The sequence below is a fragment of the Gorilla gorilla genome, chromosome 18, assembly GCF_029281585.2.
Source record: "Gorilla gorilla gorilla isolate KB3781 chromosome 18, NHGRI_mGorGor1-v2.1_pri, whole genome shotgun sequence".
NCBI classification, from domain to species: Eukaryota; Metazoa; Chordata; class Mammalia; order Primates; family Hominidae; genus Gorilla; species Gorilla gorilla.
Window position 1 is genome coordinate 31544943 of NC_073242.2, and position 140982 is coordinate 31685924.

General features: G+C 47.8%; 4 protein-coding genes, 1 long non-coding RNA gene and 1 other non-coding gene across 14 annotated transcripts; 4 read left to right on the forward strand and 2 right to left on the reverse strand.

The window, feature by feature from the left end:
- The first annotated feature begins 390 nt into the window (after positions 1 to 390).
- Positions 391 to 31867, forward strand: LOC101142371 (RNA polymerase I-specific transcription initiation factor RRN3). Of its 5 annotated transcripts, none has more exons than XR_010131348.1 (16): positions 397 to 552; positions 2083 to 2188; positions 3326 to 3382; positions 8220 to 8309; positions 8416 to 8545; positions 8980 to 9039; positions 9978 to 10041; positions 11094 to 11163; positions 14581 to 14679; positions 18092 to 18184; positions 19981 to 20111; positions 20982 to 21166; positions 22962 to 23070; positions 25861 to 26013; positions 28093 to 28322; positions 30694 to 31858. XR_010131348.1 is itself a non-coding variant. In XM_063699607.1 (15 exons), exons 1-15 carry the CDS (start codon positions 464 to 466, stop codon positions 28172 to 28174), a joined length of 1518 nt encoding a protein of 505 aa, XP_063555677.1. In that variant the 5' UTR covers positions 391 to 463; the 3' UTR covers positions 28175 to 31867. The 5 variants fall into 5 exon arrangements, 3 of the variants coding, with proteins under 3 accessions (XP_063555677.1, XP_055221722.2, XP_063555678.1); XR_010131347.1 differs by having other exon boundaries at positions 28093 to 28273; positions 30694 to 31857; XM_063699607.1 differs by having other exon boundaries at positions 391 to 552; positions 28093 to 31867.
- TRNAV-UAC (transfer RNA valine (anticodon UAC)) lies at positions 28266 to 28359 on the reverse strand. The gene is made up of 2 exons: positions 28322 to 28359; positions 28266 to 28301 (listed from the first exon to the last, which is right to left on the reverse strand). It is a non-coding gene; the product is annotated as a tRNA-Val (tRNA).
- Positions 31868 to 31907: 40 nt separating the features above from the next.
- On the forward strand, positions 31908 to 61426 carry SPN (sialophorin). Of its 2 annotated transcripts, none has more exons than XM_004057438.5 (2): positions 31908 to 56815; positions 57194 to 61426. In XM_004057438.5, exons 1-2 carry the CDS (start codon positions 56358 to 56360, stop codon positions 58425 to 58427), a joined length of 1692 nt encoding a protein of 563 aa, XP_004057486.2. In that variant the 5' UTR covers positions 31908 to 56357; the 3' UTR covers positions 58428 to 61426. The 2 variants fall into 2 exon arrangements, with proteins under 2 accessions (XP_004057486.2, XP_055221728.1); XM_055365753.2 differs by having other exon boundaries at positions 31908 to 56579.
- Positions 61427 to 63364: 1938 nt separating this feature from the next.
- On the forward strand, positions 63365 to 92307 carry QPRT (quinolinate phosphoribosyltransferase). 4 transcript variants are annotated; one of them, XM_063699609.1, is made up of 5 exons: positions 63365 to 64313; positions 72686 to 72776; positions 88276 to 88814; positions 90608 to 90739; positions 90811 to 92307. In XM_063699609.1, exons 1-5 carry the CDS (start codon positions 64146 to 64148, stop codon positions 91021 to 91023), a joined length of 1143 nt encoding a protein of 380 aa, XP_063555679.1. In that variant the 5' UTR covers positions 63365 to 64145; the 3' UTR covers positions 91024 to 92307. The 4 variants fall into 4 exon arrangements, with proteins under 4 accessions (XP_063555679.1, XP_018868226.1, XP_063555680.1 ...); XM_019012678.4 differs by lacking the exon at positions 63365 to 64313 and adding an exon at positions 77658 to 77701 and having other exon boundaries at positions 72734 to 72776; positions 90605 to 90739; XM_063699610.1 differs by lacking the exon at positions 63365 to 64313 and having other exon boundaries at positions 72647 to 72776; positions 90605 to 90739.
- A 10617-nt stretch (positions 92308 to 102924) lies between these two features.
- On the forward strand, positions 102925 to 104219 carry LOC109023719 (uncharacterized). Its single transcript, XR_010131349.1, has 2 exons — positions 102925 to 103180; positions 103919 to 104219. It is a non-coding gene; the product is annotated as an uncharacterized lncRNA (long non-coding RNA).
- A 31937-nt stretch (positions 104220 to 136156) lies between these two features.
- On the reverse strand, positions 136157 to 139796 carry C18H16orf54 (chromosome 18 C16orf54 homolog). The gene is made up of 2 exons (XM_004057441.4): positions 139594 to 139796; positions 136157 to 138639 (listed from the first exon to the last, which is right to left on the reverse strand). Exon 2 carries the CDS (start codon positions 138637 to 138639, stop codon positions 137965 to 137967), a length of 675 nt encoding a protein of 224 aa, XP_004057489.2. The 5' UTR covers positions 139594 to 139796; the 3' UTR covers positions 136157 to 137964.
- Between the last annotated feature and the right edge of the window lie 1186 nt (positions 139797 to 140982).

Genomic DNA, 140982 nt, shown 5'->3' on the forward strand with positions numbered 1-140982 from the left:
TGAGAATGCTGCACTGAGTATAAAGCCCAGGCTCCTGGGTCAGCCGGGTTCGAATCCCCTTTCCTCCGTGAAGATCTGGGTCAGTCACAAGTGCTTCAGTTTCTTCGATTTGACTGAGGGAGGCTTTGACTCCAAAAAATTAACACTTGAGTGTATCCGGCCACAGCTTAGCACATCCAGGGTGTTTCCACCCTTTCTTTGGGATCCTCAGGGCTGGATGGAGCCGGTCCTTCCCATCTCTCCTCATACTCACGCACTCGCGCTGGCTGGAACAAGTCCTCCAAGTAGAACGAGGAGCGGGTTTTAGCGGCGCTCTAGCCCGCCGAGAGCATACGCCCTCCCCACGCGAGGCCCCTGATTGGCTGAAGGTTGCGCTGGCACGCGCAACTTCCGGGACGGAGGCTGTGGCTGGAAGGAGCTGGGCATCCGGCCTGAGGCGCAGCGGTCGCGTTAGTTCGGCCCAATGGCGGCACCGCTGCTTCACACGCGTTTTCCGGGAGATGCGGCCGCTTCGTCTTCTGCAGTCAAGATGCTGGGCGCGTCGAGGACTGGGTAAGATTCAGGCCTTTTCCTTCTACGTATCTGGGACGAAAGCTCAGGACCGCGCTTAGAGGAGCGGATTGAAAGGATGTGGGACAAAGCTAATGGCGTGTGATAGGAGCACGGGGTCGAGGGTCATCTCACGTTCACAGAAATGAGCTCATTCCTCCTAACTGGGTAATAGACATGGGTGGGGCCTGGAAAAGTGAGTATGTTCTCTGTTCTGGAGGCCCCCTTTCCCGACTGTGTCTCTTCGTGATTTCCCAGGCCTGGGTACTGCCTTCTGCGCCTTGACCCCTCTTCCTTCCCTCTTCTTCGTCCAAATTTGGAAGGGATTTCCCTGGGCTATGTGGGTTATCAGCCGAACGTTGTCACTCACGGCAAATTGAATATTACATCTTTTTTGTTTGAAATTTGTTTTGACACACGTATTTGTTTAGCAGTCTTTATTTTGCTCCACTTTTAAAATCCCTAACCCCTATAGCACTCTTGGCGTTTAACTTTCAGAGTCATTAGGATGCTATGTTTTTTCGTTAATTTACTACGTGTAAGTGAAGCAAACCTTGTAAAACAATTAGCGTAATATGATTCATAATATTTATCGAGCTCCTGCTTACTGTGTTAAACACTGGGGACAGTGGTTTATCCAAAGACACTGATGTCCCTGCTTTCTACAGAGCTTATAGCATAGGGGGGAAAGGCAGTACATAGGCCAATAAATAAACGAACACGATGATTTCAGTTATACAACAAGGTAATGGGGGAGGGAGAAGGGAGAGAAGGAGCGTTTGAGATTTCTCATTGGGAAGACATCTGTCATTTGAGCTTCCACTTGAATGAAGACAAAAATCTAGGCAGGGCGCGGTTGCTCACGCCTGTAATCCCAGCACTTTGGGAGGCCGAGGCGGGCGGATCACCTGAAGTCAGGAGTTTGAGACCAGCCTGGCCAACGTGCGAAACCTCGTCTCTACTGAAAATACAAAAATTAGCCGGGCGTGGTGGCAGGTGCCTGTAATCCCAGCTACTCAGGAGGCTGAGGCAGGAGAATTGCTTGAACCCGGGAGATGGAGGTTGCAGTTAAGCCAAGATCACACCACTGCACTCCAGCCTGGGCAGCAGAGCAAGACTCCATCTCAAAAAAAAAAATCCAGCCACGTAGAGATTTGGGAAAAGAGTATTTCCAATAGAGTGAACAGTAAGTGAAATGAGAAACAGCTTGGCTTGTTTGAAGAGCAGAAAAGACATTATGGCTGTAGTAAAACATGTTGTTGGAGATGAGGTGAGAGAGGTAGGCAGGGGCCAGATTAATGTAGGATCTTAAAGACCACACTGAGAGATTTGGATTTTTACTATAAGTGCAATGGGAAGACAGTTATTGGTTGCTGAGCAAAGGAGGGATTGTTGGTTAAGAGTGGAAGCAGGGAGACCAGTAAAGAGGCCTTAACAATAGTCCCACTGAATTATGTTGGTTCAGTAAAGGTTGGCTATTATAATTTTTATTATTTTCATGAACTTAATAGCTTGTTAATCTTGGTTCCACAGGATTTCAAATATGCGTGCATTAGAGAATGACTTTTTCAATTCTCCCCCAAGAAAAACTGTTCGGTTTGGTGGAACTGTGACAGAAGTCTTGCTGAAGTACAAAAAGGTAAGAGGAGATAATGTGTGAGGTTTGCTTTTGGTCAGGTCAGAATACAACTGTTGCTGTTATACTAAAGACCAATAGAAATAGCAAGATTAATTAAGATACCAGTTGAAATCAAATATTTAATAATAGGATGATGCCGTCAGTGCAAAATTAGAGTAACAGTGTCCTTTTTTTCCCCCACCTTGGCCCATTTCACAGGTAATAATGAGAGAGTAATAATGTCTTTACTGAGGTTTCACCTCTTCAAATACTTTATTTACAAAGCATCTTTTAACTTTAGCAAGTGCTAGAATTAAAAACAATTACAGCATTTTATTTATTTATTTATTTGTGCCAGAGTCTTCCTCTGTCACCCAGGCTGGAGTGCTGTGGCGTGACCTTGGCTCACTGCATCCTTCACCTCCCAGGTTCAAGCAATTCTCCTGCCTCAGTCTTCTGAATAGCTGGGGTTACAGGCACGCACCACCACACCTGGCTAATTTTTTAATTTTTTTAATAGAGACAGGGTTTCACCATGTTGGCCAGGCTGGTCTCGAACTCCTGAGCTTGTGATCCACCCGCCGTGGCCTCCCAAAGTGCTGGGATTACAGACGTGAGCCACCATGCCTGGCCTACAGCATTTTATTTTTTGAGGAACTTACCTAAGCATTACTTTGGGACAGTAAACCGGTTCTCTGAATAGGGATTTTTGTTTTTGTGGTAGTTTAGAAGCATTTCTACTGTATCTCAGCAGTAGAGGGAAAATGTTAAGTAACCGTATGTTTATATGTAATATCCATTTGTATCCATATTTGAGTGAATACTTTTTTAGATCCTCCTGAATTAGATCATTATAGCTGGCTGTTTTTTTCCCTCATGCTTTTTGAGAATTCGCAGGAGTATCAACTATTATATTCAAATGTCAATACAGAAGTATAGCTAAATGTAGTTTATCATTTTCCTTTTTCCAAGCCCTCTGGCTGCACTAACATGAGTGTTTAAATTTTTGTAGTCGCGATTTTATAATCCGCAATTGACATGTGAAAGTTAGTGTTCCTTTTATAATTTCATCTGATGTTAAAGTACGGTTAAAAGTCTTGCTGTTGATACTAAACAGGAAACAAAAGCATAACTTAATTCTTTCCCCTTCTTGTTAAGGGTGAAACAAATGACTTTGAGTTGTTGAAGAACCAGCTGTTAGATCCAGACATAAAGGTAATTAATTTTGTGTTTGATCATTAGCAAAATTATTGCCACTTTATACAGACATAGTTTGCTCTTTGGGTCCCATTCTGTTCTGCAGAACTTGCTCTCTCCATGGTCCTCCCTTACTTTAATCTGGTGGTTCTCAACCAGGGACAGTTTTACCCCCTAGAAGACATTTGGTGATGGCTGCACATATTTTTGTCACAATTGGGAGGAAAGGGTGCTACTGGCATCTAGTGGGTGAATGACAGAGATGCTGCTAAACATCTCACAGTGCACAGGGCAGCCTCCCATAACCAAGAGTGATCCAGCCCCAAATGACAACAGTGTTGAGGCTGGGAAACCCTGCTCTAATGCTTCCTTTCTATTAGATTACTACCTCTTTCCTCCATGCTGCATGCAACTCTTTTGTCTCTTTAAAGCTAAAACAAACCAAAAAAAAAAAAAACCAGTTTCAGCATTTCCAGGTTCGAGATACACCTATCATGTAGTAAAACCTTAATACATTTTGTTTCACCATTCTTCCTTTACTGCCCAGTTTTGAAGAGAATGGTTTATTACCATGGCAGTGGTAGTTAGATTGCCTGGAATGAAATTCCAATTTTATTATCCAGTGTGTGATCTTGAGCAAATTGTTTTAACCTCTCTGCCTCTGTTTTCCACTGTGTGAAACCAAGAAAACAATAGAGATTTAAAAAATATGGAGTGTTTTGTTTTTTAAGAGATGTGGTCTTGCTGTGTTGCTCTAGCTATTCACAGGTGTGATCATAGTGCACTACAGCCTTGAACTCCTGGCCTCAAATGATCCTTTCTCTTCAGCCTTCTAAAAAGCTGGGACTATAGGTGCATGCCACTGTGCCTGGCTTTAAACATGGAAATACTTAACAAGGATTCAATGAGCTAATATGCAAGAAGCACTTAGAACAGTCTCTGACTCAAAGTAAGGGCAGTAATTGTCATCTGTTGTTTTTGTTCCAGCTGACTGCGCTGTATCATTTCTCACTCACATTTAAGTCCACTGTTCTTATCACTGTAGTAATTACCCTGACAGGTTACCCATGTTTTTTTTTTTACATGCTGATTTCAGTGGACTTTTTTTGAGACAAAGTCTCCTTCTTGTCACCCAGGCTGGAGTGCAGTGGTGTGATCTGGGCTCACTGCAACCTTTGCCTCCTGGGTTCAAGCAATTCTCCTGCCTCAGCCTCCCAAATAGCTGAGATTACAGGCACTCGCCACCATGCCTGGTTAATTTTTTTATTTTTAGTAGAAACGGGGTTTCACCATGTTGGCCAGGCTGGTCTTGAACTCCTGACCTCAGGTGACCTGCTCGCCTCGGCCTCCCAAAGTGCTGGGATTACAAGTGTGAGCCACTGAGCCCAGCCTCAGTGGACTTACTTTTTTAAGCTTTGTATTCCTTGTATCAGCCGACACTGTTGGCCACCCACTTCTTAAAACTTCAGCGTTTCTGATCCTCCTGTCTTCTGATCCTTTAATCTCTCTCTCTTTTTTTTTTTTTTGCTCTGTCGCCCAGGCTGGAGTGCAATGGCGCAATCTTGGCTCACTGCAAGCTCCACCTCCCGGGTTCAAGTGATTCTCCTACCTCAGCCTCCCGAGTAGCTGGGACTACACGCGCCCGCCACCACCCCCAGCTAATTTTTTGTATTTTTAGTAGAGATGGGGTTTCACCATGTTAGCCAGGATGGTCTCGATCTTCTGACCTCGTGATCCGCCCGCCTTGGACTCCCAAAGTGCTGGGATTAGAGGCGTGAGCCACCACACCCGGCCAGTGATCCTTTAAGCTCTAGTATCTCTCGATAGGTTCTTGATCTTAAATTTGGTGTTGATTGGGCTTCAAAACTTGACTCTTTTCTCACTCTGTTGATTCTTCTGTGTGATCTCCTCATCTCCCTTCATGGCTTTGAAATCTACCTGTGTCCTAATATATTTGTGTCTGTAGCCAAGACTGCTCTTGTGGGCTCCAGACTTATTTCATTTTCATTTTTGGGGACGGGCAGAACAGAGTCTTGCTCTGTCACCTAGGCTGTAGTGTAGTGGGATGATCTTGGCTCACTGCAACCTCTGCCTCCTGGGTTCAAGCCATCCTCCCACTTCAGCCTCCTGAGTAGCTGTGCCACCACGCCCAGCTAATTTTTTTGTATTTTCAGTAGATTTGGGGTTTCACCATGCTGGCCAGGCTGGTCTCGAACTCCTGACCTTAAGTGATCCACCTGCCTCAGCCTCCCAAAGTGCTGGGATTATAGACGCGAGCCACTGCACCCGGCCTAGACTTGTTTCTTAACTGTCTGTTAGATGCATTTACCCAGAATCATCATAGATGCTCCAAACTTAGCATGTCCACTCTTGGCTGGGCTCCATCTTTCATGGAGCTTTCCCTGGTTCTCTCTAAGCACATGGTTGTTCCTTCATTGAGTCCATTTCCCACACTTCCAGATCTCTCTAGTTACAGATCTGGTTTACAAGGCCCTCCATGGTCTATTTGGTGCTTCTTTGTTCCCCAGATTTATTATCTGTTGGCTTGCTCACTATACATGCGTGCCATACTGAACGTTTTTCAGTTTTCTGAAAACATACTTTTCCTTCTGTAAGAAGCAGAACTTCCAGAAAAGACTCAACTGTGTTACTGTTTAAAGACAGCTGAAGCATCACTTTCTCTTTAAAGCTTTTCCTGACCCCTGCCTTCTTTCCCAGATACAAAGGGACATTTTCTTTGTGTTCCACTGTATTTTGTATCAGCAGTTCTCATTCTTGGTATTTTGACATACCAAGAATTGCACTAGTTGTGTGGAGTGTTGCAAGTAGAACTTTTTTCATCTTGAGACAGGGTCTCGCTGTGTCACCCAAGCTGGAGTGTAATGGGCCCGATCATGGCTCACTGCAGCCTCAACCTCCCAGGCTCAAGCAGTCTTCCCACCTCAGGCTCCCGAGCACCTGGGATCACAAACATGTGCTACCATGCCTGGCTAATTTTTCTAGAGACGAGGTCTCCCTATGTTGCCCAGGCTGGTCTCAAATTCCTGGGCTCAAGCAGTCTCCTCCTGCCTTGGCCTCCCAAAAGTGCTGGGATTACAGGCATGAGCCACTGTTCCTGCCTGCTAGTAGAAATAATAATAGTTCAGTACTAAAGCATCAAAGTCTGCAACTGATTTACTTTTTTTTTTTTCTTTTTGAGACGAAGTTTTGCTCTTGTTGCCCAGGCTGGAGTGCAATGGCATGATCTTGGCTCACTGCAACCTCTGCCTCCGAGTTTTTTAAGCAATTCTCCTGCCTCAGCCTCCCGAGTAGCTGGGATTATGGGCATGCACCACCACGCCCAGCTAATTTTGTATTTTTAGTAGAGACGGGGTTTCTCCATGTTGGTTAGGCTCGTCTCGAACTCCCAACCTCAGGTGATCCACCCACCTCGGCCTCCCAAAGTGTTGGGATTACAGGTGTGAGCCACCACGCCCAGGCTGATTTACTTTTAAAAATGGTACAGTTTAAATGTTATCCTTATAGTTTTGTTGCAGTCTTTTTAGTGGAAAAGAGATAGGATAGATTATTTTATTTACACACTAACTTAGCTTGTTTTCTACATGCCTTTGGCCTTAGTGAGCTACCGTTAATGTTATCCTTAACAGTTTTGGACATATGAAATTACCATAGTACAAATGAGTTGTGGTTTTACTTTATTTTACTGCCAGGCTACTTGGGATTTCATCAGAAAATGGTTGATCTGTGGGAGTTTGACACATGGATATGGCATAGTAAGCACTCAGTAGCTGAATTAAGGTGGGGAAAAGGGGACAGCTTCTTCTCCGCATATAGGGAGGCGTGTGGGACGGTGGACAGAGGATAGCCTTGACCGAGACAGACGGGTTTGGACCTGCTTCTTTACTGGCCTCTTGGTTGGGCAGATTGCTTATTAATCGTTCTTAGCCTCAGCTTCCTGAACAGCAAAATGGGAATAACTAAACATCTTGCAGAGTTTTTAGGATTAGAAGAAGATATATATGTGGAGTGTCAGGCACCATGCCTGGCATATGGTTTATTCTCACTAAATGATAACTCCATATGAATATCCCTGTAGGTATGACCTTGTGTTGCTTTTATTTATATGTCTAAGCCTTCCACAAATTAGGGGCTTTTTCTTAATGGTTTTTTTCCTGTGCAGTATATATGCATGAATATAATTAATATAGTAATATTTTACATAATTGACACTGTATTTTATACATTGCGTTTCAAATTTAGCAGTTCTTCTCATGTCACTAACAATTACTATGAACAGTAATTTGATTGCCTGAAAAATATTTCATGGAGGAATGGGGCTATCATTTATACAGAACAAACACATCATAATATATTTAAACTCAGCCACAGATTTGGTTTAGAAAAGTTACGTTTATTCATGACCTCAATTGATCAGCCTAGACTGAATTTTATCAGCATGCTTCCTGGTCAGCTTGAATATAGAGGAAATAGAGGTAGCTATTGTTCCTTTGTGATCTTCTAATATTTCAATCTGCTAGAATTCTGCAGTTTTTAAAAGTCCCAGGTGTCAACATTTGAGGTGATTTCACTTTTTCAGGGCAAACAAAAGTGATCAGGCTGAAGTATTGCATTTAAGTCTTTCTCCTGTGTATTAGAGTTACTAGATTACTTTCTTAAAACAGTTAAGTTTATTGTGACATATTTTTCTGTTTTAATACCCAGTTTTGATTTCCTTCCAAGTTTGTGACCTTTTCCCCCCAACCTATTCTTGATAAATGGTTGATATAAGATAGCTGTAAATTTCTGTTATCTTAGAGGATTTGTGATTTTGAAAGTACTCTTTGTTTAACTTTAGGATGACCAGATCATCAACTGGCTGCTAGAATTCCATTCTTCTATCATGTACTTGACAAAAGACTTTGAGCAACTTATCAGTATTATATTGGTAAGTTCACCATGTGTTTTACTGTAAAGTATGTAATTCAGAACTTTGGTAATAGTATATGTTATATTAATAACATGCTGCTTTTATCTTTCTTCCCCCACTCTAGAGATTGCCTTGGTTGAATAGAAGTCAAACAGTAGTGGAAGAGTATTTGGCTTTTCTTGGTAATCTTGTATCAGCACAGACTGTTTTCCTCAGACCGTGTCTCAGCATGATTGCTTCCCATTTTGTGCCTCGTAAGTCATTGCTTGGAATTTTCTTTTCTTTTCTTTTTAATACTTCTTTATTAAAATACCACCTTCCCCTATATGAGAGACTGCTACCATGGAAGATTCCAGATGCATATTGGCACCAGGTCTGGTAGACATGTATTCCCCGTAATGACTCCTATGGAGGTGTCTAGATTCATTTGTTGCTGTGAGTTTTATGAATTATAACTTGCTTTATTGAACTCCTGGTGAAATCTAGGAATTTTTAGCCGTTTAAAAACTATAAAGTTGCTTTACTTTTTTTCAGATTGTGCATTTACTTAATCATTGGGCTAACTTTGGATTATGGAAAAATAACTTTTTTTATAGCTGTTCATTGTCTAGGTCAATAACTTTTTTTGTATAGCCATTCATTGTCTAGATCAATGACAGAACAACATATTTTCTTTTTCCCTCAAAAGCCCGAGTGATCATTAAGGAAGGCGATGTAGATGTTTCAGATTCTGATGATGAAGATGATAGTAAGTATAAAAAGGTTTAAAGCCTGGGCACAGTAGCTTACACCCATAATCCCAGCACTTTGGGAGGCCAAGACGGGAGGATCACTTGAGGCCAAGAGTTTGAGACCAGCCTGGGCAACATAGTGAGACCTTGTCTCTGCAAAAAAACATTTTTTTTCAAATATTTTCTTAAAAAAGGCTTAAAGTAGAACTAGGCAGGGTAGTGTGTGTCTTTAGTCACAGCTACCTGGGAGGCTTAAGTGGGTGGATTGCTTGAGCCCAGGAGTTCAAGCCCTGCCTGGTGGCAAGACACTGTCTTCTTTAAAAAAAAAAAAGTAAAGCACAGAATACCTGGCACCTATTCTAATAAGTAGACTGCAACAAATGACAACTTTGATGTAATCTTTTTGTTTTATTTACCATTGATATGCAGTCAGTTGTCCTGAATGCATTATTTATATAATTAGTTCATTTAATTTTCATTGATGCTGGTGGAGAAAAATCTTGAAATTATTATTTCTCTGATAAATTACTCCATTTTGGTTAGCATGTGTTTTTAGCTGCAAGTATGTCACTTTTTGTTTGTTTGTTTGTTTTTTGAGACAGAGTCTCACTCTGTTGCCCAGGCTGGAGTACAGTGGTGTGATCTCGGTTCGCTGCAGCCTTCATCTCCCAGGTTCAAGTGATTCTCCTGCTTCAGCCTCCTGAGTAGATGGGACTACAGGCGTTTGCCACCATGCCCGGCTAATTTTTGTATTTTTAGTAGAGATGGGGTTTCACCATATTGGTCAGGCTGGTCTCGAACTCCTGACCTCAGGTGATCCACCCACCTCGGCCTCCCAAAGTGCTGGGATTACAGGCGTGAGCCACTGTGCCCGGCCAGCATTTATTTTTAGCTTCAAGCGTGTCGCCCTTCAGTTTTGTTTTGATGCTCATACTCTGAACTTTTCTCCTTTCAGATCTTCCTGCAAATTTTGACACATGTCACAGAGCCTTGCAAATAATAGCAAGATATGTACCATCGTGAGTATACTTTTCCTTATTTTGAATGTTGTAATCAAGAAAATTGTAATCAATTAGTAAAAATTATAAAATGTTAATAGTATTAAAGCTTGAGTCTTACATTGCATGTTTTTTTTGTATCCACTTGAGGAAACATTACATTCTACAAAAAGTGGCATTTCCATTTTCTATTTATTCTCTTTAATTGTTTTTCAAAGTTGGTATGCAGATTCTCCCCCAATTTTGTATGGTGGTTGGAATTTTGTTTTTATCTTCAACAGATATGCTATCCAAAATTTTTCAGTGAGAAACCCCTGGGTGTGTTTGTGTCATGCCATATGAATAAAAATTGCACTTCTAAGAAAAGCTTTTCAGGTTTGTGGGTTTCTTTTGGAGGGGTGGACTTCTAGTTCACTCTGTCTGTTATTTGTTAACTTAAAAAAATCCAACTTGATTATTTTTTCTTCTTTTAAAAATAATACACGTGTGTAGTGGGAAATGTCAGCAAAAGTGCTGTTATGTTTCTGTGGGAGAGAAGCTCCCTCTTTGATTTGCTGTTGATATCAGAGTTAACAGAAGCTTATTTTCTCTAAGTCATTATAGACTTTCTCAGAAGCTATACATTGTAAGTTCCAGTTATGGCCGGGCGCGGTGGCTCACACCTGTAATCCCAGCACTTTGGGAGGCTGAGGCGGGCAGATCACCTGAGGTCGGGAGTTCGAGACTAGCCTGACCAACATGGAGAAACCCCGTCTCTACTAAAAATACAAAATTAGCTGGGCATGGTGGCGCATGCCTGTAATCCCAGCTGTTTGGGAGGCTGAGGCAGGAGAATCGCTTGAACCCGGGAGGCGGAGGTTACAGTGAGCCGAGATTGCACCACTGCACTCCAGCCTGGGCAACAAGAGTGAAACTCCGTCTCAAAAAACAAAAAAAGTTCCAGTTCTTTGAGGTAGGGGTTCCTGTTTGCCTCCTATGTCTATCGATATTTGCTTTTAGAATGGTAGTTTTCCTTTTTATTCCTTTTCTAGAAAGTAAAGTTAACATGGATTGATTTAATTTTTTAAAAATAGGACACCGTGGTTTCTCATGCCAATACTGGTGGAAAAATTTCCATTTGTTCGAAAATCAGAGAGAACACTGGTAAGAAATCTTTTCATTGAGAACATCATGGAAAAGTTGTTTGTATGATTTCATTTTAGATGATATTAGGTCTTTTTCTTTCTTTTTCTGTCTTTATTTTTATTTTTCTTTTTTGAGACTGAGTCTCACTCTATCGCCCAAGCTGGAGTGCAATGGCGTCATGTTGGCTCACTGCAACCTCTGCCTCTCGGGTTCAAGCAATTCTCCTGCCTCAGCCTCCCCATTAGCTGGGACTGCAGGCACCTACCACCATGCCCAGCTAATTTTTGTATTTTTAGTAGAGACAAGGTTTCACCATATTGGCCACACTGTTATCGAACGCCTGACCTTGTGATCTGCCTGCCTTGGCCTCCCAAAGTGCTGGGATTGGTGAACCACCGTGCCCGGCTGATGTTAGGTCTTTTTCTTAAAGGTTACTTTGTCTTATAGACTTTAAACTGATGTCTAAGAATTTGACTCAGATTCCTTTCTTATAAGGTGGCTATTGGGGATTCCCAGTGCCTTTTTCTGTTATTACTATGTGCAAGTCAAGGTCTGAGTTCATTTCAGGAATATCTGTAGTGGCTTTATGCTCATACGGGCAAGAATTACTAGAAGATAATAGTTCATGTATTACTAATTGTGAACATGCCTTATTTTAACCTGAAAACAAAGCCTTCCATAGAAGAATTTTGCTTAAGTTTTTGTACAATGTTCAGATCATCTGTGCAGTTTTTAATAGTTAATAGTGGTTGCCTTAGTAGAAAACCGAATCTAGTAGCATACAAAAAGAATTATGTACCATGACCAAGTGCAACTGATGTTAGGAATGCAAGATTGATTTTTTTTTTTTCGGGGGTCGGGGGGACAGTCTCTGTCTGTCACCCAGGCTGGAGTGCAGTGGCACCATCTCAGCTCGCTGCAGCCTCTGCCTCCAGGGTTCAAGTGACTCTCCCACCTCAGCCTCCCGAGTAGGTGGGACTATAGACATGGGGCACCACACCCCACTAATTTTTGTGTTTTTGGTAGAGATGGGGTTTTGCCATGTTGGCCAGACTGGTCTTGAACTCCTGACCTCAAGCGATCTACCCATCTCCACCTCGCAAAGTGTTGGGATTAGAGGCGTGAACCACCGTGACTGGCCGAGATTGAGTTAGTACCTGAAAATGAATTAATAAAATATTTTGTAGCAGTAGAACAAAGGACAAAAACCACATAATCATCTCAGTAGATGCAGAAGTGTGTGACAAACACCAATAACCTTTTATGAGAAAAACAGAAGGAAATTTTCTCAACCTGATAAAGGGCATCTGAAAAACCCACAGCTAACATCATATTCAGTGGTGAAAGACCAAAAGTTTTTTCCTAAGACAACAACAAAACAAGGATGTCCGCTCTTGCTGCTTGTCTAGCCAAGGCAGTTAGGCAAGAAAAAGAATTAAAAGCATCCAGATGGAAAGGAAGGCGTAAACTCTCTTTTGCATGGTGATTTTATATGTCATTCTAAGGAGTTTACACACACACAAGAAATTTTAGAGATAATAAATGAGTTCAGCATGGTTACGGGACAGAAGACTAACATACACTAACCAGTTGTTCAAGACAATTGAATAGGGGAGAATAGTCATTTCAACAAATGCTGCTGGCAGAAGTGGATATGAACATGCAAAAGAGTGAAGCATATGGATATCCATATACAAAGATGAACTCAATAAAAGCCCTACATGAAGAGTAAAAACTGTAAAACTCTGAGAAGAAAACGAGTACATTTTCATGATGTTGGATTAGGCAGTAATTTCCAGATTTGATGCCTAAGCACAAGCAACCAAAGAAAAAATGCATCAATTGTACTTCAAAATTAAACGTTGTTATGCTTCATAGGACATCTTCAAGAAGATGAAAAGAATCCCCAAATAATGGGAGGAAATATTTCTAAATTTTATGTCTGGTAATGGACTTGCATATGTAAAGAACTCTTATAATTGAATAATAAAAGGGCAAATAGCCCAACTGAAGTGGGCAAAGGATCTGAATAGGCATTTCTGCGAAAAAAGCACATGAAAAGAAGCTCAACATCATTAGCCATCAGGGAAATGATTTCACTTCATGCCCACAAGGATGGCTATAATCAGAACGAGAAGACAGTAACAAGTGTTCACAAGGATATGGAGAAATGGGAACGTTGGAACTGTCATATGTTGCTGTGAGAATGTAAAATGGTGCAGCCGTTTTGGAAAATAGCCTGGCATTTCTTCAAGGTTAAATGTAGAATTAACACGTGACTCAGCAGTTCCATTTCTGGGTTTATACCCAAGAGAAATGAAAATATATGTCCACAGAAAAACTTGTACATGGATGGTCATAGCAGCATCATCCATAATAGCCTCAAGTAGAAGCAACTCAAATGTCTGTCAACTGATGAACAGATGACAAAACATGGTACAATGGAATATTACTCAGCAATGAAAAGGAATGCTTTATATGTTACAACATGATTGGACCCTAAAAACATGCCAAAAGACTGCATATTATATAACTCCATTGATATGAAAGGAATGGTTTACATGTTACAACATGATTGAACCCTAAAAGCATGCCACAAACTGTGTATGACTCCATTGATATGAGAGGAATGGTTTACATGTTACAACATGATTGAACCCTAAAAACATGTATTATATAACTCCATTTATATGAAATGTCTCAAAGAGGCAGATTCATAGAAAGACTAGTGGTTGCCAAGGTCTTCATTTTTTAGGGGTGCACTAATGGATGTAGGATTTCTTTTTAGAGTGATTAAAATGTTACAAAATTGCTGGCTGGGTGCAGTGGCTTATGCCCATAATCACAGCACTTCAGGAGGCTGAAGTGGGAAGATCCAGGAGTTGAAGACCAGCCTGGGCAACATAGTGAGAAAATGTCTCTCTAAAAGGAAGAATTAACCTCATGTGGTGGTGTGCACCTGTAGTTCTAGCTACTAGGGAGGCTGAGGAGGAAGGATTGCTTATCCCGGGAATTCAGGGTTGCAGTGAGCTATGATTGCACCACTGTATCCCATCCTGAGAGAGAGAGCAAGACCCTGTCTCTAAAAGAAAAATAAATGTTCTGAAATTGATTATGTTGATGGTCACATAACTGAATATATTAAAAACTTAAATTGTATACTTTAAGTTGGTGATTGTATGATATATGAGTTTTATCAACACAGCTACTTAAAAACCTATAGTTATGCAAATTAAAAATTTCATTTACTGGGGATAATTGAAATGATTATACCGAACATAATACATGTAGAAACAGTATAGTTTTTGTATTGCTGGATAGTCTGTTTTTTTTCTTTTTGAATATTTGAAACTAAAGGTCATGTAATTGATGTTTTTCTTACATAACTGTGAAACATTTATTCTCTGTTGAAATGTTTTACGTTTTCTCCTTTAGGAATGTTACGTTCATAACTTACTAAGGATTAGTGTATATTTTCCAACCTTGAGGCATGAAATTCTGGAGCTTATTATTGAAAAACTACTCAAGTTGGATGTAAGTATTGGGTAATCTATTTTTATTTTCTTTTTTTATTATTTTTTTTATTTTCATTTACTGACTTGAATTTGTTATAATCACAGTATGTGGAAACAATAGTCAGTGATAGAAAAGAATCCACTTGGCCAGGCATGGTGGCTCATGCCTTTATTCCCAGCACTTTGGGAGGCCGAGGCAGGCAGATCACCTGAGGTCAGGAGTTCAAGACCAGCCTGGCCAACATGGCGAAACCCCATCTCTATAAAAAAAAAAAAAAAAAAAATTAGCCAGGCATGATGGTGGGTGCCTGTAATCCCAGCTACTCAGGAGGCTGAGGTGGGAGAATTGCTTGAATCCGGGAGGCGGATCTTGCAGTGAGCTGAGATCGTGCCACTGCACTCCAGCCTGGGCGACAGAGCGAGACTCCATCTCAAAAAAAAAAAAAAGAAAAGAAAAGAAAAGAAACCACTAGCACCATTCTTTGCTTCCTTTCTTTGAATGTGTCTTGAACTCCATCTGTGCATGTGCTGGGAGTTGTAGACAGTTCCTTCTCATGATTGGAGAACAAGGCGTTAAATACATAGTTATCCAAATGTAAAAGTATGGTCGTGGAAAATGCTATGAATGAAACATACATTATGAGTTAGAGAACCTGATAGAATCACAGTGGGGTCAGGAAGGGATTTCTACGGAAGTGATTTTTCCTGTTTGGCCTTTCTTAAGGGCAGATTATAATTATAAACAGTTAAAACTTTGTTTAAGGAGGCCCGCACTAAGGTGCAGTGGGAATGAAAGGAAGTAGTAGATTCTAGTGACATTGTGAGGAAAGGTGAACTGGTCCTTGAGACTGGTTTGGAGGAGGGGAGGCAGAACAGTAAGGGAAAGGAATCCTTCAATAGTTGCTCCCTGTGGAATCGAATCTTGGTGTTGCCATTAATGGTAGTTAGAAATATGAAGAGGAGGCAGGGTGTGGTGGCTCACGCATGTAATCCCAGCACTTTGGGAGGCCGAGGCGGGCGGATCACGAGGTCAGGAGATCGAGACCATCCTGGCTAATATGGTGAAACTCTGTCTCACTAAAAATACAAAAAATTGGCCGGGTATGGTGGCGGGCACCTATAGTCCCAGCTACTCGGGAGGCTGAGGCAGGAGAATGGTGTGAACCTGGGAGGCGGAGCTTGCAGTGAGCCCAGATTGTGCCACTCCGCTCCAGCCTGGGTGACAGAGCAAGACTCTGTCTCAAAAAAAAAGAAAAAAAAAAAAAGAAAAAAAATATGAAGAGGAGGCAGTTGGAAGAGTAGTTCCATCTTGGCCAGGTTCAGTTGCTGGTGGGCAGCCTACCAGAGAATACTCACAGGCAGTCGTGGCTGCAGATGGGGACCTGAGCATAAACCTTTGGAAAGATGCAGTTTAGGACAGGGGAGGAGAAGGGTGATCAGAAGTATGGGGAAAACCAAGAGTCTGGATGCTCAGGAAGAATCCGCCAGAAGGAGGAGTTTGGTCAGCAGCATCAGATACTGCTGTCATTTTTTAGAAAGATGAAAAGAGCAACAGTCCTTGGATTTAGTGGTTAGAAGGTAGTCTTTGTTGCTTTCTGGAGGACCATGTCAGTGAAGACGCAGAAACTGCATTTCGGGAGAGGATGTGGATGGTGGGGAAGCAGAATTGGGGCTGTTAGAGACCTTGGTGCAGGGTTGTGGTGGAAGGAGGGGATGGAGCAGGGCTAAGAGGCGTGGTTTAGGGGTGGGGAGACGTGAGCAGGTTTGTGGACTGAGGGGAGAGGAGCTTTGGTGGAGGAAAACATTGATGCTATAGGAAAGCAGGAAGATGGAACAAGGTCTCAGAAGAGCTGGAGCTTGGGCTCACTGGTGCAGTGCTCACTTGGAGTTGCACCTCTCTGGCCAACTGTATATGTACTCTTTGTAGTCTTTCTCTGGTATATACTTAAGGAACATTTTAGAATGTTTACAAAGAAGGTCAAGCATAGATAATAAAAAATGGCATGGTTTGAGTGGTATGTTAAGATATTTGAATGGTGATATACCAAAATAAATATTGCATCATGCACATTTGGCTTGCAGTTCATCATTTTTCTGCTCAATTGATTGACGATACGTTTATTACACAATGTGTCTGTGAGTGTCTTGTGCATAGAGATTGTATTAGTCCATTTTCACACTGCTGATAAAGACATAGCTGAGCCTGGGAAGAAAAAGAGATGTTTTTGTCTGTTTGTTTGAGATGGTGTCTCGCTCTGTTGCCCAGGCTGGAGTGCAGTGGTGCGAACTCGGCTCACTGCAACCTCCACCTCCCGGGTTCAAGCAGTTCTCCTGCCTCAGCCTCCTGATTAGCTGGGATTACAGGCACGTGCCACCATGCCCGGCTAATTTTTTGTATTTTTAGTAGAGATGGGGTTTCACTGTGTTAGCCAGGATGGTCTCAATCTCCTGACCTCATGATCCGTCCACCTCGGCCTCCCAAAGTGCTGGGATTACAGGCGTGAGCCACTGCACCTGGCCAAAAAAGAGGTTTAATTGGACTTACAGTTCCACATGGCTGGGGAGCCCTCAGAATCATGGCGGGAGGTGAAAGGCACTTCTTACATGGTGGCGGCAAGAGAAAATGAGGAAGATGTAAAAGTGGAAACCCCTGATAAAACCATCAGATCTCGTGAGACTTATTCACTATCACGAGAACAGTATGGGAGAAACCTACCCTATGATTCAAATTATCTCCCACCATTCCCCCCCCAACAACATGTGGGACTTACAGGAGTACAATTCAAGATGAGATTTGGGGCCAGGCGTGGTGGCTCACGCCTGTAATTCCAGCACTTTGGGAAGCTGAGGCCGGTGGATTACTGAGATCAGGAGTTCGAGACCAGCCTGACTAACATGGAGTAACCCCATCTCTACTAAAAATACAAAATTAGCTGGGCACAGTGGCACATGCCTGTAATCCCAGCTACTCGGGAGGCTGAGGCAGGAGAATCTCTTGAACCTGAGGGGTGGAGTTTGCGGTGAGCCAAGATCTTGCCATTGTATTCCAGCCTGGGCAACAAGAGCAAAACTCTGCCTCAAAAAAAAAAAAAAAAAAAAATGAGATTTGGGTGGGGACACAGAGCCAGACTATATCAGAGCTAGAATAAATGTTGAATTTGTTGAGGCTACCTGACATAGAGCATCATGTGATAGTTGTCGATTTTATATAAGTATGTAGTGAAAGGGGCTTGGTTTATTATATTTAAATTCCTTCATGACCTAGGTCAGTTTACAGGCTTGCACCATAATTGTGTATTGTGTTGGGGTGTGATATAAGGCACTAATCTGGACACCTTGAACATGTGTATATCAGATGAATTTCCATCCCAAAATAACATAGTTGTATTTTTTAAATCCTTTTATTCTTTTTTTTCCCCCCTTTGTTGTAGGTGAATGCATCCCGGCAGGGTATTGAAGATGCTGAAGAAACAGCAAATCAAACTTGTGGTGGGACAGATTCCATGGAAGGATTGTTTAATATGGTTAGCAGTTTATTAATGAAAGTGGAGATGAAGTTTATCATAATCAAAGGGTGGAAACAGCTAGTGCTGCTCATCTTTGTTAAGGCTTTAGATTGAAAGAATTAAAATAGTTTAGCAAACTTGAAAACGATTCCTTATATGAGTAATTTGCTGCCATGTCATTTAGCACTTAGCATAATTGGTCTATTTCCAAGGCTTTGAATTTGGGTTTGGTGAAGTATGTTTCACTTTTGTTCTTGTAACTTTCAGTGTTTGTTTTTGTAAGCCAGATGCTGTCTGTGAGGGCGTGGCTAATAGAAAAGCATACCTGTTTGATTTCTGCATTTTACCACTTGTACACTTTATAGCATTACTTCTTACAAGTAGCTGGGACCACAGGTTACCATGCCTGGCTAATTTTTGTGTTTTTAGAAGAGGCGGGGTTTCGCCATGTTGGCCAGACTGGTCTTGAACTCCTGACCGCAAGTGATCTGCCTGCCTCCTGCACCGCAAAGCGTTGGGATTACAGGTGTGAACAACTGTGCCTGGCCCACGTTCCCTTCTCAGTACACTTGGAGAGAAAACAGATTGCTGCCTGCCAGCCCAGCTAGGTGCTCCGAAAATGTCATCCTGCCTTTTGGTCACTAGGTGGTGCTCTTCCCTTAAGCCTTTCTCTATTAAAATCTCATATGGGGTAATTAACAGTATTTCCTTTGTTCTTTCCAAGGGTTGAGTTGAAACTAGCCCAAACCAACTTATTAATCTAGAATTTTAAAAACTTTAGGCTTTGTCTTTTCTTCTTCTTCTTTTTTTTTTTTTTTTTGGTTGGGGAAACAATATAGAAGGCTTTTCCTTCTCTGCAACGATTTTGTGGCTTCCTAGAGGTCAGGAGAGTGTTGGTCATGGGAAAGAAGGTTGAATTCAGTCTGCCCTCATGGGCGTGCCTAGCTTTAGAACAGCGCTATTTAGGAGAAGTTGGAAGTTACACCCTTTGGTGAGAAGCTGTGTCTGTTTTTTTCCATGATTGGCATAATTAACTCAAATACCAGCTGTACGTTAGTCCGTATTTCTGTTCATGGTTGAGTTCAATGTGTCCAGAGACCAGAAGGTGCTTTGCACTCACAGGAGTGCCCATGTGGAGCTCCATGGGATGTGAATTGTTGTTGGTCACCAGTTCTGGCTGACATTGGAATCACTTGAAGAGTTTTTATAATATGTGGATTCCAAAGCCCCGTCACAAACCTATTGAATTTGTACCTCCCAGGTTGAATTTTTTGTTGTTTTTTGTTTGTTTGTTTTTTGAGATGGAGTCTCACTCTGTCACCCAGGCTGGAGTGTAGTGGCATGATCTCAGCTCACTGCAACCTCTGCCTCCTGGGTTCAAGCGATTCTCCTGCCTCAGCCTCCCAAGTAGCTGGGATTACAGGCACCTGCCACCACGCCTGGCTAATTTTTGTATTTTTAGTAGAGACAGGGTTTCTCCATGTTGACCAGTCTGGTCTCGAGCTCCTGACCTTGGGTGAGCCACCCGCCTCGGCCTCCCAAAGTGCTGGGATTACAGGCGTGAGCCACTGTGCCTGGCCCCGGGTTGATTGTGATGCTTAGCTAGGTTTGGGATCCATTGGATTATTTAACACCCGAGGTGCCTTTTGTTTTTAATGATATTCTCTCAACGTGTTTTAAAAATGAAGCCCATGAGATAGTTATGAGATAGTAGAACTTTTCCCTACATTGGTGAAGTAAAAATCTTGGGATTTTGATAGCCAGATTATCTTAGGCATTATAAAATATCACATCGACGCCCTCTCTTTTTATAGGGATTCGCAGAGGCATTTTTGGAACATCTTTGGAAAAAATTGCAGGATCCAAGTAATCCTGCCATCATCAGGCAGGCTGCTGGAAATTATATTGGAAGCTTTTTGGCAAGAGCTAAATTTATTCCTCTTATGTAAGTAGCCTAATTTTCTGAATACTTTTTAATATCATGCTTTAAAAAGAGTATAGCATTGTCTCAAGTCAGAAATATCTCCCATATGTTTTTGGCATGTTTTTAAAGTGAATAAAATTCCTACTCTGTGCAAGATGTTTATATTTCTAAGTGGTGATTTTAGAATAAAGTGTCTCCTTTTTTATATATAAAACCCTGTATGTAAGGCTTTTGTCATCTCTTTTGTGTGGTTGCACTTAAAGATCCATTTGTTTTGTGGATAGAGGACAGTGTTGTATACTGTTTTGATTCTTTTTGTAGGTTTGTCATGTTTTCATTTGCATTCCAAATCTATTGTATCTGTTAAAGCTGAAGAAAAACCCTTTTAAAGGTAATAGACCTATCTAGGAGGCCAGTTTCTTTCAGTGGCCCATGAAGATATCTTTGGACAAGGATGCTGTTGAAACCCTTCCCCAAGAACAAAATTATTCACCATAGGACTTGACTGGATGCATCAGGGAATACTGAAGTCCACCAGACTGTCTTTCTCTTGAGAGGTGTTGGTGAACATGTCCTATTTGGCCAATCACCCTAAGAGGGGTGCCTTTGAGATGGTTAGGAGAACCTGCTTTCCATCCCTTGGGACGTTCTTAGGGGCTCACCTGTTCCTAGAAGGTCAGAGCTACTCTGCCTTGTAATTGGAAGTTTGTCTTCCTACGCACCCATCCTTATCCTTCCTTTCTTTGCTTTTCCTCTGTACCCATGGGTATTATTTAAAGAAACCTATGAACTTACTTAGCATGGTTTGTAATGAAAGGCAGTTGTGTGTTTTTATGTTATTCTGGGTTTTTTATGAAGTGTAAAGTTGACTTGAATTTTTCTTTTCTCTAGTACTGTAAAATCATGCCTAGATCTTTTGGTTAACTGGCTGCACATATACCTTAATAACCAGGATTCGGGAACAAAGGCATTCTGCGATGTTGCTCTCCATGGACCATTTTACTCAGCCTGCCAAGCTGTGTTCTACACCTTTGTTTTTAGACACAAGCAGCTTTTGAGGCGAAACCTGAAAGAAGGTCAGTGTTGTGGGAGTGCTGGACTGGATTTTCCTTGTGTTCTTGTCACCCTTCAGAATGGTGATTCATTACTTTTTTGAGATTTTTATAAAAACTGGATTCAGAAAACTGCATGTACACTCAAACTTTTAATAATAATTTCAAGCAGCTCATAGGCCCCTACAAACCCCTTAAGATAGATTTGAGCTTGAGAACCCTACAAACCCCTTAAGATAGCTTTGAGGTTAAGAAAGAGGTTTCTGCCTTTGAAGGTTTGAAATGTGAAGATATCTCCAGAGGTGAGGCTGAGCCCTGGGCTGTGCCAGCGCCCTGTACAAAGCTTCAGTTGGATGCACCTTCTCTTTGTTGTCCTTGTAACAGCCCAGTAAATGGCAGGTATTCTCCCTTTACAGACAGCACCAAAGCACAGGAAAGTCATTTTCCCAAGATCACATGGTTACTGGCAGGATTAGAAAACTGAAGCCAGGTTCAGCTGACCCTAAAGTTTGAGTTTATATAGATGAAACTCTGCCTGAAGCCTTGAGACTTAATTGACCAGTATTGTTTTGCTAATTTCTAAGAGTTACTTATAATTCAAATCTGTCAGTTGAAACTTATTAGATTAGTGTATTTTAGTTGAAGAGAGTCTCCAAGAACAGTGTTTATAAGTCATTGTAAATTGTTCTGTTTATGTTTATGAATAATTCATATGGTTTTGTGGGTCACTTCCTCTAAACCAGGGTCTGTCAACCCTGCATGATTGCCATTTGGGCTGCATCATCCTTCATCGTAGGGGGCTGTCCTCTGCACTGTAGGATGTTTAACAGCCTCCACCTACTAGCTGCCAACAGCAGTCCCTGACCACCCCCAGCTGTGACAACTAAAAGTGTCTCCAGACACTGCCAGGTGTCCTCTGTGGGGGTTGCAGTATCCTTAGGTTAACAGCCACAGCTCTAAACTGAAAGTTGTACGTGTTGCATTATATATGTTTACCTACATCCTACATGCTTCTAAAAGATGTTGTATGAACTAGTAGGATGAGGTTTTATCACAAGGTAAGTAAATACAAGCTCTGCTTTTCTTTGTATAAATTAATGCCAGGAATCTGAATTAAATATCTTGTTTTTGTAAGCAGTGACATCCCATTTAGGTAATTTTTATTGAAATATGCATCAAAGAAATTCCCAAGAAAATATACTTAAGTACAAGTTGGTCAGCTTGCCTCTTAAAATAAATGTGATGTCTTTATTTTACTCATGTAGGAAAGAATTGTATTCATTAAGTCTAAGAAAGTGGCTTCTGTCTAAATTTGCCATCCGTTGAGGTAGAAGGCAAATTTGGAGTTTTCTTGTTTAGAAAAAAAACTACAGATGACTACTGTGCACCTGAAAACAGCACTCAGCTTCACTAACAAGACATGCAAGCTAGAATCAAATTGCTGTTTTGTTTTGTTGCCTGTCGTGATTGTTAGCTGAAACCAAATCACAAGGTCTTTTTCTCCCTCTGTATTATCTCAGCATACACTGAGCTTACAAACGTATGAACTTCACGTTGTCGTGGAATCTTACAGCCTGCTACTTCCTAAGTTTTCTTTAGAGAAGCTGCCTTGGTGACCAATGAATGTGGTTAGCCTAGTGATACTCTTCTGGGCCATATACTGTGTGACTATCTGCATGGACCTTTATTTAAAGCATTTCTGCAAATAATTTTTTAAAGTTTTTTTTAAATGTGTGATAATTTGTGCTTTTAAAGATATCTTACACTTTTCACTTATTTGTACCTTTAAAAAAATCTTTTTTTTTTTTTTTAACCAAAGGTTTGCAGTATCTTCAGAGTCTGAATTTTGAGCGGATAGTGATGAGCCAGCTAAATCTCCTGAAGATTTGCCTGCCCTCAGTGGTTAACTTTTTTGCTGCAATCACAAAGTAAGTTATTTACGCTTTCTTGATGGGAGTTATTTAAAATATTTTTATTTATGTTTATCTAGTATTGTAAGAGTCTGTTAAATTTCTATGAAATTAGTAACATTATAAAAGGCCAGGCGTGGTGGCTGACGCCTGTAATCTCAGCATTTTGGGAGGCTGAGGTGGGAGGATTGCTTGAGGCCAGGAGTTAAAAGACTAGCCTGAGCAACATAGTGAGACCGTATCTCTACAAAAAAATTTTAAAAATTAGCTGGGTGTGGTTGCCTGTGCCTGTAGTCCCAACTACTCAGGAGGCTGAGGCAGGAGGATCACTTGAGCCCAGGAGGTCAAGGATGCAGTGAGCCCTGATTGTACCACTGCACTCCAGTCTGGGCTCCAGAATGAGACCCTGTCTCTTAAACAAACAAAACAGTATTTCCAGTCCTTGCAGGAAATACTGTGATACAGCTATTGTTTTTATACTTTGATGGCATTGGAAATTACTACTACTTCTTATCCAAAGGGCAGCACTTTGAAATAAGTATGGCAACCAGTAAGCTGAGAGGGGCAAAGCCATAGATGCTTATTAGAGTGACTCCTGTAATAGTAATAGAAATAAACTGGACATGAGGCAAATGTTGACCTGTAAGAGATTGGTTTAGAGAGTTCTGTTCTCTCAGGTCTGGTAGCTATGGCTAATCCATAGCCTTTCCTCTGTGCCAGGCAGTTCTAAGCACTTTACATAGAACTCATTTGATCCTCAAACAACTCTCTAGGATGAAACCCTGTTTATCAACAGGGAGGTGGAGGTACAGAGAGGTGAAATCACTTGCCTAAAGTCATAGAGCTAGACTGGCAGCACAGATTTAAATGTAATCTGGCTCCTTTGTAAGCTTTCACTAAGTTATTCTGCTTTATGGAGAAAGCGAATTGGAGAATTGAATATTCAATGAGGATATTTAGGCCGGATCATAGCTTAAAGTCTTCAACAGATAAGAGCCAGCAGCTTGCTGAGCTCCGTCAGCCTCTTTAGTTCTCCTTTGCTAGGCGTCTGGTTCAAGGTGTCCTCTCTTCTGAGTCTCAGTGATAGTAAAGGATTAGGAAAAGGCATAAAGAGACCAATAAGCAACGGCGGTGAGTGGGTGGAGGCTTCAGCACGTTGGTTAAGATGGTGAGCAGCTCGAAGAGTGAGGATGGATGAAGCAAAGCAGAGGCCGCTGCCCCTGGTATGTTCTCGGGGTGGGGACAGAGGACTGCATTTGTGAACCATCTGGTCCAGGGGCTCTCGATTCGGGGTTGGCATGCGCGTTGGAGGGACAGAGTGTGATGCGATGTGAGGCTAAGAGCAGGGGATTGAAATAAAAGTCTCTGCCTAGGTACAGATATGGTAAATAAAGGCGTGTACCATTCTGTAGCTGTTGCTTTTGCCTGCTTGATGCTTTTGAGATTGAACCATATTGACACAAAGCTTTATTTTGATTTTAACTGCTGTGTTATGTTCTGGGAATCTTTTTTATTGAGTCTTTGTTGGGATTTCATCTGTTAGTTTTTGTCTTTTTTTTTTTTTTTTTTTTTTTTTTTTTTTGAGACAAGGTCTTGCTCTGTCACCCAGGCTGGAGTGCAGTGGCGTGATCTTAGCTCACTACAACCACCACCTCCCAGGCTCATGCAGTTCTCCTGCCTCAGCCTCCCGAATAGCTGGGACTACAGGCGCCTGCCACCACACCCAGCTAATTTTTGTATTTTTAGTAGAGACGGGATTTCATCATGTTGACCAGGCTGGTCTCAAACTCCTGAGCTCAAGTGAACCACCTGCCTCAACCTCCCAAAGTGCTGGGATTACAGGTGTGAGCCACCGTGCCCAGCCGGCTGTGTTAGTGTTTTAATGCTCAGGAACATTCTTGTGTGTGGGCACACGCTTCCTTGTCACACACCCGGAAGTGCGGTCAGCTGTGGGGTTGTAGGAGATGTAGATCTTCAACTTTACCTGATAGTGCAAACCACCCTCCAGTGTGGTTTTGCTGATGTGTCCTCCACCAGGAGGAGGGGTCAAGTGCTGTGAGCCTTGGCTAACAGGACAGAAATCAAAGTATGTGGCTTGAAGTTGCCATGGTGACCTGAGAACCTGAGATGGAGAGTGAGAGAAGTGAGATCTAAGTCCTCATCTTGGAGAAGCTGTCCAATAAATAATTTTTCAAGTTGCTCAATCATTTAGAGACAACTACTGGAAAAATTAAAAACATAATTGTCTTTATTTTATGTTTTCTTCTATGCATTTAACTGTTCTCACTCGGCATGCCTAGTCCTTTCTGTGCCTGTTTTTGAGGTCATGACTTAGTCAACCCCGTGTCCCTCCTTCAGTAAAGGCTTATTTCTTCTTCAGTGCTTCTTCAGCAAGTCTCTTCACCAACCACTATTTCCTCCTGAGTAACTCCTGAATCCCTTTTCCACCAACCTTCTAATTCTTTTGCAAACAGTAAAAATAAAGACACCTGTAGTTATGTAATCTAAGAGTTTTGCCTTGCAAACATTTATTTTTAATGAATAATATCTATTACTCATTAAAATATAAGCCCAGTTTCACATTCTGAGTGATAGCCACGTTTTCTTTCTCCTTAGCAAACTTGCAGATAGAAGACCCATAGAACGGTACCCTAAAAGTGTTACTTTCTGCTTTATATTGTTATTTTTACTAACACTTGTTATATTCAGCAATTTCTCTGTGGTAGGTACAGTTGTCACATGCAGCTCACATCCGCAGTCACTCCAGCATGTTAATGCCTCTGTCTGTGTTGTTTTTTTGTTCCACAGTAAGTACCAGCTCGTCTTCTGCTACACCATCATTGAGAGGAACAATCGCCAGATGCTGCCAGTCATTAGGAGTACCACTGGAGGAGACTCAGTGCAGACCTGCACAAACCCACTGGACACCTTCTTCCCCTTTGATCCCTGTGTGCTGAAGAGGTAGGTACTTTTAAACATTGACGCTGGAGGAGGTGGATTTTTTTTTCTTTTTGAGACAGAGTCTCACTCTGTTGCCCAGGCTGGAGTGCGGTGGTGTGATCTCGGCTCACCTCAAGCTCCGCCTCCTGGGTTCACGCCATTCTCCTGCCTCAGCCTCCCAAGTAGCTGGGACTACAGGCACCCACTGCCACGCCTGGCTAATTTTTTTGTATTTTTAGTAGAGATGGGGTTTCACTGTGTTAGCCAGGATGGTCTCGATCTCCTGACCTCATGATCCGCCTGCCTCGGCCTCCCAAAGTGCTGGAATTACAGGTGTGAGCCACCGTGCCTGGCTATTTTTATTTTTATTTTTGAGACGGAGTCACACTCTGTTACCCAGGCTGGTGTGAAGTGGCAGTATCTCAGTTCGCTGCAGCCTCTGCCTCTCAGTTCAAGCAGATCTCCTGCCTTAGCCTCCCGAGTAGCTGGAATTACAGGCATGTGCCACCACGCCCAGCTAATTTTTTTTTTTTTTTTTGAGACAGAGTCTTGCTCTGTCGCCCAGGCTGGAGTGCAGTGGCATGATCTTGGCTCACTGCAAGCTCCGCCTCCCGGATTCATGCCATTCTCCTGCTTCAGCCTCCTGAGTAGCTGGGACTACAGGCGCCCGCCACCACACCCGACTAATTTTTTGTATTTTTAGTAGAGACAGGGTTTCACCACGTTAGCCAGGGTGGTCTCGATCTCATGACCTAGTGATCCGCCCGCCTCAGCCTCCCAAAGTGCTGGGATTACAGGTGTGAGTCACCGCATCTGGCCATGAATGTGTTAACAGCTGCTCAGTCTTTGTCTTGCTATATGCAACATCTGGGGATGGTCAGAGACTTTCCACTGCTTACTTTTTCCCCCTTGCGTTTGAACTGGATTCTAATGCCCCCCAAAGGCGGTTGTTGTCATTGCTTTGTGTTTGTTTTATAATTTGCCATGGTGTGTGGCCACTGGTGTCTCTGCCTTATTTTTAAAAATTCTTGTTTTTGTTTTCAAGTTTGAATTCCTAGGAATACCCCTGTGTCTGTGTAGCCTTAGGTCAGCCAGATAGAGGCTGGGCTCAGTCACTTTGAGCCAAGGAGAGTTTTGTCCTCTGCCAGTGGATCTGGGTGTAGGTGGGAGAACACAAAGTTCAGGCTGTTTTTCAGTCTGCCAGGCCTGGCCCTTTGGGATCTTTTCTGTGCTTGCAGCCTTAGGATCAGCCTAGAGCGTATGGGTAGCTTGGGCTGTCTCTGCTTTCTGCTGCAAATGGAACTAATATGTGTGCCCCAATTGCAAATACATCAGGTTCCTACTCGCTTGCCACTAAGATTTTCACTTGCACTAACATTGCTGGGCATGGGTATCGTCTGCTTCTCCCAATCAAATGAGCTCCCTTCGGCAGTAAAGCTGCCAGGCCTTAAGGTGTGCCCACCGTGGCAGAACCTCTGCAGCTACCCAGCTGGGAATGGGGAGAGGGGGAGCCGTCCTGGCAAGAATACCACAGACCCCCACTGTTCTCACTCAGAGGTGAGCAGTTTTCAAGCATATATATATGCCTCTCAGATTGCTATAGGTCTTTATTTGTTTTTCTAAAACATAATTACTTCTGTGTGTGTGTGTGTGTGTGTGTGTGGAGACAGGGTCTCACTATGTTGCCCAGGCTGGTCTCAAACTCCTGGCCTCAAGCGATCCTCCTGCCTTGGCCTCCCAAACTGCTGGGATTACAGGCGTGCACCCCACGCCTGGCCTAAAGGCTTTCTTTTCACCTTTGTTAGTCATGACCAGAATTGCCCCTAGTCTGGTTAATTTGGCCCCAAAAACTGAGCAGCCTGCTTCCGAGTCCTCTACAGGATGCCTCTATGCTTGGTGGTCTTTTTTTTTTTTTTTTTTTTTTTTTGAGACAGAGTCTCACTCTGTTGCCCAGGCTGGAGTGCAGTGGCATGATCTCAGCTCACTGCAACCTCTGCCTCCTGTGTTCAAGCCATTCTCCTGCCTCAGTCTCTCAAGTAGCTGGGACTACAGGTGTGTACCACCACACCTGGCTAATTTTTTTTTTTTTTGTATTTTCAGTAGAGACAGGGTTTTGCCACATTGGACAGGCTGGTCTCGAACTCCTGACCTTGTGATCACCTGCCTTGGCCTCCCAAAGTGATGGGATTACAGGTGTGAGCCACCATGCCCAGCCAAGAGAAGGGAAAAATGCATTACCATGAAATGTCTGAAATCGCAATGGGAAGAAAACATGCTCCAGGTGAGGGTCGAACTCACAACCTTGGCATCACCCAGACATATACTGCTGTGTAAGTACCAAGCGCTAACCGATTGAGCCACTGGAGCACGTGGTGGTCTTTCCACTCTGGTTGGTGAACCCCATGCTAGCCTTGCCCAGTCTGATCCCTGGGATTGTCCTGCCTGCTCTTTTCCGGTGGTCATTCTGCAGACTCCCACATGGGCCGCTCAGTGCTTAGCTGGACTGTGGCCCCTCTGCAGATGGCTGGAGCTCTCCATGCATTCCTTAGTACTCTGCCTTGCGAACCCCACCTGCCTTGGCCTCTCTGAAATCCGGACTCTATCTCTTCCACTTGGGGAGACTGCTGGACCCTGTGAGTCCCTTTCGTGTGATACTGCCTGGAAATTCTCTCCAGACAGGAAACCGGGCAGTCCTAGGATTCATCTCCATGGTTTCTCATTTCTCAGTGCTCACTGCCCTGTGCTGCTGGTGTGCAGTGTCTGAAAGGCTAAGATTTTGGGTGGGTTTTTACTTGTTTAAGATAGGTAGGTATATCTGGCCGGCGTTACTTCTTTCTGGTTGGAAGACCCCACTTGGACTTTTTTTTTGTTTTTGTTTTTGTTTTGAGACGGAGTCTTGCTCTGTCACCCAGGCTGGAGTGCAGTGGCACAATCTCGGCTCACTGCAACCTCTGCCTCCCAGGTTCAAGTGATTCTCCTGCCTCAGCCTTCCGAGTAGCTGGGATTACAGGCGTGTGCCACCATGCCCAGCTAATTTTTGTATTTTTAGTAGAGATGGAGTTTCACCACACTGGCCAGGCTGGTCTCAAACTCCTGACCTCGTGATCTGCCTGCCTTGGCCTCCCAAAGTGCTGGGATTACAAGCGTGAGCCACCATGCCCAGCCTTGTTTTTTTTGTTTTTTTTTTTTTTGTTTTTTTTTAGTTAGAGACAGGGTCTCCCTGTTTTGCCCAGGCTGGTCTTGAACTCCTGGGCCCAAACAAGCCTCCTAAAGCATTGGGATTACAGGCATGAGCCCCCGCACCTGGTCTTAGACTTTTCTTTCTTTCTTTTTTTTTTTTGAGACGGAGTCTTGCTCTGTTGCTCAGGCTGGAGTGCAATGGCGTGATCTCAGCTTACTGCATCCTCTGCCTCCTGGGTTCAAGCAATTCTCCAGCCTCAGCCTCCTGAACAGCTGGGACCACAGGTGCCCATCACCATGCTCAGATGCTCGGCTAATTTATTTTTTATTTATTTATTTATTTTTGAGACAAAGTGTAGCTCTGTCGCCCAGGCTGGAGTGCAGTGACACAATCTTGGCTCACTGCAACCTCAGCCTCCCAGGTTCAAGTGATTCTCCTGCCTCAGCCTCCTGAGTAGCTGGGATTATAGGCACCCACCATCATGCCCGGTTAATTTTTGTATTTTTAGTAGAGATGGGGTTTTGCCATGTTGGCCAAGCTGGTCTCGAACTCCTGACCTCAAGTGATCCGCCTGCCTCGGCCTCCCAAAGTGCTGGGATTACAGGTGTGAGTCACCGTGCCTGGCCTAATTTTTGTATTTTTAGTAGAGACAGGGTTTCGCCGTGTTGGCCAGGCGGCTCTCAAACTCCTGACCTCACGTGATCCACCCACCTCAGCCTCCCAAAGTGCTGGGATTACAGGTGTGAGCCATCGAGCCCAGCCTAGACTTTTCGAGTACACGATGCTGTGTCCCATCCCAGCCCAACCCTGCCTGGTGCCCCAGCATCCCTGGCAGCAGAGAAGGTTCAAGGAGAAGCTTCTGATTTTCCACAAATCTCACTAAAGTTCTTCAGGGAGGTCAGCAGGGGGCACCATTCTCTGTGCTCATGCACTCGTGTGCAATGTGGACTAGCATCAGGTGTGAGGAAGGGCAGGGATGGAGCCTGGCTTTGAATACCACAGCCATGGGCTTTCTGTGACCCTACTGCCACCAACTAGTCTGGTATCCACGAGGAGGCAGGACATATGACACCTACCTGGGTCCCCTGGAATGTCTGTCTTCTGAGGCTTTGGTCTGATTGTTCCTGAAGTTGCCTTTGGTATAATAACAACATCTAACATTTAGTAAACATGAAAAATGTGCACTAGGCTAGGTTTCGTATATACTAGTCCTTGGGATGTGATTGTTATGCAGGTGTAGACCCTTTAGCAGCTGGAATGTGGGGCCTTCTGGGGTTTCCTGAAGGAGTGGCCAGGGTAACCAGGGTGGGAGGGTTTGGGGGAGTTCCTTGGGCCACTGGCTAATTACCAAGAGGCACAGAAGGATTTCAATATTTTAGCAACTGGGAGGCTGGGCACAGTGGCTCATGCCTGTAATCCCAGCACTTTGGGAGGCCAAGGCAGGAGGATCACTTGAGTCCAGAAGTTCGAGACCAGCCTAGGCAACGTAGTGAGACCCCCGTCTATTCAAAAAATTTCAGAAAGTGGCACATGCTGTAGTCCCAGCTGCTCTGGAGGCTGAAGCAGGAGAATCAGTTGAGCCCAGGAGTTCGAGGCTGAAGTGTAGTGGTGATTGCACTACTTTACTTCAGCCTGGGCAATGTGGTAAGACCTTGTCTCTAAAAATAAGTAAATAAATAAATACCTTCTTGGAACAGTTGTATTGAGGCTTTTTTTTTTTTTTTCCTTTTCAGCAAGTGCCTTTTTGAAAGTATTTATTTTGGCTGGGCACGGTGGCTCATGCCTGTAATACTAGCACTTTGAGAGGCTGAGGCGGGCGGATCACGAGGTCAGGAGATCAAGACCAGCCTGGCTAACGTGGTGAAACCCCGTTTCTACTAAAAATACAAAAAATTAGCCAGGCGTGGTGGTGCACGCCTGTAATCTCAGCTACTGGGGAGGCTGAGGCAGGAGAATCACTTGAACTCGGGAGGCGGAGCTTGCAGTGAGCCGAGATCACGCCACTGCACTCCAGCCCGGGCAACAGTGCGAGATTCCATCTCAATAAAACAAACAAACAAGCAAACAAAAATTTCTCGGTTTTAGGCCAGGCACGGTGGCTCACACCTGTAATCCTAGCAATTTTGGAGGCCGAGGTGGGCAGATTGCTTGAGCCCAGGAGTTAAAGACCAGCCTGGGCAACATAGCGAGACCTTGTCTCTAGAAATTTAAAAAAAAAAAAAAATTAATCAGGTGTGGTGGTGTGCACCTGTGGTCCCAGCTACTCAGGAGGCTGAGGTGGGAGGATTGCGTGAGCCCAGGAGGTTGAGGCTACAGTGAGCCGTGATTTTGCCACTGCATTCCAGCCTAGGCAACAGAGTGAGACCATCTTTTTTTTTTCTTTTCTTTTCTTTTTTTTTGAGATGGAGTCTCACTCTGCTGCCCAGGCTGGAATGCAGTGGCATGATCTCGGCTTGCTGCAACTTCCACCTCCCGCGTTCAAGCAATTCTCCTGCCTCAGCCTCCTGAGTAGCAGGGATTACAGGCGTGTACCACCACACCCATCTAATTTTTGTATTTTTAGTAGTGACAGGTTTTCACCATGTTGGCCAGGCTGGTCTCGAACTCCTGACCTCAAATGCTCCACCCGCCTTGGCCTCCCAAAGTGCTGGGATTACAGGCGTGAGCCACTGTGCCTGGCAAAGTCTACTCTTACCCCCCCCCCCAAAAAAAAAAAGGCCAGGCGCAGTGGCTCACGCCTGTAATCCCAGCACTTTGGGAGGCCAAGGCGGGCAGATCACGAGGTCAGGAGATCGAGACCATCCTGGCTAACACGGTGAAACCCCGTCTCTACTAAAAAATACAAAAAATTAGCCAGGCATGGTGGTGGGCACCTGTAATCCCAGCTACTCGGGAGGCTGAGGCAGGAGAATGCCTTGAACCCGAGAGGCAGAGCTTGCAGTGAGCCGAGATCATACCACCGCACTCCAGACTGGGCGACAGAGCAAGACTCCGTCTTGAGAGAAAAAAAGAAAGAGGCCAGGCGCGGTGGCTCACGCTTGTAATCCCAGAACTTTGGGAGGCTGAGGCGGGTGGATCACAAGGTCAGGACATCAAGACCAGCCTGGCCAACATGGTAAAACCCCATCTCTACTAAAAATACAAAAAATTAGCCAGATGTGGTGGCACGTGCCTGTAATCCTAGCTACTCAGGAGGCTGAGGCAGGAGAATTGCTTGAACCTAGGAGGTGGAGGTTGCAGTGAGCCAAGATTGCATCACTACTCTCCAGCCTGGGCAACAGAGTGAGACCCCGTCTCAAAAATAAATAAATAAGGCCGGGCACAGTGGCTCACACCTGTAATCCCAGCACTTTGGGAGGCCGAGGTGGGCGGATCACCTGAGGTCAGGAGTTCGAGATCAGCCTGGCCAACATGATGAAACCCTCTACTAAAAATAAAAAATTAGCTGGGTGTGGTGGCATGCACTTGTAGTCCCAGCTACTTGGGAGGCTGAGGCAGGAGAATTGCTTGAACATAGGAAGCGAAGCTTGCACTGAGCCAAGATCGTGCCACTGCACTCCACCCTGGGCAACAGAGTGAGACTGTCTCAAAAAATAATAATAATAAATAATAAATAAATAAAATAAAATAAAGTCTACTCTTACTCTTAAAAAAAAAAAAGAAAGAAAAAAGGCCAGGCATGGTGGCTCACGCCTGTAATCCCAGCACTTTGGGAGGCCAGGGCGGGCATATCACGAGGTCAGGAGATCGAGACCATCCTGGCCAACATGGTGAAACCCTGTCTCACCGGGTGCGGTGGCTCACGCCTGTAATCCCAGCACTTTGGGAGGCCGAGGCGGGTGGATCATGAGGTCAGGAGTTCGAGATCAGCCTGGCCAAGATGGTGAAACCCCGTCTCTACTAAAAATACAAAAATTAGCCGGGCGTGGTGGCACACACCTGTAGTCCCAGCTACTTGGGAGGCTGAGGCAGGAGAATCGCTTGAACCTGGGAGGCAGAGGTTGCGGTGAGCCGAGATTGTGCCATTGCACCCCAGCCTGGGTGACAAGAGTGAAACTCCGTCTGAGAAAAAAAAGAAAGAAACCCTGTCTCTACTAAAAATACAAAAATTAGCTGGGCATGGTGGCATGTGCCTGTAATCCCAGCTACTCAGGAGGCTGAGGCAGGAGAATCGCTTGAACCAGGGGAGTTGGAGGCTGCGGTGCGCCGAGATCGCGCCACTGCACTCCAGCCTGGCGAAAGAGCGAGACTCCATCTCAAAAAAAAAAAAAAAAAAAAGAGGCCAAGCGCAGTGGCTCAGGCCTGTAATCCCAGCACTTTGGGAGGCCAAGGCGGGCAGATCACGAGGTCAGGAGATTGAGACCATCCTGGCCAACATGGTGAAACCCCGTCTCTACTAAAAATGCCAAAATTAGCTGGGCATGGTGGTACGTGCCTGTAATCCCAGCTACTCAGGAGGCTGAGGCAGGAAAATCGCTTGAACCAGGGAGTCAGGTTGCAGTGGGCCAAGATTGCTTCATTGCACTCCATCCTGGCAACAGAGCGAGACTCTGTCTCAAAAAAAAAGGAAATCTTCCTGCCTCAGCTCCTGAGTAGCTGGGATTACAGATGTAAGCTACCACATCTGGCTCCAATTTAAGTATCCACATGTGGCTAGTGGTTATCTATTGGAACACGCAGTTCTGGAGGCTTTAATATAGGGACTCCTTATGGAGAAATGGGTATGGTTAAAGGAGGCTACAAGGAATGCTGAAGCCCTAAGAGCCTAGCAACTATTGGAGCCTGTTACTGCTTCTAGGACTGATGGGGTAACAGGCAGAAACTGTTACAGAAACTCATTAAAACCTGGGGATGTAGAAGAAGGGGCCACCTGACAGGTGCTGCAGATGTGGGTGGGGAGATGAAGCCACTGCCAGAGATGTGAGGCACAGCAGGAAGGGAGCAGAATAGAAATGTCCTCACTGTCCTCCCCCTTGGAGCTCCAGCCAGTCCTCCCTTTAGCTAAACTCAAGTGAAATCCAGGCCGGGTGCGGTGGCTCACCCCTATAATCCCAGCACTTTGGGAGGCCCAGGCGGGAGTTCGAGACCAGCCTGGCCAACATGGCAAAACCCTGTCTCTATTTAAAAATACAAAAAAATTAGTTGGGCGTGGTGGAGGGCACCTGTAATCCCAGCTATTTGAGAGGCTGAGACAGAAGAATTGCTTGAACCGGGGAGGCAGAGGTTGCAGTGAGCCAAGATCCTGCCACTGCACTCCAGCCTGGGCAACAGAGCGTGACTCCATCTCAAAACAAAACAAAAAACAGAGGGTGGGGGAGCCTCCAGGGCAGAGGGTAGGGCTGAGAATAAGTCTGGGAGTGAGGGTAGATGATGACCAGCCCAGAGCCACAAACCCCAAAACATCACCTCTGAACCCCAGGGCTCTGAGGAACCCTGTCTGAAACCACTTCCTAGGTGGGACACATCCAACTGAACGGAAACAGAACTGAACAGATACGAGGGTGGGGGGACCCCTGGAGGTCCCTTCTGAGGGATCTTTGCTTAGTTCTGCTCTGTTTCTTTTTTCTTTTCTTCTTTCCTTTTCCTTTCCTTTTCTTTCTTTCTCTTTCTCTCTCTCTTCCTTTCCTCTTTCTTTCCTTTTTTTTTTTTTTTTTTAACCGAGTCTCGCTCTGTCACCCAGGCTGGAGTGTACAGTGGCATGATCTCGGCTCGCTGCAACCTCCGCCTACCGGGTTCAAATGATTCTCCTGCCTCAGCCTCCCGAGTAGCTGGGATTACAGATGCCTGCCACCAAGTCCAGCTAATTTTTGTATTTTTAGTAGAGACAGGATTTTGCCAAGTTGGCAAGGCTGGTCTCGAACTCCTGACCTCAGGTGATCCGCCCACCTTGGCCTCCCAAAGTGCTGGGATTATAGGCGTGAGCCACCGCGCCTGGCCTTTGCTGAGTTCTTAAAGGCTGAGACGGGAAAAGAAAAACAGTAAACTCTGTGCCAAGCTTTGTCGTGAGCTGGGTAATTTCACTATTTTCTTGTTTTAACTTTATGACTGTCCTGGAGAGGGCAGCATCATTACCTTTAATTTAGAGCTGGGACAGGGACAGTCTGTGACACTTATCTTGATATTGAGGAATGGAGTCAGTCCTCCAATGGAGGGAGGCCGATTGAGGTGTGATACTGAGTGCCCCATCAGTTGTTCAAGGGCTGGGGCAGATCTAATATTGTGTCTGTACTGGCTGATACTTAGGTGGCCAGGGCCCCAGCTTTGGAAACCTGTGATGGCTGCTACCACCTCTGGCTTTGCTAGGCGCACACATCTGCCCAGACTCAATGTATTGCAAACCCATGCAACCTCCAGGCCCACACTGAGAATCAAGAATTGTGGACTCTTGATTCTCCAAATCTTCTCAAAAGCCCAGCTGCTGGCTGGGTACAGTGGCTCACATCTGTAATCCCAGCACTTTGGGAGGACGAGGCGGGCGGATCACTTGAGGTTAGGAGTTCAAGACCAGCATGGCCAATGTGGTGAAACCCCATGTCTACTAAAAATACAAAAATTACCTGGGCATGGTGGCAGGCACCTGTAGTTCCAGCTACTTGGGAGGCTGAGGCAGGAGAATCGCTTGAACCCAGGAGACGGAGGTTGCAGTGAGCCGAGATCGTACCACTGCACTCCAGCCTTGGTGACAGGGCAAGATTCTCTCTCAAGGCTTGAGGGCTGAGTGAACACTCCTTAACTATTTCCAGTTATAGCCACGGGTCGACTTAGATCAACAGAAGTCTATATGGATTACTCTAATAGAGTGCAAAAAGATCTGAACTAGGACCTCATTGTGAATTCTGATCCTACCCCTTACCAGCTGTGTGACCCTGGGCAAGACACAGAATCTCTGAGCTGTCACTGCCCTCTCTGTAAGTGAAGTGGCACCCACTTCTTATGTCTGTGTTGGTCCTCTTCTCCTAATTGACACTCACTCGTTTTTCGTTGTTTTTTTTTGAGACGGAGTGTCGCTCTGTCGCCCAGACTGGAGTGCAGTGGCACGATCTTGGCTCACTGCAAGCTCCACCTCCCGGGTTCATGCAATTCTCCTGCCTCAGCCTCCTGAGTAGCTGGGACTACAGGCGCTCGCCACCACGCCTGGCTAATTTTTCGTATTTTTAGTAGAGACGGGGTTTCACCGTGTTAGCCAGGATGGTCTTGATCTCCCGACCTCGTGATCTGCCTGCCTCAGCCTCCCAAAGTGCTAGGATTACAGGCGTGAGCCATGGCGCCTGGCCACTCTTTTTTTGTTTTTGTTTTTGTTTTTTTTTTTAATTTTGAGATAGAATCTTGTTCTGTCACCCAGGTTGAAGTGCAGTGGCATAATCCTATCTCACTCCAAACTCAAACTCCTGGGTTACAGCAATCCTCCCACTTCAGCCTCCCAAGTAGCTGGGACCACAGGCACGTGCCCCCCTGCCTGGCTAATTTTTAAAATTTTAAGTAGAGATAGGGTCTCACCGTGTTGCCTAGGCTGATCTCAAACTCCTGGGCTCAAGTGATCCTCCCACCTTGGCCTCCAAAAGTGTTAGGGTTACAGGCATGAGCCATGGTGCCTGGTGACACTCACTCTTGAGTTGAGCTCACACAGACCCCTGGCTTTAAATATCATCCAAATGTTGATGTCCCCCAAGTTTTCATCTTCACTGCAGACCTCTTCTGTGAGCTTCAGAACTGCTCACTTGAAACTTCCCCTTGGGTGTCTGACAGGCAACACAAACTTAACATGTCCCAACATGAACTTTTTTTTTTTGAGACAGAATCTTGCTCTGTTGCCCAGGCTGGAGTGCAGTGGCCTGATCTTGGCTCACTGCAAACTCCGCCTCCCAGGTGCAAGTGATTCTCCTGCCTCAGCCTCCCGAGTAGCTGAGATTACAGGCACGTGCCACCACACCCGGCAAATTTTTTGTATTTTTAGTACAGACAGGGTTTCACCATGTTGGCCAGGCTGGTTTCAAACTCCTGAGCTCAAGCAATCTGCCCGCCTCTGCCTCCCAAAGTGGTGGGATTACAAGTGTGAGCCACCGCGCCCGGGCCCAAAATGAACTCTTTATCTTCTCCCCCATACCTGCTCCTCCTGCAGCCTTCCCATATCAGAATACAACAATTCTATTCTTACAGTTGGTGTGGCCGAAAACCTTGGTGTTGTCCTCAATCCTCTCTCACACATCCCCAAATCCAATCTGTCAAGAAACCCTGGTGATCACTTGAGCCCAGGAGTTTGAGACCAACCTGGGCAGCATAGCAAGACCCTGTCTCTACAAAAAATACAAAAATCAGCGGCAGGGTGCAGTGGCTTACGCCTGTAATCCCAGCACTTTGGGAGGCTAAGGCAGGCAGATCACAAGGTCAAGAGATGAAGACAATCCTGGCCAACATGGTGAAACCCCGTCTCTACTAAAAATACAAAAATTAGCTGGGCATGGTGGCACGTGCCTGTAGTCTCAGCTACTTGGGAGGCTGAGGCAGGAGAATTGCTTGAACCAGGGAGGCAGAGGTTGCAGTGAGCCGAGATCGTGCCACTACCCCCCAGCCTGGTGACAGAGCAAGACTCTGTATCAAAAAAAAAAAAAAAAAAAAAAAAGCTGGGCATGATGGCACACACCTGTGGTCCCAGCCACTCAGGAGGCTAAGGTGGGAGGGTCGCTTGAGCCCAGAAGTTGGAGGCCGCAGTGAGCCATAATTGCACCAGTGTACTCCAGTCTGGGCCACAGAGTAAAACTCTGTCTCTAGAAAACAGAACAAAACAAAGTTGAAGCTCTCTAAACTCTCCACACTGACTCAGAGTGAAAGTGCTAATAACGACCTAAAGCCATGCCCTATGGCCCCCTTTCCTCTTGACTTCGCTTTTCATGCACTCTGCTCCAGCCATACTGGCCTCCTTGGGCTTCCCAGAACACGCGAAGCAGGACCCAGTTTAGGGCCTTTGAACTGGCTTTGTTTGTCCGTGGGATTCCCCATGAACATCTCACGGCTGCTCCCTCTCTTCCCTCAAGTGTCCCCTCAGATGTCCCCTTCTCAGAGACATCAGCCTGTAGAAAGGAGCACTTCCTTCCCCCACTTTCCTGCGTGATGTTTCTCCATGATGCCTGCTTTCTACATATGTAGAGTCTGTCTCACTCCGGAGAAGGCTACCTCCAAAAGGACAGGTGACTGGCCCTTGATTTCATTAATTGTCACAATCCTATGCCGGACACATGGTTGGTGTTCAACAAATATTTGCGGAATTGAAGAACAAATTAATAATGCTGTGAGATAAATACTCTATGCCCATTTTTCTTTACTTTTTAATATATTTTTTAAATCTAGAGAGACAGGGTCTCCCTATGGTCCCCAGGATGGCCTCAAAACTCCTCCTGCCTCGGCCTCCTTGGCTATTAAGCTGGGATTACTGGACTACTACTGTGCCACCATGCCTGGCTCTTCTTTTCCTTTTACTATGCCCATTTTAAAGGTGAGGAAAACTGAGACTCAGAAACGTTCCCAAGGGCACACAGTGAGTGGTGGCTGCCTTCAGGTTGGTCTGACTCCAGTGCCCAAGCCTTTCTCAGGAGTGGTGTGTTGCCCATCAGCCATTATATCCATGACATCAACTGGCATAAGATATATTCTTATATGAAAATTAATTTTAGAAGTGAGTGTCACGAAATATTGACCTTCTCTGAGGAACTAGTTCTTATAGTCAAAAAGGAGGAACTTACGTAAATTTTCCCTTTCAGGGCCAGCCCCAGGAAGTTCAGAGCCTAATGTGGTGTTCATTCTATTAATTTTTTCTTACCCTGGGATTTTTTTCTTTCTTTCATTTATGTTAACCTAATCACCAGCTGCTTCCTGTTCCTTAGGAAATAGCTAAGTCGTACATGACACTTTTGGGGTTCCAGTGTGCCCAGCATGGGTTTTCTTTCATTGGGCAGGCACTAGGTGGGCTTTTCAGCCTGAAGACGCATGTTTCTCATCAGAGTGAGAATGATCTCTGATCATTCTCCTTCTTCCATTTCTTGGGTTCTCTCTTCCTGGCACTCCTATTGGTTAGCTTTTGGGCCTCTTGGATTGCCTGGCTGTGTCTCTGTGGCAAAGACTACTCATTATCCAAAATCCAATGAGCCCTTCTTCCCCAAGAACATGGTGGAACTGCATGTCCCAGCCTCCCTTGCAGTAGGCATGGTCATGTGACTAAGTTTCCACCAATAGAATGTGAGGAGGTGATGTATGTGACTTCTGGTCTTTGGCCTTAGGAAGTAGGCCAGCTTCATACTCTCCATTCCTGCTGGCTGGAGATCCCCACAACAGATTCAAACGTGCAGGTGACAAGCGGTGCCCTACCGATGGCAGAAAAGTGATGAGGAAGGGCCCTTGGTCCCTGAACAATGAGAGAAGCAGAGCTGCCTCCCTAACTACCACCATTTCACTTGAACATGTCTCTTCTTTTGTTTATTTATTTGTTTGTTTTTTGCAGACACGTCTCTTCTTTTTTTTTTTTTTTTTTGAGATAGAGTCTCACTCTGTCCCAGGCTGGAGTGCTGTGGCGCAATCTCGGCTCACTGCAACCTCTGCCTTCTGGGTTCAAGTGATTCTCCTGCTTCAGCCTCCCAAGTAGCTGTGATTACAGGCATGCGCCACCATGCCTGGCTAATTTTTGTATTTTTAGTAGAGACGGGGTTGGCCAGGATGGTCTCGCACTACTGACCTCATGATCCACCCACCTTGGCCTCCCAAAGTGCTGGGATTACAGGTGTGAGCAACTGCGCCCGGCCGACACGTCTCTTCTTTAAGCCGCCACTTATTGGATCTCTATGTTAGAGCGGCAGTCTCATATATTTTCTCTCATATTTTCTTCTCCACCCCTACACTTTCTGGGAGTTCTATTTTCTGGGATAATTAATTAATCAATTTTTGAGACGGAGTCTCACTCTGTCCCAGGCTGGAGTGCAGTGGAGCGATCTTGGCTCACTGCAACCTCTGCCTCCTGGGTTCAAGCTATTCTCCTGCCTCAGCTTCCTGTCTCGAACTCCTGACCTCGTGATCCACCTGCCTTGGCCTCCCAAAGTGCTGGGATTACAGGCGTGAGCCACCGCGCCCAGCTTTATTTATTTTTTAAATTTTTTATTCTTGAGACAGAGTCTCACTCTGTCACCCAGGGTGGAATGCAGTGGCACAATCTTGGCTCATGGCAACCTCCGCCTCCCAGGTTCAAGCGATTTTCCTGCCTCAGCCTCCCAAGTAGCTAGGATTACAGACGCCTGCCACCACATCTGGCTAATTTTTGTATTTTTAGTAGATGGGGTTTTGCTATGTTGGCCAGGCTGATCTCGAACTCCTGACCTCAGGTGATCCACCTGCGTAGGTCTCCCAAAGTGCTGGGATTACAGGCATGATCCACCACACCTGGCAGTTTTCTGGGATAATTTATTAACTTTTTGTTACAACACTTCCTGTTTGTGTTTGTACAGATGAGGCCTTGCTATATTACCCAGGCTGGTCTTGAACTTCTGGCCTCAAGCCATTCTCCTTGGCCTCCCAAACTGCAGGAATTACAGGAGTGAGCTACTGTGCCCAGCTTCTTTATTCTAATGCTTTTAGTAATTCAGTATCATAGCTTTAATTTCTAAGAATTCAGTCTTTGCTCTATTTATTTATTTATTTGAGATGGAGTCTCATTCTGTCGCCCAGGCTGGAGTGCAGTGGTGTGATCTTGGCTCACTGCAACCTCCTCCTCCTGGGTTCAAGCGATCCTCCTGCCTCAGCTCCCAGAATAGCTGGGACTACAGGTGCCTGCCACTACACCCGGCTAAATTTTTTTTTGTATTTTTAGTAGAGACAGGGCTTCACCTTGTTGGTCAGACTGGTCTTGAACTCCTGTCCTTAGGTGATCCACCTGCCTCAGCCTCCCAAAGTGCTGGGATTACAGGCGTGAGCCACTGTGCCTGGCCTCTATTTCTTTTTTATAACACCCTGTTTTTATTGTAACATAGTGTAGCAATTTTTTTTTCTTTGAGATGGAGCCTTGCTCTGTCGCCCAGCTGGAGTGCAGTAGTGGATCTTGGTTTAACTGCAACATCCGCCTCCCGGGCTCAAATGATTCTCCTGCCTCAGCCTCCCGAGTAGCTGGGATTATAGGCACCTGCCACTGTGCCCAGCTAATTTTTGTATTTTTAGTAGAGACGGGGATTCACCATGTTGGCCAGGCTGGTTCGAACCCCTGACCCCAGGTGATCAGCCCACCTCGGCCTCCAAAATGCTGGGATTACAGGTGTGAGCCACTGCACCTGGCCAGCAATATCTTTTTTTTTTTTTTTTTTTTTTGGGAAAGAGTCTTGCTCTGTCGCCCAGGCTGGAGTGCAGTGGCGCGATCTCGGCTCACTGCAAGCTCCGCCTCCTGGGTTCATGCCATTCTCCTGCCTCAACCTCCCGAGTAGCTGGGACTACAGGCGCCCGCCATCACGCCTGGCTAATTTTTTTGTATTTTTAGTAGAGACGGGGTTTCACCATGTTAGCCAGAATGGACTCGATCTCCTGACCTCATGATCCACCTGCCTCTGCCTCCCAAAATGCTGGGATTACAGGCGTGAGCCACCGTGCCTGGCCCATCTTTGTTTTTTTTTTTTTAATATGGGGTCTTGCTCTGTCACCCAGGCCAGAGTGCAGTGGCATGAGCACAGCTCACTGCAGCCTCAAATACCCAGGCTCAAGTGATCCTCCCACCTCAGCCTCCAGAGCAGCTGAAATTACAGGCACGTGCTACCACGCCCTGCCCAGCTAATTTTTTTTTTTTTTTGGAAGCAGCACCTTCATTTATTAGGGACTTCGGTGGGGGTGGGGAAAGGCGGCCCCCGGGTCAGAGGCGCCGGAAGTAGAGCTTGGAGCCATGGTCTAACGTGCACTCGCTGGGGCCCAGCTGGCTCCCGCCCAGCCCCCCCCTTTTTTTTTTTTTTTTTTTTTGAGATGGAGTCTCACTCTGTCGCCCAGACTGGAGTGCAGTGGCGCAATCTTGGCTCACTGCAACCTCTGCCTCCCGGGTTTAAGCGATTCTCCTGCCTCAGCCTCGAGTAGCTGGGATTACAGGCACCTGCCACCACACCTGGATAATTTTTGTGTTTTTAGTAGAGATGAGGTTTCACCATGTTGGCCAGGCTGGTCTCGAACTCCTGACCTCGGGTGATCCACCTGCCTCGGCCTCCCAAAGTGCTGGGATTACAGGCATGAGCTACTGCGCCCAGCCCCGCCCAGCTAATTTTTTAATTTTTTGTAGAGACAGGATCTCACTATGTTGCCAGGGCTGGTTTCAAACTCCTGGTCTCAAGCGATCCTCCCGCTTTGGCCTCCCAAAGTGCTGGGATTACAAGGGTGAGCCTCGTGCCTGGCCTGAAGCAGCATTTTCTCAAATGTCTTTAAGAATACCAGATTTTTTTTTCTTTTTCTTTTCTTTTCTTTTTTTTTTTTTTAAGACGGAGTCTCGCTCTGTCGCCCAGGCGGGAGTGCAATGGCGCGATCTCGGCTCACTGCAAGCTCCGCCTCTCGGGTTCATGCCATTCTCCTGCCTCAGCCTCCTGGTAGCTGGGACTACAGGCGCCCGCCACCACGCCCGGCTAATTTTTTTTGTATTTTTAGTAGAGATGGGGTTTCACCGTGTTAGCCAGAATGGACTCCATCTCCTAACCTCATGATCCACCTGCCTCTGCCTCCCAAAGTGCTGGGATTACAGGCGTGAGCGATCGCACCCAGCCTCTTTTTCTTTACGTAAATTCTGTTTCCTCCAGGATTACTTTTCTTTTCTTTTTCTTTTTTTTTTCTTTTTTTTTTAAATTTTTTTGAATGTACTTAGGATGCATTTGGCTACAAATAACTAAACATCCGACTTACAGGAAGCTCACAGAAGGGGGTGGCTGGGATTCAGGGCCCCTTGATCAGGCATTTGCGATGCCTTGGGATCCCATGCTCTTTCTCCCACTCCTCTGCGATCCTACAATGTTTCCATCCTGGGGCCAGTTCCTCTCAGAGTTATAGGATGTATCCTTAATCATGGCTCGTGGGAGGCAGAAGTCACTGCCCCCGGGTTCTCTTTTAATTAAAAGGAAGAAGCCTTTCTTAGAAGCCTCCCTTCCTTTTATCTTAGTGGCTAGAACTGGGGCATGTACCCTTTCCTAATGCAATCGTGGGCAGAAGGGGAGTGGTTACTTTAGATTGGTCAGACTTTGCTGGAGCTGAAGAAGGAAGGGGTCAGTGCCCAGGATGTGTATGCGGGTGGGCACCTGAACAAATTGGGGTAGTTTTAGGAAAGAAGGAGGCAGAATGGATGATGGGGTTGGTTTATCTTGGTGCTTTCCTTTCATGTTGCAGGGTTTCTTTGAATGTTGTTGATATTTCTTCCAGGCGTGACGGCTCATGCCTGTAATCCCAGCAGTTTGGGAGGCCGAGGTGGGTGGAATCTCTTGCGCTCAGGAGTTCCAGACCAGCCTGGGCAATATAGGGAGACCTACGTCTCTACAAAAATTAGCCAGGTGTAGCGGTGTGCACCTCCCAGTTTTGCTGGGAGGATTACTTGAGCCCAGGAAGTTGAGTTGAGGCTGTAGTCGGCTGTGGTCTCATCACTGTATTCCAGCCTGGGTGACAGAGTAAAAAACCCTGTCTCAAAAAAAAAAAAAAAAAGTTGATATTTCTTCCAAGTCCCGTCATACTTCAGAGTGAGCCAATAAGAGGCTGACTGGGGCTTTTGGTACCAGAGTAGAGCTTTCCAACTTGAGGGTTGGACTTTCATATCAAGTGTGAGAATAAACTAAAGACCTATTTAGGTGCAAGATTACTTTGGGCACGGTGGCTCACGCCTGTAATCCCAGCACTTTGGGAGGCTGAGGGGCGACGATCACCTGAGGTCAGTAGTTCGAGACCAGCCTGGCCAACATGGCGAAACCCTGTCTCTACTAAAAATACAAAAATTAGCCAGGCATGGTGGCGCCTGCCTGTAATCCCACCTACTAGGGAGGCTGAGGCAGGAGGATTGCTTGAACCTGGGAGGCAGAGTTTGCAGTGAGCCGATATTGCCCCACTGCACCCCAGCCTAGGTGACAGAGTGAGACAAAAAAAAAAAAAAGCAAAGTTCACCTTTTTATTAGGGAGCTTTCTTTGGATGTGACTTGAAAATGTGCTCCTGCAAAATTAAGGGGGTAAATCACAAAAGAGAAGGGTGCAGACTACAGGAAATAGGAGATCCCACCCAAGAGAGAAATAACCACTGGTCCCAAGATGTAGCAGTGTAGCAACAGGGAGTGGGAGGGGAGAAGGAAGGTCACACTGGAGCAAGGAATTAGTGAAGCAATTAGAAACTCTAGGCAAAATTAAAAGAGATGTAGTAAATTTACTGTGATACATTATCGTAGTAAATATCGCCAAAATTTTATATATATATAAATATATATTTTATATAATATAACTGAACAATAGTTATATAATGCTTTTTTTTTTTTTTCTGAGGTGGCATCTTGCTCTGTTGCCCAGGCTGGAGTACAATGGCACGATCTCAGCTCACTGCAACCTCCGCCTCCTGGGTTCAAGCGATCCTCCTGCCTCAGCCCCCCTAGTAGCTGGGATTACAGGCACGCGCCACCATGCCCAGCTAATTTTTGTATTTTTAGTAGAGATGGGGTTTCACCATGTTGGCCAGGCTGGTCTCGAACTCCTGACCTCAGGTGATCCACCCGCCTTGGCATCCCAAAGTGCTGTTATTACAGACGTGAGCCACCGTGCCAGGCATTTTTTTTTTTTTTTTTTTTTTTAGAGACATGGTCTCCCTTTGTCACCCAGGCTGCAGTGCAGTGGTATCATCATAGCTCACTGCAGTCTTGAACTTCTGGGCTCAAGTGATTGTCCCGTCTCAGCCTCCTGAGTAGCTGTAAGTACAGGCATGTGCCACCATGCCTGGCTACTTTTTTTCTTTTTTTCTGTACAGATGGCACCTTGCTATGTTGCCCCGGCTGGTCTTGAACTCCTGACCTCAAGTGATCCTCCTGCCTTGGCCTCTCAAAGTGCTGGGATTACAGACATGAGGCACCACATCCAGCCCCATAATCTTAAAAACAAAGAAAATTAATAGTTTTCCATTTTAGACTCAAACTCTGGACCAGACAGCACTGATCTTGACTATCTGAGGTGATAGAAATAGCCTTTATCTGTGTTATTCGATTTGATAGCTACTAGCCACATGTGGTTTCTGAACACACTTGAAATGTAACAAGCTAGTTGCAACTGAGGGAACTAGGTTTTAAATCTCATTAAATTTTAATTAAGTTAAAGTAGTCTCCTGTGGCCAGTGGCTTCTACATTAGGCAATGCAGCTCTAAGCAAGGTGAAAGAGAGAATGCCAATATTATCTACATTTAACAACATAAAAGTAAATGTACAGGTAACAGAAATGAGCAGAAGAGAGATAAAGGAAAGCCACTATCTTCATGTCACAAAGTGATAAGAATTTAGGCCAGAAGCTGTGGCTCATGCCTGTAATCTCAGTACTTTTGGAGGCCGAGGCAAGGAGGATCGCTTGAGCCCAGGAATTCAAGACCAGCCTGGGCAACATAATGAGATCCCTGTCTCTACAAAAAAATTTAAAAATTAGCTGGGCATGATGGTGCACACCTGTAGTCCCAGCTACTCAGGAGGCTGAGGTAGGATTGCTTGGGCCCAGGAGTTCGAGGGTGCTCATCTCTTTAAAAATAAATAAATAGGTCAGCTGAGGTGGCTCATGCCTATAATCCCAGCACTTTGAGAGGCCAAGGTGGGCGGATTGCTTGAGCCCAGGAAATTGATCCCAGCCTGGGCAACAGCGAAACAATGTCTCTACAATAAATATAAAAAGTAACCAGGTGCATGCCGGGCACGGTGGCTCACGCCTGTAATCCCAGCACTTTGGGAGGCCGAGGCAGGGTGGATCACAAGGTCAGGAGATCGAGACCATCCTGGCGAACACGGTGAAACCCTGTCTCTACTAAAAATACAAAAAATTAGCCGGGCATGGTGGCGGGTGCTTGTAGTCCCAGCTACTCGGGAGGCTGAGGCAGGAGAACGGCGTGAACCTGGGAGGCGGAGCTTGCAGTGAGCCGAGATCGCGCCACTGCACTCCAGCCTGGGTGACAGAGCGAGACTCCGTCTCAAAAAAAAAAAGTAACCAGGTGCGGTGGCACACACCTGTAGTTCCAGCTACTTGGAGGCCGAGGTGGGAGGATCACTGGAGCCCAAGGTTGCAGTAAGCTGAGATCAGGCCACTGCACTCTAGCCTGGGCGAAAGAGTGAGACCCTGTTTCAAAACAAAACAACAACAATAATAAAACTCATACATAACTACGTAAATAAAGTTACAAAAGCAACTTTAGTTCGTTACAAAGGACCTGAAGAGAGGGATTTAACTGACCTGCAAGGTGGAATGGGGCTGGAGCAGGGCCAGTGGGTCAGACACCTATGATTATGCCAGGCAAAATGGATACATGAAGAAATAAAGTTATAACATCTCCATGTAGTAATAGAAAAAAAAAAGGAATAACGAAATTAGCACACTTTTTGGGAATGTGGACCCACCAGTAGAATTGAGACTAGAAAAAGTTACAAGCATTAGAAGTGTTCTCTTTCTGAGACCATGACTTGTTGGGGGAAAGGGAAGACTTATTGTTCATGACAAACACTTCTGTGCTTATAACATGCATTAGCTTAGGAAACAGCACTTGTTTTTTTCTTTTCTTTTTTTTTTTTTTTTTTGAGACAAGGTCTTGCTCTGTCGCCCAGGCTGGAATGCATGTTGCGATCTCGGCTCACTGCAACCTCTGCCTCCTGGGCTCAAGCGATCCTTCCACCTTGGCCTCCCAAGGCGCTTGGCGCTGGGATTACAGGCATGGGCCACCGTGCCTGGCCTGGTGCTTTTCAGTGAATAAATAAGTATGTAAACTTCTCTTTTCTGACTAGACGGAAATTCCCCAGAGGACAAGGGTGGCGTGACTTGTCAGTCCTTTTCATTGACAGCGCTGTGGATGGGAAGAAAGGGCCCCTGGTCCCAAGCAAGCCCCAGTCCTGTGGCCCTGGAGGATCAGAAGGGTAATTAAGTGTCAAAGGAAAACATAGCCAGACATGAGTTACGGTGGTGAAAACAGATTTTATTCAGTAACTACTCGCGGTAGGAGAAAGAGCTGAGCTCCATTCTGATTTGTGCAGAGGTGATTTAGGCATTTAATTAGTTAATTAGTTTTTGTGGGACAGGGTCTCGATCTGTTGCCCAGGCTTGTGATTGTGCCTGTTGCTCAGATTGTGCAGTGGTACAATCATGGCTCACTGCAGCCTCGAACTCCCAGGCTCAAGTGATCCTCCTACCTCAGCCTCCTGAGTTAGCTGGGACCCACAGGCGTATGCCACTGCACCTGGCTTTTTTTTTTTTTTTTTTTTTTGAAACAGAGTCTCGCTCTGTTGCCCAGGCTGGAATGCAGTGGCGTGATCTTGGCTCACTGCAACCACCACCTCCTGGGTTCAAGCAATTCTCCTGCCTCGGTCTCCTAAGTAGCTGGGATTACAGGCGCGTGCCACAATACCCAGCTAGTTTTAGTTTGTTTTTTATTTATTTATTTTTTTTAGTAGAAACGACGTTTCACCATGTTGGCCAGGCTGGTCTCGAACTCCCGACCTCAGGTGATCCACTCACCTCGGCCTCCCAAAATGCTGGGATTACAGGCGTGAGCCACCGCACCAGTGTCTCTCTCTTGTAACACCAGCTAGTCCTTATCAGGCTTTGACTGTGGGCCCCTCACCTGTCTAACTTATCCTTCCCAGGAACTGTGAAGAATACTGTTATTCTTCCTATTTTGCAAATGAAGAAACTGAGGCAGATTAAATGCCTGACCCAAGGCCATCCAGACGGCAGGCGATGCAGGCAGGAGTCAAGCTCAGGTACCCCTCCCCTTCTGTGGCTTCCCTGCCTCCAGGCTTCTGCCAGCCCCTGTCTACCTTGGTGTAGGAGCGGCCCCTCAAAGACCTGCAGGGAGCCGGGCACGGTGGCGCACGCCTATAATCTCAGCACTTTGGGAGGCTGAGGTGGGCGTATCATGAAACCCTGTCTCTACTAAAAATACAAAAATTAGCCAGGTGTAGTGGTGGGCACCTATGATCCCAGCTACTCAGAAGGCTGAGGCAGGAGGAACGCTTGAGAACCCCAGAGGCGGAGGTTGCAGTGAGCCAAGATCGAGCCACTGCACTCCAGCCTGGACGACAGAGCGAGACTCCATCTCAAAAAAAAAAAAAAACCTGTAGGGGGAAGGAGGAAGCCTGGGGAGGGCAGAGCTATTATCTCAGGAGAAGCAGGCAAACCTCTGGTGACCTCTGATGACCTCAGGGCGGGATGGGCAGGCCTTCACAACAGCTCCAGGCACACCCAGCCTCCCGTCCCTGGCCTCATCACTCCCCTCTCTGCCCTCCACCCTTTGGCCTCCTTGCCTTTGTCCACAGTTCTGCAGCCTGATACCCTCTTCCTTGTCTCAACCAGAGAAGTCTTCAGTCAATAAACATCATCCAATGCCTACTGTGTACCAAGCACTTCCTGGGTGCTGGGGCACTGTGCAAGCACACACGCACAGCTGTTAGGCCATGGGGCTGGCATTCCAGTGTGGGGAGAGCGACAGAAGCAAAATAAGAAAGTCCATTACATGGCGCATTTGAAGGCGCGAAGTGCTATGGGGAGAAAGCAAGGAGGGGGGTTACAGTCCAGAGCGAGGGGGTGTGATTTTTTTTTTTTTTTTTCCAGACAGAGTCTTGCTCTGTCACCCAGGCTGGAGTGCAGTGGCGTGGTCTTGCAAACTCCGCCTCCTGGGTTCACGCCATTCTTCTGCCTCAGCCTCCTGAGTAGCTGGGACTGCAGGCACGCGCCACCATGTCCGGCTAATTTTTTGTATTTTTAGCATAGACAGGGTTTCACCGTGTTAGCCAGGATGGTCTTCATCTCCTGACCTTGTGATCCACCCGCCTCAGCCTCCCAAAGTGCTGGGATTACAGGCATGAGCCACCGCGCCCACCCGGGGGTGAGATTTTAAATACAATGGCCAGTTGGGCTCGGTGGCTCACACCTGTAATTCCAGCACTTTGGGAGACCGAGGTGGGAGGCTCACTTGAGTCTAGGAGTTTGAAACAAGCCTGGGCAACAAAGCAAGATCCCATCTGTATGAAAAATTTAAAAATTAGGCCGGGCATGGTGGCTCATACCTGTAATCCCAGCACTTTGGGAGGCCGAGGAGGGCAGATCACTTGAGCTCAGGAGTCCGAGACCAGCCTGGCCAACACGGTGAAACACTGTCTCTACTAAAAATACAAAAAAATTGCTGGGCGTGGTGGCTCACGCTTGTAATCCCAGCATTTTGGGAGGCCGAGGCAGGTGGATCACCTGAGGTCAGGAGTTCAAGACCAGTCTGGCCAACATGGTGAAACCCTGTCTCTACTAAAAATAGAAAATTAGATGGGCTTGGTGGTAGGCACCTGTATTCCCAGCTACTCAGGAGGCTGAGGCAGGAGAATAGCTTAAATCCAGGAGGCGGAGGTTGCCGTGAGCCGAGATCGCACCATTGCGCTCCAGCCTGGGCAACAAGAGTGTGAAACTCCATCTCAAAAATACAAATAAAAATAAAAATACAAAAAAATAGCCGGGCATGGTGGCGCGCACCTGTAATCCCAGCTACTCGGGAGACTGAGGCGGGAGAATTGCTAGAACTCGGGAGGCGGAGTTGCAGTGAACCAAGATTGTGCCACTGCACTCCAGCCTGGGAGACAGAGCGAGACTCCATCTCAAAAAATAAAAAATTAAAAGTTAGACTGGTGTGGTGGCATGTGCCTGTAGTCCCAGCTACTTGGGAGGCCAAGGCGGGAGGATCTCTTGAGCCCAGGAGGTCGAGGCTGCAGTGAGCCATGATTGTGCCAATGCACTCAAGCCTGGGTGACAGAGTGAGACCTTGTGTCTAAAACAAACAAATAAGTAAGTAAATAGGTTGGCCAGGCAAAGCCATCCTGAGAAGGTGACATTTGAGCAAAGACTGAGAAAGCAGCCAAGCAACATCTGGGTGGGGAGCCATGGGGCAGCCACCACAGATGGCACAAAGGCCCTGGGCTTGCTTTCTCCAGGGACACATCAGAGGTCCGGGTGGCAAGGGCGTGGATGGCAGGGCCATGGGTGGAGGGGCAGAAGCAACATGGGTAAGAGAGGTAGGCAGGGGTCAGATCGGATGTGGCCGACTTGGCTTCTACCCTGAGTGGGGTGGGAGTGGTCTCAGGGCTCCAAGCAGAGGAGGGGTGGGGTCAGATGTTTCATCTGGGTCCCTCTGGCTGCTGTGTGGAAAACAGCCCGGAGGAGGATGAGATCTCACACAGGGAGACCAGAGCTGAGATGACTGCACCAGTCCAGGCCAGAGAAGATAGAGGCTCAGGCCAGTGGGCAGCAGTGACGGGGCGAAGAGGGATCAGATTCTGGATCTTTCTCTCTCTCTCTCTCTTTTTTTTTTTTTTTTTTACAGACAAGGTATCACTGTGTTACCCAGGGTGGAGTACAGTGGCGAAATCATAGCTCACTGCAGCCTTGAACTCCTGAACTCAAGCGATCCCTTCTCCTGGGTCTCCCAAAGTCCTGGGATTACAGGAGTGAGCCACTGTGCCCAGGGCAGGTTATACATTTTTTTTTGGGAACACCACAGAAGAAGCCAAGCACAGTGGCTCATGCCTGTAATCCCAGGACTTCTGGAGGCCAAGATGAGAGGATTGCTTGAGCCCAGGAGTTCAAGACCAGTCTGGGCAACACAGCAAGAACCCATCTCTAAAAAAAAAGAAATACCGCTGGGCACGGTGGCTCATGCCTATAATTCCAGCACTTTGGGAGGCTGAGGTGGGTGGATCACTTGAGATTAGGAGTAGGAGACCAGCCTGGCTAACATGGCGAAACCCCATCCCTAATAAAAATACAAAAATTAGCTGGGCGTGGTGGCAGGGACCTGTAATCCCAGCTATTCAGGAGGCTGAGGCAGGAGAACTGCTTGAACCCAGGAGGCGGAGGTTGCAGTGAGCCGAGATCACGTCACTGCACTCCAGCCAGGGCGACCATGCCCGGCCAACTATGTAAATATCCTATACACACACACTCTTCTGATTTCACCAATGGTTTTAACACTCACTCTTACCTGAATCCATTATTATTATATTGGTTATGTTTATCATTTTTTAAATTCTACATTCCTTTTACACTTGTTAGCTTTCCTACAGTAAAATAACTTTCCAGTGGCCGCGCACAGTGGCTCATGCCTGTAATCCCAGCACTTTGGGAGGCCGAGGCAGGTGAATCACGAGGTCAGGAGTTCGAGATCAGCCTGGCCAACATGGTGTAACCACATCTCTACTAATAATGCAAAAATTAGCCAAACGTGGTGGTGCGCACCTGTAATCCTAGCTACTTGGGAGGCTGAGGCAGGAGAGTTGCTTGAAACTAAGAGGCAGAGGTTGCAGCGAGCCGAGATTGCATCACTGCACTCCAACCTGAGCGACAGAGCAAGACTACGTCTCAGAAAAAATAAAACAAAAACAAAAAAAACTTCCATACTGTCCTACCTCCCTTCCCTGCTCCCTCCCTCCTTCTCTTTGTCTCTCTTTAATATTTTCAGAATCAGTATGAACTCATTTTCTTTTCTTTTCTTTTCTTTTTTCCAAGACAAATTCTCACTCTTTTGCCGAGGCTGGAGTGCAGTGGCATGATCTCAGCTCATTGCAACCTCTGCCTCCCAGGTTCAAGCGATTCTCCTGCCTCAGCCTCCCGAGTAGCTGGGACTACCAGCGCCCATCACCACACCCGGCTAATTTTTTGGTAATTTTTAGTAGAAACGGAGTTTCACCATGTTGGTCAGGCTGGTCTCGAACTCCTGACCTCAGGTGATCCTCCCGTCCCGGCCTCCCAAGTGCTGGGATTACAGGCATGAGCCACTGCGCCCAGCCTCTTTTTTTCTTTTAATTAAAACAATTAAATAGAGATGGGGTTCTCTGTCTGTTGCCCAGGTTGGTCTTCAACTCCTGGGCTCAAGCAATCCTCCTGTCTCGGGCTCCCGAAGTGCTGGGATTATAGGAGTGAGCCACCACGCCCAGCCTAAGTATTGCTCTTCTGTGATGATTTGCAGGCAACAATCACCTCTTGTTCATATTTTCATTATCTTTCCCTCCACCCCGAGCCTATAGTCTGTCTTGGTCAGACCCCATTTCTTGAGTGCATCAGGCTGGAGTTTGGACCCATCCACATCCTCGCAGCTCTCCTGAGTTGGGGCCCAACATCTGGCTTGGGGAATAGACAGCTTTGCCGATAGCAGTAACAATTTGGTTGAAATGATAACTTTGTCAAAAATGAATTTTGCCTTAGTGTTTTTTTAAAGGTTGAGAATCTTGTACATTCTTACAACATTTCTATTTTCTACAATTAAAAAACTGTAGGCTGGGTGCAGTGACTCACTCCTGTAATCCCAGCACTTTGGGAGGCCAAGGTGGGTGGATTGCTTGAGTCCAAGGGTTCGAGACCAGCTAGGCAACATAGCAAAATATTAGCTAGGTGTGGTAGCTACTCGGGAGGTTGAGGCAGGAGAATTGCTTGAACCCAGGAGGCAGAGGTTGCAGTGAGCCAAGATCATGCCACTGCACTCCAGCCTGGGCAAGAGAGCTTGATTGTCTCAAAAAAAAAAAAAAAAAAGTAAGTTCCAATTACTTTGCAGCCAATTATTCTTGCTCTTCTATTTGCAATAGCAGAAGATTGAAATAGCCTCCTAGATGTCTGACAGTGGAATGGGTTCTTTTCTTTTTCTTTTTTGGTAGAGATGAGGATCTCACTATGTGGCCAGGCAAGCCTTGAACTCCTGGCCTCAAGTGATCCTCCCGCCTCTGGAGGCAGGAGGTAGGGTACAGTCCCAGACTCAAAGCACTGGGATTACAGGAGTGAACCACTGCGTGAGCCTGGTTTCTTTTCTTTCCCCTCCCTTCCTTCCTTCCTTCCTTCCTTCCATCCATCCATCCGTCCTTCCTTCCTTCCCTGCTTCTCTCCTCTTTCACTCTACCTCTTTCTTTTCTTCTTTTTTCTGGCTTGTTAAAACAGAAATACATAATAATTATAGTAAAATAAACTAGGGTATTTACTGCAGCAGTTAGTAATAATGAAATGTTGGAAAACAGTCTAATGTTCATCCGTAGGGAATATTTAAAATATAGTGTATTTCGGCCGGGCGCGGTGGCTCACGCCTGTAATCCCAGCACTTTGGGAGGCTGAGGCAGGTGGATCCTGAGGTCAGGAGATCGAGACCACGGTGAAACCCTGTCTCTACTAAAAATACAAAAAAGTTAGCCTGGCTTCGTGGTGGGCGCCTGTAGTCCCAGCTACTCGGGAGGCTGAGGCAGGAGAATGGCTTGAACCCGGGAGGCGGAGCTTGCAGTGAGCAGAAATCGCGCCACTGCACTCGAGCCTGGACGACACTGTGAGACTCCGTCTCAAAAAAATAAATTAATTAAAAATAAATAAATAAATAAAATATAGTGTATTTCTGGCCGGGCGCAGTGGCTCACGCATGTAATCCCAGCACTTTGGGATGCTGAGGCTGGCAGATCACAAGATCAGGAGATCAAGACCATCCTGGCTAACGCGGTGAAACCCTGTCTCTATTAAAAATACAGAAATTAGCTGGGCATAGTGGCATGTGCCTGTAGTCCCAGCTACTTGTGAGGCTGAGACAGGAAAATCACTTGAACCTGGGAGGTGGAGGTTGCAGTGAGCTGAGATCGAAACACTACGCTCCAGCCTGGGTGACAGAGCAAGACTCCGTCTCAAAAAAAAAAAAAAAATTATAGTGTATGCCATGGAATATTATGCAACTGTTATATATGTGTGTGTGTTCCCAAAGCATTGTTCAGTAACAAAGGAAAAGTGCAAAACACTAAAATGGATGAATACATGCTTGTGTAAACACAGACACTGTCAGGAATGTTTGTCTGGAGGTGATGGGTATGGAGCCTTTTTGTCTGATATATTGGGTGTATCAAGAATGCCAGGTCCTGAGCAGTTTTTTTTTTTTTTTTTTTTTTGAGTTGGAGTCTCACTCTGTTGCCCAGGCTGGAGTGCAGTGGCACAATCTCTGCTCACTGCAACCTCCACCTCCTGGGTTGAAGCGATTCTCGTGCCTCAGCCTCCCGAGTAACTGGGATTATAGGCGCCCGCCACCATGCCCAGCTAATTTTTTGTATTTTTAGTAGAGACGGGGTTTCACCATGTTGGCCAAGCTGGTCTCGAACTCCTGACCTCAGGTGATCTGCCTGCCTCGGCCTTCCAAAGTGCTGGGCTTACAGGCATGGGCCACCGTGCCCAGCTGTTTATATGTATTAACTCTTAATCATCAAAACAAACTATGTGGTATTACCATAATTATCGCCATTTTATACAAAGCAACAGAGGGATAAGGAGATTAAGGCGCTTGTCCAAGTGCAAGGGGTAGGACAGGAACCCAGAGTCCCGTGCTGGTAGCTGCTTTTCTGTGCACTTAACATTATCTCATTTAATTCTTGCAGTCACTTGATGAAGAAGGTGGCGGTCCTAGGGCATTGGAGAAGTTACGTGACTTGTTCAAGGTCATGCAGCTGGAAGATGGTGGTGGTAGGACAGGAAGTCTGTAGGGCCTGATTCTGCAGCCCTCTAGTCTATACTCCTTTGCTCCTGTGTCCCTCATCCCCCCTGCAGAATGGGCACCCCGTTACCTTTCTGAGCCACTGTGCGCAGAAAAGAGAGCATGTTGGCCAGGCTGGTCTCGAACTCCTGACCTCAAGTGATCAGCCTGCCTTAGCCTCCCAAAATCCTGGGATTACAGGCGTGAACCACCACACTCAGCCTCTGAATACTTTGTACTCAAGCCATTTTTCAGTGCTGTGTTTGCAGTGAGCACCCCCGAGGGATGAAGACACGTCTCCCTGTGGGAACCTGGGCTTACCAGGGCCCCTAGAGGAGGGGAATCTCTCAAGCTCAGAGCTCTATGGCTGCGATGCAGGCCCACTGTGTGCATGGTGTCAGTCTGGGCCCTTCCATGTTGCCCCCGTGGGACTTGGGGTAAGGGGAACTGATGCAAACATCACGCTGCTGTTGCTTGGTGTGAGCAATTAATTCCTGCGGCTCTCACCCAGGAGTCTCATGTCTTTGGGTCAGACAAACTCATCAGCTTGTAGAAACGGCACAGTCCCACGGGCCTGTTAGAATCTTCTATTGTGCACATGTTGCTCTTAAAATATACAAATCAGTTTTGATTTTTAAAAATTATTTATTTTTTTAGTGATAGGAGTTTTGCTACATTGCCCAGGCTGGTTTCAAACTCTTGGGCTCAGGAGGTCCTCCCACTTTGGCCTGGACTGCCAGCATAATGTATCACCACACCCGGGACTGATTTTCGTTTTTCAAGAACAAAAACCAAAAACATACACGAACCAAGAGTCAAAGCTTGCTAATTAGAGGAAAGTCAGGAAATGGGAACCATTCAAAGAAGAAAATACCCCCACCTCCTACTCTCACCTATCCAAAGACAATTAGGTGAATCCCTTAGTAGATATCTTTCCAGACGGTTTTCCATATAGATTCCCACATCTGGCCAGGCGTGGTGGCTCACACCTGTAATCCTAGCGCTTGGGGAGGCTGAGGCGGATGGACCACCTGAGGTCAGGAGTTCGAGACCAGCCTGACCAACATGGAGAAACCTCGTCTCTACTAAAAATACAAAATTAGCCGGGCACAGTGGTGCAAGCCTGTAATCCCAGCTACTCAGGAGGCCGAGGCAGGAGAATTGCTTGAACCTAGGAGGCAGACATTGTGCTGAGCCGAGCCAAGATCATGCCATTGCACTAAACTCCACCTTAAAAAAAAAAAAAAAAGATTCCCACATCTTTACTAGTTTGCAGAAATAAGATCCTAGCATATGCAGTGTGTAGGAACCACCTTGGTTGAGCCACGCCTCTGTGACTGGGGGCCACTGTGGTGACCCCCAGCTCCCCGGACAGAGTCAAGAGCTCACCAGCCTGCAAAGGTTTTCACGGCCCCCAGCCAGACTCAGGGGCTTCCTCTTGCCCTGCTACTTCCTGGGAGCTCTGAGGGCAGGAAATGGCGCCACTCAGCTCCTGGCCTAACAGCTTGGGGACCACAAATGCAAAGGAAACCACCCTCCCCTCCCACCTCCTCCTCTGCACCCTTGAGTTCTCAGGCTCACATTCCCACCACCCACCTCTGAGCCCAGCCCTCCCTAGCATCACCCCTTCCATCCCATTCCTCAGCCAAGAGCCAGGAATCCTGATTCCAGATCCCACGCTTCCCTGCCTCCCTCAGGTGAGCCCCAGACCCCCAGGCACCCCGCTGGCCCCTGAAGGAGCAGGTGATGGTGCTGTCTTTGCCCAGCAGCTGTGGGAGCAGGCGGGTGGGGCAGGATGGAGGGGTGGGTGGGGTGGGTGGAGCCAGGGCCCACTTCCTTTCCCCTTGGGGCCCTGTCCTTCCCAGTCTTGCCCCAGCCTCGGGAGGTGGTGGAGTGACCTGGCCCCAGTGCTGCGTCCTTATCAGCCGAGCCGGTAAGAGGGTGAGACTTGGTGGGGTAGGGGCCTCAGTGGGCCTGGGAATGTGGCTGTGGCTTGAAAAGACTCTGACAGGTTATGATGGGAAGAGATTGGGAGCCACTGGGCTGCACAGGGTCAGGGAAGGCCAGGAGGGGGTGGTCACTGCTGGAATCTAAGCTGCTGAGGCTGGAGGGAGCCTCGGGATGGGGCTGATGGGGGAGCTGCCAGCATCTGTTCCTCTGTCATTTCTGATAACAGTAAAAGCCAGCATGGAAAAAACCGTTAAACCGCAGGTTGGGCCTGGCCGTTGGCAGGGAAGTGGGCAGAGGGGAGGCCCGGCCAGGTCCTCCGGCAACTCCCGCGTGTTCTGCTTCTCCGGCTGCCCACCTGCAGGTCCCAGCTCTTGCTCCTGCCTGTTTGCCTGGAAATGGCCACGCTTCTCCTCCTCCTTGGGGTGCTGGTGGTAAGCCCAGATGCTCTGGGGAGCACGACAGCAGTGCAGACACCCACCTCTGGAGAGCCTTTGGTCTCTACTAGCGAGCCCCTGAGCTCAAAGATGTACACCACTTCAATAACAAGTGACCCTAAGGCCGACAGCACTGGGGACCAGACCTCAGCCCTACCTCCCTCAACTTCCATCAATGAGGGATCCCCTCTTTGGACTTCCATTGGTGCCAGCACTGGTTCCCCTTTACCTGAGCCAACAACCTACCAGGAAGTTTCCATCAAGACGTCATCAGTGCCCCAGGAAACCCCTCATGCAACCAGTCATCCTGCTGTTCCCATAACAGCAAACTCTCTAGGATCCCACACCGTGACAGGTGGAACCATAACAACGAACTCTCCAGAAACCTCCAGTAGGACCAGTGGAGCCCCTGTTACCACGGCAGCTAGCTCTCTGGAGACCTCCAGAGGCACCTCTGGACCCCCTCTTACCATGGCAACTGTCTCTCTGGAGACTTCCAAAGGCACCTCTGGACCCCCTGTTACCATGGCAACTGACTCTCTGGAGACCTCCACTGGGACCACTGGACCCCCTGTTACCATGACAACTGGCTCTCTGGAGCCCTCCAGCGGGGCCAGTGGACCCCAGGTCTCTAGCGTAAAATCCACAATGATGACTCCAACGACCTCCACCAACGCAAGCACTGTGCCCTTCCGGAACCCAGATGAGAACTCACGAGGCATGCTGCCAGTGGCCGTGCTTGTGGCCCTGCTGGCGGTCATAGTCCTTGTGGCTCTGCTCCTGCTGTGGCGCCGGCGGCAGAAGCGGCGGACTGGGGCCCTCGTGCTGAGCAGAGGCGGCAAGCGTAACGGGGTGGTGGACGCCTGGGCTGGGCCAGCCCAGGTCCCTGAGGAGGGGGCCGTGACAGTGACCGTGGGAGGGTCCGGGGGCGACAAGGGCTCTGGGTTCCCCGATGGGGAGGGGTCTAGCCGGCGGCCCACGCTCACCACTTTCTTTGGCAGACGGAAGTCTCGCCAGGGCTCCCTGGCGATGGAGGAGCTGAAGTCTGGGTCAGGCCCCAGCCTCAAAGGGGAGGAGGAACCACTGGTGGCCAGTGAGGATGGGGCTGTGGACGCCCCAGCTCCTGATGAGCCCGAAGGGGGAGACGGGGCTGCCCCTTAAGTGTCGGTGAATAGTGAGGCTGGAGGCCGGAATCTCAGCCAGCCTCCAGCACCTTCCCTCTCACCATCCCACTGCCCCCTCGCTCCCATGTTTCCACCCGGCACCCTGATCCTCACCCGAATCTCCTTTTTTTTTTTCTTTTGAGACAGAGTTTCGCTTTGTCGCCCAGGCTGGAGTGCAATGCATGATCTCAGTTCACTGCAACCTCTGCCTCCTAAGTTCAGGCGATTCTCCTGCCTCAGCTTCCCGAGTAACTGAGATTACAGGCACCCACCACCATGCCCAGCTGCTTTTTTGTATTTTTGGTAGAGATGGGGTTTCACCATGTTGGCTAGGCTGGTCTCAAACTCCTGACCTCAGGTGATCCACCTGCCTCAGCCTCCCAAAGTGCTGAGATTACAGACATGAGCCTCTGCGCCTTGCCTCCTCACCCACCTCTTCACTCTGAATCCTCATCAGGCTTCTCAGCCCTGGATTTCCTGCTGGCATCCTCACCCAGCACCCACAACTAGCACCTGGGCAGGGCAGGGCTGGCACCTCTCAACGTCTGTGGACTGAATGAATAAACCCTCCTCATCCACCCCTATTTATCTCCATCACCATTTCCCCCTCTTTCTTGTTCCTGGAAACGGCTGCTGAGTCTCCATCGGCCAAACTTATCTGACCTGTGATTTCTTTGACAATTCTCCTTTTCCCCCAGAACCCACCCTGGGTTGACCAGAGTCTGGGAAGAAGGACAAGAGAACCCAGCAAACTCCCTCCTAGGATTAACTTTGTAAAGCACCCTTGCCCTGTAGCTGCAAGGGCTGTGGAACCTGGGCAGCCCGCAACCACCTTTAGCTCTGGGCACCCCAGGCCGGCCTGGAGCGTGGCTGGGTGGGGCCACCGGCCCATGCTCTCAGGCGGGCCTGTGATCTTTCCCAGGGCACATGGACTCTAGGCTGGCCCTGGCCCACACCACCACACTCTCCCCAGCCATGGACAGAGGCAGCCAGAGGCCTCACGGTTTCTCCTCCGAGTTTCTGGCTGGGTGTAGTTCTCAGAAACCCCAGTGCCTGCGTGCGTCCACTCGTGGGTGTGGTTTGTGTGCAAGAGCTGAGGATTTGGCGATGCTTGGGAGGGGTAGTTGTGGGTACAGACGGTGTGGGGGTGGGAAGTGGTGCAGAGACTGAAGAGGGTCAACCTGGGCATGGGGGACACAGGGACTGCTGAGAACATGCGTGTCATCTTTGCTCTGATGGGGTGGACATAGCAGAAAATCTAACTCTGTCTGTAGCCCCATACAGAATGCCAGGGTGAGCACAGTGGCTGGTGCCTTTAATCCCAGCACTTTGGAAAGTTGAGGCAGGAGGATCGCTTGAGCCCAGGAGTTCGAGTCTGAAGTGAGCTGTGATTGCACCACTGCACTTCAGCCTGGGCAACAGAGTGAGACCCTGTCTCAAAAAAGAAAAGAAAAAGAAAGCCAGGCTTCATAGAAAGATCGTATGTGTGACCCAAATGTGAGTTCTTCAGCTCAGCCGTGGTAATCCCTTCCTTGAAGTCTCCATTTCTGCAGTACACATGCATGTGCTCGCTCTCGCCCTCGCCCTCTCTCTCTCTCGCCCTCTCTCTCTCTCTCTCTCTCTCTCTCTCTCTCTCTCTCTCTCTCTCTCTCTCTCTCTCTCTCTCGTGCACACACACACACACACACACACACACACACACACACACACGTGCGCACTCTCCTGCGAACAGAGGCAGGGGGAGAGGGGTTTGCCCTGGTCGCGGGGACTGGTCTTGCTGGCGCTTCCCCACTGCACGTTTCCAGGTTTAGTTTGTCTGTGTCTCCTCTTCCATCCCAGGGGCTGAGCCCCTTCCATCCTCCAAAAGGAACCAGTGAGAGTGAGTGAAGGAGGGGCCTGGAGCCAGGGACTTCCCCTGTGGGGCCTGGGTGGAGAGGGGAGAACTCAATGGTGCTGCCTTTGAGACCAGCCCAGGCTACAGCCCAGGAGCACACATGGGCCAGGGCAGTTGGTATTTCCCGAGGACAAAGAGGAAATTTTCAAAGAGGAAGTTGTTGAGTTAGAGCTTGCGGTGGCTGAGAGCAGACAGGTTGACCTGCAAAAAAAGACAGGGGAGGCATGTGAGTGTGACAGCCCTGCTCTGTGGCCTGGGCAGGAGGTGGGGGAAAGGGTCAGGTGGGGGATGGGCTCATGCAGTGGGAGAGGAGACGGAGGGAGGGAGCAGGAAGGGGCTTGCTTAGTGGGTGGGAAGAGCTGAACTGGGATGGAACCAGCTTCTACCAGCCAGGCTGGGCACCCACTGGGCTGCATCTGGTGGCCTTTTCTGATTGCTATTTGGACTCACTGCAGCTGCAGAATGACAGAGGCCATGTCCAAAATCCCTTAGAGACACTGTTGTCTTAGAGTTGTTAAAATAAGTGCCCCCATATCAGGTTTAGAAAATACTGTCACGGAACGTCGCTGTCCTCAGCTCCACCTCCCTTTCCTTTGACAGATATGGTTGTTTTCTAAGCCAGGACTGGTTTTAGTCAGGTCCTGGGCGAATCCTGAAAAAAAGAGGTAGTACGGGTAAGGAAGGCACCCAACAGGGCTTTCACAATCCAGAAAATATCAAAATATAAGTGTTAAAAGAGAGGCACAGGCCGGGTGCGGTGGCTCACGCCTGTAATCTCAGCACTTTGGGAGGCCAAGGCGGGCAGATCATGAGGTCAGGAGTTTGAGACCAGCCTGGCCAATATGATGAAACCCCGTTTCTACTAAAAATACAAAAGTTAGCCAGGCATGGTGGTGTGCTCCTGTAATCCCAGCTACTTAGGAGGCTGAGGCCAGAGAATTGCTTGAACCCTGGAGTCAGAGGTTGCAGTGAGCCGGGATCGTGCCACTGTACTCCAGGCTGGGTGACAAAGTGAGACTGTCTCAAAAAATAAAAATAAAAAAAAATAAAAGAGAGGCACAGTGTTATGAATGCACCAAGGAAAATGGTGCATTCATAACTCTCAGGTGAAGCCTACCAAGCCATGTGTGTGTGCACATGAGTATGTGTGTATGTGTGCATGTGTGTGCGTGCATGTGCCTGTGTGTGTATGTGTGCGCGTGTGTGTGCACATGTCTGTGTGTGTGCGCATGTGTGTGTGCATGCATGTTCTCCCATGCATGTGTACTGCGGCAAGGGAGACTTTGAGGAAGAGATTCCAGTGGCTGAGCAGAAGGGCTCGCATTGCCCTGGGGAAAAGTTGGAAGGCTTCACCTGAGAGTGTGTCGTGGCCTTTGTTATATCCACTGCTTGATTCCTTTCTTTAAAAATTATTTTTATTGTTTTCTACATATGAGCACCACCACATCTGGCTAATTTTTGTATTTTTTGTAGAGATGGGGTTTCACCATGTTGTCCCGGCTGGTCTCAAACTCCCGGGCACAAGAGATCCACCTGCCTCAGCCTCCCAAAATGCTGGGACTATAGGCATCAGCCACTGCTTCATTCCTGGTGGCTGCTGTGCCTGGCATGTTGCAGATCCTCCATGAATATGCATTTGAATGAATGAATGAATGAATGGAGATGACGCCTCAGAGATTCTTTCTTTTGAGATGAGGTCTCATTCTGTCACCCAGACTAGAGGGCAGTGGTGCAATCACAGCTCACCACAGCCTCAACCTCCTGGGCCTCCCAAGTAGCTGCGATCACAGATGTGCACCAACATGCCCAGCTAATTTTTTTTTTAATTTTTAATTTGTACAGACAGGGTCTTGCTGTGTTGCCCAGGCTGGTCTCAAACTCCTGGGCTCAAGTGGTCCTCCCACCTAAGCTTCCCCAAATACTGGGATTATAGGTGTGAGCTACTGTGCCCAGGCTTGCCTCAGATATTTGAAGGCTGGGAAGGATTTTGCAAAGCTGGGAAAAGGAAAAGGCATTCCCAGCAGAGGAGATAGCAGGTGGAAATGCATAATTAAAAAAAAAAACGTGGAGCAGATCCAGCGCAGTGGCTCATGCCTGTAATCCCAGCACTTTGGGAGGCAGAGCAGGGAGGATTGCTTGAGGCTAGGAGTTCAAGACCAGCCTGGGTAACATAGAAAGACCCTGTCTCTACAAAAACACAAAAAATTAGCCAGGCGTGGTGGTGCGTGCCTGTAGTACCAGCTACTTGAGAAGCTGAGGCAGGAGGACTGCTTGAAGCCAGGAGTTTGAGACCAGCCTGGGCAACATAGTGAGACCCCGTGTCTACAAAAAGTAAACATTTATATATATATATTTTAAAGTGGAGCAGTTCAATATAGAGTCTTTTTTGAACAAACGTGAAATAGATGTCTTTTTTTTTTTTTTTTGAGATGGAGTTTTCACTCTTGTTACCCAGGCTGGAGTGCAATGGCCTGATCTCGGCTCACCAGAACCTCCGCCTCCTGGGTTCAAACGATTCTCCTGCCTCAGCCTCCCAGGTAGCTGGGATTACAGGCATGCACCACCAAACCCGGATAATTTTGTATTTTTAGTAGAGATAGGGTTTCACCATGTTGGTCAAGCTGGTCTTGAACTCCCGACCTCTGCTGATCCGTATGCCTCGGCCTCCCAAAGTGCTGGGATTACGTGCGTGAGCCACCGTGCCCGACAATAGATGTCTTTTAATTTTCTGGAGGAAAAAGCAAAGCAAAAGAAGCAGTGGATATTTTAAGACTAAAAAGGAAAACAAAAAAAGGAGATAGAGCAGGCCGGGCGTGGTGGCTCAACGTCTGTAATCCCAGCACTTTGGGAAGCCGAGGCAGGTGGATCACCTGAGGTCAGGAGTTCAAGACCAGCCTGACCAACATGGTGAAACCCTGTCTCAAAATACAAAAAATTAGCTGGGCATGGTGGCGGGCACCTGTAATCCCAGCTACTTGGGAGGCTGAGGCAGGAGAATCCCTTGAACCCAGGAGGTGGAGGTTGCAGTGAGCCGAGATCACGCCATTGCACTCCAGCCTGGGCGACAAGTAAAAAACTCCATCTCAAAAAAAAAAAGGAGATAGAGCAAGGAACAGTAAGAAAATAGTTGGGTGCAGTGGCTATGCGGTGGCACTATAGGAGGCTGAGGCGGGCAGATCACCTGAGGTTAGGAGTTGGAGTCCAGCCTGGGCAACATAGACCCCTATCTCTACAAAAAATTTGAAATATGAAAAATTAGCCAGGTGTAGTGGTGTGTGCCTGTGGTACCAGCTACTCAAGAGGCTAAGGCAGGGAAGATTGCTTGAGCCCAGGAGTTTGAGGCTATAGTGAGCTGTGATCATGCCACTGCACTCCAGCCTGGGCAATAGTGCGAGACTCTGTCTCAAAAGAAAGAAAATGGCCAGGCGTGGTGGCTCACACCTGTAATCCCAGCACTTTGGGAGGCCGAGGCAGTCAGATCATGAGGCCAGTTTGAAACCAGCCTGGCCAACATGGTGAAACCCTGTCTCTACTAAAAATACAAAAATTAGCCAGGCGTGGTGGCATGCCCCCGTAATCCCAGCTACTTGGGGGTCTGAGGCAGAAGAATTGCTTGAAACCGGGAGGCAGAGGTTGCAGTGAGCCGAGATCGTGTCATTGCACTCTAGTCTGGGCGACAGAGCAAGACTCCGTCTTGGAAAAAAATTTAAAAAAAGAAAATATAAAATATGGTATAAGATTAAATATATTAGTTATGAAAATAATTGTAAATGGCTTATTGAACTTATAGTCACTAAAAATCATGTTTTTGAAAATTATGTAATGACTTTGGAAAATACCAGCAATATAATGTTAAGTGGGGAAAAAAGCAAGTTACTCCTCTGTAATACATATGATTTTAGTTTTGTAATAAAAATTCCCAACCATATATGCACTTATAGGGAAACAAAGGACCCATCGCAAATGTTTTCCATGCTGATCTCCAAAGTGGTGAGTTTATGTGTGATTTTTATTTTGTTTATGCTCTTCTGTATTTTCCGAATTTCATACAATAAATATCTGTTACTTTTACAATATGAAAAAATAGTGGTCAAAAAGGTGTTCAAGGGGGTGGCCTGGGGGTGTCTGGTTTGAGGAGAGTGGTAGGGGATGAGGCTGCAAGTGGAGGTTGGAGCCGTGCTATGAAAAGTTCAAGAGTTTGAATTGAGTTCTGAGGTTTGCTTTTGTTTTTGTTTTTGTTTTTTGAGACGGAGTCTCACCCTGTCACCCAGGCTGGAGTGCAGTGGCACGGGTTCATGCCATTCTCCTGCCTCAGCCTCCTGAGTAGCTGGAACCACACGCGCCCGCCACCACGCCTGGCTAATTTTTTTGTATTTTTAGTAGAGACAGGGTTTCACCATGTTAGCCAGGATGGTCTCGATCTCCTGACCTCGTGATCCACCTGCCTCGGCCTCCCAAAGTGCTGGGATTACAGGCGTGAGCCACAGTGCTCTGCGTGAGCCATAGTGCTCTGCTGAGAGTTTGAATTGCATTCTGGAAGTAGTGGTGAAATCAACACACCTAAGTCTGCTCTTCTCCTCTCTTCTAGTCCCCAGAGTGGTGAGTAGCATCGTTCTGGTGGCCCAGGCAAAACGCCTTAGGACCACCGTGCAGCTCCACTCTTTCCCCATTCCTGCTCTCCAGGTGCCAAGTCCCTGGCTCTTCTTCCACCGACCCTTGCATCCCTTCCTTCTCTTCAGTCCTCATCGCACCTCACCGGGATCCTATTGACACTTCCCCTTTGATTTCCTTCCGCTCTCTGCTAGTGATGGTCCCAGGGACCCTTCTAAAAGGTCACTATGGGCTGGGCACAGTGGCTCACGCCTGTAATCCCAACACTTTGAGAGGCTGAGGTGGGCCAATCATCTGAGGTCAGGAGTTCGAGACCAGCCTGGCCAATATGGTGAAACCCCATCTCTACTGAAAGTACAAAAATTAGCCGGGCGTGGTGGTGTGCACCTGTAGTCCCAGCTACTCGGGAGGCTGAGGCGGGGGAATTGTTGGTACCCGGGAGATGGAGGTTGCAGTGAGCCAAGATCGCGCCGTTGCACTCCAGCCTGGGTGACAGAATGAGACTCCGTCTCAAAAAAAAAAAAAAAAAAAGGAAAAAAAAAATAGCTGGGCATCATGGCACACACCTGTAGTTCCAGCTACTCAGGAGGATGAGGTAGGAAGATCACTTGAGCCCAAGAGGTCCAGACTGCAGTGAGTCATGATCACACCACTGCACTCCAGCCTGCGTGGCACCCTGTCTCTAAATATAATATATAATATATAATATATATTATATAATATATTATATTATATATATAATATATAAAATATAATAATAATAAAATTTAAAAATAAAATAAAACGCTGCTCTGTCTAGGTGATATTCCTCTATCCCCAAGGCTGTCAGGGTGGAACCCTCCTTCCTTAGCGTGGCATATAAGCCCCTCGGGACCTGGCCCTATCTCTCCTCTGACCACCCCTGCCTGGTCAGCCCTTGGTACAGACAGTCTGTGCTATCCAGCCCCATCAAATTCCTGTTGCTCCCTAAATATGCCACACACTTTATTTGGAGGTGAGGGGTGAAGAAGGGTAGTTTAACATGTTCAAAATATTTATTTTTTCCAGACAGTAAAATAACATTTTTTCCTGTTTTGCAAAAGTTAATTATCAGCACATTGAAGATTTTCCTTTTTTTCTTTTTTTTGTTTTTTTGAGTCAAAGTCTTGCTCTGTTCCCCAGGCTAGAGTGCAGTAGCGTGATCTCGGCTCCACCTCCCGGGTTCAAGTGATTATCCTGTTTCAGCCTCCCCAGTAGCTGGGACTACAAGCACATGCCACCATGCCCAGCTAATTTTTGTATTTTTGGTAGAGACGGGGTTTCACAATGTTGGCCAGGCTGGTCTTGAACTCCTGACCTCAGGTGATTCACCTGCCTCACCCTCCCAAAGTGTTGGGATTACAGGCATGAGCCACTGCGCCCGGCCAGCAGTCTTAAATAACAGAATTCACACACACACACACACGCACTGTATTATATTTCATCTTATACTTTAAAATGTTTCCTTTTTTTTTCCTCAAAAGTACACATTAAGATCATGTTTACAAATAAAGCCTTGTCATTCAAAGTGAAAAATCCAGATGGCGAGATTTGGATTGGGAAGGTCTTGAGAAATCTGCGAATGGAGTTCACTTTTGCAGACAGGAAATGGGCCCTAATATATGGTTCTAAGGACATTCCATTTCTGAAAATGTACATTTCCACCCACTTTTCCTCTCCTTCCTTCCTCCCTCCCTCCCTCCCTCTCTCTCTCTCTCTCTCTTTCTTTCTTTCTTTCTTTCTGACAAGGTCTTCCTCTGTCGCTGACGCTGGAGTGCAATGGTGCGATCTCGGCCCATTGCAACCTCCGCCTCCTGGGCTCAAGTGATCCTTCCCCCTCAGCCTCCCAAGTAGCTGGGACTACAGGCATACGCCACGGCACCCAGCTAATTTTTGTATTTTTTGTACAGATGGGTTCTCACCGTGTTGCCTAGGCTGATCTTGAACTGCTGGGCTCAAGTGATCCTCCTGCCTCAGCCTCTCAAAGTGCTGGGATTACAGGCGTGAGCCACCGCACCTGGCCTGCATCCCCATTTCTGACCCTTGACCATGTTCAAGTGGGAAGGGGAAGCCGGGGAAGGGAGGACGGGCTACCTGAGGGCTGCGGGTAGAGGTGACTCCTGTGAGCTCTGAGCCCTCAGCCCTTGGGCAGAGGGAACAGAACAGAAACAGACCCCATCTCTGAGCCACCAAGCTCAGACTCGTGTGGCAGGAGACAGATCACACAACACTATCAACAAAACAACACAGGTCGCAGTGGCTCACACCTGTAATCCCAGCACTTTGGGAAGCTGAGGTGAGAGGATTGCTTAACCGCAGGAGTTCGAGACCAGTCTGGCCAACATAGCGAGACCCCGTCTCTCAAAAAAAGAAAAAAATTAGCTGGGCCTGGTGATGCACACCTGTAGTCCCAGCTACTTGGGAGGCTGATGTGGGAGGACAGCTTGAACCAGGGAGGTCGAGGCTGCAGTGAGCTATGATTGTGCCACTGCCACTGCACTCTAGTCTGAGCAATAGAGTGAGACCCTGTCTTCCAAAAAAAAAAAAAAAAAAAGAGAGAGAGAGAAGAATATAATCAAAAGTTTCTAAATTCCCAAAGTAGTAACAAAAGCAGACCCAAACAAAAGTAGAGAGAAAATCTTCGAAACTTAAAAGGCTATTTAGGCTAAGGAGCCCACCCAGTGGTGACCACCTAGTTCTGGGAGGTTTGGGGCAGGGCCATTAGACAATGGAAACTCAGGTTATTTTGGAGACAATCAACTTGCTCCCAAAAATGAGCTGCAAGCAGGTGCCTGTGTGCTCAGCCCAGTCTGGAGCTCAGAGCCTGCCTGCCCCACTGCACCATCACCAGCCCAGCTGAACCAGGGTCCCAGGCAAGCCGTACAGGCTCTGCGTTGACCTTGGAGAGAACCGCCGACTCCCCCGAGTTGCCTGAGCTTGGCCTGAAGCCAGCCCTCCCCACGCTGGCTCACAATAAATGCCTTGACTTCCCGCCAACTCTTCCTCAACCATTAAGATTCAGCTCAACTGTCACGGGCTCTGTGCAGCTGCCGTCGCTGCCCCACCCCACGCAGACTTTGTGTTCCTTCTCCACTCCTGCAGCGCCCCTTGCGACAGCATGAATAACCCGGCTGTAGTGATGTGAGGGTGTCACTCATCACCAGTGTGTGAGCCCCTCCAAGGCCACGTGTCCTCTTTGTGTTTCCAGAGCCCAGGGCCCAGCATGCGGTAGCTACCTAGTATATGTTTCCTGAATGGAGGGATGAATAAATTCATGCACAAAGAATAGTTTTATTTATTTATTTATTTTTGAGACAGAGTCTTGCTTCTGACACCCAGGCTGTAGTGCAGTGGTGCGATCTTGGCTCATTGCAACCTCTGCCTCCCAGGTTCAAGCAATTCTCCTGTCTCAGCCTCCCAGGTAGCTGGGATTACAGGCATGCGCGCCACCACGCCCGGCTAATTTTCTATTTTTAGTAGAGACGAGGTTTCAACATGTTGGCCAGGCTGGTCTCGAACTCGCGACCTCAAGTGATCTGCCTGCCTTGGTCTTCCAAAGTGCTGGGATTACAGGTATGAGCCACCGTGCCTGGCCTTATTTGTTTATTTTCATAAACAAATTTCTGTTGCCCAGGCTGGTCTCAAACTCCTGGCCTCAAGTGATCCTCCTGCCTCAGCCTCCCAAACTGTTGGGATTACAGGCACAAGCCACAGTGCCTGGCCCAGTCCTGTCCTTTGAGTTGACCTGGTCATCCAGGAGGATGTTCTGAGGAAGTGTGAAATGATAATATTATTCTAGTCCACGCTGGATACAGTGGCAGTCTGGAAGGTGAAAGAGGTTGGGTTTGAAATAGATTTATTGGCCAAGTGCAGTGGCTCACACCTGTAATCCCAGCACTTTGGGAGGCCGAGGCAGGAGAATTGCTTCAGCCTTTAAACATGGCGAAACCCTGTCCCTATTAAAAATAAAAAAGCTCGATGGGCGTGGTGGCATTCACCTGTAGTCCCAGCTACTCAGGAGAGTGAGGCAGGAGAACCACTTCAGCCCTATAGGTTGAGGCTGCTTTGTGCTGTGATCATGCCAATGCACGCTAGCCTGGGTGACACAGTGAGACCCTGTTTCAAAAACAAAAACAAAAACAGAATAGAGGCCTGGAGCTTGAGAGGGAACTCAGGATAGAAGATATAGATTTAAGAGTTGGCTGGATGCAGTGGCTCAAGGCTGTAATCCCAGCACTTTGGGAGGCTAGGGTGGGTGTATCACTTGAGGTCAGGAGTTCGAGACCAGCCTGAACAACATGGCGAAACCCCATCTCTACCAAAAATAACAAAAACTAGCTGGGCATGGTGGCATGCGCCTGTAATCCCAGCTACTTGGGAGGCTAAGGCAGGAGAATCACTTGAACCCGGGAGGCGGAGGTTGCAGTTAGCCGAGATTGTGCCACTGGATTCCAGCCTGGGTGACAGAGTGAGACTCCCTCTCAAAAAATAAAAATAAAAATAAATAAATAAATAAATAGTGATACAGATAGATAGATACATAAATTATATCATTCACTGGGTAGATTGAGAAGAGAGCTGTAGAGAGAATCTGAGTGTAATAGTCAGGGCAGGCTAACTGCTGTAAGAAACAGTGCCCCCACATCTCAGTGGTATAACTCAAAAGAAGTTTTTTCCTTCTTATGACAGTCAATTCCTGACATTTGGAGCATGACCTTTCACAACGTTATTCCGGGACCCAGTCTCCTTCCATCTAGTGGCTCTGTCATCCTCCTAGGGCCTTGGAGTGGTCTGCTTTTGACCAGCTAATGGGAGGGGAGAGGCAGAATAGGATCCTGTGAAGACTTCTAGGGTCAGGTCTGGAAATATCTTTTGCTCACACTCCATTGGCCAGAACAAGACTGCCTCAGTGCAGAGGAAGCTGGGAAATGTAGTTTAGTAGGGTACCCAGAAGGAAAAGGGAAACAGTCTCTGCCACACTGAAGCAACACCAAAATCTGAGGGTTGGATGTAGGAAGAAGCACCTGCAAAAGATAGAAAAGAGCCTTTAAGAGGATCATCTGAAGCCAGGAGTTTGAGACCAGCCTGGGCAGCATAGCAAGATCCTATCTGTACAAAAAATAAAAATAAAAAATTAGCCTAGGGTGGAGGCAAGCACATACAGCCCCAGCAACTCAGGAGGCTTGGGGCCAGGAGTTTGAGGCTGCAGTGAGCTATGATTGGGCCACTGCACTCCACTTAAGCCTGAGTGACAGAGCAAAACCCTGTATCCAAAAAAAAAAAAAAAAAAAAATTAACCAGGAGAAAAATGACATTTGGAGATCCTGTCTCTAAAGAAAAAAAAAGCTCACTGCATAGCTCACTGCAGCCTCAGAAACAGGCCCAGGACTGAATCAAGGCCAGCAAGGTGCTGGGGTGATAAGCGAGCCCAACTCCAGCCTGGCCAACACGGTGAAACCCCGTCTCTACTAAAAATACACAAATTAGCTGGGCATGGTGGCAGACGCCTGTAGTTCCAGCTACTCAGGAGGCTGAGGTAGGAGGATCACTTGAGCCTGGGGCGTGGAGGTTGTAGTGGGCCAAGATTGTGCCACTGCACTCCAGCCTGGGTGACAGAGCAAGACCCTGTCTCAAAAAAAAAAAAAAAAAGTGAGCTGGAGGGTGAGGCCTCCCTAAATTTTGTGCCTTGGGTGTCTCGATCCGTCACCCCAGCCCCAGTCCCAGCAGTCAGGTGCGGCAGAGAAAGCAAAGGGAGAAGGCTGGGAAGATGCAAGTGAATTTAGCGACTAGCAGTCCCTGTGAGCAACTGTAGCAAGAAGGGTTTCCAATGAAGAAAGGAAGGCCCTGGGCTGGGCGCGGTGGCTCATGCTTGTAATCCCAGCTCTTTGGGAGGCAGAGGCGGGTGGATCACCTGAGGTCGGGAGCTCAAGACTAGCCTGACCAACATGGAGAAACCCCGTCTCTACTGAAAAAAATACAAAATTAGCCGGGTGTGGTGGCACATGCCTGTAATCCCAGCTATTCGGGAGGCTGAGGCAGGAGAATCGCTTGACCCCGGGAAGCAGAGGTTGCAGTGAGTCGAGATCACGCCATTGCGCTCCAGCCTCGGCAACAAGAGCGAAACTCCATCAAAAAAAACAAAAAAGGAAGAAAGGAAGGCCCTGGCAGTTCTTGGACAGGAACTTGCCTGAAGTCCCAGTCCCAGTGACTGGGTGGTTTCCCCACTTTCTGGTTCAGAAGCTGGGCTCTAAGCTGTCTGTGCCCTTAAAGTTCCTTGGAAAGAGGGAAGGGAATGGAATGGATATTAGGTGAGTTCCTACTCTGTTTCATTTGCAGAGTTTTCTCATTGATTCTCAGTTGGACTCATGAGGTAGATGTTACGCCATTACATTTTTTTTTTTCTTTAGAGACAGGGTCTCTCTCTGTCACTCAGGCTGGACTGCAGTGGTACGATCACGGCTCACTGCAGCTTTGAACTCCTGGGCTCAAGTGATCCTCCCATCACAGCCTACAGGTGTGCACCACTGTACTTAGCTAATTTCTTTTTCTTTTTTCTGTTTTTGGGAGAGATGGGATCTCTGTATGTCTCTATGATGCCCACACTGGTCTCAAACTCCTGGCCTCAAGCGATTCTCCTGCCTTGGCCTCCCAAAGCACAGGGATTACAGGCATGAGTCGCTGTGCCCAGCCTGTTATGCCGGTTTTTTTTGTTTTGTTTTGTTTTTTGAGACAGAGTCTGGCTCTGTCGCCCAGGAGTACAGTGGCATGATCTTGGCTCACTGCAAGCTCCACCTCCCGGGTTCACACCATTCTCCTGCCTCAGCCTCCCGAGTAGCTGGGACTACAGGCGCCCGCCACCACACCCGGCTAATTTTTTGTTTTTTTAGTAGAGACGGGGTTTCACCATGTTAGCCGGGATGGTCTCGATCTCCTGACCTCGTGATCTGCCTGCCTCAGCCTCCGAAAGTGCTGGGATTACAGTCGTGAACCACTGCATCCGGCCTGTTATGCCGTTTTTTAAATTAATTAATAGATTTATTTATTTATCTTGAGACAGAGTCTCACTCTGTCACCCAGGCTGGAGTGCAGTGGCATGATCTCGACTCACTGCAACCTCCACCTCCGGGGTTCAAGTGAGTCTCATGCCTCAGCCTCCTGAGCAGCTGGGATTACAGGCGGCCGCCACCATGCCCGGCTAATTTTTGTATTTTTAGTAGAGATGGGGTTTCGCCATGTTGGCCAGGCTGGTCTCAAACTCCTGACCTCAGGTGATCAACCTGCCTCTGCCTCCCAAAGTGCTGGGATTACAGGCGTGAGCTCCTGTGCCCGGCCCTGTTATGCCATTTTAAAGCTAAGGAAACTGAGGCACAGAAAAAGGTAAAAAGGTACTTGAAATAAAAAAGGATGGAGTTAGGATTTGAACCCAGGTCCAGGGCCCATGATTTTCCCAGCACACCATCCAAAATGCCTGCCTGCCCTCACCAGGGAGCACATGCTTACATTCACAGCCTTGGACCCTGGGTTAGGGCCAGGAGGGCTGGGTGTGGGGTGAGAACAGGGCCTCGGGCTCCTTCACTGGCTGGGGCAGGGCTTCCGAGTTCCCCATCAGAGCCCCTCCTCTGACTTTCGGGGCCTGCTGAGGAATCTGCAGGCCTGGCAGAGGACAGGAAGGAGGCTTGGGGAGCCTGGGAAGGGCTGGCTGACAGCTTGATGGGCCCTCCCTCCCTCCACAGTCCCACCCCCAGCCTGGGGCCTCTGGGAGCCTTGGTCCTGAGCAGCCAACACACCAGCCCAGACAGCTGCAAGTCACCATGGACGCTGAAGGTAAAGGGACACTCTCTCTGCCATGTCCCTGCACCCATCCCCCCACTGCCTACCCCTGCCCCCACCCTGGCTTGTCTCAGCCCCTTGTTGCCTCCTCTGGAGTCATCTCTCCTCTGGTCCCGCCATCGACTCCCTTACCTACCCCATGTCCCTGCAGCCTTGCTCAACCCCCAGAGGCCCCTTCTCACTCTTCTTTCTCCTGTGTTGAGTCCCCAAGGAGCTCTGGGGAAGGAAGGGGCTTAAGCCCTAGAAAAGGGCAGGGTGGCCTGGAGGAGGTGGCGTCTCCTGGGGGCAGTGGGGGCCGGAAGTGGGAGGCTGGTTGGGGGAGCAGCATGGACTTCTGCTCTCGCTGGTAGCTCGGGAGAAGCAGAGACAAAGTCCTGTTCCTTCTGCAGCTGGGTGGGGGAGGGGGCTTGAGTCCCGTGATTCCCTGCCTGGACGGAGCTGTATGCAAACTGTTGGGGTGATCAGTCCCAACCCCCAACCATGAAGTCTGGTGGCAACAAAGGAATGAGAAAAGACAAGTTAAGATTTAAAGCAGGCCCAGGGGGCCAGTTGCTAAAGTGAAGGCTGCAGAGCCCTGGTTGCCTGACAATTTATTGAGTACAATCTTTTGATCTAAGAAGCAGATGGTACGGGGTGAAACGGTGAAGGTGGGGGTGTGTGCGTCATTTGAAAGATGTATAGCCGTGGTGGTTTATGTGAATTTCCTTTAAGCTCAAAGCATATGTCTAACTACTAAGATAATCTTTTTTTTTGTTTTGTTTTTGAGACGGAGTTTCGCTTTCTCCCAGGCTGGAGTGCAGTGGCGTGATCTCAGCTCACTGCAAGCTCCGCCTCCTGGGTTCATGCCATTCTCCTGCCTCAGCCCCCCGAGTAGCTGGGACTACAGGCGCCCGCCGCCACGCCTGGCTAATTTTTTGTATTTTTAGTAGAGACGGGGTTTCACCATGTTAGCCAGGATGGTCTCGATCTCCCAACCTCGTGATCCGCCCGTCTCTGCCTCCCAAAGTGCTGGGATTACAGGTGTTAGCCACCGTGCCAGGCCAACTAAGATATAAGATAATCTTTAACTTATTGGGCTGCAGCTGGTGGGAGTGGGTTTTACAAGGAGCCAGGATGTCTGGTCACATTCCAATGCTTCAAGGAAGTGTTTCAGCCCAGAGCATTCTGTGTAAAGCCGCAGAGCAGGTCATGTTCACTGGCCTGGGGACACAATGGCAATAAGGAGGTGATTCTCCTCAGAGGCCCCCTATGGTGTTCCATAGGTGTCCTACACAGGGGTGGCTGACTAAACTGGCGCCCCGTAAACCCTTCCACCAGCACAAACCCAGGGGGCCATGCTCTACGCTCAGAAGGCTCCACCAGGGATGGGGCTGTGTGACCATGGGTGGGTCCTGGCTTCTCAGAGTCCCGTTCTCTTCCATCTGTAAAATGACAATAATAGTTCCCTGCTCTGGCCCGCCATGGTGGCTCACGCCTGTAATCCCAGCACTTTGGGAGGCTGAGGTGGGTGGTGGAGCACTTGAGGTCAGGTGTTTGAGACCAGCCTGGCCAACATGGTGAAACCCTGTCTCTACTAAAAGTACAAAAATTAGCCCAGTGTGGTGGTGCGCACCTGTAATCCCAGCTACATGGGAGGCTGAGGCAGGAGAATTGCTTGAACCCCAGTGGTGGAGGTTGCAGTGAGCTGAGACCAGGCCTCGGCACTCCAGCCTGGGCGACAGAGCGAGACTCCATCTCAAAAAAAAAGGAAAAAAAATAGTTCCCTGCTCAGAAGGTTGTGGGGAGGACAGAGGATGGGAGGCACAGGTGCTTAGGCCCTCCTCCATGTTTGAAGTGCCTGCTGGCCCCACACACACGGTCCCTCTGGCTCCACTGTGGAACCAGCTCTCGGGGGTCCCATGCAGGATGCCACGCCAAACACCTTTCAATCTCCATTGTGTCTTTCTCTTTTGAAACAACGCCGACCTGGATGTGAATCCTGACTGCCACTCAGCAGCAGTGGAAACCCTGGCAAGTTTTGTAACCTGTAGAAGCCCGTTTCCACATCTGGACAATGGAGTTGGTGGCACTGGTCTCACGGGGTTGTAATGAGGATTAAATACCTTAGCAGATGTCAAGGGATCTCGACCTGATTCCTTCAGAGCCAGGATTCTTTACTGAGGGATCATGGATGGGCTCTGGGGGAGTTCATGAACCCCAGAATTTGCAGGTGAAATTGTGTGTCTTTGTGAGAACACGGTTACGCATTTTTCTGGGAAGGAGATCCATAATTTTCATCAGATCCAGATTCTTTTTTTTTTTTTTTTTTTGAGACAGAGCCTCGCCCTGTTGTCCAGGCTGGAGTGCAGTGGCATGATCTTGGCTCGCTGCAACCTCCGCCTCCCGGGTTCAAGCGATTCTCCTGCCTCAGCCTCACGAGTAGCTGGGACTACAGGCATAAACCACCATGCCCGGCTAATTTTTGTATTTTTAGTAGAGATGGGGTGTCACCATGTTGGCCAGGCTAGCAGATCCAGATTCTTTTTTTCTTTTTTTCGAGATGGAGTCTGACTCTGTCACCAGGCTGGAGTGCAGTGGCAGGATCTCGGCTCACTGCAACCTTCACCTCCCAGGTTCAAGTGATTATCTTGCCTCAGCCTCACGAGTAGCTGGGACTACACGTGCTTCAGGCACTTGCTCTCATGTCCAGCTAATTTTGTAGTTTTAGTAGAGACAGGGTTTCACCATGTTGGCCAGGATGGTCTCGATCTCTTGACCTTGTGATCTGCCTCCTCGGCCTCCCAAAGTGCTGGGATTACAGGTGTGAGCCACCACACCCGGCCTGTTTTGTTTTTTAGATGGGGTCTTGTTCTGTCACCCAGGCTGGTTGGTGTGCAGTAACATGATCATAGCTCACTGTTTGTAGCCTCCAACTTCTGGGCTCAAGTGGTCCTCCTGCCTCAGCCTGTGGAGTAGCTGGGACTGTAGGCGTGTGCCACCACACCTGGCTAATTAAAATAAAATTTTTTTTTTTTTAGAGATGGGGTCTTGCTGTGTTGCCCAGGCTGGTCTCAAACTCCCAGCCTCAAGCGATCCTCCAACCTCAGCCTCCCAAAGTGTTGGGATTACAGGCATGAGCCACCGTGCCTGGCTCAAATCTTTTCATATGTGAACATCTCAGCATGTTTTCTTTCTTTCTTTCTTTCTTTTTTGAGACGGAGTTTTGCTCTTGTTGCCCAGACTGGAGTATAATGGCATGATCTTGGCTCACTGCAACCTCTGCCTCCCAGGTTCAAGTGATTCTCCTGCCTCACTCTCCCAAATAGCTGGGGATACAGGTGCCCACCACCATGCCCAGCTAATTTTTTTGCATTTTTTTTTTTTAGTAGAGATGGGTTTTGCCGTGCTGGCCAGGCTGGTCTTGAACTCCTCACCTCAGGTGATCCACCCACCTTGGACTCCCAAAGTGCTGGGATTACAGGCGCAAGTCACTGCGCCCAGCCTCATCATGTTTTTTTCTTAAAAGATAAAGACTTTTCTTTTTACTACAACCACAATACTATTGTCAAAACTAAACTTTAAAAATTTCCTTGGTGTTATCAAACATTCAGTCAATGTCCAGATTCCAGTGGTTTCATAAATAGCCTAATTTGCTTTTGGTTTGTTTGAATTAGGATCTAAGTAAAATCTACACTTTGTGATTGGTTAGTATGTTTTAAGAGTCTTTGAAACTTTATTTTTTCAATTAAAAAATGTTTAATTTAGAGATAGGGGTCTCACTATATTGCGCAGGCTGGTCTCAAATGCCCCAAAGTGCTGGGATTACAGGTATGAGCCACCACACCTGACTGATTCTTTTTTTTTTTTTTTTTGAGATGGAATCTCACTCTGTTGCCCAGGCTGGAGTGCAGTGGTGCAACCTCGGCTCACTGCAACCTCCGCCTCCCAGATTCAAGCGATTCTCTCACCCCAGTCTCCCGAGTAGCTGGGATTACAGGCGTGCACCGCCACACATGGATAAATTTTGTATTTTTTTAGTAGAGACAGTGCTTCACCATGTTGTCCAGGCTGGTCTCAAACTCCTGACCTAAGGTGATGTTAGGCCCACCTTGGCCTCCCAAAGTTCTGGGATTACAGGTGTGACCACCGCGCCCGGCCAATATGTGGTCTTATGAGAGCATTGGTTCTTTGTTTTTTTTTTTCCCTGAGGCAGGGTCTCACCCTGCTGCCTAGGCCAGAGTGCAGTAGCTCCATCATAGCTCACTGCAGCCTCCAACTCCTGGACTCAAGGGATCCTCCCACTTCAGCCTTCTGAATAGCTAGGACTACAGGCATGTGTCACCATGCCCAGCTAATTTTTAAAATTGTTTTTGTAGAGATGGGTTCTCACTATGCTGCCCAGGCTGGTCTCAAACTCCTGGCCTCAAGCAATCCTTCTGCCTCGGCCTCCCAAAGTGTTGGGATTACAGGCATGAGCCACCGCCCCTGGCCGAGCATTGATTCTTGATCCTCATGTGCATCTGAGTCACAGAGCAGGGTGGGGGCTGGCTCTTCCCCAACCTGGATCCCTGGAAACTACCCCCAGAGATTCTGGTTCACTGGGTTGGAATGGGCCTAAGCATCTGAAAGTTTGAAAAGCTCCCTGTGATTCTGGTGTGCAGCCCAGGCAGAGGCCCCACTGTGTCCACTTCTCTTGAAAGGAGTGGTTCACACCAACACCCCCACTTCCCTGCCTCCCGTGCGCTCCTCGAGCATGACAATGTGGCTTCTGCCCCCGACACACGGCACGAAAACCGCTCTGGCACAGGCCTCACAGTTGCTAAGTGCAGAGCCCCATCTTCAGTCTTCCTTCTATTTACTTCTGCTCACCTCCCAAAACCCTCTTCTCCTTCCCAGGTACCCACTCCTGATGCTGCTTCTCTTTTTGTTGGACATGCCCTGTGAGTTCTTTATCTTATTATTTTATTTTAGAGACCGTGGCTTGCTCTGTCACCCAGGCTGGAGTGCAGTGGTGCAATCACAGGTCACTGCAGCCTCCAACTCCTGGACTCAAGCCGCAGCCTCCCGAGTAGCTGGCGAGTAGCTGGGACTACAGGCGTGCACCCCCATGCCCAGCTAACTTTTTCTTTTTTTCTTTTGTTTTTTGAGACGGAGTTTTGCTCTTGTTGCCCAGGCTGGAGAGCAATGGCACTATCTCGGCTCACTGCAACCTCTGCCTCCCAGGTTCAAGCGATTCTCCTGCCTCAGCCTCCTGAGTAGCTGGGATCACAGGCGCCCACCACCATGCCTGGCTACTTTTTGTATTTTTAGTAGAGACGGGGTTTTGCTATGTTGGCCCCGGAGTTCAATTTTTGTATTTTTAGTAGAGACGGGGTTTCACCGTTTTCACCAGGATGGTCTTGATCTCCTGACCTCGTGATCCTCCCACCTCGGCCTCCCAAAGCGCTGGGATTACAGGCGTGAGCCACCACGCCTGGCCACGGCAGCATCTCTTCTGAACTCCAGAGCCATTCCCTACCACCCTCTGGGCACCGCCATCCACATCTCCTGCTGCCGCCTCAGCCTTAACCTCTGCAAAACCAAATCCGTTCTTTCTCTCGAGCTCTGCAGAAGCTAAGCTGTTTCACCAGGCCATGATTCAGGAAACGCTTTGGGATTCAGCTTCTGTTCTTGTGAAATGGGAAGAATCCCTGTGGTGAGCTCCAGATGAGAGCACAAAGGGGAACAGGGGTGCCCGCGGCTGGCACGCCATGGCTGGCACGCCATGGCACTCAGTGGGGTCACCGCCCCCTCCTGCTGTCCCACCTCCACCCTGCCTGCTCTTCTCCTGGAATGACTCCTTCTGCCAGCTCTCAGCTACCCAGGCCAGAGGCCCAAGGCTCCCACATGTCTTTAGCTGCTAATTCTGGTAGATCCCCTTTTGGAAATAGCCCTCAAATCTACCCCAGAGCTACTGTCAAAGTTCAGGGCTCCATCTCTTTTGGTTTTTTTGAAAATATTTTTTCAAATTAATTATCTGTTGGCCGGGCGCAGTGGCTCACACCTGTAATCCCAGCACTTTGGAAGGCCGAGGCAGGTGGATCACCTGAGGTCAAGAGTTCAAGAACCAGCCTGACCAACATGGTGAAACCCCATCTCTATAAAAATACAAAAATTAGCCAGGGATGATGGTGCATGCCTGTAATCCCAGCTACTCGGGAGGCTGAGGCGGGAGAATCACTTGAACCCAGGAGGCAGAGGTTGCAGTGAGTTGAGATCACACCATTGCACTCCAGCCCAGGCGAGAGTGAGACTCCATCTCAAACAAAAAAAAATTATTTGTGGAGGCAGGGTCCCACTATGTTGCCCAGGCCTCAAGTGGCCCTCCTGCCTTGGCCTCCCATAGCACTGGGATTACAGGTGACAGCCACCGTGCCCAGCCTAGTTTTTGTCTGGCCAAGACTACCTCAGCCTTCTTTTGCCTCCCAATCTGTCTCCAGTTGGTGGCTGAAGTGACCCTTCTGGAGCAAAACCATAATCATATCACTCCCTCTTTTAAAATTCTGTGATGGGTCAGGCATGGTGGATCACACCTGTAATCCCAGCACTTTGGGAGGCCGAGGTGGGAGGACTGCTTGAGCCCAGGAGTTCAAGACCAGCCTGGGCAACATAGCGAGACCCCCCATCTCTACTTAAAAATAATAAAATAAAATGAAAAGAAAATTTTTTTTGAGATGGAGTTTCGCTCTTGTTGCCTAGGCTGGAATACAATGGTGGGATCTCAGCTCACGGCAACCTCCACCTCCCGGGTTCAACCGATTCTCCTGCCTCAGCCTCCTGAGTAGTTGGGATTACAGGTATGTGCCACCATGCCCGGCTAATTTTGTATTTTTAGTAGAGACGGGGTTTCACCATGTTGGTCAGGCTGGACTCGAACTCCTGACCTTAGGCGATCGGCCCACCTCGGCCTCCCAAAGTGCTGGAATTACAGGTGTGAGCCACTGTGTCCGGCCAATAAAATGAAATTTGATGATGGCTTCTGCGATCTGGCCAAATTCCTCAGCTAAATAGTTTAGTTCTTTCTCCCTGTGGCCTCCCCTCCCACCATGTCACCTGTGAATCCCACACTGCCCCCACCCCGACACTGTCTGCAGGTGAACAGATCAGTTTTCTCAGCCCCAAATGTCGGCCCCACCCCACACCTCTGCCTGGCAAACATCACTCACCGGTCCTCAGAGACACCTAGTCATTTATTCCATGAGTCCACCACACTTGAGAAACGCTTCTTTTCTTCGCGAGCACGCCTACCCTGTGCTAGACAGTGTTCCTAAGGGCTTTCAAACATAAAGTCTTTTGTTTTTTGTTTTTGAGACGCAGTCTTGCTCTGTCGCCCAGGCTGGAGTGCGGTGGCACAATCTTGGCTCACTGCAACCTCCGCCTCCCAAGTTCAAGCAGTTCTCTGCCTCAGCCTCCCGAATAGCTGGGATTACAGGCGCTCGGCTTTTTATTTTTTTACTTTTTTTTATTTTTTGTATTTTTAGTAGAGACGGGGTTTCACCATCTTGGCCAGGCTGGTCTTGAACTCCTGACTTCAAGTAGTCCACTTGCCTCGGCCTCCCAAAGTTCTGGGATTATAGGCGTGAGCCACCGTGCCCAGCCTCCAACTCCTGGCCTTGTCTTCCTCCCACCCTGGCTTCCCAGAGTGCTGGGATTAACAGACATGAGCCTCCACACCTGGCAACTTCTTTCCATTTTTCACTGATTCTCTGACACATCCTCAATGAGCACCTGCACTGCGTGGGGTGTTAATAATTGCTAGGCATGGAGGCAACAGCGTGGGCAGCTCTTTCTCTTACTTGTCAGGCTTTAGCCTATGCTGTTGCAGGACTGTGCCTTGGCCTGGAAGCCCCTTCCCTTATCCTCATCCCCAATCTCCCCCTTCAGCTCTTGTTCCTCTTGCAGGTCTTCCCTTAAACATCACTTCCTCAGCAGGGGCCTCACAGACACGCCCGGAGGTTAGATCCTGGTCCCTCTGTGCTTCCTGTTCTTCCCCCATCATCACAGCCTACGGCTGTTTCCTCTTGATGGGCAAAGACTGTGTCTGGCCATTGAGTTTTCTGCTATATCCAAGTGCTTCGCATACTGAACCATATAAATTTGCTGCTTTTATTGGTCAAAACGGCCAAATATTGGCAATTTTATATTGGTTAGCTTCATAGCATGTGAGCTAGGATACTTATCCCATCAGAGAGGTTGCGTAGCACAGTGAATCAGAGCCCAGGCTCTGGGGCCGCACACCTGAGGTCCAGCCCTGGCTCTGCCACTTGTCACTAAGTGATTGTGGACCGGAGACAACCCTCAGGGGCCTTGGGTTCCTAATCTGTGACAGGGATGACAATAATGACCTCCTCGTGCTGTTATAAAATACAGAAATGTACTAAAATACAAAAATTGGCCAGGCATGGTGGCACATGCCTGTAATCCCAGCTACTCAGGAGGCTGAGGCAGGAGAACTCAGGAGGCGGAGGCTGCAGTGAGTCTACTTTTATTGCCAAAGCTCAGGGCTCCATCCCTTTACTGCACTCCAGCCTGGGCAACAAAGTGAGACTCTGTCTCAAAAAAAAGAAAAAGAAAAAAATGTTTAAAAGGCCAGGAGTTTGAGACCCTGTCTCTATTAAAAAAAAAAAAAAAATTACCTTGGCATGGTGGAGCAGCTACTCAGGAGGCTGAGGTGAGAGGACCACATGAGCCCGGGAGTTCAAGGCTGCAGTGAGCCATGATTGCACCACTGCATTCCACTCTGTCTCAAAAAGAAAGAAAGAAAAAAGTCAAGAGAACTGGAGCTGAAACCATGAAAGGTCAGTTTTCAGCAGGAGAGTGATCAAAGAAAACCAGAACTAGACAGTCGTTAAAATAGCAAAAACATATTGCATTCCAGACTATTGCTGTAGGGGAAGAGTGACCTTAGATCAGAACTGGGCTGAACTCGAGGAGTACACCATGGGGGTTATAGCCAACGAGCAGAGTTGGGGGCAGTGGATGGGACATTACCATGAGAAAGCACTGGGGGTTGGGGGTATTCTGACGAGACCAACCTAAAGGGATTCTTGCTGAGGGCAGGCCAAGGTGGTCAGACAGCGCCTGGGGGAGAGTGGAGGATGAGGACCCCCATCAGGGATCGGGGGCAATCAGATGTGGAGGATGAGGGACTGGCTAAGCTGACTTAGCAGGATTCTTGCTAAAATTGGACGATGCAGAGGTGAACACGGAAGTCCAAGGCCTAACTGGAAAAGAGCTGAGGGAACCTGAGTGAGGTTTGGCTATAGACAGAACCTCTGAGTGAGCCCATCAAAGTTACTTTATTTATTTGTTTGTTTATTAATTTATTTAAGACAGAGTCTCACTCTGTTGCCCAGGCTGGAATACAGTGGTGCTATCTCGGCTCACTGCAAACTCTGCCTCCTAGGTTCAAGCAATTCTCGTGCCTCAGCCTCCCGAGGAGCTGGGATTACAGGCGCATGCCACCACACCCAGCTAAGTTTTGTGTTTTTAGTAGGGACAGGGTTTTGCCATGTTGGACAGGCTGGTCTTGAACTCCTGACCTCAGGCTAATTTTTTGTTTGTTTTTATTCTTTTTTTTTTTTTTTTTGAGACTGAGTTTCGCTCTTGTTGGCCAGGCTGGAGTGCAATGGCGCGATATTGACTCACTGCAACCTCTGCCTCCTGGGTTCAAGCGATTCTCCTGCCTCAGCCTCCCGAGTAGCTGGGACTACAGGCGCACACCACCATGCCCGGCTAATTTTTGTATTTTTAGGAGAGACGGGGTTTCATAATATTGGTCAGGCTGGTCTCAAACTCCTGATCTCAGGTGATTCGCCTGCCTCAGCCTCCCAAAGTGCTGGGATTACAGGCGTGAGCCACCGCGCCCAGCCTTTTGTTTGTTTTTAAATTTAACTTTTTTTTTGAGACCGAATTGCGCTCTGTCACCCAGGATGGAGTGCAGTGGCGCAATCTCAGCTCACTGCAACCTCTGCCTCCTGGGTTCAAGAGATTCTCCTGCCTCAGCCTCCCAAGTAGCTGGGATTACAGGCGCCTGCCACCACGGCTGGTTAATTTTTGTGTTTTTAGCAGAGATGAGGTTTTGCCATGTTGGACAGGCTGGTCTTGAACTCCTGACCTCAGGTGATCAACCCACCTTGGCTTCCCAAAGTGCTGGGATTACGGGCATGAGCCACCATGCCCAGCCTTAAACTTAACTTTTATCTTAAGTTCAGGGGTGCATGTGCAGGTTTATTATATAGGAAAACTTGTGTCATGGGGGTTGTACACATTATTTAGTCACCCAGATATTAAGTTTAGTACCCATTAGTTATTTTTCCTGATCCTCTTCAGGGAAGAGAGAGACCCTCTCATATTGTTTTATACTCAGAAAAGGAAAGAGAAGCGAAACTAAAGGCAGGTAGCCTGGCGCCTAGGAACCAGACCGGAAACCAAGGAACCAGACCCGAAATCAGGCCTGGGCCTGCCTGACCTAAGCCTGGTAGTTAAAATTCGACCCCTGACCTAGCAACTGTTGTTATCTATAGATTCCAGACATTGTATGGAAGGACACTGTGAAACCTCCCGTTAGGTTCTGTTTCACTCTGACCACCAGTGCTCGCAGCCCCTGTCACGTACCCCCTGGCTTGCTCAATCAATCATGACCCTCTCACACGGACCCCCTTAGAGTTGTGAGCCCTTAAAAAGGACAGAAGTTGAGCACCTGAGGAGCTCGGATTTTAAGACGCTAGCCTGCCAATGCTCCCAGCTGATTAAAGCCGCTCCCTTCACTATCTCGGTGTCTGAGGGGTTTTGTCCGCAGCTCGTCTTGCTACACTTGCCCTCCTCCAAACTTCCGCCCTCCAATAGGCTCCAGTATGTGTTATTCCCCTCTATGTGTCCATGTGTTCTCATCATTTAGCTCCCACTTATAAGTGAGAACATGCAGTATTTGGTTTTCTGTTCCTGCGTTTGTTTGCTAAGGATAATGGCCTCCAGCTCCATCCATGTCCCTGCAAAGAATGTAATCTCATTCTTTTTTATGGCTGCATAGTATTCCATGGTGTATGTGTACCACACTTTCTTTGTCCAGTCTAGCATTGATGGGCATTTAGGTTGAATCATGTCTTTCCCATGGTGAATAGTGCTGTGATGTGTCTTTATAACAGAATGGCTTACATTCCTTTGGGTATATACCCACTAATGGGATTGCTGGGTGGAATGGTATTTCTGGTTTTTGGTCTTTGAGAAATTGCTGCACTGTCCTCCACGATGGTTTAACTAATTTACACTCCCACCAACAGTGTATAAGTGTTCCTTTTTCTTTGCAACCTCGCCAGATCTCGGTGGTCAGCTCCTCCCACTCCCCAGGCAATGCTGATTTGCTCTGTGCCTATAGTTTTGCCTTTCCCAGGATGCTGTGGGAATGGGATCATACGGCCTTTTGGATCTGGCTCCTTTTAGTTAGACTGATACATTTGAGACAGGTCCCTATGGTTGTGTGTATCAGTAGTTGCTTTCTTCTTTTTTTGAGATGGATTCTCAGTCTGTGGTCCAGGCTGGAGTGCAGTGGCATGACCTCAGCTCACTGCAAACTCCGCCTCCCTGGTTCAAGTGATTATCCTGCCTCAGCCTCCCACGAAGCTGGGATTACAGGCGCGTGCCACCACGCCCGGCTAGTTTTTGTATTTTTTCATAGAGATGGGGGTCTCACCATGTTGGCCAGGCTGGTCTTGAACTCCTGACCTCGTGATCTGCCCACCTTGGCCTCCCAAAGTGCTGGAATTACGGCGTGAGCCATGATGCCCAGCCTGCATCACAGGTTGTTTACCCAATACTCACCAGTTGCAGAATTCAAATCCATTTTTTAAAAAATCAGCCTGAAAAAAAAAAGAAAAAAATCAGGCTGACCAGGCACAGTGGCTCACGCCTGTAATCCCAGCACTTTGGGAGGCCCAGGCGGGCAGATCACCCAAGGTCAGGAGTTTGAGACCAGCCTGGCCAAAATGGCAAAACCCTGTCTCTGCTAAAAATACAAAAATTAGCTGGGCGTGGTGGCGGGCGCCTGTAATCCCAGCTACTTGGGAGGCTGAGGCAGAAGGATCCCTGGAACCCGCGGGACGGCGGTTGCAGTGAGGCGACATCAGGCCACTTCACTCCAGCCTGGGCAAAAGAGTGAAGCTCTGTATCAAAAAAAAAAAAAAAAAAAAAAAAAAAAAAAAATCAGGGTGGGCACAGTGGCTCACTCCTGTAATCCCAGGACTTTGAGAGGCTGAGGTGCGAGGATTGCTTAAGCCTGGGAGTTCAAGACCAGGCTGGGGAATATAGTGAGACCCCCATCTCTACAACAAAAAATATACAAAAATCAGCCGGGCATGGTTGGTGTGCGCCTGTAGTCCCAGTTCCTTGGGAAGCTGAGGCGAGAGGATTGCTTAAGCCTGGGCAGTTGAGGCTGCAGTGAGCCATGATCGCGCTACTGCACTGCACCTAGTTTGAATGGAGTGGGAGTGGGGGATTAGGCTCTCCTCACTGCCGTTTGCTCCCAGGCCTTTTCCGTAGCTGGATGTGACCAACAGAGACAGTGCCCAGCCTCAGTATAGCTAGCTCTTAGTGGAGGGACAGGAGCCATCTGGGGTAGATGTGGGAGAGAATGTGGCAAAGGAGAGCCGGGTGCAGTCAAGGAGGCTTGTGGCTCGGAGGGGAGGTGGGGTGAGTGAGTAGAGACTCAGCAGCTTGGCTTTGGGGAAGTAGACAAGAGAGGGCCCTCTTTGGAGAGCGGAGCAAGCCAGGATGTCTGGCCTTCACTTCCACTTGGAACAGAATTGTGCTGTGTGCGCGTGCCTGTGCGTGTGCGTGCACGTGTGTGCGCGCTAAATCAAACACCCTCGCTGGCTCTGTGTTCCCCTCAAGGGGAAGCCAACTCCACGGATGGCGGGGGTCCATTATGCTGCAGGTCTTCTCCCTACCGATAGACGGCGCTGTTGCACCGCGCCTGGGTTTGCCTCTGCCCGCAGCCATGCAGGGCCCATCACGGGCTATGCCTACAGCGCGAGGGGCCTTCACCATGTCGACTATCTTTATTTATTTATTTATTTTTTAAATGTGGGTACTGGCCGGGCGCGGTGGCTCACGCCTGTAATCCCAGTACTTTGGGAGGCCGAGGCGGGTGGATCACGAAGTCAGGAGATCGAGACCATCCCGGCTAACACGGTGAAACCCCGTCTCTACTAAAAACACAAAAAAATTAGCCAGGCGTGGTGGCGGGCGCCTGTAGTCCCAGCTACTCGGGAGGCTGGGGCAGGAGAATGGCGTGAACCCGGGAGGCGGAGCTTGCCGTGAGCCGACATCGCGCCACTGCAACAGAGCGAGACTGTCTCAAAAAAAAAAAAAAAAAAAAAGTGTGGGTATGTAGTAGGTGTATATATTTATGGGGTGCACATTGATAAAGGCATGCAATGCATAATAATCACATCATGGGCCAGGTGCGGTGGCTGACGCCGAGATCGCGCCTCTGCAGTCGCCAGGCCACTGCAGGCGCCACAGTGGCGACAGAGCGAGACTCCGTCTCAAAAAAATAAATAAATAAATAAATCAGGTTAGGCCGGGCGCAGTGGCTCACGCCTGTAATCCCAGCACTTTGGGAGGCGGAGGCGGGCGAATCACAAGGACAGGAGTTCCAGACCAGCCTGGCCAACATGGTGAAACCCCGTCTGTACTAAAAATACAAAATTTAGCCGGGTATGGTGGCAGGCGCCTGTAACCCCAGCCACTCGGGAGGCTGAGGCAGGCGAATCGCTTGAATCCGGAAGGCGGAGGTTGAAGCGAGACGAGATCACTCCATTGCACTCCAGCCTGGGCAACAAGAGTGAGATTCTGTCTCAAAAAAAAAAAAAAAAAAAAATTACATCATAGAGAATGGGGTGTCCATCCCCTCAAGCATTTATCCTTTCTGTTACAATCCAATTGCATTCTTTTAGTTATTTCAAAATGTACAGTTATTATTGACTATAGTCACCCTGTTGTGCTAGCAAATAGTAGGTCTTATTCATTCTTTCTATTTTTTTTTTGTACCCATTAACCTTCCGCACCTCCCCATCATCCTTTTTTTTTTTTTTTTTTGAGACGGAGTCTTGCTCTGTCACCCAGGCTGGAGTGCAGTGGCACGATCTCAGCTCACTTCAACCTCTGCCTCCTGGGTTCAAGCGATTCTCCTGCTTCAGCCTCCCGAGTGGCTAGGATTACAGGCGTGCGCCACTATACTCGGCTCATTTTTTTCGGGGTTTCGCCATGTTGGCCAGGCTGGTCTCGAACTCCTGACCTCAGATGATCCACCTGCCTCAGCCTCCCAAAGTGCTGGGATTACAAGCATGAGCCACTGTACCCAGCCCCATCATCCTCATTTTATTTATTTTTTATTTTTATTACTATTTTTTTAGATGGAGTCTAGCTCTGTCACCCAGGCTGCAGTGCAGTGGCGTGACCTCGGCTCACTGCAACCTCTGCTTCCCGGGTTCAAGCAATTCTCTTGCCTCAGCCTCCCGAGTAGCTGGGATTGCAGGCACCTGCCACCACGCCCGGCTAATTTTTGTACTTTTAGTAGAGAGAGGGTTTTACCATTTTGGCTAGGCTGGTCTCAAACTCCTGACCTTGGGTGATCCTCCCGCCTTGGCCTCCCAAAGTGCTGGGATTACAGGCGTGAGCCACCATGCCTGGCTAGACTGATTTTTTTTTTTAAGTGAATTTGAAAGCTGCAACTGGTGAGTATTGGATAAACAAACTGTGATGGGATTGCAGGTGTCTGCCCCCAAGCCTGGCTAATTTTTGTATTTTTAGTAGAGACCATGTTGGCCAGGCTGGCCTTGAACTCCTGACCTCAAGTGATCTGCCTACCCCGGCCTCCCAAAGTGTTTGGGATTACAGGCGTGAGCCACCGCACCCGGTCAGAAGTTTAATTTTTTTTTTTTTTTTGAGACGGAGTCTTACTCTGTCACCCCGGCTGGAGTGCAGTGGCCTGATCTCGGCTCACTGCAAGCTCCGCCTCCCAGGTTCAGGCCATTCTCCTGCCTCAGCTTCTGGAGTAGCTGGGACTACAGGCGCCCGCCACCAAGCCTGGCTAATTTTTTCGTATTATTAGTAGAGACGGGGTTTTCACCATATTAGCCACAATGGTCTCGATCTCCTGACCTCGTGATCCGCCTGCCTCGGCCTCCCAAAGTACTGGGATTACAGGCGTGAGCCACCGCGCCCGGCCCAGAAGTTTAAATTTAACTAGGTGCCCAGTGATCTCATCCAGCCCACAGCACTCCCCCACCCTCGCTCCCACAACCTCCCTTCCCCCCACGCCCCCCTTCCTCACCGCAGTCCCTCCCCTGGGACCCCTAGATCTTGAGGCTGATGGACCAGTTCCCAGTTTCACTGGTTGTTAAACATTTTGACAGTGACCCCTGACAGCAGGAGAGGCAGCCAAACTCAACAGCTGTTCTCTCTTCCCCCCCAGGTCTGGCGCTGCTGCTGCCGCCGCCCGTCACCCTGGCAGCCCTGGTGGACAGCTGGCTCCGAGAGGACTGCCCAGGGCTCAACTACGCAGCCTTGGTCAGCGGGGCAGGCCCCTCGCAGGCGGCGCTGTGGGCCAAATCCCCTGGGGTACTGGCAGGGCAGCCTTTCTTTGATGCCATATTTACCCAACTCAACTGCCAAGTCTCCTGGTTCCTCCCCGAGGGATCGAAGCTGGTGCCGGTGGCCAGAGTGGCCGAGGTCCGGGGCCCTGCCCACCGCCTGCTGCTGGGGGAACGGGTGGCCCTCAACATGCTGGCTCGCTGCAGTGGCATTGCCAGTGCTGCCGCCGCTGCAGTGGAGGCCGCCAGGGGGGCCGGCTGGACTGGGCACGTGGCAGGCACGAGGAAGACCACGCCAGGCTTCCGGCTGGTGGAGAAGTATGGGCTCCTGGTGGGCGGGGCCGCCTCGCACCGCTATGACCTCGGAGGGCTGGTGATGGTGAAGGATAACCATGTGGTGGCCGCCGGTGGCGTGGAGAAGGTGCTGGTCCTGCCTGTCCCCGGTCCAACCCCACCCTCAGCACACCCCTCCCCTCCCCTCTCCAGAGCCTCCAGCCATGACCCGGTGAACAGCCATGGCCTGGAGTCAGCAACACAAGACTCTTCCCACCTCCACTCCTCTGTCTGAGCTGGACTCAGTTGAGCTCATCCAGCTAAGCTAAAGGGGAGCTGGGCCTGCTTTTCTTTTTCTGGAGATAGGGCCTCAGTCTCTCCAGTAGCTGGATATACAGGCATGCTCCACCCCACTGGCTAATTTTTGCTTTTTTTTTTTTTTTTTTTGAGATGGAGTCTCACTCTTTCACCCAGGCTGGAGTGAAGCGATGCAATCTCGGCTCACTGGAACCTCTGCCTCCTGGGTTCAAGCAATTCTCCTGCCTCCACCTCCCGAGTAGCTGGGATTACAGGCGCCAGCCACCATGCCCGGCTAATTTTTGTATTTTTTAGTAGAGACAGGGTTTCACCATGTTGGCCAGACTGGTCTCAAACTCCTGACCTCAGGTGATCCACCCACCTCGGCCTCCCAAAGTGCTGGGATTACAGGAGTGAGCCACTGTGCCCAGCTGCCTTTTTTTTTTTTTTTTTTTTGAGATGGGGTCTCACTATGTTGCCCAGGCTGGTCTCAAACTTCTGGACTCAAGTGATCCTCCCACCTGGGCCACCCAAAGTGCTGGGATTATATGCATAAGCTACCACGCCTGGTTTTGGAATTGGTTCTTTATCTTTGTTCTGCTGCTGCGTGGTGTGATGTTCAAGAGCAAAGGACAACACAGGGGAAGCCAGTGTCACTGGCACCACAGCCTTGAGCCCATCTCTCTAGCCCTCTGCACCTTATTTCCCATCTGTGAAATGTCCTTAAACACCCCTTCTAATTTTAATATTCTGAGTCAAATTGAGCTCAGGTCCAAATGCCAAATATTGCTGATATTCATCCACTTTTTGACCCACAAAAGTGGTCATTTTAACCTACAATAAAACATCCTGGCTCAGTGGCTCATACCTATAATCCCAGCACTTTGGGAGGCCCAGTTGGGGGGATGACTTAAGTCCTGGAGTTTGAGACCAGCCTGGGCCATATAGCAAGATTCTGTCTCTACAAAAAATTAAAAAATTAGCCATGCTTGTGGGCAAGCCCCTGTAGTCCCAGCCACTTGGGAGGCTGAGGTGGGAGGATCACTTGATCCCAGGAGGTGGAGGCTGCAGTGAACTATGACTGCACTGAACTCCAGCCTGGACGACAGAGCGAGACCCTGACTCAAAAACAAAACAGTGGCCAGGTGCGGTGGCTCACGCCTGTAATCCCAGCACTTTGGGAGGCTGAGGTGGGCGGATCACGAGGTCATGAGTTAGAGACCATCCTGGCCACCATGGTGAAACGTCGTCTCTACTAAAAATACAAAAATTAGCTGGGCATGGTGGCACGCACCTGTAGTCCCAGCTACTCGGGAGACTGAGGTGGGAGAATCACTTGATCCCAGGAGGTAGAGGCTGCAGTGAGCTATCATTGCACCACCGCACTCCAGCCTGGGCGACAGGTTGAGACCCTGTCTCAAAAACAAAACAAAACAAAACAAAACAAAAACAACCCCAATGTCTGGTTTCCTTATTAACCCCAAGCTCATGGTCCACCCGAAGCTTTTCAAATGTCAGTCCCGGCTCCCCGCGCCCCAGCTGCAGTGCTGGGCCCTATCGTCACCCTTGCCCTCCTGGCTCCCTGCGCCCCAGTGCCAGGTGCTGGGCCCAGTCCTCACCCTTGTCCTCCCGGCTGCCCAGCAGGCGGTGCGGGCGGCCCGACAGGCGGCTGACTTCACTCTGAAGGTGGAAGTGGAATGCAGCAGCCTGCAGGAGGCCGTGCAGGCAGCTGAGGCGGGTGCCGACCTTGTCCTGCTGGACAACTTCAAGCCAGAGGTAAGGTGGGCTCTGCCTCTGGGGAGGGGTCTGTGGTGGGCTCTTACCTCCCCTTGGCTTGTGTCCCGCAGGAGCTGCACCCCACGGCCACCGTGCTGAAGGCCCAGTTCCCGAGTGTGGCTGTGGAAGCCAGTGGGGGCATCACCCTGGACAACCTCCCCCAGTTCTGCGGGCCGCACATAGACGTCATCTCCATGGGGATGCTGACCCAGGCGGCCCCAGCCCTTGATTTCTCCCTCAAGCTGTTTGCCAAAGAGGCGGCTCCAGTGCCCAAAATCCACTAGTCCTAAACCGGAAGAGGATGACACCGGCCATGGGTTAACGTGGCTCCTCAGGACCCTCCGGGTCACACATCTTTAGGGTCAGTGGCCAATGGGGCACACTTGGCACTAGCTTGAGCCCAACTCTGGCTCTGCCACCTGCTGCTCCTGTGACCTGTCAGGGCTGACTTCACCTCTGCTCATCTCAGTTTCCTAATCTGTAAAATGGGTCTAATAAAGGATCAACCACATGGGGTTCTGCGGTGATAATGAGCACATAGTGAGGGGTCAGCAAATGTCAGAAGTTACCTGGGACAGCCGGGCACGATGGCTCACACCTGTAATCCCAGCACTTTGGGAGGCTGAGGTGGGAAGATCACTTGAGTTCAGGAGTTCGAGACCAGCCTGGCCAACATGGTGAAACCCCATCTCTACCAAAAATAGAATTAGCTGGGTGTGGTGGCACGCACCTGTAATCCCAGCTACTTAGGCTGAGGCAGGAGAATCGCTTGAACCCAGGAAGTGGAGGTTGCAGTGAGCTGATGGTGCCACTGCACTCCAGCCTGGGTGATAGAGCGAGACTCTGTCTCCAAAGAAGAAACAAAGGAAAGAAAGAGAGAAAGAGAGAGGGAGGGAGGGAGGGAGGGAAAGGAAGGATAGAAAGAAAGGAAGAAAGGCAGGCAAAAGCCCCAGACAGGCCAAAACCTTCATCCTTCATGCACCCAACCTGTACCAAACACCAGCATGGCCTGGCTGTGAGTGCACAGCAGATGGAGGTTCGCTGGGCAGAGACACTGGGCTGGCCTGGACACTGCCTTTGGTGATACCCTAAACAAAAGGGGCCAGTCCCACAGTAAGAAGGAGACCACTATTCCTGCTGCCCTCCTCCCCCCACCTTGCCTAGTTTACAAGACAGGAGGAAAGAGAGAAAGCAAAAAGTTAGAAAACAAAACAAAACAAAACAAGTAAGATAAATAGCCAGAAGACCTTGGCGACACCACCCGGCCCTGGTAGTTAAAAAAAAGTAACAATAATAATAATATCAACCCCTGACCTAAACTACTTGTGTTATCTGTAAATTCCAGACATTGTATGAAAAAGCGTTGCAAAACTTTCTGCTCTGTTAGCTGATGCAGGTAGCCCCCAGTCACGTTCCCCATGCTTGCTTGAGATATCACGACCCTTTCACGTGGACCCCTTAGAGTTGTAAGCCTTTAAAAAGGCCAAGAATTTCTTTTTCAGGGATCTCAGCTATTAAGATGCAAGTCTGCCAATGCTCCTGGCCAAATAAACCTCTTCCTTCTTTAATCCGGTGCCTGAGGAGTTTTGTCTGTGGCTCGTCCTGCTACAAGAGGACACAGCCCAGAGGTGCCACCTGCAGCTGCCCTGTCCCCTCTAATCCCAGCTCCACCCTGCCTGCTCCCGTCCTTCCTCCAGGGGGAACATGGACACGCTCAGATGAACCCCAGCTTCTTATACCTGAACTGGGGAAACTGAAGCCCCATGGGACCAGGGGTGCCACTAGGCATCAAGGGAGGAAAGTTGAGCCCAGGGGTGATCTGGGAACCAGAGGGAAAACACGTGGGATCTGGGCAGGCATTGGGGCCTGACAGAGCAGAAGTGAGGAGTGGGTACCAGGAGCTGCAAACTCGGTGCCTCCAGGACCTATTCGGATAAAATAAATGGGTGGAACTGGAATAAGACAAAGTGGGGGTGAGCTGTGGCCAACTGGAAAATGCTCGTTGCAGCCACAGCATTCCATTAAAAAAGCAAAAGGAACCTGCCTGGCTGAGTCTTAAGCTCTCCCTGAACCCAGAAATGGGTTAGCCCTCCAGTATCCTCCAGCTCTGAGGGCTGGGGAGGGCACTCCATTACTGGGGGAACAGGAAATGGATCCTGGGCACTCTAGGGCAACACACGCCCTCCTTGCAGGGAAATGGATTTCCAGGCAGGGGAGATGCATGGGCAGAGGTGGCTCGGATTGTTTGCTGTAAGATTTGAAGCTGTGATCAGGAGGTGGCTAGGAGATGGGCTGGGTCCAGACCACAAAATGGTAGATCGGAGGATTTGGACTCTGTTCCATGAGTGAGCTAGAAAATCAGATAAGCTTATTCGCAGCTTCAATCCAGGCCGTTGCAGAAGGATGCATTTGAGGGGGCTAGAGCAGCTGCAGGGAGGCCAGGAGGAGCTGTGGAAGAGAACTTGAGCGTGGGTCATGGCCATGGGGTTTGGAGAGAAGTGATACAGTGTCTTCAGAGCTTCAGAAGGCAGAGGGAGTTCGATGGCTCAAGGCAGTTGGAAGAGTTGGGTGTGACTGAGGGGGTGGGGAAATGGGGCATGCATGGCAGGCAAGGACTCTTATGCATCACCTCCCAGTCCCTTGTCCATCTGGCTACACTTCCTCTTTGCCTGGCCAGCCTAGGACCAAGCTGGGATCATTTCCCCAGGATGCCCCACAGCCAATGGCAAATGTGCCCATCATAGCAGTTTGTTTAATGAAAATGATATGCTGTTGTGAATACGGGATATGCCAGCAATGCTGGCTACTGCATGAGACGGGAGCTAGCAGGGAGCACCTTCATCCAGGGTGTGCAGGTCTCCTTCCCTCAGTTAATGCTCGTGGGGGTGGGCGTTAGCCTCTCCACTTACCGAAGAGGAGGCTGAGGCTTTATGAAGTTAAGAGAGCTGCTTAGGGTCACTCATCAATAAAGTGGTGGAGGCCAGGCATGGTGGCTCACACCTGTAATCCCAGCACTTTGGGAGGCTGAGGCAGGAGAATCACTTGAACCCAGGAGTTCAAGACCAGCCTGGGCAACATAGTGAGACTCAATTTCTATTTTTAAAAAATTATCCAGCTGTGGTGGTGCACACCTGTAGTCCCAGCTACTCAGGAGGCTGGGGTGAGAGGATCACTTAAGCCTGGGCAGTTGAGGCTGCAGTGAACTGTGACTGCACCACTGCACTCCAGCCTGGGTGACAGAGGCCCTGTCTCAAACAAAATAAATAAATAAATAAATAAATATATAAAGTGGTGGAGCAGTTTGAATTGTGTCATTCACTCATTCAATATTTAACTGAGCATCTACTATGTGCCAGGCACTATTCTAGACAATGAACATACAACGAGTAAACAGATAAAAATCTCTGTCCTCAGGGAGTCTGTATGTTGGGGTTGGGGTGGGGGCGGGGAAGAATAGACAATGAAAAAATACTTAAGGAAAATATGTAGACACCAATTGTCAACTCCCCTGATGGCCACCAGAGGGCACTGCAACCACGCGGCCCTCCGTTCGTCTCTAATTCCAGCTGCCTTTCCGGATTCCGAAGACAATAGCCAAGGAGGCTATGAATACGCAGCATAGCATCTGCTCAAGAATCAACGCGAGGAGGCATTGGCAGCAGTTTTTTTCTCCACCCACTTTTCCAGCCTCATCCCCTCATCAGACCCCCATCCAACTGCCCAGGGTACCCCTGTGACTTTTCAAAGCCCCGTGTACTCCAGATTCACCAGCGACTCACATTCACTCCCAGCCACCCATCCCCTCCCAAATACTGTCTGGGTTACCCACCAACCCCATCCATCCGCTCAGCTGATGCCTGTCCTCCTCCTCACCCACCCACCCGCGCCCCTCGCCCCTTCCACCTGCTGTCCTGCCCACCTGAAACTGGCCAAATTGTCCCATAGATTTTTTTTTTTTTTTTTGGATAAACACAGAAATTGACATTCCTGGTCTTAAAGCTTGAAACTTAAATTTGCCTTATCTGAGTTCCTTCCCCAGGAAACTGACCCTCAGGCCTCCCAGATAGCATCAAGGAACTGAAACTCCTTTTCTTTAACCCCCTCTAATTCCTGTTTTCCCGCCCACAGCTACATTTGCTCCCCACTACATAAACCCCCAATTGGAGTTTGTTGGAGAGATGGATTTGAGACTTATCTCCTGTCTCCTTGGCTGATGTCACCTGAATAAAGCCTTCTTTCCTGGCGATATTCATTGTCCCGGGATCCCAGATCAGCTTTCTGTGCAGTAAGCAATGGGACCTAGACTGAATCCCTGGCGTTTCGGTAATACACCCATCCATCCTGTCCACCCCCAGCCATCCTGTCCACCCCCATCCATCCTGTCCACCCCCACCCATCCTGTCCACCCCCATCCATCCTGTCCACCCCCACCCATCCTGTCCACCCCCATCCATCCTGTCCACCCCCCGACCCATCCTGTCCACCCCCCGACCCATCCTGTCCACCCCCTTGTGCTTCCATCCACTCATCCCTCTTCCCACCCCTCCGCCCACCCACCATCCGATGCTACAGAAGCCCAGAACTGGGGCATTCAATCTAGAGGTCAGAGATGGCAAGAGGTCAAACCAGACTGACAGTGAGTCACCTCAGTGGATATGAGTTTTAGTGTGCTGAGGCCGCGAAAGGTAAAAGCATTTAAAAACAGCAAGGCCAGGCACGGTGGCTCACGCCTGTAATCCCAGCACTCTGGGAGGCCAAGGCAGGTGGATCACCTGAGGTCAGGAGTTCAAAGCTAGCCTGACCAACATGGGGAAATCCCGTCTCTACTAAAAATACAAACTTAGCTGGGCATGGTGGCATGTGCCTGTAGTACCAGCTACTGCTACTTGGGAGGCTGAGGCAGGAGAATCGCTGAACCCGGGAGGCGGAGGTTTCAATGAGCCGAGATCACACCACTGCACTCCGGCCCGGGGAACAAGATCGAAACTCTGTCTCAAAAAACAAAAACAAAAAACCCACAAAAATTAGCCATGCGTAGTGGCGGGTGCCTGTAACCCAGCTACTCAGGAAGCTGAGGCACAAGAATCACTTGAACCTCAAAGGCAGAGGTTGCAGTGAGCCGAGATCATGCCACTGCACTCCAGCCTGGGTGACAGAGTGAGACTCTGTCCCAAAAAAAAACCCAGAGCAAACAAACAAAAAGCACAACGGCAAGACATTCTTAGCAAACCAACTATCTGCAAACGATTCAACGTCGGATCTTTAAAAAAATCCCGCTGTGGCATTATGCTGCGGACACATACATTAATTTATGGCTAGCCCTTCAAGACAACCAGGTGGGTAAAATTATATAAATGTTCACCGCCTCTATACTTTGTTCCAATGACTTCCTGAGTAATTGATTGTTTTGCCAATTACTCAGCAACATTTAAGACCTGCTTCCGGAGGCCCTAAGTAGCTCAGCATTCTAAGACCGAAGTACTAAAGAAAATCTGCCTGTGTGGCTGTGGATAACATCTCCATCCATCACTGTACACATCAGATTTAGGCCAGATAACGCAGGCTTTATTTATTTCAGGTACGCCTTGCGCTTCAGATCATGGGACTCTAGTATAGCACCCCCAGAAAATTATCAAGGGCAAAAAAATCATAATACATACCTCTAGTTCAGTGGGTCCTTGGATAACCTCTTTCCTCTCTCCTAGTTCTTCAGCTAAAAGATTCAGGAGCCTTAGCAACAAGAAGGAGCTATCCCACAAGTTGCATTATTCTAGATATTCGGACGCTTTTTTTTTTTTTAAGCGGGGGTCTTGCTGTGTTGCACAGGCTGGTCCTGAACTCCTGTCCTTAAGTGATCCTCTTGCCTTGGCCTTCCAAGTAACTGGGATTACAGCGGTGAGCCACCGTGCCAGGGTTTTGGATGCTTTTTTTTTTTTTTTTTTTGAGACAGAGTCTCTCTTGTCACCCTGGCTGGAGTGCAATGGTGTGATCTTGGCTCACTGCAACCTCTGACTCCCGGGTTCAAACAATTCTTCTCCCTTGGCCTCCCAAGTAGCTGGGATTACAGGTGCGTGCCACTACACTCGGCTAATTTTTGTATTTCTAGTAGAGATGGGGTTTCACCATGTTGGCCAGGCTGGTCTCGTACTCCTGATCTCAGGTGATCTGCCCACCACAGCCTCCCAAAGTACTGGGGTTACAAGCGTGAGCCACCGCGCCTGGCCGGATACTTTTTAACCAGAGGAAAAAGCAAGCATCTTTATTGGAATAATATATCAATATATGCAGGTAATCAGACAATACCAGTCAGACAACACTGACTTCTTTTTTTTTTTTTTTTTTTGGAGAAAGGAAGGAAGGAAGGAAGGCAGAAAGGAAGGAAGGAAGGAAGGCAGAAAGGAAGGAAGGAAGGAGGGAAGGCCGGAGGTGGTGGCTCATACTTATAATCCCAGCACTTTTTGAGGCCCAGAAGGGAGATCACTTGAGGCCAGGAGTTTGAGACCAGCCTGGGCGATATACAGAGACCCCATCTTGACAAAAAATTTAAAAATTAGCCAGGGCATGATAATGTGCACCTGTAGTTCCAGCTACCCGGGAGGCTGAGGCAGGAGAATTGCTGGAGCCCAGGAGTTTGAGGCTGCAACCAGTCGTGACTGCACTGCTGCACTCCAGCCTGGGCAACAGAGAGACACCTTGTCTCGAAAATAATAAATAAAGGGCGAGTGTGGTGGCTCACACCTGTCATCCCAGCACTTTGGGAGGCCGAGGCAGGCAGATCACCTGAAGTCAGGAGTTCAAGACCAGCCTGGCCAACATGGTGAAACCCCGTCTCTAATAAAAATACAAAAATTAGCCAGGCATGGCGGCAGGCGCCTGTAATCCCAGCTACTTGGGAGGCCAAGACAGGAGAATCGCTTGAACCTGGGAGGCGGAGGTTGCAGTGAGCCAAGATCGTGCCATTGCACTCCAGCCTGGGGAACAACAGCGAGACTTCGTCTCAAAATAATAATAAATAAATAAATATGTAAAAAGTCCCTTAACTGAGGCCAGGCGCAGTGGCTCATACCTGTAATCCCAGCACTTCGGGAAGCCAAGGAGGGTGGATCACCTGAAGTCAGGAGTTCAAGACCAGCCTGACCAACATGGAGAAACCCCATCTCTACTAAAAATGCAAAATTAGCTGGGTGTGGTGGTGCATGCCTGTAATCCCAGCTACTCAGGAGGCTGAGAGAGGAGAATCGCTTGAACCCTGGAGGCGGAGGTTGCTGTGAGCCAAGATCACACCATTGCACTCCAGCCTGGGCAACAAGAGCAAAACTTCATCTCCAAAAAGCCCCTTAACTATAATCTCACTAAGAAACAAAAAATATTTAATTTTTATTTTTTGCATGATCAGCTTAGTTTTCTTAATAAGCTGTGAACCAGAAAGGGAATTTGCTGCGGTTTGGCAGCCTTTTAGGTGGAGGATTATAGTGAATACATTTTTAGATTATTGGTATAGTAACTTCCCCAAAGCATGTAAGATTTTGAGGACTAAACCAAGTCCTGCACTTTCCATTCCAACCTAATTAATTCCAGTGAATGAAACATTCATTGGGGAAAACACAGAAGATGCAGAAGAGCTGCTTACATGACCTGAGTCAACAATTCAGTGACCCTCTGCGTATAATAATCAAAATAGGGCCAGGTGCAGTGGCTCACACCTGTAATCCCAGCACTTTGGGAGGCCGAGGAGGGCAGATCACCTGAGGTCAGGAGTTTGAGACCAGCCTGGTGAAAATGGTGAAACCCCGTTTCTACTAAAAATACAAACAATTAGCTAGGCGTAGTGGCGCACACCTGTAATCCCAGCTACTCGAGAGGCTGAGGCAGGAGAATCGCTTGAACCCAGGAGGCAGAGGTTGCAGTGAGTCGAGATCGCACCATTGCACTCCAGCTTGGGCACCAAGAGTGAAACTTGGTCTCAAAAAAATAAATAAATAAAAATAAAAATAGAACAATAAAGTCCATTCATAAATTTTCTAGCATAGTTAACTTATCCACCTCCTCTTGCTTTTCGTTAATTAATTTAGTTATCAGAGTACAAAATGAAAAAGTAAAAAATATCCATTCACTCTCATTCCCATGAGGTAACCACGTTTAAGGAGCTCTGTGTTTTTAGTCCTCCTGGCATCTACACTTGAGTGGAAAAGATGATCATTTGTGGTTTTAAGCGCTATTGACTCCCTGATGTGAAGAACAAAGAATGTATCTCACTCATTCTTTTCTTCTTCTTTATTTTTTTGTGCTGTTTTTATTGGTAGTCTTCCTACTAGTTATCATTATAACTTTAAATGATATATTTAATCCCCTTTTCTTGAAGCACTGTTTTTATTTTTATTTTTTTACTTGTATTTATTTATTTATTTATTGAGACAGAGTCTCACTGTTTCACCCAGGCTGGAGGGCAGAGGTGTGATCTTGGCTCACTGCAACCTCCGCCTCCTGGGTTCAAGCAGTTCTCCCCCTTCAGCCTCCCAAGTAGCTGGGATTACAGGCACCCGCCACCATGCCCAACTAATTTTTGTATTTTTAGTAGAGGTGGGGTTTCATCATGTTGGCCAGGCTAGTCTCAAACTCCTGATCTCAAATGATCCACCCACCTTGGCCTTCCAAAGTGCTGGGACTGGCCGGGGATGATGGCTCACGCCTGTAATCCCAGCACTTTGGGAGGCTGAGGCGGGTGGAAATCACAAGGTCAGGAGATCCAGACCATCCTGGCTAACACGGTGAAACCCCTTCTCTACTAAAAATACAAAAAATTAGCCAGGCGTGGTGGTGAGTGCCTGTAATCCCAGGTACTTGGGAGGCTGATGCAGGAGAATCGCTTGAACCTGGAAGGTGGAGGTTGCAGTGAGCCAAGATGGTGCCACTGTACTCCAGCCTGGGCAACAGAGTAAGACTCCATCTCAAAAAAAAAAAAAAAAAGCAAAAAGCTCCACAAAGTGCTGGGATTACAGGCGTGAGCCACTGCACCTGGCCTGAAGCATCGTTTTTAAAATTCAGATATAATTTACTTCGCATATACTTCACTGCTTTAAAGGGTTCAGGCTGCGCACAGTGGTTGACACTTGTAATCCCAGCCCTTTGAGAGGCTGAGGTGGGGGGAATCACTCAAGGCCAGGAATTTTTGAGACCAGCCTGGGCAACACAGTGAGACTCGCTCTCTACCAAAAAATTTAAAAATGAGCTGGGCAAGATGGCACACACCTGTGGTTCCAGCTGCTTGGGACGCTGAGGTAAGAGGATTGCTTGAGGCCAGAAGCTCGAGGCAGCAGCGAGCTGTGATTGCACCACTGCACTCCAACCTGGGAAACACAGTAAGACCCCTTCTTTTTTTTTTTTTTAGATGGAGTCTCGCTCTGTCGCCCAGGCTGGAGTGCAATGGCGCAGTCTAGGTTCACTGCAACCTCCACCTCCCAGGTTCAAACGATTCTCCTGCCTCAGCCTCCTGAGTAGCTGGGACTATAGGCGCCCACCACCACGCCCAGCTAATTTTTTGTATTTTCAGTAGAGACGGGGTTTCACCACATTGGCCAGGCTGGTCTCGAACTGCTGACCTCATGATCTGCCTGCCTCAGCCTCCCAAAGTGTTGGGATTACAGGCATGAGCCACCACTCCTGGCCAAAACCCCTTCTTAAAAAAAAAAAAAAAAAAAAAGAACATCCTTTTTTTTTTTTTTTTTTTTTGAGACAGAGTCTTGCTGTCTTGCCCAGGCTGGAGTGCAGTGGCGCAATCTCGGCTCACTGCAAGCTCCACCTCCTGGGTTCACGCCATTCTCCTGTCTCCATCTCCCGAGTAGCTGGGACTACAGGCACCTGCCACCAAGCCTGGCTAATTTTTTTGTATTTTTAGTAGAGATGGGGTTTCACCGTGTTAGCCAGGATGGTGTCGATCTCCTGACCTCGTGATCCGCACGCCTTGGCCTCCCAAAGTGCTGGAATTACAGGCGTAAGCCACCGTGCCCGGCCAAAAGAACATCTTAATAATCCCAGAAAGATTGGGCGCAGTGGCTCATGCCTGTAATCCCAACACTTTGGGAGGTCGAGGCAGGTGGACCACGAGGTCAGGTGTTCGAGACTAGCCTGACCAACACGGTAAAACCCCATCTCTACTGAAAACACAAAAATTAGCCAGGCATGGTGGTGCATGCCTGTAATTCCAGCTACTCGGGAGGCTGAGGCAGGAGAATTGCTTGAACCTGGGAGGCAGAGGTTACAGTGAGCTGAGACTGTGCCATTGCACTCCAGCCAGGGTGACAGAGTGAGACTCTGTCTCAAAATAAATAAATAAATAAATAAATAAATAAATAAATAAATAAAATAACCCCAGAAAGAAACTCCCTTCTTGTGACATCAAGTACATCTCCCTTCTCTCAGCCAATGGCAACCATTATTCTACTTTCTGTCTTGATGGATTTTATCTACATAGAATTGAGGGAAGAGAGAACTTCTCATATTGTTTTATATTGTTTTATACTCAGTACCTGTTTTAAGAAAAAACAACAAGAAAGTAAAACCAAAGACAGGCAGCCCGGCGCCAGGCCCGAAACCAGGCCTGGGCCTGCCTGGCCTAAACCCAGTAGTTAAAAATCAACTCATAGCTTAGAAACCAATGTTATTCATAGATTGCAGACACTGTATAGAAGAACACTGTGAAACTCCCTGCCCTGTTCTGTTTCTCTCTGACCGCCAGTGCATGCAGCCCCTGCCACATACCGCCTGCTTGCTCAAATCAATCACGACCCTTTCATGTGAAATCTTTAGTGTTGTGAGCCCTTAAAAGGGACAGAAATTGTGCATTCTGGGAGCTCGGATTTTAAGGCAGTTGCTTGCTGATGCTCCCAGCTGAATAAAGCCTTTCCTTCTACAACTTGGTGTCTGAGAGGTTTTGTCTGCGGCTCGTTCTGCTACAGAATCATACAACACATGGCCTTTTCTGCCTGGCTTCTTCCATTCAGCATGTTTCTGAGGGTCATCCATGTTGTCTGTACTTCATTCCTTTTAATGGTTTCCATTGCATGGATATACTACATTTTCTTTACCCATGCTTCAGTTGATGGACATGTGGGTTGTTTCTACGTTTTGGCTATTATGAATTATGCTGCTATGAAAATTCATGTACTGGTTTTGGTGTGGGCACACGTTTTCAATTTCTCTTGGGTGTATACCTAGGAATAGAATTAGAAAATCATGGTGGCTGGGTGCGGTGGCTCACGCTCGTAATCCCAGCACTTTGGGAGGCCAAGGCGGGCGGATCACGAGGTCAGGAGATAGAGACCATCCTGGCTAACACGGTGAAACCGCGTCTCTACTAAAAATACAAAAAATTAGCCAGGCGTGGTGGTGGGCGCCTGTAGTCCCAGCTACTCGGGAGACTGAGGCAGGAGAATGGAGTGAACCCGGGAGGCGGAGCTTGCAGTGAGCAGAGATTGCGCCACTGCATTCCAGCCTGGGCAACAGAGCGAGACTCCGTCTCAAAAAAAAAAGTCATGTTTTACTTTTTGTGGAACTGCCACACTGGTTTTCAAAGCTGCTGCTTGTACATTCCACTAGGAATGCACAAGGGTTCCTATGTCTCCACATCCTTGTCAACACTTGTTATTGTCCGTCTTTTTAATTATAGCCATCCTAGTGAGTGTGATGCAGTATCTAATTGTGGTTTTGATCTGTGTTTTCCTAATGATTGATGATGTTGAACATCTTTTCATGTACTTATAGAAGTTACTAAAAAATTACTTTAGGCAGATGGAGAGGAAAAGGGGTCCTTGGAAAGTTGTTTCTTTTAAAGCAACTCCAGAAACGTTTCTGGTTTACCAGGAAAGCCCCAGCTCTTAGAGCCCAGCCAGCAACATTTGATATGCAAATGCAGACCATTAGAAACTGGGTCCACTCAAACATGGCGATTCCCACCGTTGTCCTCTTGCCCTTGCCCCCACATGTGCCTGGCAAATGACTACCCCTACATATCCCCCACCTGTGTAAAACATCATGGTGCCCTGCATTTGCATCTTAAAAGGCTAGGGTGAGAGGGCCAGTTTTTTCGTGGGCTATATGAATGACATGCCTGGTTAAACCAATCCCCTAAGCCCTATGCAAATTAGACAACACCTCCTCCAGCCTCCTCATATACCCGGTTGGTATGCCCCGCATTTGTGGTCTCCTCTCTTGGCTTTGGAGCCCCCCTCCCTCTGTCTCTGTACGGGGGTGCCTTCTTCTTTTCTTCTTCTCCCTTCTTTCTTGCCTATTAAACTCTCCACTTCTTAATACCACTACACGTGTATCTGTGTCATTTTATCCAATTTGCATGAGACAAGAGCCCTGGTGCTCCTCCACTCATCAGAGCTGTATCATTTTGGTGCATGGGCCAGGAAAATCCAAAGTACAGCCTTCGTTGGAGTGGTGAGTATGGGAGCAATCCTAAAATCTGTTCTATCATTACGAGGCGCTCTTAGCCTCTATATTAAAATAAATCAAACGGGCGTCCGTCAGCCTAATACATAGGCTTAGCATTGGCTGCCGTACTAAAGACTCGGATGTGAGGCTTGCTGGGGAGAACTTGGAGAATCCCCCATTACCCACAGGTACTGGGAATTTTGGCCATGTTTGAACTAGCTTCTTTTTGTTAGGGATAACGCTCAAAATCCTAAGGAAATTGAACACTCGAACAAAGGATTCTTAGCAAAGCAATTTTACTTCTGCACAGAGGGTTGCCTCCTTGGCCAGTTGCCATGAGAGCACACCTGAACAAAGGGGCATGAGAGCCTTTATTTGCGATGCAAGTCCTGCCCCTGTACCCTTTCCTCATTGGCTGGGGTTGGGTCATACAATCTAAACTAATCCCGTTTGGCTAAACATTTCATTTTTTAAGATACGGTGGGCACGTAAAAACAAGTGGAGAGGACGGGGAAGGGGTGTCTGTAATGAGCTAGAAAGTTAGTCATTTTTCCAAATAAGGAAAGGAATGTGAGCTGGTACTGATAACGCTTGGTACTGGGGTGTGCCTGGGCATCTAACAAAGGCAAAATGGAAAAGGAGAAAGAAGGAGAAAAAAAGGGGGGGGGGGTACTATGAATTAAAGAATGAAAGATTGATGAGATTATTTGAAGAGAAACCTCATCATATTCCACATTTTCACAGGGAGACCTTGCCATCATGCGAGGCTGGGAAAACTTCTGAGGCAACTGAGAATTTCTGGTCAGGGCACGCTCTGGCATGATTCAAAGGCCTCTGGACCGGACGCAGCCTCCGACAGCCGGGTGTTGGCAGAGAATCCTCAATTATCCTGTGGCCAAACTTTCTTTCTGTCTCTATCCATGGTCTCTTACCCTCTCTGTGTGTCTAATGTGCAGGGATCTTTACAGTTCAGGGAAACAGGTCTGCTAGAAGAGATTGTGAATCACGGCAGCCAGTAACTCAATAAACGTTTCTCTATGGTTTCTCTGGTGAGCACGTGGTATTTTTAAGCCACCTAGTGGAAATAAAAATCCTCTTCATGAGACGACACATTGCTGGTTCTGTACGGTACATTGCAGCTTCGCAACTTTTCCATTTTGCGCTTTTTTACTGCTATTTCTGTGAACGGGAAGGCTCTGCTTTTAACAGTTAGGAATCAAATGTCTTCTGCAGCCAGATTTTAGTCCTAATATTGTCCCATCAGTAGAAATTGGCCATTTGCTTCCTACGTTCTTTTAAGGCACCTATTCTGTCTCCAGTTAAGATAGTACTTAATTAGTAAGGAAATTTTAAGTCTGGAAGTTAACCGGAACCATTTTCCTATGGGTAAATGTTTTATCATAGGCCATAATAGCAGGATTTAGAGTTCAATCTAGCATGCCCCCTCCCTTAAAGGGGTCTTGCCCAATTACATGATCTTTCTTGAAATCCATTTTTTTAGGAAGGCACAAAGGCCACACAAGTCTGGGAGGTCAAAGGGAAATAAAAGGCAGAGGACTAAGGCTGCTTGGGGAAAGCGTGACTAAGGCCCAAAAGTTGAGTTCCTCTGATGTCATGGCTTGGAGGGTCACGCCTGCAGTCACAGGTCACTGGTGGCCCATTTAAATAGGTGCTGGGAATCCAGAAACCACGGAGAGAAGATAGTTGGGGGAACTCCCCCCACTGCTTTTGTCTCCAACCTGGATCACATACCAAAAGGAAGGAGACTAAAAGAACGCTTTTATTCTCACTTCTCTTTCTAGATGGGAAATAGATCATGTATAACATGCACTGCCCTCGAGTGTATTTTAAAGCACTGGGACTCCTTCAACTCTGAAACTTTGAAGAAAAAGTGGCTTATTTTCTTTTACACAAGGGCATGGCGTATTTGTTTTTGTTTTTTTTTTTTTTTGGTTTTTTTTTTTTTTGAGACGGAGTCCTGCTCCGTCACTCAGGCTGGAGTGCAGTGGCGCGATTTCGGCTCACTGCAAGCTCTACCTCCCGGGTTCACGCCATTCTCATGCCTCAGCCTCCTGAGTAGCTGGGACTACAGGCGCCCGCCACCACGCCCGGCTAATTTTTTTTGTATATTTAATAGAGACGGGGTTTCACTGTGTTAGCCGGGATGGTCTCAATCTCCTGACCTCGTGATCCACCCATCTAGGCCTCCCAAAGTGCTAGGATTACAGGCCTGAGCCACTGCCCCCGGCTGGGCGTGGCCTTTTTACTAAACTTCTGCAAGCGTTGCAAAATCAACCTAGCTCTTTTAGCAATCATATCAGGCAGGCCCAAAGAGAATGATTACCTAAAATTAGAGAAGCCAGCTCTAGGGGAACCACCTGAGGATTCCTTTATTTGGGGCCCCTTCAAGTTCCTTTCTCATTATTTAGGACCTTAGGCAAGTAAAGGGAGACTTAGGCCGATTTTCTTTCTTTCTTTCTTTCTTTTTTGAAACATAGTTTTGCTCTTGTTGCCCAGGCTAGAGTGCAATGGCGTGATCTTGACTCACTGCAACCTCCGCCTCCCGGGTTCAAGCAATTCTCCTGCCTCAGTCTCCCAAGTAGCTAGGATTCACAGGCATGCACCACCATGCCCAGCTAATTTTATGTTTTGTTGTTTTTTTTTTAGTAGAGACAGTTTCACCATGTTGGTTTGGCTGGTCTTGAACTCCTGACCTCAGATGATCCACCCGCCTCAGCCTCCCAAAGTGCTGAGATTACAGGCGTGAGCCACTGCGCCCGTCCAATCTTCTAATGACCCTGATAGGTGTACAGAAGTTTTCCACAATTTAACTCAGGTATTTAACCTCTCATGGAGGAACGTTATGCTGCTCTTAAGCCAAACCCTAACTGCAGTTAAAACAGGCAGCTCTGCAAGCAGAAGAAAATTTTGGAGATAAGCAATAGGTCTCCTATAGTAGGCCAAAAGGGAAAAGAAAAAATAGGGAAGGCAAAGAAATAGGGGAAACAATATTTCCAATAGGAAAAGAGGCAATACCTCTTGGCAACCCTAATTGTAACTCCTTTCTATGGTGTTTTTCCTTCTTTCACGGTTTAAAATGGCTTCTATCTCTTTTATAATATTCTTCCAACCTGGGAAAAGTTATTTTTCCAAACGTTAAAATGCTTGGCTTAGAGTTGAGCTAGGGGGAAGGGAACACAGAAGCCTGGTATGCTGGCAAAAGGGTAAACATTTCTTACCAGATGGGCTTTCGGTTTCTCCCTGTGCAAACCGGTAAAAGGGATAATAAGGATCATTGTTTATATTCTCTGTAAATTTCTAATTCATAAAAAAGGATTTGTGAGGTTGGTCTTAAGCTGTAAACAATCTGGTGTGCTTTGCATGTCTTTCCCTAAGAAAGGGTATCTTAAGTTAGGATGCAGGCCTAGGACCCCATAAGCCTGGTGTTCGAGCGAGCCCAACAAAATCGTCACTAACAAAATTGGCTATAAGCCTTCATCTTGTTTCATGTCCTTGGAAACATGACCTGTAACCACGTGGCAATACTTTGTTTGAGTCTCCACCATTTTATAATGGTGGCTGTCTTCTGGTGCTAAGTCAGTTTCTGGGTGAGGGCCACAAAATCAGATTAAGTCGGTTTGTCAATCTGGGTGGTGCCAGCTGATTCATCAAGGGCAGGGTTTACAAAATATCTTAAACACTCATTTTAAGAGTAGTTTAGGGAGTGTCAAAATCTTGTAGCCTCCAGGTGCATAGCTCCTAAGCCATAGTTTCTAATATATATATATATATATAATTTTATGTTATATATATAATTTTATATTATATATATATAATTTTATATTATATATAATTTTATATTATATATAATTTTATATTATATATAATTTTACATTATATATATAATTTTACATTATATATATAATTTTACATTATATATATAATTTTACATTATATATATAATTTTACATTATATATATAATTTTACATTATATATATAATTTTACATTATATATATAATTTTACATTATATATATAATTTTACATTATATATATAATTTTACATTATATATATAATTTTACATTATATATATAATTTTACATTATATATATAATTTTACATTATATATATAATTTTACATTATATATATAATTTTACATTATATATATAATTTTACATTATATATAATTTTACATTATATATAATTTTATATTATATATATAATTTTATATTACATATACATAATTTTATATTATATATTAATATATAATATATAATTATATAAAATATATAATTACATATAATTATATAAAATACATAATTACATATATTTATATAAAATACATAAATATAATTATATAAAATACATAAATATATATAATTATATAAAATATATAAATATATAATTATATAAAATATATAAATATATATATATATTTTTTTGAGATGGAGTCTTGCACTGTTGCCCAGGCTGGAGTGCAGTGGTGCAATCTCAGCTTGCTGCAACCTCCACCTCCCAGGTTCAAGTGATTCTCTTTGCCTCAGCCTCACAAGTAGCTGGGATTACAGGCGTGCACCACTACGCCTGGCTAACTTTTGTATTTTCAGTAAAGACAAGGTTTCATTATGTTGACCAGGCTGGTTTCGAACTCCTGACCTCGTGATTCGCCCACCTCGGCCTCCCAAAGTGCTGGGATTACAGGCGTAAGCCACCGCTCCCAGCCTGGTTTTTAATCTTATGGCTAGTTTCTTGGTCTGGTCCCCAGGCAAGAGGGAAGTATATCTTAAGAAGGGGCTGATATCATCTTAGTTTTAAACTATCTATAGTTTAATAACTATAAACTATCTATAGTTTAATAACTATAAACTATCTATAGTTTAATAACTGTAGTTTTAAACTATAGTTTAATAACTGTAGTTTTAAACTATAGTTTAATAACTGTAGTTTTAAACTATAGTTTAATAACTATAAACTGTCTATAGTTTAATAACTGTAAACTCGCCCCTCCCAAAGTTGGTCCAGCCTACACCCAGGGATGGGCAAGGACAGCTTGGGGGCTGGAAACAAAATGGAGTTGTTTGGGTCGGATCTCTTCTCTTTCACTGTCTCAGTCTCAGTTTTGCAATGACAGTTTCAAAAGCTGCCTATTACTCCTCTGAAAATACCTTGTACACTTGTGGATAAGTCATAACCTAATTAAGGCTCATTGGGTTCACCTGTGAGGTTACTTTTTGTAACGCTCAAAAGCCAAAAATCTTAACTGCTTGGCATGGCTAAAGTCAAGTAACAAGGGATTTTGAAGGCTTTTCTTAGAGCACTCAGCTTAATTAAAAGTGGATATTCAAGTTATAGGTATACTTAAAAGGCCTTTATGTTTTTCTCTTCTTGAATCTTGTTTTCTGGAAAAAGGCTCTTCTCAGTCAACTGAATTATTTTTCTCCATTTTTGTCTTAACCTCTCTTAATGCATGCATGAGAGTCCCTAAGACAACTTCTGACAGCATGGAACTCCTTGGGAAAAACAGAGGAGGTGCCACAAACCCTGTTTTGGAAAAAAACCTGTTTTCCTCATGAAACCCCCAAAATTAAAAGCTGATAGTTCCCTCTCAAAACCAAAGGCTCTGTTCTGTTATGTATTGTGTTATCTACCGTTTTGAGTTTTGGGGGTATCAAATTACTTCACATTATAAAAGAGCTTTGATGTGTAATAACTAGGTAGAAAATACACTGTAAAGGATGCCTAATAGTAGTTATAAATCAAAAAAGCATGCTCTTGGGCACCTAAAAAACATCCCCACCCCCCACAAAGAGATGAGACTACCATGCAGAATGGGCTAATTGCCAAAATAAGCCAATTGGCTTTGGGTTGCCTTGCAATGAAATGCATGGTAGAAACACTACGCTGTCTTCTCTCATAGTATCTATATGGTCTTTTCATAAATTGAGCATTGAAATAAAAGCATAGCAAGGAGTTCCTAAAACACTAATCTGCCCTTTGGTAAAAAGGTTATAAAAGATTTGTAAAGATTTAACTGTAACTATCCTGGAAATTTTGTCATTCGCAAACAATTGTTGTCTTGCTTCGTTCCTTCTCAAAAAATGGTTTATAATCAAGCTATATTAAGGACTTTAACCGGTGTTCTCAAATGCAGGTTTTTAATAGCTTTGAAGATTGTAACATTGGAATAAAAAAGTACAGGACTCATAAAGAATGGACATATTCACAAATATCAAGCAAAACAAAAGTTAACTAAATGGACTGCACTCAAAAAGTTAAAGCAGCTTTTTTTTTTTTTTTTTTTGTGATAGAGTCTCGCTCTGTCACCCAGGCTGGAGTGCAGTGGTGCAATCTTGGCTTACTGCAACCTCCACCTCCCGGGTTCAAGGGATTCTCCTGCCTCAGTCTGGGATTACAGGCGCCCACCACTGCGCTTGACAAATTTTTGTATTTTTAGTAGAGACAGGGTTTCACCATGTTGGCCAGGCTGGTCTCAAACTCCTGACCTCATGATCCACACGCCTCAGCCTCCCAAAGTGCTGGGATTACAGGTGTGAGCTGCCGCACCTGGCCAAAGCAAGCTTTTTAACTTTTGCTTGGAATATTGCAAATATGCATGAGAGTCCCTAAGATAACTTAAGGATCCTTGTTTTGTTTTTCAGAGTCAAGAAAACTTATTTTGAACTATTTACAGCCTTTAATAATTAAGTAAGGTGCCGGGCACTGTGGCTCACGCCTGCAAACCCAGTACTTTGGGAGGCCAAGGAGGGTGGATCACCTGAGGTTGGGAGTTTAAGACCAGCCTGACCAACTTGGAGAAACCCCATCTCTACTAAAAATACAAAATTAGCTGGGTGTGGCGGTGCATGCCTGTAATCCCAGATACTCGGGAAGCTAAGGCAGGAGAATTGCTTGAACCCAGGAGGTGGAGGTTGCAGAGCCAAGATCACACCATTGCACTCCAGCCTGGCAACAAGAGCGAAACTCTGTCTCAAAATAAAATGAAATAAAATAAATAATTGAGTAAGGTATATGCCTGTGAACAAAATTTGGAGCATGTTTGTTTTTCTCTGCCTGGTTCCTCTAGAATGTGGAGACTATCTGTGAGTACTCTTAACTTATGGCAGTAAGGTTGTTTGCATCAGTGCAATAAGAGTCAATTTTCTGGCCGGGTGCGGTGGCTCACGCCTGTAATCCTAGCACTTTGGGAGGCCGAGGTGGGTGGATCACAAGGTCAGGAGATCGAGACCATCCTGGTTAACACGGTGAAACCCCGTCTCTACTAAAAATACAAAAAAATTAGCCAGGTGTGGTGGCGGTGCCTGTAGTCCCAGCTACTCAGGAGTCTGAGGCAGGAGAATGGCGTGAACCCAGGAGGCGGAGCTTGCAGTGAGCCGAGATCGTGCCACTGCACTCCAGCCTAGGCAACAGAGCAAGACTCCGTCTCAAAAAAAAAAAAAAAAAAAGAGTCAATTTTCTTTGTCAACAGGACACAGTTGGAAAAACTGGTTATTTTACCAAGGCTATCACTGAAAGGGTGTGTTTCCCTTTAAGGAATCAAGCTTGACATGCAGACCCAATAAAAACCCCTTGGAGAGAACTGGCCTCATAGTTAGTCTACACAGTCCCCACACAGGGTTCCTAACCTATGGTCAGTAAAGAGTGTCACTTTCTAACAGGCCTGGGAGCTCCAAGTTTATCTTGGAACCTTAAGAGGAGAGGATCACCCAACTCACAGGTATTTGAGGATACAAACCCATAGTTGGGCTCGGCTTTAAAGGTCTCATCTGAAATTCCTTGTGCAACAAAGTTTCATCAAAGCCAATTCAAAAGGCCTATGTAGAAATAATAGAAATAACCATTCCTGGCTGGGCACGGTGGCTCATGCCTGTAATCACAGCACTTTGGGAAGCCAAGCTGGGCGGGTGGATCACCTGAGGTTGGGAGTTCGAGACCAGCCTGACCAATATGGAGAAATCCTGGTCTCTTCTAAAAATACAAAATTAGCTGAGCGTGGCAGTGCATGTCTGTGACCCCAGCTACTCGGGAGGCTGAGGCAAGAGAACAGCTTGAACCTGGGAGGCAGAGGTTGCGGTGAGCCAAGATTGCCCCGTTGCACTCCAGCCTGGGCAAATCATCAGGCCAAGTATAAAACTAAAGTTTATTCTACAAACAACACACATGGTCCTATCATAATTTGTTTTTACCAAAAATGAGACCTGGAGAAATTGTGTCCCAAAGCTTATCATACATTTGTCATTAAATCCTAGTCTCATTAATTGTTTTTAAGCTTTTTGCCTACATTTTAGACTAACCCTGTTTATTCCTGTAAATCAAGTGGTGATCTGCAGCTTGGAAGAAAAAAAAAGGAATGGAGAATGTAAAAATCTGAATCAATATACTGGTTCTGGGCAATTATCCTATAAATTCTGCCAGGTAATAGAGTAGGGGCCAGGCGCGGTGGCTCATGCCTGTAATCCCAGCACTTTGGGAGGCCGAGGTGGGTGGATGACCTGAGGTCAGGAGTTTCAGACCAGCCTGGCCAACATGGTGAAACCCCGTCTCTACTAAACATACAAAAAAATTATCTGGGCATGGTGGTGTGTGCCTATAATCCCAGCTACTAGGAAGGCTGAGGCAGGAGAATAGCTTAAACACAGGAGGTGGAGGTTGCAGTGAGCCGAGATCACGCTATTGCCCTCCAGCCTGGGTGACAAGGCGAGACTCTGTCTTTAAAAAAAAAAAAAAGAAAAGCAGGGCGCGGTGGCTCACGCCTGTAATCTCAGCACTTTGGGAGGCCAAGGCGGGTGGATCACGAGGTCAGGAGATCGAGACCATCCTGGCTAACATGGTGAAACCCTGTCTCTACTAAAAATACAAAAAATTAGCTGGGCGTGGTGGCGGGCACCTGTAGTCCCAGCTACTTGGGAGGCTGAGGCAGGAGAATGGCGTGAACCCAGGAGGTGGAGCTTGCAGTGAGCTGAGATCGCGCCACGGCACTCCAGCCTGGGCGAAAGAGCAAGACTCCGTCTCAAAAAAAAAAAAAAAAGTGAGTAGGGTGCCCATAGCTTGGAGATTTCTTTGTTTGGGAAAATAAAACAAAAGAACTTCATAAACCCCCAAAGGGAAATTCTATATCTTGGCAAGTAAAATTTTAAATGGAAATTATCTACTACACCACACTTGTGGGAATTGCTGTACTCACCCCACTATTTTCAATAGGGTTATACACGGTAGCACCTTAAAGCTGAAATATTGGACAGAGTTTCCATTGCCGTAGTATTCTGCTTATTATCCTTATAGCAGGGATAGTAGTTACTAACAAAAAGGAAGCATAAAAGTTACTATCACTGAATCTGCCAGGACTTTTTACTGGGTTTAGTGATGCACTTTTAAATGAAACATGCTGCTTCTGGATTAAAACCTCTACTAAAGTAGAGGAAAATCTACAGGTACTTAAAGATGAAATCAAAATCATTGACAGGCTCAGGGAAAATGCCGGCTTCAGCCCCGGGTGGCTACAATCCCTCTTTAATGAATTCCTGTCTTCTTTATGGAATTGGTTAACCCCTTTATTAAGCCCTCTCTTGTTTATATGTCTTATATTAATATTTGGACCCTGTATACTCAATACTGTAACTCAAATTGTTTCCTCTTGCCTAGAAGCCATCTAACTCCAAATGGTGCAAACTGAACAACCCAAGGACATGCCCCCACATGTGCCTGGCAACGTGGCTGCCCCCACATATCCCCACCTGTGTAAAACATCATTGCACCCTGCATTTGCATATTAAAAGGCTAGGGTGGGAGGGCCAGTTTTTTCAAGGGCTACATGAATAAAATGCCTGGTCAAACCAATCCCCTGAGCCCTATGCAAATCAGACACCGCCTCCTCCAGCCTACTCATATAACTGGCTGGTATCCCCCGCACTTGTGGTCTCCTCTGTTGGCTTTGGAGCCCCTCTCCCTCTGTCTCTGTACAGGGGAGCTTCTTCCCTCTTTCTGCTCCCTTTTTTCTTGCCTATTAAACTCTCCACTCCTTAAAACCACTCCATGTGTGTCCATGTGGCTTTATCCAATTCCCACGGAACAGGAGCCCTGGTGTTCCTCCACTCATAGAAGCTTTATTACTTATATATATATTCTATATATCCATCATGCATCCTACAAAGTGAAAGCAACTTGTTTTTTTTTTTGAGACGGAGTCTCACTATGTAACCCAGGCTGGAGTGCAATGGCACAATCTCGGCTCGCTGCAACCTCTGCCTCCTGGGTTCAAGTGATTCTCCCACCTCAGCCTCCTGAGTAGCTGGGACTACAGGCGCATGCAACCACAGCCAGCTAAGTTTTGTATTTTTAGTAGAGATGGGGTTTCACCATGTTGGCCAGGCTGGTCTCGAACTCCCGACCTCGTGATCCACCCACCTCGGCCTCCCAAAGTGCTGGGATTACAGGTGTGAGCCACAAAGCCCGGCCAAAGTAACTTATTAATTCTGATAATTTTTCCCTCCCTCCCTCCCTCACTTTCTTCCTTCCTTCCTTCATTTTGTTTTGGTTTTTGAGATGGAGTCTTGCTCTATCACCCAGGCTGGAGTGCAGTGGCATGATCTCAGTTCACTCAACCTCTTCCTCCCAGGTTCGCGCGATTCTCCTGCCTCAGCCACCTGAGTAGATGGGATTACAGGCGTGTGCCACCACACTCGTTTTTGTTTGTTTGTTTGTTTGTTTGTTTGTTTGTTTTTTGAGGCAGAGTCTCGCTCTGTCTCCCCGGCTGGAGTGCAGTGGCACAATCTCGGCTCACTGCCAGCTCCACCTCCCGGGTTCAAACCATTCTTATGCCTCAGCCTCCCCAGTAGCTGGGACTACAAGTGCCCACCACCATGCCCAGCTAATGTTTTGTATTTTTAGTAGAGACAGGATTTCACCGTGTTAGCTAGGATGGTCTCGATCTCCTGACCTCGTGATCCACCCGCCTCGGCCTCCCAAAGTGTTGGAATTACAGGCGTGAGTCACTGTGCCCAGCCTACACACACTTTTTTTTTTTTTTAATTAGCTGGGCCTGGCTGGGCACAGTGGCTCATGCCTGTAATCCCAGCACTTTGGGAGGCCAAGGCGGGCGGATCAACTGAGGTTGGGAGTTCAAGACCAGACTGACCAACATGGAGAAACCCCGTCTCTGAAAATACAAAATTAGCCGGGCGCCTGTAATCCCAGCTACTCCAGAGGCTGAGGCAGGAGAATGGCTTGAACCTGGGAGGCGGAGGTTGCTGTGAGCTGAGATGGCGCCATTGCACTCCAGCCTAGGCAACAAAAGTGAAACTCTGTCTCAAAAAAAAAAAAAAAAAAATTAGCTGTGCCTGTAGTCCTAGCTACTGCGGAGGCTGAAGCAGGAGGACTGGTTGACCCCAGTTCAAGGACGCAGTGAGCTATGATTGCACCACTGTACTCCAGTCTGGGCAACAGAGTGAGATGTTATCTAAAAAAAAAAAAGTACAATTCAGTGGTTTTTAGTATATTCACAAAGTTGTGCAATCTATGCCACTATCCAGACATTTTAATCAACCCAAAACGAAACTCTATGCCGAATAGTCACTGCCCATTCCCCTCTCTTCCCTAGCCCTGCCAACCACTAATCTGTAGGGACCAGCCGCACAGGGTCGGTGGGTCTCTCCCTGTGTGCGGCGACGAGAGAGTGTAGAAATAAAGACACAAGACAAAGAGATAAGAGAAAAGGCAGCTGGGCCCGGGGGACCACTACCACTAATGTGCAGAGACCGGTAGTGGCCCCGAATGTCGGGCTGCGCTGTTATTTATTGGATACAAGGCAGAAGGGGCAGGGTAAAGAATGTGAGTCACCTCCAATGATAGGTAAGGTCACGTGGGTCATGTGTCCACCGGACAGGGGGCCCTTCCCTGCCTGGCAGCCGAGGCAGAGAAGGAGAGGAGACAGAGAGAAAGAGAGCTTATGCCATTATTTCTGCATATCAGGGACTATTAGTATTTTCACTAATTTACCACTGCTATCTAGAAGGCAGAGCCAGGTGTACAGGATGGAACATGAAGGCAGACTAGGAGTGTGACCACTGAAGCACAGCATCACAGGGAGACGGTTAGGCCTCCGGATAACTGCGGGCGAGCCTGACTGATGTCAGGCCCTCCACAAGAGGTGGAGGAGCAGAGTCTTCTCTAAACTCCCCCGCGGAAAGGGAGACCCCCCCCACCCCTTTCCCGGTCTGCTAAGTAGCGGGTGTTTTCCCTTGACACTTACGCTACCGCTGGACCACAGTCCGCCTGGCAACGGGCGTCTGTCTTCCCAGACGCTGCCATCACCACTAGACCAAGGAGACCTCTGGTGGCTCTGTCCAGGCATAACAGAAGGCTCGCACTCTTGTCTTCCAGTCACACTTCGCTATGTCCCCTCAGCTCCTATCTCTGTATGGCCTGGTTTTTCCTAGGCTATGATTATAGAGCGAAGATTATTATAATATTGGAATAAAAAGTAATTGCTACAAACTAATGATTAATGACATTAATATATAATCATATCTAAGATCTATATCTGGTATAACTATTATTATACTGGAACAGCTCGTGTCCTCTGTCTCTTGACTCGGCGCCTGGGTGGCTTGTCGCCCACACTAATCCACTCTCTTAACCCCCCTCCCTTTTTTTTTTTTAAGAGATAGGGGTCTCATTATAATGTTGCCTATGCTGGCTTCAAACTCCTGGGCTCAAGTGATCCTCTTGCCTCAACCTCCCAACTAGCTGGCACACGCCACCACGTCAGGCTTTTTTTTTTTGGGGGGGACAGAATCTCATTCTGTTCACCCAGGCTGGAGTGCAGTGATGGTGTGATCTTGGCTGCAACCTCCACCTCCCCGGTTCAAGCGATTCTCGTGCTTCAGCCTCCCAAGTAGCTGGGATTACAGGCATGCATGCCACCATGCCCGGCTAATTTTCTGTTTTTAGTAGAGACGGGGTTTCTCCATGTTGGTCAGGCTGGTCTCGAACTCCCGACCTCAGGTGATCCGCCTACCTTGGCCTCCCAAAGTGCTGGGATTACAGGTGTGAGTCACTGTGCCTGGCCTAATTCTTGTATTTTTAGTAGAGACAAGGTTTCTCCATGTTGCCCAGACTGGTCTCAAACTCCTGGCCTCAAGTTATCAGTCCACCTTGGCCTTCCAAAGTGCAGGGGTTACAGGCATGAGCCACTGCACTCGGTCTATTTTTTTTTTTTTTTTTTTTGTAGAGACAAGGGTCTTGCTGCCGGGCGCGGTGGCTCACACCTGTAATCCCAGCACTTTGGGAGGCCGAGGTGGGTGGATCACCAGGTCAGGAGATCGAGACCATCCTGGCTAACACAGTGAAACCCCGTCTCTACTAAAAAATACAAAAAATTAGCCGGGCGTGGTGGCAGGCAACTGTAGTCCCCACTACTGGGGAGGCTGAGGCAGGAGAATGGCGTGAACCTGGGAGGCCGAGCCAGCAGTGAGCCGAGATTGCACCACTGTACTCCAGCCTGGGCGACAAAGTGAGACTCCGTCTCCAAAAAAAAAAGAAGAAAAGAAGAGACAAGGGTCTTGCTATGTGGCCCAGGCTGGTCTTGAACTCCTCTTATCTTGGCCTCCCAGAGCGCTGGGATTACAAGGATGAGCCACCGCCCCTAGATGCTGGCTACTTTAAGATTTTCACTTTATCAGTGGCTTTGAGCAATTTGATTATGATGTGCTTTGGTGTAGTTTCTTGTGTTAGAGAATTGTTGAGCTTCTTGGATGTGTAGATTTATGATTTTCATCAAATTTGGAAACTGTTAAGCTATTAGTCCTTAAGGTATTTTTTCTGTGCCCCTCTATCTCTCCTTTCCTTCAACTCCAATTACTCACATATTAGCCTGCATAAAGTTATTCCACAGCTCACTGATGTGGTTTTCTTTTTACTTTCCAGACAGGGTCTCACTCTCACCCAGGCTGCAGTGCCGTGGCACAATCATAACTCACTGCAACCTTTACCTCCTAGGCTCAAGAAATCCTCCCATCTCAGCCTCCTGAGTAGCTGGGACTACGGGTGCACACCATCACACCTGGCTAATTTTTTCTTTTTTGTAGATATGGAGTCTAGCTATGTTGCCCAGGTTGGTCTCAAACTCCTGGCCTCAAGTGATCTTCATGCCTTGACCTCCCAAAGTGTTGGGATTACAGGTGTGAGCTACTGTGCCAGCCAATTCTTTAAAATTGTTTTTTCTGCCTGGCCCTGTGGCTCACGCCTATAATCCCAGCACTTTGGGGGGCTGAGGTGGGTGGATCATTTGAGGTCAGGTGTTCAAGACCAGCCTGGCCAACATGGTGAAACCCTGTCTCTACTAAAAATACAAAAATTAGCCGAGTGTGGTGGCACATGCCTATAATCCCAGCTACTCGAGAGGCTGGGCCAGGAGAATCGCTTGAACCCAGGAGGCAGAGATTGCAGTGAGCCGAGACCTTGCGCCAGTGCACTCCAGCCTGGGAGACAAGAGTCTCCGTCTTAAAAAAAAAATTGTTTTTTTTCTGTGAGGATCACTTGAGCCCAGGAGGTCAAGGCTGCAGTGAGCCGAGATGGTGCCACTGCACCCCAGCCAGAGTGAGACCCTGTCTCAAAAAAAAAAATTGTTTTTTCTTTGCGTTTCATTTTGGATTTCTTTTGCTATGATTTCAACTTCACTAAGGCTTCCTTCTGCAATATCTAATCTACTATCAACCCTATTTATTGTACTTTTCATCTCTGACATTGTAATCTTTTAGATGCTTGACTTGGGCCTTTGTTTTGTATCTCCTTATCGCTACTTAATTTTTTAACATATGGCATTCAGTTATAGTAACTATTTTAATGCTTTCTGCTCATTGTAACATTTGTGTCAGTTCTAGGTTGGTTTCCATTAACTGATTATTCTTCTTAATATGGTCATGTTTTCTGCCTCTTTGCCTGCCTGGTAATCTTTTCTTAAGAGTGGGGAGCTTTTAAACCAATCTCATCTTTTGGGTTAAAAAGAATTTTTTTGCCATTGAAGTTCATCTTCATATTCCAATTTTTAAAAAGCATTCTATAAATTTTAATCATGTACAATTATGGGGTACACCATGCTGTTATGATATATAGATACAGCATAGAGTAATTGAATCAAGCTAATTAACACGTTTATCATCTTAAATACTCATCATTTTTTCCTGTCTAGCTGCAACTTTGTACTCTTTGTCCAAAGTCACTCCGTTTCCTCCCCACCTCCAGTTTCTGCTAACTACCATTCTACTCTCTGCTTCTATTAGTTCAATTATTTCAGATTACACATTTAAGTGAGAACATGCCGGAATGCGGTATTTGTCTTTCTGGGCCTAGTTCATTTCACTCAGCATAATGTCCTCCAGCTTCATCCATGTAGTTGTAAATCACAGGATTTGCTTCTTGCTTCTTTTTAAAGTTGAATGGTGTTCTATTCAAATGTGTATATATACACATTTTCTTTATCTTTTCTATCTTTTCATCTCCTTTTTTTTTTTTTTTTTTTTTTTTTGAGACGGAGTCTTGCTCTGTCACCCAGGCTGGAGTGCAGTGACTTGGTCTTGGCTCACTGCAACCTCCGCCCCCCTGGATTCAACCAATTCTCGTGCCTCAGCCTCCCAAGTAGCTGGAATTACAGGAGTGCACCGTACCATGCCCGGCTAATTTTTGTATTTTTATTAGAGACAGAGTTTCACCCTGTTGGCCAGACTGGTCTCAAACTCCTGGCCTCAGGTGATCTGCCCGCCTCAGCCTCCCAAAGTGCTGGGATTACACACGTGAGCCACCACGTCCAGCCTGTTTTTTGTTTGTTTGTTTTTTGTTTTTGAGATGGAGTCTCACTGTCAGCCAGGCTGGAGTGCTGTGGTGCAATCTCGGCTCACTGCAGCCTCTGCCTCTCAGATTCAAGTGATTCTCTTGCCTCAGCCTCCCAAGTAACTGGGATTACAGACGCCTGCCACCATGCCCAGCTAATTTTTGTATTTTTAGTAGAGATGGGGGTTTCACCATGTTGGTCAGGCTGGTCTCAAACTCCTTACCTCAAGTGATCTGCCTGCTTTGGTCTCCCAAAGTGTTGGGATTACAGGCATGAGCCACAGCGCCTGGCCACATTTTCTTTATCCTTTCATCTGCTGATGGATGCTTAGGTTGATTTCATGATTTGCCTGTTGTAAATAACACTGCAGTGAACCTGAAAATGCAGGTATCTCTGACACACTGATTTTTCAGTTCCTTTGGATATACACCCAGAAGTGGGATTGCTGGATCATTTGGTAAGTCTACTTTTAGTTTTTTCGTTTTGTTGTTGTTGTTGTTGTTTTAAATGAGTCTGGCTCTATCACCCAGGCTGGAGTGCAGTGGCACTATCTTGGCTCACTGCAAACCTCCACCTCTTCCCTGCTCATGCAATCCTTCCACCTCAGCCTCCCGAGTAGCTGGAACTATGGTGCATGCCACCATGCCTGGCTAATTTTTGTATTTTTTGCAGAGACGGGGGTTTTACCATGATGTCCAGGCTGGTCTCAAACTCCTGGGCTCAAGTGATCTGTCCACTTCAGCCTCCCAAAGTGCTGGGATTACAGATGCAAGCCACCACGCCCAGCCTATATTTTGAGGAACTTCCATATAATTTTCCAGAATGACTGTAATAATTTACATTCCCACGAACGGTGGGTAAGGGTTCCCTTTTCTCCGTATCTTCACCAACACCAGCACCAACAGGTGATATCTCATCGTGCTTTTAATTTGCGTTTTCCTGGTGGTTAGTGCTGTTGAACATTTTTTCATATATTTGTTGGCCATTTCTGTGTCTTTTTTTTTTTTTTTAATATCTGTTCAGGTCCTTTGCCCATTTTAAATCAGCTTATTTGTTTTTTTCACTCTGAGTTTTTTGAGTTTCTTATATATTTTGGGTATTAACACCTTATTGGATGTATTGCTTACAAATGTTTTCTCCCAATCTGTAAGTTATTACTTCATTCTGTTAATTTTTTCCTTATGCTTGGTAATCCTTGATTGCTTATCAGACTTTGTAAATTTTACCTTGTAGAACACCAAATATTTGTGTAATCTTTATGATTTGTTAGACAGGTCCAGACTAATGCTCAGTGTAGGCTTAATTTTTTTTTTTTTTTTTTTTTTTTTAGATAGAGTCTCACTGTTGCCCAGGCTGGAGGGCAGTTGTGCCATTTTGGTGCACTGCAGCCTCTGCCTCTGGGGTTCAAGTGATTCTCCTGCCTCAGCCTCCTGAGTAGCTGGGACTAGAGGCACACGCCACCATGCCTGGCTAATTTTTGTATTTTTAGTAGAGACTGGGTTACACCCTGTTGGCCAGGCTGCTCTTGAACTCCTGGCCTCAAGTGATCTGCCCACCTTGGCCTCCCACAGTGCGATTACAGGTGTGAGCCACCGTGCCTGCCCGGCCTTTTTAAGAGATGTGGTCTTGCTGTGTTGCCTGGGCTGGTCTCAAAGTCCTGACCTCAAGTGATCCACCCATCTCAGCCTCCCACAGTGCTGGGATTACAGGCATGAGCCACTGCACCGGAAGTCTAGGTTTAATTATTCCCCATTACTGAGACAAGACCTTCCTGAGCGCTCCACCCCATGCCTAGCGAATGATCAGTTTTTCCAGCTGGCCAGTGGGAAGAGGTCCTGGCCCTACCTCGTGTGAATCTTGGGCGTTGTTTCCTCAAATCCTTTCAGCTGGTTCTTTCCCTGGCCTTGGAGAGTTTCTTCACACACATGTGCTGATTAGTTCTTTGCTGAATCCTCTGAAGTCCTCTGGGGTTCTCTCTCTGTGCAGCTCTGTCTTGTAGGTGTTCCATTATCTAAGCTCTAGCTGCTGTGGTCTCCTTGGACTCAGCCACTCCATTTCCTCAACTCTGCGAATCCTCTGGGCTGCAACAACCCACATCCCCCTTGCCCTGCCCCACACTTTGGAAACGCTCTCGAAGCAGTAAACTGCACAGTCCTAAAAGGACTGTTGATGTCCTTTCTCTCTGGGATTTCATTGCTTTTGTTACTTTCTCTCATTGCTTGATGTTCAGCGTTTTGAACACCGTTGTTCCATGTATTGGGTCTGTTTTTGTCACTGTGGTGGTGGTGATTGTTTCAGACAGGAGGGCGGACCCAGCCCCCGTGACTCCATCTTGGCTGGAAGCAGGAATCTCGGGATCAGTGGTTTCAAAGCTCCTCAGGTGATTCCAGGGGACGCTGAGGTGAGGACCACTTGCAGAGACTCCTCTGCTTGAAATATCTCTCAATCAAATGGAATCTTCTTTCGTTGTTCCCACCCCTTCATTTTCTCTGTTCTCTCTTTCTGAGTTTTGTCTTTGTTTTTGTTTTTTGAGACAAGGTCATGCTGTGTTGCCCAGGATGGAGTGCAGTGGTGCCATCACGGCTCACTGTAGCCTCAACCTCCCGGGCTCAAACAATCCTCCTGCCCCAGCCTCATGAGCAGCTGGGACCACAGGCACGTACCATCACGTCCAGCTATGTTCTCTCTTTCTGGAACTTCTGTTAAACAAATATGGATTGAATTGATTCTCCATCTCTTTTCTTTCATATTTTCCTTTCTTTTCTTTCTTTCTTTTTTTTTTTTTGGCATTTTGCTCTACATCCTGAGAGGTGTTTCAAAACTTTTCCACCCATACCTTCCTTTGATTAATTTTTTATTTAATTAATTAATTAATTTTTGAGACAAGGTCTCACTCCGTCACCCAGGCTGGAGTGCAGTGGTGCAATCTCAGCTCACTGCAGACTCGACCTCCTGGGCTCAAGTGATCCTCCTACCTCAGCCTCCTGAGTAGCTGGGAGTACAGATGCACTCCACCATGCCCGGCTAATTATTTTATTTTTTGTAGAGATGGGGTTTTGCCATGTTTCCCAGGCTGTGATGGATTTTTTAATTTGGTCAGTCGTATTTGTAACTTCCAGAACTTTGGCTTGTTCTCCAATTGCAGCATCTTCCTGGAAGCCTCTTCTTGGTTCGTGGTGCATTATCTTATTCATTCCTTTCCTCCAGGGCTAGTGTTCTGCTATTCTTCCTTTCTTTTTTTTTTTGAGACAGAGTCTTGCTCTGTTGCCCAGGCTGGAGCACAGTGGCGTGATCTCGGCTCACTGCAAGCTCCACCTCCTGGGTTCACGCCATTCTTCTGCCTCAGCCTCCCGAGTAGCTGGGACTACAGGTGCCTGCCACTACGCCCGGCTAATTTTTTTGTATTTTCAGTAGACATGGAGTTTCACCATGTTAGCCAGGATGGTCTTGATCTCCTGACCTCATGATCCACCCGCCTTAGCCTTCCAAAGTGCTGGGATTACAGGCATGAGCCATCGCGCCCAGGCTTTTTTTTTTTTTTTTTTTTTTTTTTGAGATGGAGTTTCGCTCTTGTTGCCCAGGCTGGAGTGCCACCTGCAGCCCAGTGATCTTGGCTCACTGCAACCTCTGCCTCCTAGGTTCAAGCAATTTTCGTGCCTCAGCCTCCCGAGTAGCTGGGATTACAGTCATGTGCCACCATGCCCGGCTAATTTTATATTTTTACTGGAGATGGGGTTTCACCATGTTGGCCAGGCTGGTCTCGAATTCCAGACCTCAGGTGATCCACCCTCCTCAGCCTCCCAAAGTGCGGGCATTACAGGTGTAAGCCACTGCACCCAACCATCTGCTATTCATCTTAATCCTCTCTGGTGTCACCGAAATGAAGAGGAGACCCAGGTGGATCTCCCTGCAGCCGGGTGGGTCTGGTTCCACAGGAGGCCTTTCCTGAACTGGCTGCAGGCTCCGCGGGCAGGTCTGTTAATTGGTTAAAATGCTTCATTCAGTTAGGTGGGTTTTGTTCCCTTCTCCCTACCCAGGGGACATTTGGGAATGTCGGGAGATATTTTTGGTTATGGCAGCTAGGGGGATCCTTCTGACACCTAGTGGATAGAGGCCAGAAATGCCACTAAGTATCCTAGGACATGCAGGAGAGCCTCTCAACGATTAAGAATCAGCTGTCCCAACATGTTAATAGCACATAGGTCGGAGACACCCTGATTTAAGGCCATCTGAGTACAGGCTCCCCAGCTCTCACCACCAAAGGCCAAGATAAGGAGGGTCCCTCTACAGCCACTTCAGGGAACTTCCAAGGGAGCTTGTTCAATTATGTTTATTTATTTTATTTATTTATTTTTTTTGAGACGGAGTCTTGCTCTGTTGCCCAGGCTGGAGTGCAACCTCCACCTCCCGGGTTCAAACGATTCTCCTGCCTCAGCCTCCCAAGTAGCTGGGATTACAGGCACCTGCCACCACACCCAGATAATTTTTGTATTTTTTTGTAGAGAAGGGGTTTCATCACGTTGCCCAGGCTGGTCTTGAATGCCATGACCGCCCCCAGTTGTGCTTAGAAGATACCGCCAACAGGCCGGGTGTGGTGGCTCATGCCTTAATCCCAGTACTTTGGGAGGCTGAGGCAGGTGGATCACGAGGTCAGGAGTTCGAGCCTGGCCAAGATGGTGAAACCCCGTCTCTACTAAAAATACCAAAATTGGCCAGGCATGGTAGCTCACGCCTGTAATCCCAGCACTTTGGGAGGCCAAGGTGGGCGGATCATGAGGTCAGGAGATCGAGACCATCCTAGCTAACACGGTGAAACCCCGTCTCAAAAATACGAAAAGTTAGCCAAGCATGGTGGCACACACCTGTAGTCCCAGCTACTCAGAAGGCTGAGGCAGGAGAATCGCTTGAACCCAGGAGGTGGAGGTTGCAGTGAGACAAGGTCGTACCACTGCACTCCAGCCTGGGCGACAGTGTGAGACTCCATCTCAAAATAAATAAATAAATAAATAAAATATTAAAACATAAAAATACAAAAATTAGCCAGGCAAGGTGGTGAGCACCTGTAATCCCAGCTACTCAGGAAGCTGAGGCAGGGGAATCGCTTGAACCTGGGAGGTGGAGGTTGCAGTGAGCCGAGATCACGCCACTGCACTCTAGCCTGGGTGACAGAGCAAGACTCTGTCTCCAAAAAAAAAAAAAAGAAGACACCTCCAGCTGACAGATCATGAGCCACATGTGGCCCAGGCTTGTCTTGTTTGGCTTTTATAGGGAGATAGATTTATATATATATATATGTTGTTCTGTAGTGTTGCATCATGAGATATTGAAAAACACACATAACTTTTTTTAAAATTTGTTCTGGGCCAGGCGTTTAATCCCAGTAATTTGTGCAGCTGAGATGGGAGGATCGCTTGATCTCAGGAGTTCAAGACCAACCTGTGTGACACAGTGAGACACTCATCTCTACAAAAAATTAAAAATTACTGGGGCATGGTTTTGTGCACCTGTGGTCCCAGCTGAGATGGGAGAATTGCTTGAGCACACGAGGTCAAGGCTGCAGTGAGCCAAGATCGCACCACTGCACTCCAGCCTGGGCGACAGAGCAAGATCCTGTCTCAAAACAAACAAAAACAAAAGTAAAACTACAATGTGAATGCAAGTTTTCTCAGAATATACATCCTTTAATATTTTGATCTTTGAATTTTCCATCACTATCTACCACAGAATGTTCCCTTTCCAAATTACAACTAATTTATAACTCGGTAAGGAACACTCTGGGACAAGTTCTTTTTTTTCTTTCTTTTTTCCAACTCTGGATACAGATTGGCAGACAGCAGTCTTGAGAGCTTGTTGGGAGGGTCTAGCAGGGGAGCACAGCTACTTGTATGCCCTTGACTGAAGACTGGTCCTTGTCTATCGGGGATGGTTGTCCTCTTTAACGGAGTGCACAGCTTCAGGAGGTTGCACATGGAGTAGTGAGTGAGGGAGGAAGGGGACACCCACCTAGCCAGCCAGGTCAGCTGAATCAACCCTGGCGATCAGTGGGGTAACATGTTGCAGCCAGACCGCCCTCACATCCAGGCAGCAGTCTTTAGTGAAGTGCTAACATTGTTCAACAGAGAAATCCAATAGCTAGGTTGGAGGTGAGCGGAGAAAGGGAAGTTATAAAACTCACCAGGCCGGGCGCAGTGGCTCATGCCTGTAATCCCAGCACTTTGGGAGGCTGAGGCGGGCAGATCATGAGGTCAGGAGATCGAGACCATCCTGGCTAACACGGTGAAACCCCATCTCTACTAAAAATACAAAAAATTAGCCAGGCATAGTGGCGGGCGCCTGTAGTCCCAGCTACTTGGGAGGCTGAGGCAGGAGAATGGCGTGAACCGGGAGGCAGAGCTTGCAGTGAGCTGAGATCGCACCACTGCACTCCAGCCTGGGCGACAGAGCGAGACTCCATCTCAAAAGAAAAAAAACAACAACAAAAAAACTCACCAAAGATTTGGCTAACATCACATCAAAAGGAGTATTCTCATTTTACTTAAAATGCCCACATTTGTGTTTGTTTTGTTTTGTTTTATTTTGAGACAGAGTTTCACTCTTGTTGCCCAGGCTGGAGTACAATGGTGCGATCTTGGTTCACTACAACCTCCGCCTGCCCGGTTGAAGTGATTCTCCTGCCTCAGCCTCCTGAGTAGCTGGGATTACAGATGTGCCCCACCATGCCCGGCTAATTTTTTGTATTTTTAGTAGAGATGGGGTTTCACCATGTTGGCCAGGTTGGTCTTGAACTCCTGACCTCAGGTGATCTGCTTGCCTCAGCCTCCCAAAGTGCTGGGAATCCAGGCGTGAGCCACCACACCCAACCCCACATTTGTTTTTATGATAGAATATTTTCATAATTTATTGTATTACTAAGTTGTGTTTTAGATTTTTCAGTTTCAAGTTTGGTTTCTAAAATAAATGAGTACAAACCACAAGCTCAGTTTCTCCTGAAACTCTCACAGCCTGCTTCTGACGTCAGATGTGCGTGGGTTGCACACTGCGTTAATCCATTCTCACACTGCTATAAAGAAATACCTGAGACTGGGTAATTTATAAAGAAAAGAGGTTTCATTGGCTCACGGTTCTGCAGGTTGTAAAGAAAGCATCTGCTCAGCTTCCGGGGAGGCCTCAGGAAACTTACAGTTATGACAGAAGGTAAAGGGGAAGCAGGCACGTCTTACGTGGCCAGAGCAGGAACGAGAGAGAGAGTGAAGGGGTAGGTGTCACACACATTTTTTTTTTTTTTGAGATGGAATTTTGCTCTTGTCACCCAGGCTGGTGTGCAATGGCACAATCTTGGCTCACTGCAACCTCCGCCTCCCAGATTCAAGCAATTCTCCTATCTCGGCCTCCCAGGTAGCTGGGATTACAGGCTTGTGCCACCATGCCTGGCTAATTTTTTTTTTTTTTTTTTTTTTTTTAGATGGAGTCTCACTCCGTCTCCCAGGCTGGAGTACAGTGGCTCGATCTCGGCTCACTGCAACCTCTGCCTCCCAAATTCAAGTGATTCTCCTGCCTCAGCCTCCTGAGTAGCTGGGTTTACAGGGGCGCACCACCACACCTGGCTAATTTTTTTTATTTTTAGTAGAGACGGGGCTTCACCATGTTGGTCAGGCTGGTCTCGAATTCCTGACCTCGTGATCCACCCGCCTCGGCCTCCCAAAGTACTGGGATAACAGGCGTGAGCCACTGCGCTCAGCCAATTTTTTGTATTTTTAGTAGAGCTGCGGTTTCACCATGTTGGTCAGCTGGTCTCAAACTCCAGACCTCAGGTGATTCACCTGTCTCGGCCTCCCAAAGTGCTGGGATTACAGGCATGAGCCACCGCATCTGGCCAGTTTCACACACTTTTAAACCACCAGATCTCACAAGAATTCACTCTCACGACGACAGAACCAAGGGGGATGGTGTTAAACCATGTTAAATCATGAGAAACCACCCCGACAATTTAATCACCCCCCACCAGGCATCAGCTCCAACACTGGGGTTTACAATTTGACATGAGATTTGGGACACAGATCCAAACCATATCACACACCAAACAAGCAATCAGTTCTACTGCAGACACCAGCTGGGTGTCCTCTGATTTTTTTTTTTTTTTGAGACGGAGTCTCACTGTCGTCCAGTGAGATTGCAGTGGTGCAATCTCGGCTCACTGCAACCCCTGCCTCCCGGGTTCAAGTGATTCCTCTGCCTCAGCCTCCGGAGTAGCTGGGATTACAGGTGCCTGCCACCACGCCCAGCTAATTTTTTGTGTTTTTGGTACAGACGGAGTTTCACCGTATTAGCCAGGATGGTCTCGATCTCCTGACCTTGTGATCTGCCCTCCTCGGCCACCCAAAGTGCTGGGATTACAGTCTTGAGCCACCGCGCCCGGCCGTGTCCTCTGATTTAATCCAATTATAACATCATCTACCTGGAGACAGCGTCACATCTCACGGGGTGAGGGCTGCATCCCACAAGACTGCCCCCCACTTCCGATGCCAATTGCAAGCCCCAGGTTTTTTTACCTGCACTTCTAACCAACTGGCTAATAAATCAGGGTTTTCCCAGCCCTGCCCTTGGGTGACATTAACTTGCTAGAGTGGCTCACAGAACTCAGAGAAACATGTTTACCAGTTTGGTTATTATAAAGGATATTTCAAAGGCCAGGCACGGTGGCTTATGCCTGTAAACCCAGCACTTTGGGAGGCCGAGACGGGCAGATCACTTGAGGTCAGGAGTTTGAGACCAGCCTGGGCAACATGGTAAAACCCCCGTCTCTACAAAAAATACAAAAATTAGCCAGGCATGGTGGCATGCACTGTAGTTCCAGCTACTCGGGAGGCTCAGGAGTTTGAGACCAGCCTGACTAACATGGTGAAACCCTGTCCCTACTAAAAAATATAGAAATTAGCCGGGCGTGGTGGCATGCGCTGTAATCCCAGATACTTGGGAGGCCAAGGCATGAGAATCGCTTGAACCCAGGAGGCAGAGTTTGCAGTGAGCTAAGATCACACCACTGCACTCCAGCCTGGGTGACAGAGCAAGACTCTGTCTCAAAACAACAACAAAGAAAACCAAAGTGATCCACCCACCTTGGACTCCCAAAGTGCTGGGATTATAGACATGAGCCACCGTGCCCTGCCTTTTTTTTTTTTTTTTCCAGACAGGATCTCTCGCTCTGTTACCCAGGCTGTAGTGAAATAGTGTGATAATGTGATCACAGCTTCCTGCATCCTTGACTGCCCCCAGCCTCAAGTGTTCCTTCCACCTCAGCCTCCTGAGTGGCTGGGACTACAGGTGACCGCCATCATGCTTGGCTAATTTTTGTTTTTTCTTTTTTTAGAGATGGGGTTTTGCCATGTTGTCCAGGTTGGTCTTGAACTCCTGGGCTCAAGTGATCCTCCTGCCTTGGCCTCCCAAAGTGCTGAGATTACAGGCTATGAGCCTCTGTGCCTGGCCCCTAAACTTTTTCCAACCCATCATTCCACCGTGCTCCATGTATCAGCTCTCCTTACTTTATGACTTCATTGCTTTAGTCACTGTTCTGCTACTTGCAGCCTAGGGCATTCCTAATGACACATGGTCCACATTATACTTTACAGATAGCCTCATTTTCTACTAGTTTTGCCTATGAGGAAGACAGCCCTAGAAAGTGACAGCTAGATTGAGACCTAAAGAGTAAGAATTAGCCAAGATGAAGTAGTGGGAGGGAGGAAGATGGATGTTGCAAAAGGAAGGGAGTGCTTGTTGAAATGATCAGAAGTTGGAAAATCTTTTAAGCATTTTTCTTTTCTTTAGAGATGGATTCTCTCTGTCACCCACATTGGAGTGTAGTGGTATGGTCATAGCTCAGTGTAGCCTTGAACTCCTGACCTCAAGGGATCCTCCTCTTCAGCCTCCTGGAATTACAGGCATGAGCCATCATGCTTGGCTAATTTATTTTTAAATTTTTTGTATAGACCTGGCCAGGTGTGAGGGCTCATACCTGTAATCCCAGCATTTTGGGAGGCCTAGGCGGGTGGATCATCTGAGGTCAGGAGTTGGAGACCAGCCTGGCCAACATGGAGAAACCCTGTCTGTACTGAAAATACAAAAATTTGCTGGGTGTGCTGGTGCACACCTGTAATTCCAGCTATTTGGGAGGCTGAGGCAAGAGAATTGCTTGAACTCAGGATGTGGAGGCTGCAGTGAGCCAAGATTGCACCACTGCACTCCAGCCTGGGTGACAGACCAATACTCTGTCTCAAAAAATAAAAATAAAAATAAATTAAATAAATAAAAATAAATTCTTTGTAGAGACCGGGTCTTGCTACATTGCCTAGGCTGGTCTCGAACTCCCAGTCTCAAGCAATCCTCTCACTTCAGCCTCCCAAGTAGCTGGGATTACAGGTGTGAGCCACCACATCCGACCCTTTTAAGCATTTTTTTTTTTTTTTTTTTTTTGCAGGCTTACTCCAGGTGCAATGTGGAAAATAGAGACAGGGGGAACATTTAAGCGCAGTTTAGGAGCAATGAGTGGAGCAGAACCAGGATGGAAGAAGTAAGCATGAGGAGAAGCAGGCAGAAGTCAGGGGTGTTTGGAGGTGCTGATGGGGGGCAGAAAGGAGCCTAGGAGAAAGAAGAGGATTAGGCTTGGTGGGGGTGGTCACGCATCCTAAAATAATTTTGAGGTCTTCACAGGGGGATATTGAAGTGGCTGTTAGAGAGATAGGGTTTGAAGTCAGGAGAGAGACATAGGTTAAGATAGGTTTGGGTTCATGTTACAGAGACCCAGGACAACAGTGATTTATACAAAAGAAAGTGTTAGTTCTCTGTCGTGTAATTACACCGAGGCAGGCAGTTCAGGGCTCCTGTGCTGGCTGCAGGGATTCAAGCTCCTTCCAACTCCTGGCTCAGCCAACCCTGGCATGCTGCCCTTGTCCATGATATCTCAACATCATGTCTGGATTCTAAATAGCAGAAGAGAGAAAGAGGAGTGGGGAAGAGGGGCCAGAACCAGTTGCATGGATGCCCTTAGCCACAAGGGGGTCTGGGAAATGCAGCTTTTCCTCTGGGTGGCCACAAGCCCAGTTAAAAATAATGGTGCTGGCAACGTGCATGGCACACGGCTGGAATCCCAGCACTTTGGGAGGCTGAGGCAGGTGGATCACTTGAGCCCAGGAGCTCAACACCAGCCTGGCCAACATAGTGGGACCCCATCTCTACAAGAAATACAAAAAATAGCCAGGTGTCATGGCACATGTCTGTAGTCCCAGCTACTTGGAAGGCTGACACAGGAGGATTACCTGAAAGTGAGGAGGTCAAGGCTGCAGTGAGCTGTGATTGCACCACTGCACTCGTCTTGGCAACAGAGCAAGACTCTGTTTCAAAAAAGAAAGAAAAAAAGAAGAGGTTGTATTAGTCCATTCTCATGCTATTAATAAAGACATACCCGAGACTGGGTAATTTATAAAGGAAAGAGGTTTAATTGACTCACAATTAAGTATGGCTGGGGAGGCATCAGGAAACTTATACAGTCATGGCAGAAGGGGAAGCAAAAACATCCTTCTTCATGTGACGGCAGCAAGGAAAAGTGCTGAGCCAAAGGAGCAAAAGTCCCTTATAAAGCCATCAGATCTTGTGACAACTTTATCACCAGAACAACATGGAGGTAACCGCCCTCATGATTCAATTGCCTCCTCCGACACGTGGGGATTACGGGAACTACAATTCAAGATGCGATTTGGGTGGGGATACAGCCAAACCATATCAGAGGTAATGCTATTCCTTTAAAATAATGCGAGAATAGATCTAGGAGGACCACATCTGCCACTGCTGGAGATGGAGACATGGGGAACATCAGGGTATGAGATAGTAATTGGGGCCAGGCACAGTTGGCTCATGCCTGTATCCCAGCACTTTGGGAGGCTGAGGCGGGTGGATCACTTGAACTCAGGAGTTCAAGACCAGCCTGACCAACACGGTGCAACCCCATCTCTAGTAAAAAAAAAAAATACAAAATTAGGCTGGGTGCGGTGGCTCATGCCTGGAATCCCAGCACTTAGGGAGGATGAGGTGGACGGATCACCTGAGGTCCGGAGTTGAAGACCAGTCTGGCCAACATGGTGAAACCCCGTCTGTACTAAAAATATAAAAATTAGCCGGGCATGGTGGTGGACACCTGTAATCTCAGCTACTTGGGAGGCAGAGGCAGGAGAATCGCTCAAACCTGGGAGGCGGAGATTGCAGTGAGCTGAGATCATGCCATTGCACTCCAGCTTGGGCGACAAAAGCGAGACTCCGTCTCAAAAAAAAAAAAAATAGCTGGACATGGTAGTGTGCGCTTGTAATCCCAGAGACTTGGGAGGCTGAGGCAGGAGAATTGCTTGAGCCCAGGAGGCGGACGTTGCAGTGAACTGAGATCATGCCATTGTACTCCAGCTTGGGCAACAAGAGTGAAACTCCATCTCAAAAAAAAAGAGATAGCAATTGGAGCCTTGGGCCTGGGTGAAATTTCCCAGAAGGAGTGCAGAGGGAGGGGAAAAGCAGCCCAGGACTGACCTTTGAGAAGGCATGCCGCCAGCAAAGAGAGTCAGAGAGGACGGCTGGGTAGCGGGGAGGGAAAGCAGGTGTGTGTAAAGCCACAGAGCCATGGGGAGAGAACATTTCCAGAAGTGTCCAGTGCTGTCTGCAGGAGGCTTGAAAGTGTCCTTTGATTAAAACAGCAGGTCATGATTTTGATGGCAGTCATTTCTGTAGAGTGCTGGAAGCCCATGGAAGCCTGCAACCAGTTGCAGAGGGAGGGGAAGATGAGAAAGTGTAGACTGCTAGGACAGACGGCTCTTCCCAGACGTTTGGCTGTGAAGGAGGTGAGAAGTCGTGCTGTGTGTGAGGGGTAGAGAATGAGTTGTTGGAGCTGGACATGACTCACCCCTGTAATCCCAGCACTTTGGGAGGCCGAGGAGGGAGGATCGCTTAAGGCTAGGAGTTTGAGACCAGCCTGGGCAACATGGTGAGACCCTATGCCTACAAAAGTCAAAATACTAGTTAGATCTGGTGGCATGTGCCTGTAACCCCAGGTACTTGGGAGGCCAAGGCAGAAAGATGGCTTGAGCCCAGGAGATTGAGGCTGCAGTGAGCCGTGACTGCACCACTGCACTCCAGCCTGGGTGACAGAGTGAGACCCTATCTCAGAAAAAAAAAAAAAAAAGAGTTGTTGGTTGGCTGGTTGTTTTAAGGTGGGAGAGATGTCAACTTATTTATATGGGGAAATAGCCTTTTGGGTGATATTGTGAATGGAATAACCTGACAAGCATGTCCTCACCACTATGCATCTAGAAGCGCTGCATAAAACCAAACAAACATCCTTTAAAACGTGCAGCTTAGTTGCAAAAAAAGAAAGGGAAATCCCCAGGAGGCGTGAAGAGGAAATTGAACACTAGAGCTGCGCAACCTGCTGGGTGGCTGTGATCTTGGCATTGAAGGGCCTAGGGCTTTACACCTACCTAGAGATTGGAGATGAGGCCTTGTCTGGGGAACTGAAAACATAAACACTAATAGAAAGCTTGTACCCTTAAGGGGTGACATCCTTGGTGAAAGAGTAAACTAGGAAAAAAATCTGCCTCCAGTTCAGGGAGCATAAAAGGACCTTGTCTGTTTCACTCTGAGATTTGGTGACAATAAATGGTCTCTTTTGAGAATTCATAACCAAAGGCTTGGCCTCACTTGGACTTGGGGTTCAAGTTTACATCATCTGCATGGTCTGGGAAGCCCAAATGTCAACAAATAATATAGTCCAGGCCAGGTGTGGTAGCTCGTGCCTATAATCCCAGCACTTTGGGAGGCTGAGGTGGGAGGATCACCTGAGGTTAGGATTTCAAGACCAGCCTGGCCAACATGGTGAAACTACATATCTACTAAAAATACAAAAATTAGCCGGGCATGTTGGCAGGAGCCTGTAATCCTAGCCACTTGGGAGGCTGAGGCAGGAGACCTCGGGAGGTGGAGGTTGCTTGACCCCGGGAGGTGGAGGTTGCAGTGAGCTGAGATCGCACCACTGCACTCCAGCCTGTGCAACAGAGCAAGACTCTGTCTCAAAATAATAATACTAATACTAATACTACTACTAATAATAATGTAGTCCAGGGTTGGTAACACCCATGAAGAGCTCTTGGCAGAAGCAGATGTGAAACCTCTTTGAACTTTGGTGGGCATGTGCATTCCCACTGATAACACCCTGCTGAAGCTGAATTCACAGCTCAAAATTACAAAACATAAGAGGAAACAATCTTCATGAATGACAGTAAGCAGACACAGCATATAGCAGGATTAGCTCCAACTCCAGAACTCCAGAGAATAGCATTATTTGGTAAAGAACCATACAGCAAGTGTGGTTTAAATTTCTAAAGATATAAAAGAAGACATCAATATGAGAAAGAAATAAGATGGTGTTAAAAATGAGTGGGATTCCGGTCAATGAATGCGTCTAAAAAAAAAAGTGAGCAGGAGAGGTTTAAAATAAAAAGAAGAAACAGTAAAATGAATGCGTCTGTTAATCTATGAACTTATTCATTCCCCATTCATTAGGCTCCTATAATGTTTTAGACCATGTTCTGGGTCTGGAAATATAAAGATGACTCTGCAGATAGCAAGTTAGACTCTGCCTCAGGAAGATCGCATGCAGAAATCCATGTATCAATGCATCCATTTATCTATACATCCACTCATCCACACATCCATTCTCTTCACCTATCCATTCTCCCATCCATCCATCCATCCATCTATTCATCCATCCATCTGTCCGTCTGTCCATCTATCCATCCATCCATCCATTCATCCATCTATCTAGTCATCCATCCATTTATTCATCCATCCATCCATCCATCCAACCGCCTTTCATTTTACTCATTGTGGGGGAAGGAAAGAGAGATCTGACTGTTACTGTGTCTCTGTAGAAAGAAGAAGACATAAGAAACTCCATTTTGTTCTGTACTAAGAAAAATTCTGCCTTGAGATGCTGTTAATCTGTAACCCTAGTCCCAACCCTGTGCTCGCAGAAGAAACATGTGCTGTGTTGACTCAAGGTTTAATGGATTTAGGGCTGTGCAGGATGCGCCTTGTTAAAAATGTGTTTGCAGGCAATATGCCTGGTAAAAGTCATTGCCATTCTCCATTATCGAGTATCCAGGGACAGAATGCACTGCGGAAGGCTGCAGGGACCTCTGCCCAAGAAATCCTGGGTATTGTCCAAGGTTTCTCCCCACTGAGACAGCCTGAGATATGGCCTTGTGGGAAGGGGAAGACCTGACTGTCCCCCAGCCCAACACCGTAAAGGGTCTGTGCTGAGGAGGATTAGTGAAAGAGGAAGGCCTCTTTGCCGCTGAGATAAGAGGAAGGCATCTGTCTCCTGCTCGTCCCTGGGAATGGAATGTCTCTGTGTAAGGCCCGATCATACATTCTATTTACTGAGATAGGAGAAAACTGCCTTATGGCTGGAGGTGAGACATGCTGGCGGCAATACTGCTCTTTACTGCTCTGAGATTTTTGTGTAAAGTCAAACATAAATCTGACCTATGTGCACATCGAGGCACATCACGTTTCCTTAAACTTATTTATGACACAGAGACCTTTGCTCACGTTTTCCTGCTGACCCTCTCCCTACCATTACCCTATAGTCCTGCCATATCCGCCTCACCGAGATAGTAGAGATAGTGATCAATAAGTACTAAGGGAACTCAGAGACCAGTGCCCGCACAGGTCCTCCGTATGCTGAGCGCTGGTCCCCTAGGCCCACTGTTCTCTCTCTATACTTTGTCTCCGTGTCTTATTTCTTTTCTCAGTCTCTTGCCCCACCTGACAAGAAATACCCACAGGTGTGGAGGGGCTGGCCCCCTTCACTCATTCTCAAATGTCACAGCTAGAAAAGTCCCAATAGAACATCTTGTTCAACTTTCAGCTGTCTTTTTGTACATGAAAAAAGCACATGAGGCCCCATAATACAAAACTCTGTTTTCTGAAGTCTCTAAGTGAATAAGGTGATGGAGGCAGATCATGAACTGGGGCCTTGTCCCTGCATTTCTTCCACACTGCAGTGCCTTTCCTGAACCCATGGCATGGAAGCATCTGACCTCTGAACACCTGCCTCTATCTTCTGTTTCTCTCAGGTCTGTTCACTCCTCATGGGCAGAGTCCCCACAACCCAGTGCTGTCAACTGATGGTGATGATAAGGAATGTCATTACCCAGCTCATGAGTGATAGAGATGGGACAGGGCCCTGGTCTCTCCCTGGTGTCAGTTTTGTGTCCATATCTTAGCTCACCCCTACCTTTGTTCCCTACTCTGCCACTAGAGAGACTGTGAGCTCCTTGAGGGCAGGGCCCAGGTCTTATTCCTCCCCTCCCAGTGCCCAGCTCAGAAACAGTGCTTAGGATGCTGGCCAGTGACTACACCTGGGAGAAGAGACTGGACTAGGCTCTCGGTCCCTCTGCCTGGGGTTTCTGGCTGCTCCGTCAACTTCCAACATCGCAAAAATCAGAGGGGAGGTCAAGGGATTGGATGAAAGGCTCCAAGTGCTCCTTAGCCCACTGTGCAGGGAGAAGCGAGTGTCTCCTGGCTGTGGGTAAACTTCATGGACAGCATTAAACAACACAGCATCCCGCCCCCTGTGCGGGGCTGTCTGTCTGCCTTGGCACTTCCAGAAGGTCTCATTGTGGTGCTAGAGTAGCCAACACTTTCTGACTTGCAGATCAACATTCCCTTTTCTTGTTAACAAAGAGCAGTGCCGGGTGCAGCGGCTCACGCCTGTAATCCCAGCACTTTGGGAGGCTGAAGTGGACAGATCATGGGTCAGGAGTTCGAGACCAGCCTGGCCAGCATGGTAAAACCCTGTCTCTACTAAAAATATAAAAATTAGCCAGGCATGGTGGCAGGCGCCTGTAATCCCAGCTACTTGGGAAGCTGAGGCAGGAGAATTGCTTAAACCCGGGAGGCGGAGGTTGCAGTGAGTGGAGATCGCGCCATCACACTGCAGCCTGGGCAACAGAGCGAGACTCCGTCTCAAAAACAACAACAAAAACAAAGAGCAGAGTTTTAGGTCAATGCTTCCAGCAGGGAACAGAATTTAGATCTTAACAATTTTGTTTACATTGTATTTATTTTCATGTTTTACCTTCTATTGATGGCAAATGAGACTGGTTTTCCATTTACAGAAGTGATACAAAAGATTCCTGTTGCAATAATTTCATTAAGTGAATAATGAGCCAATTTAAAGAAAAATATAAAGCAAATAATTGTACAGGTGGTAAACTAATATGGCAAAATCACTAATATTCAAGGCTGAAGTTTGGCCGGGCATGGTGGCTCATGGCTGTAATCCCAACACTCTGGGAGATGGGGATGAGTGGCTCTCTTGAGCCCAGGAATTCAAGACCAGCCTGGGCAACATAGCAAGACCCTGTCTCTAAAAAAAAAAAAAATAGCCAGGTGTGGTGGTACATGCCTGTAGTTACACCTACTAGGGAGACTGAGGTGGGAGGATCACTTAAGCCCAGGAGTTCAAGGCCACAGTGAGCTGAGATTATGCCAATGTACTCCAGCCTGGGCAACAGAGTGAGACCCTGTTTCAAAAACAAAAAAAAGTGGCCAGGTGCAGTGCTCATGCCTGTAATCCTAGCATTTTGGGAGGCTAAGGCTGCTGGATCACTTGAGTCCAGGAGTTGGAAACCTGCCCAGGCAGTATGGTGAGACCCTGTTTCTACAAAAAAATACAAAAATTAGCTGGGCGTGGTGGTATGCACCTGCAGTCCCAGCTATTCTAGAGGTTGAGGTGGGAGGATCGCTTGAGCCTAGGAGTTGGAGGCTGCAGTGAGTTGAGATTGTGCCACTGCACTCCAGTCTGGGTGACAGAGTTGAGATTCTGTCTCAAAAAAAAAAAAAAAAAAAGACAAAGTTTGGAAAATTAAACCCCCAGGGAAATGGAAACTACATCTGCTGCTCACCCACCTGCCTGCCTCTCCTAAAGGGAAGATCGGGTACTTGGGGTCCCATTTCTGTGGGGTGGAGCATTATAAGTAAGCCTAGCTTGTGGCAAATCTGTCTCTCTGGACACTCCAGCAAGCTGGAAGGGACGATGATCAGAGGGCACAGTTTGGGAGTTGCCCTGCTCTAGGACAACGCTCCTCTCCACATTGGATGAAACTCAGTTTCCCCTGGCCATGGCCTTCCTCACCATGGAGTGGTGAGGGTCCGAGGCTGAGACGTGTGCAGATGGAGGAGAATGGGCAGAGGAGCCTGTGGGTTTTCTCTGACTCTAGGTCCCCACTCCAGCAAGACAGCGCCGCTGCAGCTTGGCCCAGCAAGTTCCTCCTTGCAGTTTGGGGGTCAAAGCCACAGTTCATATGAAACAAAATGTTCCTCTGCCTGGTCTGGTCCTCTCTTTGTGTATTTTCCTAGAGGACCTCACAGTGGGTGAGTGGCCAAGGAGAACAGGATTTGTGGCTCTGGGAAACTGGATTCCTGTCATCTCCTGCCAGCTGTCATCGCCACACCGAGGCTGTTCAGCACCGCGGGACCCTTTCTCTTTGGTATTGGTGGCTTCAGTAAACACTGAAAGAAGGTGGAGGTGGCTGGTCGATGCCATTTCCTGACTATCTGGTACCTTGGGTTCTTCATCTGGATGCGATCTTGAAGGCTTCTGGCCTGGCATTGGCTCCACCCCCAGGTCTCTGAGCCACAGCCCAGGTAGCTGAGCAGAGGCACTGCTGGGCTTCCCCTAGTCCACATAGCCTGGCCACCACCCAGACCCGGGGAGGGGGACTCCAGGTGGAAGGGGCCTGGGAAGGGCATCTTCACTGGGGCAGTCTCAATCCTAATGCTGGATCCTGGGGTCCCCGGTCCCACTGAGGCAAGGCCTTCCTCGGGGGTCTCTGGGGAACCCTGGGGATTCAGAACCCCACACTGGTCCGGCCTTCACGCTTCCAGAAAGCTGAGATCTGCTCCAAGGTGACCCGTGGCTGGAGGCCCCACTCAGGATCCGGGCTCCCTGGCCGCTGCCTCCTGGCCTGGGGGCTCCCAAACTGGACGCTGGCCTCTGGCCTCTGCTCGGGTTCAGCCCAGCTCACCAGGCCTGTGGCGGGGGGCCTCCCCTCCCAGGGCTGGGGCCCCCAGAAGGTGCTCCGGGCTGGGACTTCCAGTACGGTCTGGGGGCCCAAGTTGCTGGGAGCAGAATTTGGGGCTGAGGGGGCAGGTGGGGCTGTTGCTCGGGCCTCCAAAGTGCCCACCTGGGTGGGAGGCTCAGGGGCCCGATCTGTCAGCAGGGGGACCGCAGAGCCATACCAGTCCTCAGAGCGCTCTCGGGGGGTGCCCATGGGCTCAATCCACAGCTCTCCTCCTGGGCGCCACACCAGGGTGGGTGCACGGTGGCTGGGGTCTGGCCGGAGAGCACGGCGGAACAGGTGTTCAGCCAACACAGCGGTGGTGAGGATGAAGAGCGCAGCCAGGGTGGCCAGGACCAGCATGATGGGGATGCAGGGCCCACAGGGCAGTGAGGGCCATGGGGCTGCCTCCCATGCTGGGGGCCCCTCCACACGCCCAGAGGGCGGCTCTGGAGTCAACGGCATCTGAGAGACACAGGGGTGAGAAGAGGAAGTAAATGAGGCAGAGGGGGCACAACCAAGATGAGAGAAAGGCAGCAGGTGTCCAGGAAAGCCTGGGAGAAGGGCTGGGCATGGGGGCTCATGCCTGGAATCCCAGCACTTTGAGAGGTCGAGGCGGGAGGATCACTTGAGCCCAGGAGTTCAAGACCAGCCTGGACACACAGTGAAACCTCATCTCTATAAATAATTTAAAAAGTAGCTGGGTATGGTGGCTCACACCTGTAGTCCCAGCTACACAGGAAGCTGAGGTGGGAGGATTACTTGAGCCCAGGAGTTCGAAGCTGCAGTGACCCCAGATTGCGCCACTGTCCTCCAGCCTGGGCAATAGAGCAAGACCCTTTCTCGAAAATGAAAAAGAACATTCTGGAGAGACAGAGAAGCAAGGGGGACCAGAAAGGGTAAGCGTGAGCCAGGTGGGGTGGGAGGACAGGCAGCCTACCTCGGGGCACAGCCAGGCCCTCCTGCCTGGCTCTCCAGGCCTTTCCAGAATCCCCATTTCCCTCCCAGACCCCAGGGTGCCTCAGACAAGAAAGGTCTCAAGGGCTTCTTTCCTCCCCACTCGGCCCCCTCAAGTCTTGCTCAGACCTAGAGAGGAAGTGGTGGGTGAAGAAATGAGAACCTCCCCTCCCACTGGCTCCCCTGCGTGTGTCTCCCCCACCGCCTGCCGCCAGCACCTCCGCTGGCCCCTTGAGGCTCCTTCGCCCCTCACCATTCTCCTCGGACTTGATCTTGCTCTCATAGGCTCCACGGAATCTGCTGCCGGGCCGGGCCAGGCCTCCGGAGGCGCCTCTGCACCCCTCCTGGGCTCCCCAGCTTTGCCCAGGCTCTGGCCTGTCTCTATCTCTCGTTTGTCTCTGCACACCTCTCTGTCCCCCACATCCTCCATCTGCAGGGGGCCTCCTGCACCCCTCAACTCACCTTGGGTCAGTCCCTGGGCTCCTCTCCCTCCTAGAGCCACTCTTCCTGGTGCCGGACTAAGAGGTGCAGGCTTGGAGGGTGCAGGGCGGTCCGCCTTTCAGACGTAGAGGCCCGGCCTCGGATGAAGGCGGAAGGGAGGGCACCGCCTGTTGCTGGGCAACTGTGCCCCAAATCGCCTGCCCCTGGGGAGTGTTTGTTTCCAAAGCAACCCAAGGGGATGTGGTCACTGCGGTGAGGAGGCTTTTCCTGGGGTAAGGTGGGGCTGGAATGGGCAATGGTTCTGTTGAACTTAGTGTCACCCCATAGCCAGGCCCTGGGCCCCAGAACATTCACCGAAAAGCTGAGAAAGAGGACGCCGGGGCCAGGCACAGTGGCTCACCCCTGTAATCCCAGCATTTTGGGAGGTCAAGGTGGGCAGGTCACCTGAGGTCAGGAGTTCGAGACCAGGCTGCCAACATGGCGAAACCCCATCTCTACTGAAAAATACAAAAATTAGCTGGGATGGTGACAGGCACTTATAATCTCAGCTGCTCAGGCGGCTGAGGCAGGGAGAATCGCTTGAACCCGGGACTTGGAGGTTGCAGAGAGCTGAGATCGTGCCACCGCACTCCAGCCTGGGCAACAGAGTGAGACTCCGTCTTAAAAAAAAAAAAAAAGAAAAGACAAGAAAAAGAAATAGGACACTGGGACTTTAGCTCGTACATTCCCAGAGAACCATGGTGCCTCCCCCGTTCCTCCTGGGAGGATGCCCCACCCCATCCTGCCTTGTCTTATCCACGGTGCCTCCCCAGATCTGCTCCTGCCATCCAGCCCCCACAGGCACCCCCTGCTTGGCCAGCTTGCTTCACGCCTTTTTTTTTTTTTTTCTGGTAGAGATGGGCTCTTGCTATGTTGCCCAGGCTGGTCTGAAGCTCCTGGCCTCAAGAGATCCTCCTGCCTCAGCCTCCCAAAGTGGTGGGATTACAGGTGTGAGCTACCACACTGGCCCCTGCCTCATACTTTTAATTAACATAAGTCTCTCTCTCTTCAGACCATTTAGCCCCCATTTTGGTTGGAAAATATCAGTGAGGTGAGGCTTGGGTAACAAAAATGTCAAGCCTCTGAGAGGAGTCCAGGGTATAAAAACAGGCGTGGGCCTGTTTCCAAAACCCTGACCATCCTCATGTCTGTCCCTCTTTCCTGCTGCTGAGGGTGGGAGGAGCCTGGAGCAGAGTGTGACAAGATGTCATCAGGCTCTGGAGTCCAGGCGACTTTCTGAGATTCTCTAGTTTGACTCATCCACAGATGACAAAAGTAAGGCTTAAAGAAAAGAGATTTCATGACCAAAGTCGCATGACCAATGTATGTGTGGGTGAGCATGTAGTGGCCAGGGTGGTGGAAGAATAGATA

Coding starts and splice junctions, on each gene's coding strand:
- LOC101142371 (XM_063699607.1), top strand. CDS start 464: ATGGCGGCACCGCTGCTTCACACGCGTTTTCCGGGAGATGCGGCCGCT. Junction 3,383..8,219: donor TGTTAGATCCAGACATAAAG/GTAATTAATTTT, acceptor GTTTAACTTTAG/GATGACCAGATCATCAACTG. Junction 10,042..11,093: donor ATAGCAAGATATGTACCATC/GTGAGTATACTT, acceptor TTTTAAAAATAG/GACACCGTGGTTTCTCATGC.
- SPN (XM_004057438.5), top strand. CDS start 56,358: ATGGCGCCACTCAGCTCCTGGCCTAACAGCTTGGGGACCACAAATGCA. Junction 56,816..57,193: donor CGTCCTTATCAGCCGAGCCG/GTAAGAGGGTGA, acceptor GCCCACCTGCAG/GTCCCAGCTCTTGCTCCTGC.
- QPRT (XM_063699609.1), top strand. CDS start 64,146: ATGACTTTGGAAAATACCAGCAATATAATGTTAAGTGGGGAAAAAAGC. Junction 64,314..72,685: donor CCATGCTGATCTCCAAAGTG/GTGAGTTTATGT, acceptor CTCCCTCCACAG/TCCCACCCCCAGCCTGGGGC. Junction 72,777..88,275: donor AGTCACCATGGACGCTGAAG/GTAAAGGGACAC, acceptor CTTCCCCCCCAG/GTCTGGCGCTGCTGCTGCCG.
- C18H16orf54 (XM_004057441.4), bottom strand. CDS start 138,639: ATGCCGTTGACTCCAGAGCCGCCCTCTGGGCGTGTGGAGGGGCCCCCA.